This window comes from Tursiops truncatus, chromosome 11 (genome assembly GCF_011762595.2).
Source record: "Tursiops truncatus isolate mTurTru1 chromosome 11, mTurTru1.mat.Y, whole genome shotgun sequence".
In the NCBI taxonomy this organism is placed as follows: domain Eukaryota; kingdom Metazoa; phylum Chordata; class Mammalia; order Artiodactyla; family Delphinidae; genus Tursiops; species Tursiops truncatus.
Genome location: NC_047044.1, coordinates 65,490,023 through 65,593,019, shown reverse-complemented (window position 1 = coordinate 65,593,019; position 102,997 = coordinate 65,490,023). Strand labels below are relative to the sequence as shown.

General features: G+C 41.6%; 1 protein-coding gene across 6 annotated transcripts; it reads right to left on the bottom strand.

Moving 5' to 3' along the window:
* Positions 1 to 902: 902 nt before the first annotated feature.
* Positions 903 to 75,383, bottom strand: SLC38A1 (solute carrier family 38 member 1). Of its 6 annotated transcripts, none has more exons than XM_073788780.1 (17): positions 74,878 to 75,382; positions 74,551 to 74,799; positions 51,963 to 52,168; positions 43,086 to 43,161; positions 42,684 to 42,799; positions 21,132 to 21,205; positions 19,585 to 19,677; positions 19,197 to 19,278; positions 18,132 to 18,214; positions 16,684 to 16,742; positions 16,446 to 16,562; positions 15,118 to 15,197; positions 11,880 to 11,980; positions 9,494 to 9,612; positions 8,843 to 8,984; positions 8,643 to 8,740; positions 903 to 6,853 (listed from the first exon to the last, which is right to left on the bottom strand). In XM_073788780.1, the coding sequence occupies exons 3-17, from the start codon at positions 52,082 to 52,084 to the stop codon at positions 6,752 to 6,754; spliced, it is 1,464 nt and encodes a 487-aa protein (XP_073644881.1). In that variant the 5' UTR covers positions 52,085 to 52,168; positions 74,551 to 74,799; positions 74,878 to 75,382; the 3' UTR covers positions 903 to 6,751. The 6 variants fall into 6 exon arrangements, with proteins under 6 accessions (XP_073644881.1, XP_073644882.1, XP_073644883.1 ...); XM_073788781.1 differs by having other exon boundaries at positions 74,551 to 74,796; XM_073788782.1 differs by lacking the exon at positions 74,878 to 75,382 and adding an exon at positions 56,546 to 56,660 and having other exon boundaries at positions 74,551 to 74,863.
* Positions 75,384 to 102,997: the final 27,614 nt, after the last annotated feature.

Sequence of the window (102,997 nt, the reverse complement as noted above, 5' to 3'; positions counted from 1 at the left end):
GCGGCCATAGCTCACGGGCCCAGCCGCTCCGCGGTATGTGGGATCTTCCCGGACCGGGGCACGAACCCGTGTCCCCTGCATCAGCAGGCGGACTCTCAACCACTGCGCCACCAGGGAAGCCCGTCCCTGGGGTTCTGATTAATTAAGAAATAGAAACAGGAGGCACATAAGGATAAAAGTATCAGCCTTCTTGCTAATGAAGTCAGATCGGTGTCCACAGCTTGGACTCCTGGGCCCCAAATTTCCACCATGAGATCCACACGGGCACCAAGGTGGCCCTGCAGAACGGGCTGTCTCCTGGGCAGCCCAGGGAGAGTCGAGAGCAGCCTCACAGCCAGTCACACCATGAAGGCCCAGGTCGTTCATGCACTAACCCTGTCCACAGAGGAATCTGGATACCAGACCATGGTCATCTTGCCATCTTGGTCAGATAAAACTTTCCTAAGATCATGGGGAGGAGCCAGTGATGGACATGGAAATGAGGCTGCAGGAGATTTCCCTTCAATAGTTCCTGGAGAAACGGAAGTGTCGACAGGATTTCCTATTTTATGGGTGGTTGCAGTGTGGGTAGAGGAAGACTAGAGTCCCTCCCACAAGATGGCACAGAAACTGATATTCATGAAGATGAACCTGAGTTTAAGAAGAAAATATTACGCTCAGCCTACTCTAATTGCGAAGGATGGAAAAGATGTCATGTGCTTCAGATCAGATAGATTTCTATCGGAAGTAATTTTTAAAGTTTGGGCACCTGAATATAATCTTCCATGAACTCTCGGTGTCCCAGAGCACTGACAAACGTGTCAAATCTGTCTCCAACAATCCCAAATAGTGTGTAAGTACCTAAATACTTCCCTTTTTAGTACTGCACCCCAGAAGAATGAAGACAAAAATTCATAAATACTTTTATTCCACATTTTTAATGTTTAAAAACTATGTTAACAGAGCAGTTATAGAACAGAACTTCTTACATGTCTTTATTTACACCACATCCTGGGGGGGGGGGATATGTGTTTGATCAACCATGAATGGCAAAGTTTTGTGACTTGTGACTCACTTAAATCATCCATCTGAAATTCATTTACAAGGTTTTTACATTAATAAAACAGTGGTGTGCTACACGCACTGATCTTAGATGAAGTCTAAAATACACTGAACTCTAGTGAGCGGATTACATACCAACGATCAAGATTCAAGTGTTTTGGGAAAAAGTGACTTAACACAGTCTATGTTGGCGTTGACACTGAAAAGAAAAGGCAATCATGCAAGACTGGCAAAAGCTTGATAAAATAATGGGTTTTTTTTTCTTTCTTTCATATTTGTGCTCATAGTTAATCTTCAGGTCTTTCCCCCCTTTCAGAGATCCCAAAGTTTGGGAAATGCAGCAATTCAATTTTGAAAAAAAAAAAAACCCAAAAACCGTTCTCCTCCCCAACTTCTGTTTTCATAAATGCTGTGTAGTGTTAACGGTGAAACAGCATTATGAAGAAACAACTCGTTACTTTGGGTACATCTATTTCTATATGGCAATAATTTGGGTCTAAAATGTTCCTTATTTGTATCTCAGAGGACTAGCTTTGAAATAATTGATCATAACACCAGTATAAGAAATCAACGAAACTATTTCTCAGACATTTCTCTCTCTAAACAATTAAGACTTGTAGGTTCCAAGTTTACATTGAGAGAACTATGTTACCTGGGAGAGAATGTAAATTTTTCTAATTCCCAAACAAAACCGCTAATATCTATGAAAACATTCTTGATATGCAGATACTAGCGACTTCTATTTCAATGAGGATCAACAACTGCAAAAATATACAGCCTATTTATTTACAATATATTTACATACAAATGAAGTATTTCTTACAATAAGCCTCAACTGCATAGATTCTTCCTTTTAAAAGCACAAATTCAAGCCTGTATGCACATGGGCCCAGTTTCACAGTCCTTCCTCCAAGAAAATCCTAAAGAAGATCTGAGCCTTGTGAATTGTATGTTTTTCAAGAACTTTCCCTTTAAGATTTAGTGGTATTTTTCAGTTGTCAGCCACCCCATCCCCAATTTGTACCTGAAAGCCTTAGATAACTATGAATAATTCACCGTGTGTATTTTAGAGGAAGTGTATTCTGCTAAAAGATTCTCAGATCTGCCATCTCTAAGGAAACATTCATTAACATCGTTAAATGATGCAGTCTCCATCGTCTTTATTCTGAAAGGGGCTAGAAGTTTACTGTGAACTGGAATGGAGGAATTAAACATTCTTAAAGTTTACACCCTTTCTAAGCCTCATGCCACTTACACTGATAAACAGAGAGGAACTGATTGATGGCTTTTGCACTAAGGCATAAAATCATGTATCTGAGCATTTCACTGACCTCCGCCCCACGCCCACCCCAACAAAACGTGCTGTCCAGCACTCTGATCCGCTGAAACCGAGCTGAGCACTCATCTTTTCGGAGCGGTTTGTAGCCCCTCTTGCAGTGCAGGACTTTCAGCAGAGAATTCACTTTAAAGGGAGGACAGGATTGATCGCCATACACTGAACCCAAACATTCTGGAGAATTTACTCCTGACATGAATTCAGTATTTCCTCTGAGGTTGCGTTTACAAACGGTATTATCATTTAATTCCTTTCAAAAAAGAAAAAAACAAAACCACCCAAACCCCAAACACCTCACTTTTATTTCTTCACAGCTGCCGTAACTGTAATCTTATGGTGTGTCAGCCTGCGCGAGCCCCGCTTACAATGATGCACCTGCACCAGCATTTCCAGTGGGAAGGGGGCTGAGACGAGGCCCCTTCCTCCCCTCCCTAAGTCCTGCTTCCCACTTCTTGTCCGTGAGTCCTAGGAACCTCCCTCAGAGAATTATGGGCAGGACTAATGAAGAGGAAAAGGAGAGACAAACTGGCTCCCTGGCAGGGCTTTTTACTGGGCCTCCACCCTGAGAGTTTCTGATTTTACTGGGTCTGGGGTGGGGCCTGAGAATGTGCATTCCAATGAGTTCCCAGGTGATGCTGATGCTTCTGGTCTGGGGATCCCCACTTTGCGAACCACTGGCTTGGAGGCTTGACGCCAACTCCAGAAAGAAGCCAATTCTGGGGTAACTGTCTGAGGTGTCCTCTGAAATACCGTGACACCTTACCACAGCCCTTTGTCCACCCCAAGCCCCGCGGCCATGACCCATGGATGCCCGTCTCAACAGGGTCTGCAAATGTAAAAAAGGAAAAGTGGGTAGAGAGCTTTTTTACCCCCATTTGATTACTGGGCAGTTAAACCATGGTTTACTAGCGCTAAACCCATTAAAAGTGCTGTGTGCTGGCTTCTATGACTGGCATGTGGGAGAAGCTATGCCGTGGCATCCTTTTTGGTAGCGGGAGGGAAGGAGACGAACTCCAGGAGTAAGAGGTCCTACAAATAGAAACAGGCAGGCCAGGCCTGAGACCCCAGAGAAAAGAAAGGGTAGCAGCGGAGAACGTCCCTGGCGGTTTACGGCCCACAGGAGGACCCTTCATCCTCCGTAACCCTCCTCCTACCACGAGGTCTCTGGTGGCCCTGAACTTGGTCCCCCTCCTTTGCTGGAGACCTAGCTTCAGGCCACTCTGGGCACCTCTAATTGGTGGTGTGTGACTGGAGTGGGCAATCCAGATTCCAGTAACAACGAGTGAGGGATTCTTGGCAACTCTGAGCAAATACCCCCTAGAAACAATATTATATTTAGTGTGTAGGTTCTTTAGCAATCTTGTTATATTATCCTATTTCAGCTAAACTATGGGCTTAGATCGTTTTCTCTAGCTGGTCTGGGGGGCCTAGCCATCATGTATAACCTGGTTTCTAAAGGAAAATGCATTCCAGCTTGCAAACAACTGACAGTTTTACAACTGGTCTGCTTACAAACTGGGGGCTGCCCGTGCTTAACAAGACTGGACTTCTTTCCCGTCTATACTCTGCAACCCCACTTCCAGTAAGTAACATGAAGGAAACTAGGGATTTCCAGTGTGCTGTGTTATTATAACTAGAGAACAGTTCATAATCCAAAGTACGAAGCTGGCGCCGTTCACTAGTGCTGAGATCCTATCTACCAAAGGAAAACGTGCTGCTCCCAAAGGCTAAGGTATAATATTCGTTAGTCTACTCATTTAGCAGAAAAACTTCTACAGCACTTGACTGTGTTATTTAACTTCTACCTAACATCTGTGGTACATGTAATTTTGGCTACCGGTTCACTGTTCTGAATAAGAAGAATAAGGGCAGCACACTTTACAGCTAATCCCACACAAATGATGTAATTAGTCCGTGATATTTGACAAATTACAGTAGGGTCTATTATATTCAGTCAACAATAAACTTAGATAAACATTACAAAGAAGGTTTAAAAATCCTGTAGTATCACAGACATTCACAGCAATGTGCCTCCTCTATATTTTAAATAATAATAAAAATCCCTTGTCCTGACACGTAAAATCCAGACATCCAAAAATATCACTACACATCCCAAGACCTAATGATCGCCTTCTAAATGGACTCTGTGGGCATAAAATGAATTGTTATAAATTAACGAAGAAAACAGAAAGCAGCATAATATAGCTTGCAGGCTACATTTGTAGTTTATTTAATGGAGGGTCATCCACTCTCTGGCTATTTCATTATTTGGTGCCCTGGACAGCTCAAAGGGCCAGTCAACTTGTTTTGTTGAGTTTCTCTCCTGCTCATCTAACATGGAAGACACTGCTGAGAAGGACAGAGAGGGCTGTGGCTTTTACTAGGTTAGGAAGTCATACATAGGTAGGTACTCGTATCTAAACACCTGAACTCTGACCTAATGTGCATGTAATTCTGGAGCATTATGGTAAAAGCTATGATGATCCCACTAAGAAATGCAGGAAATAACTTCTCCTTTTCCCCCAGGAGGATCACGAGAAAGTGCTCTGATGCCTGCGCTCTCTATGGGACACTAGTCTGTAAAGGGAAGGGGACATTTCCGTGTTACTCCCGGCAAGTGTGGAGGCCTCTGGGGGTCTCCGTGGGGGAGGAACAGAGCCCAGAGCTAAGTGCCTGGAAACTCTGCCAGGAGCCTGCGGTTAGAGGCCACTTATCTCTGGATAAGAAATCTGTGCTCGGTGAACTTACGTGTCTGTGGAATTCAACTAGGATGCAGATAAAACACAAGTCCTGTTTCAAGTGACCAGCTCACAGGGTACACACACTTCTCACTGTGTGATACGGACAATCCAATCATAGGTGATGGCCCAGCTCAGGCGGAATGCGGTGCTGGGTTTCTATACTGTCTCCCACGCCTTTCCAAGCTACCTTGTCCCAAACTGTCTTCTTTTTTCAGCCTCTCTGTAGTTTCCTTCACTTGCTTTAGGAGAGGGGCTGGGGTAAGAGTGTGAGGCAACTTTGTCCTCCTGTGTGGTTCACGTCAGGCGGGCAGTAACGGCCCACCCTTGACTAGGGGCGAGAAGAGAGAGAGCACAGACGCCAAAGGCCCCATCTGGGGGAAGAAAGGTACACAGTGATTTCATCACGTGTTCTTCTCAAAGACCATCTCTGAGGGCTCATTTTCTTTTTTCAAGACTGGATGGATGGTTAATGGAGAAGAAATAGGAATGAGGCTTATTTAAGGTACAAAAATCTTATATTTGTAATAACCTAAATTTATAGATATAAAACAAGTCTTTTAAAGACCCCCCTAAGGTACCCAATATAAAACAGGAATTACTTATCCTAGATCATCCTTGGTTAGATACACATGATTCTCTGTGCAAAAAGCTGGTGGACATGAGTAAAAGCTGCTGGGTTTGTAATTTAAGAAAATGCTTTTCCCCCTTCAACAATACCGATGCAGGGCTGAAGGCTACCTGCACCCGAGGAATATTTCCTTAGGCATTTTGGACAATCTTTTTGTAGGACTCTCGCTTCTCAATTTGTTACAAAGGTATCATGGGTCTTCCCCAATAGAAGTTGACGCAGCTTAGAGTAACTCTGACAGAAACTGTCAAGGGGGAAACAAAACTTCATTTGCTAGATTACCCAGATGTGTAGATTAGTATGTTTACCAAGGTAAGAATCACTCCCATCCCCTTCCCAGCTGAGAACAGTCGCCAGAGAATATCTCTGCACAGAGTGGGCTGCAGTGCCAGCGAGGCCATGGGCTGCAGAAGCTCGGCTGCCAGGTGATCAGAGCTGCCTCAAATATTGGGCATCCTCTGGTCCAGCAAGGGTGCACGCCCTGTGACTCTCATATGATTATCCCTATGTGCTATGTTAACCAAAATAGGCAAATTATTTACGAAACCATTTTTTTTTTCTGTAAAGCAAAATAAATATATACAATTCAAGATTCTTTTCTTTTCTAAAAAGGTACAGATATTATAAGCTGAACATCAGTAGGAAAATTATGTCAGAATCTGGATGTGTAATAAATAAACATGACGGATGATCATGTCTTCCAAGTTCTAAGAGACGATGACATCACAGAAAACAGAGTTAGGAGAGTGAAAAATAACTGATTGGGAAAAGTACTGGAAAATGTGATTGCGTGCAATTTGGAACAAAAGAAATCCATAATCCTTAAAATTGATCCCCAATCTTGGAGGGACATGAACCATGATAGAAACAGGTCTCTGTTTTGTTACCAAAGTGTTATTCCATTGTGTATCTTGTAAATTTCTGTTTGCTTCTGTAAACTTGCAAAGGATGCGATGAGGGCTTGCTGATGAGTGGTAACTTGACCGTTTCCTTCTCCATCTGGTCTCAGTGGCCCTCATCACCACCTGATGAGCAGGCCCAGTCGTAGATAACCAAGGGAATGCTGACCAGGGAAAACACCACCCCCAGACCCAAGAAAAGGGCAGCCTGGAGTGACAGAAAGGCAACGGTTATTTTCAGGGAAGCAAACATTTCCCACACATACCAGGGAAAAAACAGATATGCTTTTCCCGCTCTTTTTGAGTCCCTCTGTATTTGGAGTTTGTTACAAAGTTTGTTACAACTATTGCCGAACTGTGAGAATCTTTCTAAAACTGTGTGCATCTGATTCTCCAGGGATGGGAAACTAAGAAAAACCAGCTATCAGAACCATCCTCTGCATTCTGTCCTTTGACTTCACAGTCACCTCAGAGTGAATCTGTTCTACAGCTGACGGTATCCTCACAGCTTCTTTCAGACTAAGACGACAACCGAAAAAAAGAATGGGCTTAGAAAACATACAGGTCATTTCATTACTCTTTACCAACCAACCTAGGTTATCGCTGGCAGGCAAACATTTCTGTTTGAAAAAGTGTTAAAAGGATATCAAAAAGAAAAGTAGATTTGCTAGAGTGAACATAGGAAATGGGTGTCCAAAACAAAGTTATTTCAAGGGTTGATGAAGGCCACAGGGGGCAGGTTCCCAACTCTAGAATCTGGAGAACTCGAGATTATAAACTGCTTGGCCTTGAGAGTTTCCAATGAGAGCTGAAATTCAGGGAGAAGGATGAAGCAACATGAGAGCCAGGGGGGCTGGACTAGAGTCTGGATGGGGAGACAGTGGTAAGGGAAGGGGAGAAGGTGAAGGGTGGCATTGGGAGGGTTGCACACAGGCTCACCATCACCGGTCTGGTGTAACTCCCACTGGGTCCCCACATGGACTGGATCCCTTGTCTAATGCTAGTTGGTAGATCCTCCTAGCAGTTTTGAAACGGGAGCAGGGCTGGAGAGGCCCAGAGAATTCACGGGCAGTAGGTCTCCATCACTGTCAAACTTAATCTTAGTTTACGTTACTGCTGTGCCAGAGTGACTGCTCTTCCTCTCTGTCCTCATGAAGTCCCCACTGGTCAGCTCTAGAAGGACTGAGGATTTATGGCTTTAGGGATGATCCTGTTGGGGAAGCAGATGCTCTACCAGCATCAACGCTGCTTCTCCTCCATGCACAGCGATGATCCCCCATGCCTATGTCTCTCATCCGGGTCTGTTGACTCAGGTAACGTGGATTGGAGTGCTTACACTATCTGGGAGGGCGGCTGAGAAGCCTTCTCCGAAGCCAAACATAATGGTGCTCCAGAAGGTACTCATGTAGCAGCCACTTCACCCCTGCTTCCCTCACTGTCTCCAAGTGCACCACCTTCAAGATGCCCTTGAACTTCACCAGACCTGGAAACAAGAATCCCAATATAGAAAGGTAGTTTCTGAATCCAGGTCTGCTGCTCCAAAGCATTTCTGTCAAATCATAAAAAAGACTCTTTACACTAACTCAGCCATTTAAAGTAAGGCATTGCAGGTTCCCTGGGCTGTAGCATGGAGTTACAGGACTAGGAATTGTACCGAAACAGCAGACTGCATAAAATCTTTGAGGCCCTTTCCATTTCAGGTCTTGCTAAAGACAAGGCATTACCCTACAGAGACACAGGATGATAAACGTCTAATCTCTCAGTTGGCCCTGCCCTCGCAGAGCAAAATAAGGCACAAAAGAGCAAAACCTGAAAATATTTTGAGGGAATGGAGAAAATTCTGATATTTTAAATTTCCCAAATGGGCAAACACTAGGACTGCTGCCTACTTTTGAGATCCCTAAAAGTAGTATTAGTTGGTGGAGATGGACTATGTATTTGATATATTTCAGTGAAAAACTAATCAGAAAAATGAGAGTGGCTGGCATGAGACGTACCCAAATTCGTTGAGCTCCTTTATCTCCATCTTGGCTTGTGATTTTTAAATAAAGAGACGAAGGAAGGATGAAAATAAGCATATTAGCAGACGTAACTCCTGAAAAATAAGGAAAAACAAAGTTTGAGGTTGTTATCGTGAAACTTCAGGTTTCTAAACAGCTATTGTAAATAGAATAAGCAGAAAGTCAGAAAGTCGTACCTACGACTCCAAAAATATCCTTCATGGAGGGTATGAAGATCACCAACAAGTTGATAATAACCAGCAGTATGAAGGTCACGAAGACATGACGACATAAATTAAACTTTGTTTTCTTAGCCAGTTCAAATAAAGAAGAACGAACCTGCAGGAAAAGAAAACAAAAAATTCCGTAATGCCCACAGCACGCTGCCTTTCACATTTCTCGGCAGTGACTGAAAGATTGGTGCACAGGCATTTGGGACATGTTTTGTCACACCTAGTGAGTTTATAGATAGCTTTAACAGTTTGGGAAGCAGGGGGGCTTGACTTAAGATGGGAAGTCTTCTTCTTTACGAATAAAACAGGGGGATCGTTTCTGTTTTATCTATGACTGAGCGTTCTTTCACGGTTCTTCTATATTCCCCTGTCATGGATGACTGGGATTCAAACGGTCTATCTACATTTCTCTGTAAAGAAGAGGGACAGATAAATTAGAACGAAGATTCATTCCATCAGAAGGTTACCCTAACTCACTGATCCCACTTTTTTTGCAAAGAGCTATGGGATCCTTTCTTGATGCAGTTTCAATGATGCAGGAGAGTTCCCTGCAGCAGGCTTGCTCTGCAAGGAGACCTCAGCTTTTCTCCAGTTGCACTGAGGCCTTTTACTCACCGTGAAAAATAACACCGGCACCGTGAGGATGACAGCGACAATGACAGCCAGCCGCACGGTCAGGATGAGGATGTCATCTTTACTCTGATACTTGTGGAGGAGGTCCGAATGCACGTTTTCTAAAACGAGGGAAACGTAAGAGGGTGTTAAAACAAGACAAAGGCACATCACGGAATGACGGGTTTTCTGAGCCACAAAGAATTTGTAAACTAAAGGGCAAGGAAAGCAATGTTCTGGGTATCGAAGTGTCTATTCACAATTTATAAAGTTGAAAAGAAAAATCCCCTGTGTGAGATGGGCACCACCTGTCCACACGTACCTGTAGCAAAAAGGAATGTACAGTAATCACTAGAAGAAGTTACACCAAGTGGGGAGCTTAACTTACACTACACTAAACCTAAGAGTAAGTTGGGGGTAGAAATACCATACGGTTGAAGCACAAAGCCCTTCTTCATCTAGATTCTCCCCGACTTGGTGTCACTCATCAAACAACACAGAATAGCCTCGCTCTCGCTAAGTGGACTGCAGGCCCCACGGGGCCACTTTCAAACTCTCCTCTTATAACTCAATGTCCAAGCGGCAGAGGTACCCATGGAACTTCACCATGGTGAAGTTCATCATTCTTCTCTTCCAGGTATGTTTTCCTCATAAAAAAAGTACTTAGCTTATACACCACTTTGAACTTTTTCTCAACTCTGAACTTCAGGAAGTGTCATTTCAAAGAGAACCAAAGCTAGAATGGCAGCCACTGAGAGCAAGAATGCTCACTCGTGTCTTTTTTATCAATGACTTTTGAGCAGTTAGTTGTGATTTGGGGATGCTCGTGAGAAGAGGTGAGCTCAAGGTCCTTCTACTCTGCCATCTTATCTCCAACTGGAAAATGCTCACTCCTTTGACGAAAGATAGTTCCCCTCCCTTCTCAAGGTTCAGGGTGTGGAATTCCAATTCTAGTCAGGGCCAGAGATGGGTCTCAATTTTAGAAAAAGGGCCCTAGGATATAATAAAAATCTCCTTAGTTCTAACTTCCTTGATTCAAAATTCATAACCGTCTAAAAATAGCTGAGTTTTTTCTTTGACCTAAGAGTATGAAAGGGTTTGGTATTCTATTCTATGTGGGAAAAAAATGGATTTGCCAAGAAAAATCATAGCTTAAACAAGGTTGCAGTGAGACCATTCAACTAACATTAGGCACTCTCTCTCTCTCTCCCTCCCTTTACCCACCCTAATCCCTACAACTCTGCAGGAAACTTAAGAACACCATCTTTATGCAGAAATTAAATGTGGTATTTATGGACTCACTAGACAATGCTATTCTCTATCGCTTGTGAGAATGTTAATAAGGGAATTCCCTGGCGGTCCTGTGGTTAGGACTTGGTGCTTCCCTTCCTCTCTAGGATGAATTGATCATCTCTAAACGTGTTTAAGTTTTGAGACATTTGTGTTTATGAAAAAATGCCCCCAAGAAATATTATTTAGTAGAGAATGTGAAATTTATGTATTTAAATTTATATTAGGTCCCAAATTATAATGATAATGAAAGATGTTAAATAAAGCTGCAGGATGATTGGAATAGAAGAGGATGAAGAAGTAGTAAAAGAAGGTAAACTATTCATACAGGGTCAATAAAAGTTACAAATGAAACCTTGTTCTTTTTCAGGTTTCATTTCTTTTAACTTTCTATGTCACTGCTTCAAATCGTTGCAAGGCTCCACCTGCAGCTGAAGGATCAGGTGCTTTATTTTTATTTATTTATTTATTTTTGCGGTACGCAGGCCTCTCACCGTTGTGGCCTCTCCCGTCGCGGAGCACAGGCTCCGGACGCGCAGGCTTAGCGGCCATGGCTCACGGGCCCAGCCGCTCCAAGGCACGTGAGATCTTCCCAGAACGGGGCACGAACCCACGTCCCCTGCATCGGCAGGCGGACTCTCAACCACTGCGCCACCAGGGAAGCCCCAGGTGCTTTATTTTTAATTAATGCAGAGTGTCATGAGTGTAGCACTCTATTCTTTCTCACTTTCAAAATCTTTCTCTCTTTTCTATTAATGGAATCTGACCCAGTTCTCAACAGCAATTAGGAAAGCCTTCTCTGATTATAGTTTTAAACTTTCCTCAGTAAAGGTGGCGTGCTTATAAAATGCAATTTCTTTTAAGGACAGTATTAGGAGAAAAAAATTACAGTATATTGTTTCAGTAATTATTCTATTGTGCAGTCTGCATGAATATGGAAAGGAACCACTGCCATTTGCTTTAAGTAGAAGAAAAGGTCACCAAGTCAATGGACAGATTTGTTGCTTTTTGGGCTATCATATTAAAAGTTATTTTGATATCGATTTTTACTAATTTACTTACTAATACCTATATTTATGTACTGACAGAAGGTACTTACCATAGAATGTCAAGTAGCCAAAAATGGCAGTCAAGAAATACATAACAAACATGGCGAAAAAGGAGATATTTGAAACCATCTGCATCTTTTTCTGTGATCGACTAAAAACAAAGATAAAGGAATTTGAAAAATTAAAAATCACATTACTGAATGTAAGCACCAGTGTTAACACTGAAGAATAGAACTTAACTTTCTATCAGGCTGGGGCTGACCTGACCACCTGAAGTTACCCCCAGCAAATATGCCAGTTTATAATAACTTCTTTTACACCAAATGGGTATTGTGAGAGAGACAGCCATGTAATGAACAATCCGTTGAATGTTCTTCCCCATTCTTTTGAAAGAACATGGAGTTCTCATCTGTAGAGCAAAGAGTATTTTTTAACATTTGTTTGATACTATCTCTACACTCAGCATGCACAGGAAAAAGGCAGAATAAATTCCAAAGCTGTTCTCTCACCTCGGGGCAGAGCTACAACTTGACCTCGGTGTTCAGTTGCTAAAGCTGCTATTTAAGTTCCGGTTTTCCCACTGAATAGCCCCAGGGAAGCCTGTTTGTCTCCAGAGCAATGAGTGCCTAAGAGCTCACAGCTGGGATAATGAAGGGCTTTCTCTTTCTCTCTTAGGTCAAGTTTACTCTGGGAGTTTGCATGAACCTCTGTTTCTTTAACTGCCCAAACAATTAATCCACAAGACTTGTACCCAACAGTCGACCACCAACAGTCACAACATTTGAATGTGTCATAAAAGGGAGTATGGAAAACGAGAAAAATTGAGAAGTACCCATGTGAGGAAATTACAAACTAAAAGCTGAACTATTAAATTTAAAAGATGCCAAAGACGTATTTAAACACCCTAAATATAAGGTCATAAAGTAAGCCTGATGAACACATAGACAGGTAGATGTAAATACCGATACTTCAAAGTTTACTCATATATCAATTAAATATGAAAGAGGAAGACTAATGAGTGAATTCAATGCTAAATAACATCATCTTTATTTTTGTTTCAAAATGGAAACAGATAGCTATAGTGTATATCTTGCTGAGTTTAAGTCTATACCATGATGCCTACTTCAAGAAACAAGAAAAATCTCAAATAAACAATCTAACCTGACACCTAGAGGAACTAGAAAAAGAAGAACAAACAAAGTCCAAAGGAAGGAAACAAAGATCAGAGTGGAAATAAATGAAATAGAAACTAAAAAGATAATAGAGAAGATCGATGAAACTAAGAGCCGATTCTTTGAAAAGATAAAGAAAAATGACAAGCCTTTAGCTAGACTCACTAAGAAAAAAAGACAGAAGGCCCTGATAAATAAAATCAGAAACAAAAGAGGATAAATAACAATGGATACCACAGAAATACAAAGGATTACAAGAGAATATTATGAAAGCTATATGCCAACAAATTGGGCAACCTAGAAGAAATGGACCAATGCTTAGAATCATATAACCTTCCAAGATTGAGTCATAAAGAAATAGAAAATCTGAATAGACTGAGCACTAGTATAGAGATTGAAACAGTAATCAAAAACCTCCCAAAAAACAAGTCTCCAGGACCAGAGGGCTTCCCTGGTGAAGTCTACCAAACATTTAAAGAAGATTTAATACCTATCCTTCTCAAACTCTTCCAAAATTTTGAAGAGGAGGGAATGAATGCCTCCTAACATTTTATGAGGTCAACATCACCATGATACCAAAACACACAATGTCTGAGAAATAGTTTCGTTGATTTCTTATACCAAAACACACAAAAAAATTGCTGGCCAATATCTCTGATGAACATAGATGCAAAAAATCCTCAACAAAATACTAGCAGACTGAATACAACAATACATCAAAAGGATCATACACTGTGATCAAGTGGAATTTATTCCAGGGATGCAAGGATAGTTCAACATTCTCAAATCAATCAATGTGATACATATGCCACATTAACAAAATACCCACTTACGATAAAAACTCAATGAAGTGGGGACAGAAGGAACCTACCTCAACATAATAAAGGCCATATATGACAAACCCACAGCTAACATCATTCTCAGTGATGAAAAACTGGAAGTTATCTCTCTAAAATGAGGAAGAGGACAAGTGTGCCCACTCTCACCGCTCTTATTCAACCTAGTATCGAAAGTCCTAGCCAGAGCAATTAGGGAAGAAAACGAAATAAAAGGCATCCAAATTGGAAAGCTGTCCCTATTTGCAGGTGACACGATTTTATATATTGAAAACCCTGAAGACTCCACCAAAAAACTATTAGAAATAATAAACAAGTACAGTAAAGTTGCAGGGTACAAAGTCAACATACAAAAATCTGCCATGTTTCTGTATGCTAAAGATGAGCTAGCAGAAAGAGAAATTAAGAAAACAATCCATTTACAGTTGCAACAAAAAGAATAAAATACCTAGGAATAAAACTAACCAAGGAGGTAGCTACAGAGAATAGAGTAGTGGTTACCAGAGGGGAAGGGGCTGGGGGAGGATAAAATGCATAAAGGGGATCAACTCTATGGTGATGGATGGAAACTAAATTTTTGGTGGTGAGCCGGATGTAATGTATACAGAAGGAGAAATATTAGGTTGTACACATGAAACCTATGTAAGTTGTAAACCAGTTACCTCAAAAAAAGACACTATGCCATGATGACTATTTTTATGTGGAAAGTCTGATAACAATAGGCTAAAAAGAGAACCCATGAGGGAATTTCTAAGCAGGGCTTTCGTTTTCTCTAACAGTAATCAAAAACAAATCCATATAATCACTGTAGTCGTTTGAAATGAACAACAATATTCTTTTGTCCAGTTTGTGGTCTTAACATTAATTTCTTCCTGCCTGATTTACCAGCCTTTTCCAAGTCAACCAAAAGGCAAATCAGATGCAGTGTATTTAGTGGCTCACAGATGGGTATGAAGATTATTATTATCCACTTGCAAAATAATCATAAGTAACATAAAGCAACACAAATACTTGAACTCTCTTGAGTAATACAGAATTTGAAAAACCAAATCAACAAGAAAAAGCCCACAGAGTAAGCCGCTTTATACATTTATGGCCAAAATATACTGTAGGTTTGTGATTTTTCTTGCTTGAGAATGGCAGAAAGTAAATGTTGAAGCTGGGTGATGAGTCAGCGGGGCTTCATCATATGAGTCCATTTACTTTAAATACAGTACTTGCCTATTAATGAGGGGCCCTAAAATGATTCAGTTTGCAAAAAAATTAAACACATCTCTTACTCTTTAAGCTCGCTGTAAATTGGCAGGACAGACGGGTGGCAGACAAATGCGAACGCAATTGTTGGTAAAGCGTACACGGTCTATTTGAAAGAAAAAATATAAATGTTACGGAAAGGCATTTTTACCATAAAAACTGTACAGCTCCAGTATTTCCGAGCCGTCTTTTCATCTGACAGCCCTTCAGAATCCCTGGATTATTTGGTTATTAGGAGAGCTTTGGTATCGAAATAGGAGCAGCTTCTCTAAGAGAGCTTATCTAGCTTGAGACGTTAGGCACTTGGCAGACAGGGGTTCTAGAGCTGGGCTCACCCACAGTGTATTTTACAACCTCCAGGCACTGCGTCACCCCGTACTTATGTGGCGCTAGCCGGTTACATAGCACTTTCCTACATTATTTCACTGAATCCCCACAGCAACCCTGAGGCAGACCAGTGCTGTTCTCCTGACTCCCTCCAAGACAGGCTAGGCAACACGCCCAGAACTTCCACCTCCGTTTTACTGCTCTTTGCACTATACCAGGCGCATCAATCAGACTTAAATATGGCATCTAAAAAGAAAGTTACTTTCTAAAAAGAAAATCACTTCACTGCTTTGGCTGTATCCTTGAGAGTTAAAAGACAGCGAGAGAGAGAGAACGAGCTAAATTCGTTTTCTTAGATAAGGTTTTTTAAAACTCTCAAATTCAATATAGTAACTTCTTATGCAAAAAGAAGTTGGCAGAGAAGGAGGGAAAAGTAACATTTCTCATGCTCTAATTTTGCCTAAGCACTGTACCAGGCACATTCTAACAAAACGCTGTAAGATACAGAATAGAATAGTTATTTTACAAATGGGGTTGATAATTTGCCTGAGGATTCAAATCCAAGCCTGACTGGTTCCATAGTCCATCATTTCCCAATATGTCGTATGAACGTTCCTTAAGTGCCAATTTGTGGTGGCGTCTGTATTTCAACTGTACTTGCTGGGGAAGTCTGAGGTGTTCCTTTCTGTCACCACAAGATAAGAAGCAGTGGGCTAAGGATGTTAGTTATTAATCTGTTTTTAAAGATCCACAAGGAATAACAGAGCTGAGACAATTATCCAGAAAGAGGTTTTCACAGGGAATACTTAAGGCTGTCCTACACATAAACTGGGTAAAAGGGAGGATGAAATATACAATTTGTATATTTCTCCAAGGTCCCTAAATGGATTGTGGCAGTTGGAAGCAGTGATACAGTGTTCTTTTGAGAACAAACACATCAAAGACAGTTTAATCAAAAGAAGTCTGAGAAATACAAATGCCCTTAGCAGAAACACTCGTTTTTATATTTAAAGGATAAGAAACTTACCTTTGAATTGAAGGTAACATATTTTGGCGTACACATGCCAGCATTTGTTGAATTAGCACTTATTGTTGAATTTAGCTCTGAAACAATGCAGGGAATTTGAAATTTCTTGTATATAACCTAGTATTAAAAAATAAAGGAGAAACAATCAGACGTTATCACATAAAGCCAAATAATGCATAATTATTACATAGCATCATACTACAGCAACACCAAGCCAACCATTTCAATCGGCACTTACCACAATTAGGAAAAAAACCATACAGCTCAAGGAAAATCCACTAGTATAGCCAAGATAGCCTAAAAAAAAAAGTTTAAAGAATTATTATGATTTCATCCATCACCTCTTTCAATGCATTCTTTCAAGCATAGTCTGGGGTTCCAATAGTATTCATACACGCTAGTATTAATACAAGATTATTTGATAGTGCTACCTTACTTGGCAAAAATGGTGACTTGAAATTAAAACATTATAGCATTGTGTTTTGATTCCAGTTCTTCCTGACACACTAGATAGAGAACACAGATTCCCAGGATCCAGGGGAAAAGACCTTCCCAAATTTGGCCATAGGTCTCTGTTGCTGTACTCGGATGGATTCCTATGGCCAAATAAATCCCCTTTACTCCTTGATCCATTCAATAATTCTTGATTATGCACATACTGTATAAACACTGAATATACGCAGAGGAGAGGAAGTGCTTTCTAGGGAGAAACTGAACACCTGAGGATCTCCACCTTGCTCCCCTTGGAATGCCTGGGAGATCTCCAAGCACCATACTCTCCAGAAAGGCAGAGTTCAGTGGTCTCTGGGGGCTGCACTATTCTCACCCCTGGGGGAGAAGAGCCCTTCTCCACTAGCACTGAAAAGAGCTACATGTATATACACAGAAAAGCTTAAACACAGACTCGGAAACCAGATAATTAAGTAGCTTAAAAAAAAATCTACTTATAGGTCTCACAGAACAGCTACAGAGGCTGGGTATTTTTCATACAAAACAAAAAATTATGGTTAGCAATCATTTTGGGAAGAACGTTAAATGTCTGCCTTGAACGAGCCCAGAATTAAAGGAAATGCATTTCAGAGGCTTTGGACTGGACGGCAGTCTGGCTGCATTATTCCACACACGAAATGTCCATAACATCAGGGACCCTGGTCTCCAAATACACACACACAAAAATGTCAAAACCTAATGGATATGACTTAGTGATTATCTACCACTTTTGACTTTTTGCTTCTCTCTCTCCCTTCAATGAAGCAAATAATTGAGACCGGTTAGACTCTGATAATTTTAAGAGTGATTCATAATACTTTGGGGTAAAAATATAAGCAACTTTCTGTCTTGATATCAGATGTGAAATTCTGCTCATCTAAATAATCAGAGTATGTAAGACCTTGTATGAGGAGAATTCCAGTTCCTGGACTTTGTGCTTTTGGACAGAGCACTGTCTGTTGCTGGTCCCAGGACCTCCCTTCTTCCCTCCACAGCTTAGTAGAGGGATTGCTTAGGAAGTCACATACCAACCAGTGTTTTTATCCCATGTTAAAGTCAAGCCTGATTAATACTTGTAATTTATCACTCATTTAATCTTTACCCTACAAGTGAAAGCAGAGGGCAAAGTTGTTCGTTTTTATTAGGTTTCTGATTCACCTGGGTATTGCAGAGACTATGAGAAAAGCAAGCTCTTACCTAAGTTCTTCAAGAGACACAGAGGGAGAATTATGCCAAAGGTAACTACCACCACCAGAAGGCGGCCATCCACGTACCAGGCTCTGAAAAGGCATGTAAGCAGTTAGGTCACATTTTCTTAGAAAGTGACTTTTCTTTCCTCACACATAAAATTTCACAGTATTTAAACTTTGTTAACTATTACTAATGTTTACCATTAACGTTTATCATTATTCAGGTTTTATCCAACCACTTTGACCCAACCACTAGTCACTTACTATCATCTCTCTCCCCAGGCAGCAGAAGAAGAGATACTGCTTCCCCCCCTCACTCCCACTGGCTAAGCATGCCTTTCCTCTGAATTATTTACATCGTTTCAAAGCTGATGCACACATTACGTTCTGTCAGATTACAACTTCTCTTATCAATTATTTAAAGAGAAAGTTCCTTTCTGTTTTGCTTGGCTAATATCATCGCAAAACAAGTCACCACAGGTAGCCATTGCTTTCTCCCTAATCCCTTGTATTTGACCTTGAATCCTGATGAAAGAACACTAGGAACTCTGGCTTCTACGATGCTCCCTTGAAAGAAAACAGAGAAACTAAGACTGACAAGAACTGTTAAACAAGAGGTAGTCAAAACACAGGATGCACTAAACGCAGCTGCAACATTTTCCAAGGTTAGCTGCATCTTTAATGAGGCTGGCTCACGTCAGTTCTGCTCCCCAAATGCTCTGTCCCTTCTTTAAGGAAGAGACTCGGGTCTTAATCTTGCTTGTTCCACTTCTGTGTCAAAAATACTCCACATCTGTTCTATTTCATAGAAACTGGATGTAGATTTCAAGCTCTTGGGAAATTGCAGCACCTAGCGTTTACAGCATGACCGATGAATCTACCTTTTAAATGCTCAGGTTCAAATGGCTCTGCCTGCTTCCTTCATTTATATACCCCCAGAAACAACAAACCAAGAAAAAACAGCCTAGGGAAAACTTTGTTTCTGCAGTCGTCATAAAACAAAAACGTTGGTTAGCCCACATTTCAATTAAAAGCATTTTAGTTATCTCGCAAACAACGGTCTATAACTTACGAAAATGTCTCTTCCTTTCCCATTAGAAACTTTATGGCAGAGGGTAGTTCATTTTTTACTATGAAGAGGTAGCTCAGCATTGCTAGAGGAAAATGAGAACATTTTTAGAAAGAGGATACTGAGGCTCATGTTGCAAGCTATATAAAAGGTCACCAGCCTGTTCCTAGACTAACCTTCAATAAGACACAAAGACAGCTGTAGACACTGTCCCAGTATCCTTGGTTGTTAAGCGACTACTGTGCCTGCTGGACTTTCCAAGCGCCATTTTAGCAATGAGAATGATACTGCTTGAATTATGTTAAAATTCATGTGGCCACCCAACCACCGGGATTAGAAAGAAATAATAATGTTCACAACATTAATGTATAGAAAAACACGATCTTTTTACCTCCAGTGTTCTGTAGGGAGGTGGCCCCAAAGATGACAAGTTTCCCTGTGGTGCCAAAGACCTGTTCTCCCAGCTTTTCATAAACCATGCAGCCTGTTTAAAAACCACAGTTGAGAACAGAAGAAATGACAGAGTTCCCTATGTTAGAAATAGCCAAGATTTCATCATTCTATTGACGATTCCCCAAGTTATTGTGTCTTTATCAAAAATCACACAAATAGCCTTCTTGGCTTTGCAAGGGTTAAGGCATTCTCATTACAAAACAACCCCTTGACATTTTTGAATGTCAGACATGACCACGATTTTTTCTTTTTCAGGTTGGCTACAAAAACACTGCAAATAAATGAGGAGGCCATAAGACTTACTTGTTTTCCTGTCTCAAAAGTCTCCCTGCTTTACGGGGGGGGAAGTTCCCACTCTGATCTCATTCTCAGGTCTGGTGTGTATCATTAAAATAAAAATTTGGTTTAAAAATAAAAATCCTGATGCTTGGGAAGAAAAGTTCCTTTTGAATGAATTACCTGAACTGATTAGGCTAACAAGGAATTATCTTAGTAATACTCCAACAATGCCTCATGGGTCCTAAATACAGTAACAAGCTTAGAAACATGTAATAACCACGACATCAGAATTCTGACCTTTGATAAAATTTAGTTCAGGGATTTGCAACTCACAAAAGAGGGAAGCAGATAACTCTGTCAAGAGAATAATTTGGCCATGGCAAAATTCTAAAGTGTTCAACCGGCTCATCTCAATAAATACTAAAATGTTAAACCATTCATTTAAGAAAATGGGTTTATACTTCTTTGTAACAGTTCAGCTCGCGTTTTTCAAAAGGTTCACAGGAAGCAATATGAGTCAGACTACAATTAAACTTTTGTTTATTCTCTCATAAGACTGGTGTTTAAACTAGACAATGGTTAGATCTGCAGTTTATTAGAAAATGTTCCAGTTAAATGGAGTCATCTACCTACAGTAATAGTCGGCCAATGTGGTTTTAGCTAGAGTAAAAGTCAAAGTATTACACACATAATCCAGTGTCCCAGGAACAGAAAATAAACACTTCAGGTGTTACACTGCCCAGAGAACCTGAAGTCTTTTCACAGCACACTCACTCCCACATTGCATTGGGAATCACGTTTTCTCCTTGGAATATGCATGAAAGGGAATGAAAGCTCTGTTTACTTTTGAAACCTTGGAGGCTATCATATAAAAACATGGGATCCTTGGTCTGATTTTATAAAGACCTAAGGAAAAAGCCGAGGCCTTTAAAATGAAGTCATCTTAAACCAGAAAAGCAGGTATAACTGAGGGTTCTCTTTAAATGGCAATGTTATTTGCGCATTGCTCATAACAAGTTAACTTATATGTTGCTCTATCTACTCCTCTAGGTAAATTCCTCTACAGGTCTTCCAGTGACGACAGGTCAAAGTACTGTTTTTCTTTAATAACCAAGTTGCTGAACAGGGAGAGTATCATTTGTTCACAGTATCACCATGAGAATCAGTTACCCTGGCTTCACAAAACTAGACGTGCTATCAGCTTACCTGTTTCCTTTGAACAGATCAACAGAAGGTTGATTGAATATATAGACAGCAGTGTTACTGAAGTCAGAAGTACCCTAAAGCAAAGAAAATAAGTCTTGTGATAACTGTAAAGAACACAGACCCTGACCTCACATTGCATTGGGTTGGCCAAAAAGTTCGTTCAGGTTTTGCGTAACACGTTACGGAAAAACCCGAATAAACTTTTTGGCCAAACCAACAGAAAGGCCAAGGCTGATTTAGATGTTATACGGTTAATGCCATTCATTGACAGGATCCAGATACTGGAACCTATTAGTCACACCCTCCTTAACATCCTCAATAAAAACGTTCTACCAAGTAAAGAACTGTTCATTAGAATGGAACTCCAAGAATTCAAATGCTTTGTAATCCTAAGCGTAAACAGAAATAGCTTTCTGGGATCATTTCAGTTGAGGCCACTTTAAAACATTGTGAAAGAAAGCTTTTGTGGTCTACGGTGCACTTGCTGTGACACCCCCGTGAGGAAGTGTGAGAGAGGGGCGTGAGGGTGGGAGTGGGGTGAGTGGGGATGTTGAGGGAAAGGCTTTCAGTGACCCTTAGGTCCAGGATCACGTGACTGTGGACACCTTGCTTGATGTCTCCCATCCCTCGCCTATAACAGAAGGCCAAACGGTGTCTAGGTTCTTTTCACCTAATTACTTTATGGCTATCTTTGAATCTATACATTAGACCACTGAGATAATTCACTTTTTTTTGCACCCGGTTCCTCTTAAAATAATAATAAGTTTCCCTCTCTTAACGGATGGGAAAAGTTTGACAACCAAGCGGAATGACAAGACTTTGTTGAACGACAAACTCATGTTTTTGTTTTAGTACATCTGGCTCATTATCAAACCTTCCTCGAGAAAAAGCAGTTAGAATGATGTGGGAGATGGCATAGATTATTTCTGAATCGTTTGGTTAAAACAGACCTAAGAATTGCAAATAAAGCTTATTTATTTAAAGAACTAAATTCCAGCCCCCTAGATAAGACCGCTCACTTCCTGATGTAGGGAAATATGTCCCAGGAACAATGCATTACTGCAACTGATTCCATGTTTGAGTAATTAAGGCAATTCTTTTTCTAGCAAGTACTGCTGAGCGGTGCTTGGCGTCTTGTGCAATTCTCTCTGCGTGGGCCTCTTCCCAGCCCTTCCCCCACTCCGCACACCTGCTGAACCACTGCTCAGATGTCACCTCCTCAGGTACCTTCCCTTGCCCCAGGCAGAAACACTGCTTCTTAGCTTTCTCTTGTCTCGCGGCATTTTGTTTCTCCTCTGTTTCAACCATGCGGAAATAAACGGGGGAGTACAGACAGCCAAGGGCAGAGCAGACGGACTGCCAGAGACTGGCCAGAAACCATAAAAGAGTGACAGGGCTCGGCAGAAGTAAAACAAACACTGGGAGAAAGAATGGAAAATCTATGGGAGGAAGAATGGAAAATCTAACACTTCAGGTGAAAGTCCAACTGACCGGCTAATAAAGGGGAATTTAGGTTAAGATATGATTGTAAAGAAGTACATTCGGACATATATTGACTCAGATCCCTGAGTAAGAGGGTGAATGAGAGGGTAAGTCCCTTATTACCTATTCTGGTTAAGGGACACGAAAAACTGAGAGCAAGCATTTATTAAGCAATCCAGCAGTTTCGAGATCTGTAATGAAACATGATTTGCTATGCTCTGCCGGAGGGTAAGAGACAGGACACATCTGTGGTATGATTTTTCCTTCATCTTATAAGATAATATTTATGTTAAGGAAGCAAGCCTTGAGTTTCACTCAGAGTTCACTCATGTTGATACTGAACCCTAAGTGGCAACTTCCACAAGAGCCTGTGACAGGCCACAGGGGATTTCTGTGGCACAGAAGATCCTGGGCTACCAACTGGGGATAGAATGGATGCAATTTGAGGATTAGCCATGGGCTCTTCTGAAGTGACCCTGTCCTCTGTTGAATTGACTCTCCTGGGACTGACCTGGGGAGGAGAGGACATATTACCACTGGGCCCCAGGCTAATGAGTAAAGAGTATGACCTTTCGAAATATGTACGTTGTAGGAGGGATAATTACTAACATCTACCTAATGGGTAACCAAAGGCCCTCAGCCAGGGAGAACTGGGTCCTCAGTAGCAAAAGAAACATTCTACAGAAACATCTGTTCCCCCAGCTGGTAGCCCTGGGACCACATGTTCTTGCACATAGCGGCTCTGAGCCATTCTTTTGGGTGGACTTCTCTGCAGAGGATGCTCAGCTGGCCTGTGGCCTTCGGCAAAAGAGAAAGGATTTCTTCATAAACTCGTTTCACCTCTTTTTCTTTTCCAAGTGGGAGAAAAGTGTTGATCAGGGAAGATTTTAGCAGGGAGCTCACCTATCTTCTTCCCCAAACTTAACAGCAGCAGAATGAGATCCTTCCACAGCGATGACAAGCCCCTTGCTCTCATGTCTGAGAGACATCACACCGCACCCCCGGCCAAACGACCCCTAGTAAGTCTGACAGCCAATCCCTGGAGACCCTTTTCTCCATCCCTCCCAACATATAGACCTTCCCTTCCAAGACTCAAAACTAATATAAAGCAAAAACCTTTTTCTATCAGGTCACTAAAAGGCAACTTCTGTATGTAAAACTCTATCACTGCTTTAGCCTATAACAGAATCTAGCATTAATGGAATTAAAATTTAGAAAAGTGTATCTCCCTATTTAGATTCTTGGAAAGAAGCAATAAAATATCGAATTGGTTATCACAGATCCTAGAATAGTTTAAGAGGATCCAGTCGGAGATGACATCTGAAAGAAAGAGCAGGGAGAACGACTCGTGAGACTAAGGACTTATTTGAACATTTCTTCTATCTTGAGCATGACTGTGCCCCTATTTACACAAGTAAATATTTGTACATATAGTTTGGTTTCCTGGAGGAGAAACATAAGCTGGTATTCCTGTGCTAAGAGGAACAGAAGTGATTCATTTTTTTTCATTTCATCTGGGTATCATGTAAGCTTTCACACAGCTAACCATTGACCAAAAGTTTCCATATGGTTGGGGCAAAAGCTGCTCGCTGAAAAAGGCATGTTTCAATGGGAACCAAACCTCAACAACAGGCAACTGAGTTGTCAAGGTATTAATAGTTCAGACTGATGTTCAGCCTTGAAGAGAAGGGGACCTAGAACATATGACTGAACACGGGCCCTGGGGAAGCAGTGGCGGGAGAGTCAGTCTCGCGAAGAACGTGTTCAGGGATTTTGAGAACCCTCATGTGTCAGCGATACTTTGAAAAACGTGGTGCAGGGACATTCCAGTAGATTTTGTGTCCCGAGAAGAAAGAGGCTGGTTAGGAAACAGAATTCTAGACTCCTGGACTGGGGAGAGACCTTCAGAGACTACCCTGCCCAGCTTTTCAGGCAGGATGGGAAACCTCTATGCTCTGTGCCCACACTTAGGCATCCAGGTCTGCAAAGTCTTCTGTCAGGGGACACATATGCAACCCACCCTGCTTCTGGAAAGTGCTGTGCACTGGAACTGAGGCTGAGCTGAAACTTCTGCTGCTATGTTTATCTTGGGTCCTTATTTTACCCTCTGGACCTACTTGAATCTACTTGAAATCTAGCCCCTCCTCCACCTAAAGGTCCATCTGACGGTGCTCATTTTAAGATGGTGCTCTTTGACTTTAACTTCTCCAGTACTTTCAGCTCTTCATCCTGTGATGGAGTGTTCAGCTGTTTACAGCTCAGTCGTGGTCCAGTTTCTCATCCATCCTTTTTAACGGCTGTGAGCCTAGAAAAGCAGGATGCTCTCACATTAGTTTTGATCCAGACCGTGCAAAGCACAGTAAGATTACTAATTTGAGTTGGACATCCTGCTTTTTTTTTTTTTATTCTTTTTATTAGTAATGTTGAGCATCTTTTCATGTGCCTCTTGGCCATCTGTATGTCTTTTTTTTTTTTGCTTTAATTTTTTTATACAGCAGGTTAGTTATCTATTAGTTATTAGTTTTCTATTTTATACATATTAGTGTATATATGTCAATCCCAATCTCCCAATTTATTCCACCCCACTCCCCTACCCCTGCTTTCCCCACTTGGCGTCCATATGTTTGTCCTCTACATCTGTGTCTCTATTTCTGCCTTGCGAACTGGTTCATCTGTACCGTTTTTCTAGATTCCACATATATGCGTTAATATACGATATTTATTTTTCTCTTTCTGACTTATTTCACTCTGTATGATAGCCTCTATGTCCATCCACGTCTCTACAAATGACCCAATTTCGTTCCTTTTTATGGCTGAGTAATATTCCATTGTATATATGTATCATATCTTCTTTATCCATTCGTCTGTTGATGGGCATTTAGGTTGCTTCCATGACCTGGCTACTGTAAATAGTGCTGCAGTGAACACTGGGGTGCATGTGTCTTTTTTTTTTTTTTTTTGCGGTATGTGGGCCTCTCACTGTTGTGGTCTCTCCCATTGAGGAACACAGGCTCCGGACGCGCAGGCTCAGCGGCCACGGCTCACGGGCCCAGCCGCTCTGTGGCATGTGGGATCTTCCCGGACCGGGGCACGAACCTGCGTCCCCTGCATCGGCAGGCGGACTCTCAACCACTGCGCCACCAGGGAAGTCCTGCATGTGTCTTTTTGAATTATGGTTTTCTCTGGGTATATGCCCAGGAGTCATCCTGCTTCTTTTAAGGCAAACTATTTTGGTTTTCATTTTTATGGAAGCAAGTCACACTTTTCATTCTTGTTGAGCTTCTGGGGGAACTGCTGTTAGGCCAGTCTTCCTGGTTCCATCCTGTGCACTTCTTTTTTTTTTTTAAGCCAAGTATAAGGCTCTGCACTTATTTTCATTACCTTTTATCTTTCCAGTCTTGTGATATTTTTAAAATTGTTATCCTTTTTACTTACGTATCAACTACCTCATCCAGCTTCCTATCTTGAGTCTGCCTTCATCCAAGTCACTGGTTCTTTCTGAACGGAACAAGCCCATCTGGAAAATGGCCCACTGTCCGGCCAACTGCTCCAGCCAGACACCTGGAGGTCATCCCTGACTTCTCATCTACTCACTCATCGCTCATCTCTAATTCACCGGCAAATGTCCTATCATTTCCGCCTCTAAAATATATCCCAAATCCATATGCTTCTTTTTTTTCCCATCTCCACAGCCACTACTCTAATCCAAGCCACTGTCATCTTTAATTTCTGGGCAACTGTGATAACCTGTTTCCCTTTTCTTGACCCCTCTGATCCATCCTCCATCCAGCAGCCAGAGGTATCTTTTCGTTCTATTGCTTTATTATGTTTCTTCACCACTAGACTGTAGGACAGGCCACGATGGTTTAATTCACAGTCATGGCCTGTCCTACTTACCTGTTTGCTTCCAATACCAAACACAGCACATAGCGGACTCTTGGCTAAGTATAAGTGAATTTACAAAGATTAGAATCTCATCTGTAAGCCACGTGAGATGCCAAATATCTTGCTAAAACCAAGGTACACTCTGCTTAAGCCGGTTTGGTGACCTACCAGTTCACTCTTTCTTTTTTTTTCTGAAAAAGAATTTATTTTTATTGAATTTTTAACTTATTAAATTAATTTATTTATACAGCAGGTTCTTATTATACCAGTTCACTCTTATCTCAAAAGATGAAGTTAGGTTAGCACGACTATTTAGGAAAACCTTATTTGCCCCCAGGGAGCAGTATTTTCTGCAGTAATTGCATGTAAATAAGCTATTTAATAATCTGCTCTAGAATAATGTTTGGGATACACTTTTTACTACTTTTGAAAGCTGGGATGAAATTGGCCCATTTCCAGTCCTCTGGCAATACTCCGTGATTTTTCTTTTTTAATTCATATGCTTTTTTAAAAAAATTATTTATTTGTTTTTGGATGAGTTTGGGTCTTCATTGCTGCGTGCGGGCTTTCTCTAGTTGCAGTGAGTGGAGGCTACTCTTCGTTGCGGTGTGAGGGCTTCTCACTGCAGTGGCTTCTCCTGTTGTAGAGCATGTGCTCTAGGTGCACGGGCTTCAGTAGTTGTGGCTCACAGGCTCTAGAGTGCAGGCTCAGTAGTTGTGGTCCACGGGCTTAGTTGCTCCACGGCATGTGGGATCTTCCCGGACCAGGGCTCGAACCCGTGTCCCCTGCATTGGCAGGCAGATTGTTAACCACTGTGCCACCAGGGAAGTCCCTCCATGATTTCTTAAATATTCCTAGATATTTTTACTCTATTTGCTGCAAGAAAATTTTGACTCACACATTAAAACAACGAACATCTAAACATCTATCTTAAAAACATTGATCTGTCATTGTTTTGAATCATATTGATAGGACTACGATTCTTGTTCTTCTATAATTTACCCAAAGATTATATGGATAATGTTATAAAAAATTTCATTTTTTAAAGTATTTTATGCTAATGAAATGGAAAGCTGTGACAATAAATGGAACCAACACACTTAAGGCAACTGAAATGTTCTATGCCATGGTTGTGGTGGTGATTCCACAACTCTATTTGGGTAAACTCATCAAATCTTATCCTTTAAATGGGGAAATTTTATAAATTATATCTCAAAAAAAAAAAAAAAAGAAAAAAACCCAACCTCCCAGCACTTTAAGGGAGATGAGACTATCTTTTAACAGCCCAGCTATATAACGAGAAATCATACGACATCCTTCAACCGAGCGTCAGAGTCCTTGAAAGAGGTGAAGATGAAGCAGCCGTCACTGCTGCGGATCCAGAAATAGCTCAGATGGGGGTGTTCAAGGCTGCCACGCAGGTGAGGGCTTTCAGCTCTTCCAGGACCCGTTCCTCTCAAAAAAGAGAGAACCCTTACCAACCCTCCCAGCATGACTCCTCCTGTCCTCTCCTTTGCCAGAGTTCAAAGCAGCTATTCTCACATTTCAATGTGTATATACGTATCTCCTTAGGAGCTTGTTAAAATGAAGACTGTCATTCTGTAGGTCTGGGATGGGACCTGAGGTTCTGTTGGTGCTCGCAGGCAGTGTTGATGCTGCTGGTCCATGGACCGGCCTGGAGCAGGCGGGATGGGAAGCTGCCAGCTCTGGTCCCCCGGCATATCCATCTCAGTGTTTCTGTTTCTCACAACCTCCGAACCAGCGCCACCACACTGCCCGCCACGCTGCCTGCAGGTATTCAGCGTGAATACCTGCGACACGGATCCCACCGCTGTCCAGGTGAGACTGCACTGAAGGGAAGCATTTACAGCTGAACCATTACCATTCCTGTGAGTCCCTGACCGGCGCTCAGTGTGAGAGCGAGTCCTGTCTGCTTCCTTTGGTCGACTTCCTAAGGGTAGTAGAGCATTACTTACCTCACCAGGATATATATTTTTAAAGTATTTTCAACTCCACACTCTTCCCCACACTGCCATGTCTTTCCTTCCAAAAGGGACCCGAGGCTCACCACACTATATAATCCTTCCTCTTCTAAACGTGGCTGAAAGTATAAAAGTTTTTTCTTTTTTTTTTTTTTTTTTTGTTTGTTTTTTGTGATATGCGGGTCTCTCACTGTTGTGGCCTTTCCTGTTGCGGAGCACAGGCTCCGGACGCGCAGGCTCAGCGGCCATGGCTCACGGGCCCAGCCGCTCCGCGGCATGTGGGATCTTCCCGGACCAAGGCACGAACCCTTGTCCCCTGCATCGGCAGGCGGACTCTCAACCACTGCGCCACCAGGGAAGCCCAAAAGTTTTTTCTTTTTAATAATGTCCAGAGATGCTTGTTTTATTTCTTACCAGCTGACTGCATTTCAGGCTGGTGACATCAAGTAACAGTTTAATTACCACTAATTTTGTACCTCTGAACTACAAATCAACAATACAACTCAGCAAGGAGCAATGGGGTCAACGTCTAACTGGGAGGGGCTGGGTTTTCCAAACAAATGGTTTTGGTTGACAGGGTGCCATGGGTGGAGCCACAAGGGCAAGGCCTGAGATCGTTTGGGAGACCCTGACACCTGGTTGAGAGAGGCTGAAACCCTGTGAATCCCTAGGCCAAGCCCTCCATCCCAAATCCTAAGAGCACAGCTATAACCTTCCTTTTTGTGGTCAGTTCAGCCCAAACAAGGAGCTGAGGCTGGGCCTAGCAAAGTGGATCTGGGGCCTACTTTTAGCTGATTTGTCCTCCACCTGCACTCCCAACCTTAGGGCACAGCTCTTTCTGCAGGTTCTTAGGAAAAAGCCAGGCTTCTGTTAATTTCTTGTCTCTTTTTAGTTCTGCTTTGAGAAGAAAATGGAACATCGGTAACCAAGGGTGGGCACAGGCATCTCAGCAGAGCTCCAGTGGCCCCGGAGCCCACAGCAGGGATGAGTCAGGTCTACGCTGGTGAGTGGTGCTCCTCTAGGAACACAGGGCCACTGCATCCTCCTGGGAGAAGGTCCAAGGGGAAGAATTCATTAATAACATTCCAAGCTAGTAGGAGCTGTTCATCTGAGAAGGCAGAAACTGGGAGAGGGTCAAGATCAAAGAAGAGGGCTTCCCTGGTGGCGCAGTGGTTAAGAATCCGCCTGCCAATGCAGGGGGCATGGGTTTGAGCCCTGGTCCGGGAAGATCCCCCATGCCGCGGAGCAACGAAGCCCGTGTGCCACAACTACTGAGCCTGCACTCTAGAGCCTGCGAGCCACAACTACTGAGCCCACGTGCCACAACTACTGAAGCCCGCGCGCCTAGAGCCGGTGTTCCGATTCAAGAGAAGCCACTGCAATGAGAAGCCTGTGCACCACAATGAAAAGTAGCCCGCGCTCACCGCAACTAGAGAAAGCCCGCACGCAGCAACAAAGACCCAACTCGGCCATAAATAAATACATAAATAAATAAATTTTAAAAAAATCAAAGAAGAAAGAGCTAGAAAGGAGGGATGAGCAATTCGTTCTTATCACGTGGGAGGCACTCCATCCAAGTAAGCAATTACTACATGAATTGTTACTGTAGTTCCTCTTCTTTTTCTCACCAGAAAATTACACAACTTTCCTTTGAGTTCTGGAGATCCCCTGCCCGAGAACCGACTGACAAGCTGGTGTTTTTCTCTGAGACCAAGACAGACCAAGTCATTTAGGAAAGGCTGGTCTCAGCAGCATCTCTACGCTGAGGCTTCACGTGGCCGCGGCTCCCACCGTGCTCAGCCTGTGCTCACGGGTGTCTCTGAGCCATAGGGCTCTGCAGATGCGTGCTGGCACCCGAGGCAGGGCCGGAGCACCCATGCTCCGCCCCTTGGTGCCCACAAAATCCTTCTTGAATTGAAAAGTATCCTAACGTTCTAATGTTATTTAATCATGCAAGTACCTTTGTTTATATATTCTTTGATATCCTCAGTGCCAGGGAGAGTGTCTGGCACATAAAATGTACCAATAAATATTTGATGAATAAATGAATTATTTGATTAAAAAATATAAAACTTTTACCATCCTCATGATTAGAAGAGCCCACATAAAAACTACCTTGCTGGACGAAAAGTGGTCTTTGTTGCTCGTCCTGCTTTTATCTAACATCATCTCCCAGCAAACCACAGCCCCTCACTCCTAAACTCACAGACATAGATGCTCATCACCTGCAAGAAAATGTAAAACACCAGGACAAGGGAACTGGACAAATGGTAGGAAACATTCTGTTTTCTGGCCAATCATCTTTCTCCAGTCCTTCCCTGGGGTGCGGGTCTCTCCCAAGCTCTCTTCTACCTCCTTCCTTTCTTCCACATTTCCAGGCTGTCTCTGCCCTCCTGCACTTTCCTCCCCACTTTCTCATTCACCTCTGATCTCCACTCACTCTGCTGCTCTTCCATTCCACCCCCATTCTTCCTATGAGAAATATCTCTATGAAGTGAATAAAGATTTAAAAACACTGCTGAAGAGAGTGCCAGTGGGGGATGAGGGAAGGGCTGGAGAGCTCACCGAGGATGAAGTTCAAGTGTCACCCATCTGTATGATGAGAGAGCTCAGATTCAGGGCTTTTCCGGGCCAGTGTGACAGAGCACCGGTGGAGGAAGGGAATTTCAGGTGTGGGGAAGACCTGAAGGGGTTTAAGCGAAGGACTGTGGCATCTAAGCTGGACAGGGAAGGAAGCACAGAGGTCCTCAATGACATTTAAAGCCAGGCACAGTGGGAGTATCCAAGGGGGGGCCCTTGGAGGGAAGTAGAGGAGGCTGCAGTCCGAAGCAGGGTGTTTGGAAGGTACGTGCAGGTAGGTGGTGCAGCCTTGTTCCTGTGCGGTGCCAGTGGGAGAGGCTTACGTGGAGAGGAAAGGGCACACAGAGAAAGTTTATTTAATAAGAGCTTAGATGGAAGAAGACACATCTGAAAATTAGGAGAGGGGGACAAGCTGTTCTGAGACTCTAATTCATGAGGAAGTTATAAATATTTTGACAAATTCAAAATTATATTTTACATACAAATGTACCCCTAGAGCTTTCATTTACTTCAATGAGAATTCAGTATAATTAATAAAACACTTTATTGATCACCACTAATAATAAATTTAAGCGTATTCACTATGTTGGGCCCACACTAAGCACTTTTTACAATATTTTACTTATGAGTAGTACTATTACTATCTACCTTACAGATAAGGAAACTGAAGTTCAGAGAGGTTGAGTATTTTGTCCAAGGTCACAAAGTGAGCATCAGAGCCCTCAAACCCTGGTAGTCTGACTCGAGTCCTTACCCACCATGCTCTATTGTCTGCCAAAGTCAAGTGTGCACGGAAGGATGCCAGTGTAAAAAGCAAGACCCAAGCAGAAGACAAAAAACTTAGAGTAAAATATATCAAAATGTTAACAGAGCTTGTTTTAACAGTAAGACTTTGGGTGATTTCTTGATACTTTATTTTATGCATTTTCAAAACGGTCTTTAATGATTATCTTACTTTTGCAATAACACTATTAAAATGAAAAATAAAGGAAACTTTCAAATGAAAAGTATTATTATTCCAAACCCTTTTTGGGGTGTGTGCATTTGTTTAAGCCCCAAGCTCATTAATATAGTCCCTATTTCATTTAAGGAGCTCAAGAAATGCTTATGGAAAGGAGCAGAAACATCCAATTATTCAGACCCAAAGTAGACTTCTTAATCACTACATCCTAATTAAATTTCAACATTCTGAGGGTCAGAGGACCAGCACACTAGGATCTAGTAGCATGTGATTATTTGTAATATTTACAAATTGAACTAGAGAATGAAAGGGATGGTTTTTAAAGGCTGGGCAGGGAACAGGTGAGGATCAATTATTTGTACAATTCCATTTCTTTCCGTGTAGGCAAATCGAACTTCTGTGCTGCAAAGTTTCTCTTAAACTAGCCTCACTATTGATTAGATATTTTGTTTTGTCTGAGGAAAGGAATATGCATCGCTGGTGACCAAACCAAATAATATCTAATACAATCCTAAAGAGAAAGAAGTGTTTAAAAGAGATTTGCGGAGAGAAATAGAATTTATCAGTTTAGTTGATGCTTTGAGAAGTTAAGAAAGTTAGGAGGAGGGCTGAGTTTAAATGAGGAAGTTGTACCAGCAAGAAAGAAAACCAGATGCCACCACCACTTCCTGTTTTTACCTACAGTCCTTGGTAGAAGGCTATCGGTTTTGTGGGCACTCCATTTATAACTCTAGACACCATTTCCTTCCTCTTCTTCCATTCCACAAGGATCACTGGTTTCTCTTCTCCTCAAACCTAGATCCTTACCTTTCAAAACGATGCCCCCTTTATCACACTCTAAAGTTGTGCCTCCTGAGTGACAAGAATTCCATATAACCATTAGGTAAAGGAACATGCTGTACTTGGTGGGCATTTTGGACTTCCATTCCAGTAGGAATGATGGATTACGGGCTCCATTCACACTTTGCAACTCTGCTTCCATGGTAGCAACGCACATTTAAGGAGAGATGGGAGAGTTAAGAGGAATACACCTTCGTTGCCCTCCCTTCCCCCATCCCACCCCCAACTGGTGTCATCCTGGGCAAGTTACTCAGCCTCTGTGAATCTTAGCTTCTTTATCTGTAAAATGGGGATGATAAACAGGGTTGTTATAAAGATTCCATGAAACAATGTATACTTTATAACTACCTTCTTTTTTTAACCCTTTAAAAAAGTAAAAGCCATACAAACAGAGGCTGCAGGTGGCTTTGGTTTTTGGGCTATAGTCTGCCGACCCCGATACAGATGTAGATCATTAATACCATGTGCCTGATGAAAGGTGAAGCGTGTGGCCATAGAACAAAGCAAAACTAACTGGCCCACATCAGGGCAGTTTTCTAATCTACTAAACCAACTACCACTCTATGAGTAAGAAAAGTTCAAGCTACTCTGGAAAGTCCAAATTTCTGGACTATTTGGATCAACTGTGCAGATACACATCTGTCCTACTGTAACCCGTAAGAGTAAATGTTAAAGGCATTCTACACATCACGGCCGTGAACAGTACTGTTAAAACCTTAGACAGTTTAGTTAAGTTGCCTCTTGCAGACTAAGAAAAACACGGGGCCCCAAAATGGGGGCCACGCTGCTGTCCTTGGGTAGTACCGGGGCACCCGATGCAACACAGCACAGGCAGGACTGAGTGAGCTCAGTGTACACGCTCTCGCACATTCGCACACACACAAACACACACACACACACACACACCACACTCCTACGTCTCTGGGGCCAAGAGAATCAATTTCTTGGAACCCCCCTTATCAGACACATATCAGATGACTCATCAACTAAGCATAACTGCTCAACTTTTAAAAACAGTGGGTGGGACCCATCGCCTACACTTGCCAACTCTGTTTACAAAACAGGCACTCATTTTGAGCACAACACCCCTTCCCCCTTTCCTATTTGCCCATTTCTGAAAAGTTCTTCATCCACTGAATTTCAATAGAGTTCAATGGCACTGCCGCTGTCCTTTCTACATGTATTTCTAATGCTGGCAAGCCTGAATGTGCCACTGCTCCCCTTCCAGTATTATTGTTCCCAAAGAAGAGACTCTGATGCCAATGATTTTTGCTGCCAGCTGAAGGACAACAATTTTCTCTTCAAATCATTTCTAAGGAACGGAGACTATAACTCAAAGAATTTTGAAAACAAGTAAGCGACTGACGTAAGACGTAAGATGAGTGTGCCTCCACCCAGGGACCTCCTCGGATCATCAGAAGAGCAGCGTTTCCTATTGACTTCCTCTTCATCGCCCTGTTTTGGTATCACAAAATCCAATTTGGTCCTTCCTTAGGAGGCAAAGCATTGCCTGCTTAGGAGCCCACAGAGAAGACAACTTAACATTTACCAGGAATGACTTGAGAGATATCACACAAACCATCTTTGTTACTGCTAAAAGCAAAATTATCACCTTGGTGGGTGTGATTCAAACTTTTGGGAATATATGGAAAGTAACAGAGCAATGACAGTTCAAGAACATGCAGAGTATTTGCAAAGGTACACTGCAATCTCACTCCAATTTGGTAGAATTTGCTGAAAATGATTGAGAAACTCCAGAGAGCTATGCTGAGGCAGTTATCTGCGACTGCAAACCTCTTGAAAGAACAAGAAGCCCATTTTTGTGACACGATAGTAACGATCAAATAACTATAATATCTGAACAGGACTTAGGGCAACGTGTTGATGGGTCTGTTGTTCTAATTCCATTTCTGCCTACCCGTTATGCAGGCTGAATTGTAAAACACCGAATTTAAAGAGAGAAGGCACCTGGTAGTCTGATCTTTGTTTATAGAGTCCTCATTTTATAGATTTATCTTTACCGGCATGGCTATATACTGATTTGTTTGTAAACACTGTGATTATAGACAATACAATGTTGCATCTATTGGTAGGATAATGATTAGTGATAATGGTCCACAAAGGTAAATACTGAGAGAGAGAAGAATTCACCTACAACTGGAACAAACAATCCACCACAAAGTGAAGGTAATTGCTGTAAACTGACAATGACAATTACTGTCCTTTTTGCAAACAGCAATTTAGCAACAAACGCCCTTTTAGCAATGCAGTGCTAACCTCCTACAGTATTCCTTAACAGTCTCTAACTATTTTGAATTTTCAAATGAAGGAGGCATTCCCAGGAAAGTAACCAATGGGTGGTGAGTCCCTTCCTAAACTTCTATAATTTTCATTACATCTCCAGAGCCTACTTTAAATCTGAAGGTGAACTAAACCTCAGAGTTGATGTTTTCCCTCTGCTAAGTTTGCAAAATTATGAGAGCCATTGTTTGCCCTAAAGCCTTGTAAGACTATGTAAGACTATGCTAATTTTTACATATTCTTTCATTTCAGGGAAACTTTATTGAGAATCAGCTATAGGCAACCACTGTTCTAGATCCTGTTGTGGGGAGAGAGACAAGGAAGACATTAATCCTGCCCTTGTAGGGCTTAGTGTTCAATAGGGAACAAAATATATACGCCTAAATAATGGAAGTAATACTTGCTATTAGAAAGATAAAGGCTACACCAAAAAGAGAAGGAAGGGAGATCTTTCCTTCCACCTGGGAGGATCAGAGAAACACTTTTGGAGATGGCATCGGACCTGGGTCTCATGGGACCATCAGGATTCAGAAGCACAGGGACGGCATGGGAGGGGGGTGGCAGAAAGGCCGAGGTGATGGGCACGGTGCCAGCGGCCCCTACAGAAGAGAGGGAGGCTGGTGTAGCTGATGCAAAGGCCGTCTGCAGGCAAGTGTGGTGAAAATGCAGTTTGGAGCAGGTGGCACTGTACTGATCGCTCATTCTAGCTCTTGTGGTCTAAATAGTGACACCGAAAATATTTTTTCTCAGGTTTTTTGCAGGAAAGAGAAAGAGGAAAAATCTTATCGCAGTGATTTGAAGTTCTCTAAAAAACAGTTTTCTCAACTAGGTTCTTCCCCTAAAGCACATGGTACATAGATACTTTAAAGAGTGTAAACTTTCCACTCCCACTCCACCCCCAGACCGCGTGTCACCCTCCAGAAGTAGCCACTGTCAACAGTTTTCTTGTTTACCCTCCCGAACAGTCTAATATATGCACATATTACGCAATCTACCCCCATCCTCACTTCCACCCAATATTCAGTTTGTTTTTAATTTTTCAATACCAGTACATGTAAGTCTATCTTACTCCTTTAAATAGTAGTCTAATATTCCATTTTATGGAACTACTATGGTTATTTAACCAATTCCCTAATAACGAACTTGGTGTTATTTGCCTTTGCTATTTCTTGGTTTTCAATTCTTAATTACAATAAGTTTAGTTAAAGCCCTGGAAGGAATTAAGTTCAAGGGCAGTGGGAAATCTTAAATAGCACATGAGGCGAAGTCAGGCACAGATATGACAATATGAAGCAGTTCAAAAAGTTTACTGGTTTTACAATATACTAGAGGCATGTATTGTACTTGCTGCGACCAGGAACATGACCACCCCTGATACACAATTTCGTACCCTTGGTATTGCTGAACTATTTTCATTACAATAAAGGTGACGGTTCTTGGTGGAACAGTCGTAAAATAGTTCAGGAACACTGACTGATTTTACAAGGTGACTTTAAAGAGCTAAAGGATTAACTTGCAAGTATCCATTGGTAAGAATAAAATTTGTCTCAAGAAGTACATTAATAATGTAAGTTTGGCTTCTGAAGGCATCACTAAAAGGCAGTATAGTGTCTTAGATCACTCAGGTTCTAGACTCAAGAAATCCTGGATGGAACATGGAACCCTGGCTCCCCTATTTTCTAAGTTGTTATTAAGCCTCAGTTACTTCATCTGTAAAATGGGGCTAACATTTACTTCATAGTGTTGTTGGTGGGGATTAGATGAGATAACATGGTATATATAGTTACCATTCAATAAATGTTAACTATCATTTGGTAACTACCTAATTAATACTTTAACAAACACTTAGTACATAGTGTTACTATGTACCAGGCACTGCTGGTACTCTCTCCATCTCCGTCTCTCTCTCTCTCTCCCTCTCTCTCCCTCCCTCCCTCTCTCTCTCTCTCTCTCTCACACACACACAGACACACACACACACACACACACACACACACACACACACACACACACACGCTCACTCAGTTTCTTATAGCAGCCCTATAGGGTTGTACTAACTAATAAATGTCTTCTTGCGTGCCCCTTTTCAAAGTGTGCTTTTAGATACATTATCTTTTTTATTCTCACAACCACTACCCCAGTGAGAAAGAAAATGGAAGACACCAAAAAAAGGCAGGAATTATAATCAACCAAAACAAAATTTAAACGATTGTTTCATTCAGATTGTAACGTTGTTTCACAATTATCATTTCAAACAGATTGTTTACAAACTCAGTGTTTATGATAAACTATGACATCTTTTTGAGCTCCCAGCAATGTCATGAATTACATTCTCATTTTTCATGGTTTTAAACTTAAAGGTTACATGATTAAAATAATAATAAATAATAATGATACATGCTAAGAAGTTATGGGAAAATATAAAGCATTTATTACTTTATCAGATTCCATACGGTGTAATAAACCTCTCATTTACCTAGCACAGTGAGGAGATCACATGCTCTTCAGAGATTAATTCTCTATAAAACGTATGCGTTTAATAGAAATCTTTAGAAAACGTAACTTTCCTATTTGGGGAGATGGTAATGTGAAATAAACAAAACAAAAGCTATCATTCTTCTGTGCTAATATTTACTCTTTTTTTTTTTTTGCGATACGCGGGCCTCTCACTGCTGTGGCCTCTCCCGTTGCGGAGCACAGGCTCCGGACGCGCAGGCTCAGCGGCCATGGCTCACGGGCCCAGCTACTCCGTGGCACGTGGGATCTTCCCGGACCGGGGCACGAACCCGTGTCCCCTGCATCGGCAGGCGGACTCTCAACCACTGCGCCACCAGGGAAGCCCAATATTTACTTTTAATTCCTACTTTTGCTATGATGGAGTTATGGGGAAGCTGTGGGAAAAGAGTAGCAATAGAAGAGGAGGATGCAGGGGAAAGAGATTTCTTCAGCACCCTTTGCCCTTCCCTTGGATCCCACTCAGGAAAATTCAATTCAACAGGTGCATTTTACCCTTACCCGTGCCTCAGCACATCCCCAAACTGCTGCCTCAGGGAACAGCCCCATTTTACTGCCAACAGAGAACATATACCTTCAGAACAACTGTCCACTGAGATTCACCACTAGCATACTTCCGGTTCCTCTGATGCAATTATAAGGCCTCAGGATTTAGGATAACACAAAACCTCACAGCATTCTCATAATAGGGCTGAATTCACTGAATCGAACTGAATCAGACGTGTGTTAAACAGGAATGACAGCCATTATAGTCGGGCCCCCAAAATGAGCCCCAAACTCATCCAGCAAAAAGAAATCACCCCAGCAAGTTTCCAGATGACTCCAATGAGGAGCCCAGCACCCCAGCCTCAGTGAGACACGGAGGAGCCTTCCCAGCTGCTTTTCTAAAGAAGGCTGGACAGCCTTGGGCTCTTTCTCTGCCTTGGCCAAGATGAGTCTGGAACGGGGCCCTGCACCAGATGAATTATCTTCTTCCTGCCAACTGCTTCTTGGCTTGAGCAGTTGTGGGAACAGCTGGTTTTATAACACAGAGGGAGCCCTTGTTCTGAGGTAGGAGAGCTCTGCATTCTGTGAAAAATTTGTACGTCTGGGTCTCTATACAACTACCTTCATGAGCTTTAACCTGAAGGTTTGGTGTGTTGTGCTTTGCTATTCATGCGTCTTGCAAAGAACCAAACAACCTATGAGAGTTTTACCCAGAGGAAATCTTCCCGCAACTCTAAAAGTCACCTTTACCCAATTCTTGGTCTCAATCAGAAACTGAAGTCATGAGATAAGAGATCACTTATCCCTGAACCAGTATAACTAAAAATCAACCAAATTCCAGGAATGGTAGGTTGAAAACAAGAATTTACTCCTGCTCCCCTGGCCCCAGTAATCCAGTAAAGCGATTTCTTAAGGCATAAAACTGCTAGGATAGTAAGAACAGCAGAGAAGAGACGATAGTAACAAAAATTTGGAAGCTGGAAAGTGGACAGAGCTGAGTCTTAAATTGGCAGTGGAGAAAGCCAAGACCAATCCAATTTACACCACAGAATTCCCAAAAGGCCCTGGTGGCATTACTGGAAGCAGGGAACAATGGACAGCATGAACTAAAATAAAGAGCATCTGTTGAACTTCTTTCAAGAAATAGCTAGATTCCCCAGACCAGGCACCCACTCTGTAAAGCAGAGTGACTGTTCCTCTCCCATCTTGGCAAAAGATACATAAATATACAGAAAATATATTCTCTGAAAAGTATAAAGTGTAAGTCTCTGAGCGAGGGACTCAGCACAACTTGTGAGGGAGGGGTTCTGTAATGAAAACTAGGATTGGGTGGACACATGCACAGAGATATGCACCCAAGCCCTTTCCCCCAACTTGGTTCCCATAAAGATGGCAGCAGTGCCCAGACCCTACAGGCAGGTGACTGGAAGATCTTTCCTGGGTGATCTGAACAGCCAAGAAGAAACTGACACGGCTGGTTCCCCAAGGAAAGGGCTACTGACAGCAACTCTAGTGAAGCTATTTCCAACAAACCCCACTCATGTGTACCAGGCTCCAATTAGCCTTGTTCCAGTCCACCCCCTGCAATTCTTGAATACAGCAGACAGAGAAGGGCAACCTGACATCTAAGGAAAGATTCTAAAATGAAAGAGTCCAAAATAAACAGAAAAATCAACTTGCATCACAGGGATACAATCAGCAGAACTCAGATTATGGGAAACACTATACGACACATGGTCCAGTTTCTTCAACAAATAAACTGCGCAGAAAAGAACAGAAGAAAATGGGGGAACCTATAGAGTGAAAGAGACTTAAACCACATAACAACCAATTGTAGTATATGGACCTTATTTGAGTACTGATTTAAACAATCCAATTGCTTTTTAAAAATAAGGTAAGCAGAGCAATTTAAATATTGTTTGGGTATTTGATGATGTAAGGAACTGTGGTTAATTTTCTGGGTATGGCATATCATGGTTATGTTTTTACAGTCCTTATATATTAGAGAAGTACACTGAAATATTTATGGATGAAACGATGTGATGGCTGGGATTTGCTTCAAGACAATCTGGGTGAGGGTCTGACTAAACAAGCATGGTCATGAGATGAAGAGAATACAGGGATATTTTAGACTCTCTACTTGATGTCTGAAATTTTCCATAAGAGAGAAAAACCATTACTAGAATCCTCAGAGAAAACAACGAAATTGTAAAACAGAAACAAAATAATATAAAAAGGGAACATTCAAAGAAAGTTTAAAAGCCCCTGTAAATAAAAAAATAATAAGAGAAATAAAACATTCAGTAAAGAGTTGGAAAAAAATTGGTGGCATATTCCAGAGAGTACAGTGAAAAACTTTAGAAATGAAAATAAAGAAAAGAATAAAGAGTTAGAGGGCTAGTCCAGAAGGTCCAAAATCTTGCTAACAGTTCCAGAAAGAGAGAAAAGAGAAAGAGAAGGAAGGAATTCATCAACACAACAATGTAAGAAAATGTCCCAGAACTGAAGACCATGAATTTCTAAAAGAAAAGATGTACCAGCTGCCTGACACAATGGAGGAAAAAAGGCGCACAGCAAGACACAGCATTGTGAAACACTGGGAACAAAGAGATTTGGCAAGTGTCCAGAAAAGACAAAATAAAAACAAAAGCCCTGGCTACATAAAAAAGATGAAGAGGGCTTCCCTGGTGGTGCAGTGGTTGGGAGTCCGCCTGCCGATGCAGGGGGTGCGGGTTCGTGCCCCGGTCCGGGAAGATCCCACATGCCGCGGAGCGGCTGGGCCGTGAGCCATGGCCGCTGAGCCTGCGCGTCCGGAGCCTGTGCTCCGCAACGGGAGAGGCCACAACAGTGAGAGGCCCGCGTACCGCAAAAAAACAAAACAAAACAAAAACACTGAGCAGTTTCTGGCATAGAGTAAGAGCCACAAGAGCTGTTCTTGTTATCATCACCAAAGAAATGACTCTTTATCCTATGTTAACATATAACTACTTGATATATTACAATAATTAAAAAGAAAGCAATCAGTGTAAAACACATGTCCAAACCAAACATATTTCCAGCTTTGGAATGACTGAAAATTGTCACAGACCATAGGGTTTTGGAGGTGAACAGGGTTCTGAGATTTTTCTAGTGCAATTTCCTTGTTTCAAAGGGTAGGGAATTGAAGCTCAGAATAGCTAAGTAACTTGCTGGACTATACAGCCAATTCAGAAGAGGAGTTGAGATTAGCAGTCAGGTGTTTCATGTCAATGCACTGAATTTCACAAGCGTAGCTACTCAAACTCCATCTATGGTATCGTCACAGGGTCAGAATTTCACATATACAAAAAAAGTATCACCACAGAAATATTTTATCCAACTCCTGTCATTTTACCCTAAAACCTGCCACTTGGCTCATGATATACGTAAACAGAAAGACCACCTAGAAAGATCCAGCTGGGGCAATAAAGCGAGGAGGCTACAGCTGGGTTTACTGGTTAGGTTGACAAGAGGAAGGTAATGTATTAGATTCGCTGTCCTACACAGAGCTGTTCTGATTCTAGGAGGGATACCTGTAGTGGGTTTACACACAAAAGTATGACTATTAATCCCTAGTGCTGTGGACCAATATGGTGCAGCCTGGATGGGCATTTCTGATGCCTGAGTAGTGGAATGGGTAGCAATGCACTTCCATCACAGTCTTCTAAGTCTTTCTAAAGGAATAAACACAACTTGCAGGATTAGTAGACATTTTGGTCACTGCTTCCAAGGAAATGATGGATCTGACAATGATGACTACTGGGCAAGCCCAGTGAAGAGCATGAGTGTCGTCAGGGGTGAAAGCACCACTGTTACTCCTTTGAGGTCTGAGAAATCAGGCTGGGTGGGAATTTTCCTGGTATAAATTGTATGATCTGTCTTCATCTCATTCCAACTGAAATTCAGCCCTCTGTACATTTGCAGAAAATCTCATTCGACAGTTTGAGATGAACTTATTTCAGAAGAAAATTGCCCATTTTCTTTTCACTGAATCTCAGGGGGAAAGTACAGAATAATTTCTCATCTTTAAAACACTGAAAACTTCTATGCTTCTTGAATATTTCTTACAAACGAATTTGCAGTTACCTTTGGATATAGTATGTGTTCCACAGCTATCCAATACCAAAGTGGTGACTGGACGGATTAAACACCTCAATATTTTCACCATTTATTGATAGCTGAGATTTAAAGTGACAAGTCTAGAGTCCAAAAATACAAAAAGTGCTATTTTCAAATCTTTTATCTTTTTTGCAAGTGCTTATTTTGGTATTTTTGATTAATGAAAACATTTTCTCCTTTTACTTTCTTATAAATATGAGGTGTTTCCTCGAAAATCATTCAAACAAACAATATAGAAGGATACACTGTAACTTAGCCAAGTTAGTAAAACATAGAAAGAAATAAGAACTATTTCGAAATATTTCCAATGTCTTCTGTGTATGAACAGAAACATACAGAAAATACAGTTTTTTAAATGAAAGGTACGGCAGTGTCAACACTCACAGAAAAAGTAGGATTCCGGTATTTGCCAGGGCGAAGGCGAGTCCCAAAATCCCACTGCCCATAATGGCGTTGCTTAGGTTAAAAACAGACATGCCCAAGGAGGTTGTTCCTGGAATCTGAACAGAGACACATTAAGCAAAAGAGTCCTCAAGACAGATCGTCAGGCCAAAGCCTTTAAAGAAAGCACTATCAGGAACCAACAGGGAAATGAAGTTCAAGGAATCCTTTCTTAGTGGTCTAGTTACTTTTTTTAAATGGGTTTTAGGAGAAAATACAGAGGCTCCGAGGAATAACCCGGTGAATAAATAGCTATGTTTTTGGTACTATGCTGGATGAATTAAACATCTGTCATAATTTATGTAATTTTAAAAAATAAGCAAACTTTATTATAATGACACTTACATAGTCATCACATTTCTTTTTTTCCAAATGGCTGTTCGTGAGACTCCTTCTACTTTCACGATCAGAAATAAACTTGCTGTAAAGAGACGTATTATGATTTAATTTCATGATAATGACTGGAAAATTTAACATCATGACTAAATGATTTATTACTTACCAAAACATCACACATAAAAAGTTATCAACCAGTTACTTAAGAGTTTATAGTCCTATTCAACCACTCTCCCTACCTCATTTTTGTTTTGGTTTGGGTTTTTTTTGCCAGTGTTAGTTGTCCACATTCTTGGTTTACCAAATAAACTAAACGTGCTCCAAGGGCAGACACCTTGCCTCATTCCTTTTTATATCCCTCACTCTACTTAGCACAAAACAATGCAAACAGCAGGTGCTCATCTTGAGAGGAAATGAAAGACAACCGTAAGTCAAAAAGAGCTATAGATTTTGAATCATTTTAATACTAATAAATTAAAACATTATATGCAATGCAAGTTAACTTTTACATAGATTGTTCTCTAACGGAAAATTAGATGATGTCAAGAATACTATAAAGCTGGCATTTAAAAGAATATTGGAGGCAGGATTCCTTCTGAGCTCACATTCCTGGAGCACAAAGGTATTACATAGGAATTCCCTCCCCCCAGCAAAAAGGAAAACAACTCTTTTCCCATCACACATTCTTTCAGCACCTGCTTATATGCGAGTCACTAGACCAGGCAATGTGGGAGATATGGGGGTGTGTAATAAGTGATGCAGCAGTAGCCCACAGGAAATTATGGTGGAGGAAGCAGGGCATACGGTCCATGGTTAGAGGCAGAGCTAGTAGGGCTTAAAGCAAGCATGGGATTCAGAACGTGAGTTCAAATTCTCACTTGCTCTGAGGGCCTGAGTATGCTACCCCAGTTTCCTGATCTGTGAAACGGGAACGACGCTACTATATTATCTCATAGTGTTACTGGGAGAATTAAATGAGAGCACATGTAAAACATAGGTACAGCTCCAGGCACAGAGGAAGAGCAACACGTGGGAAAGATTCAGACAGGGTGAGTGGAGTAAAGTATACACAAATATACAGAAGGAGGAATTCGGAATGCTCGAAGGACCAGCAAATACATTCGGGATTAATATCAGAACTTTAAGTGCTATTGTCAAAGAAAAGTCTATTCATAAGCAAACTGCACATGTATTAGTTAAGACATGTTAGGGGTGCTTTTCGGCTCTCCTTCTGGAAGTTTTATTATCTGGTCTAAGTAAGAAATAATCAGTGCGTTTTCCACTAATAAATATAAAGCCATTTGAATTGGACTATCTTAAAGAGGCATATATCTTTAAACTATACATTATATTTTCATATGCTTTTTTTTTTTTTTTTTTTTTTGCGGTACGCGGGCCTCTCACTGTTGTGGCCTCTCCCGTTGCGGAGCACAGGCTCTGGACGCGCAGGCTCAGCGGCCATGGCTCACGGGCGCAGCCGCTCCGCGGCATGTGGGATCTTCCCAGACCGGGGCATGAACCCGTGTCCCCTGCATCGGCAGGCGGACTCCCAACCACTGCGCCACCAGGGAAGCCCTCATATGCTTTTTTCTAATGAGGCTATATTTCACCATAAACCATGTTTTAATGAAAGATATATATCATTAATGTTGGTTTTATCTGTCTACCGTTTTCATCTTTAATCCATATTCTTCAGGTCTGCATTATTTCGCCAGGAGAAACCAAAGCCAGGCAACATAGATATTATGAACTTCCCCTGAGGCCACCACCTGGTATGAGTGGCGCAGCCTGCGGTTTATTTCCTTCAGCATCTGCCTTTGCCTAGGACCTGTCCAGTGACTGTCAGAGATGAAAAGGCAGTGAAGAAAACCTTGGTCTCCGGAAACCCAGGAGCTGACATTCCAGCTGAGGAGAGACCAGACCAGCTAACACCAGAATAGGAACATCAGGCCATGCAAAATGGAGATGAGATAAGGAAGCCGGAGAAGGAAAAACCATTATTGGGTGGGATTAGCCCGAGGAAACTAAAGGGCCGAGGCCTGAGAAACAGCATTGCAGGGTCTTAGCAAGAGAGTGACATAATGAAAGCTGTGTCTTTGGAGACCCGTCTGGCAGTTCTCTAGCCTTGGCTCTTCTTTTGCCCTTAACATTTTCAATCTTTCCCAAGAACTGAGGTTTACAGATCTGGCTGGAGAGGGACCAGGAGAGCAGCCTTCCTTTTCACCCAGGTGGCCCAAGGAAATGGGGGTGCTGGACTTTCCAAACTGAAATTGACTCATATTAGTGTGGCTGTTAAATAAAAGACTGTATACAATCAGGCTAATTTCAACAATCAACTCAAGTCTACCAAATCATTATCCAGAAGGTCCCCTGTTTGCCTTTCTTGCAGAGAGACTTGCTTTTCAAAGAGAATCTCCATTGTTTTTAAATTAAGGGGAAAGCCCGAACGTTTTCAAAGAAACTAAACCAAACACCAGTAAACCTCCTATTATGGCAGATCTAAGTTCTTGGCCTGCCAATGCTCCCCAGACTTGCGGCGGAAGACTGATAGAGAAGAACCGGATCAAGGCACCTGGATGCAGGGGCATTCAACAGGGTCAAACACTGCAACGGAAGGGGAGGAAGAAGAGGCCCCTGCATGCTTGCCAGCTCTCTGCGGCAGCGCTTCTGCAGGATGAGAATAATGCAAGTGACCTGCAGAGCTGTTGTGATGAGTAACCATGAAAAAGCACATTAAAACAAATAGTGCTTTGAGTGCTTCCCGATTCTGCCTCTTTCTGTCTATTTTCTACAGTAAGACTTAATAGGTTTTCCCAAATATCTTCACTGGTGCTCCCACTGAAAAAGTTTCGAGTCCAAACTGCTCGCCCTGCAAATTCCAGGTACTGCTGAATTTGATTTTGCCCCACTGTTCAATCTTAGCTCCCCCTGCTCTTCCAAATGGTCTTCCCAAGAGGCGGTGAGGATCAAGATAAGACCAGGGCATTCTGAGAATAGAGACTGAAAAACAAGTACCGCTAGGAATCCACTCTCCCCTCAAGAGACCCTCCATCCTCCTCCCTGCCAATGCCTTCCTGCCCGTTCACAACCCTCATCTTCCATGAGTCTGCGGATGTTCTGGTCTGAACGCAGTTTTCTGACTCTGACCTACTTACGATTTTTCTGTAGCACAGACTGTGGCACTAAGCTCATCTTGCATCCAGAGTGGTGGTGTCATGTTCTCACTCCCTTAGCTCCTCCTTCTATGTACCTGCCCATGTGTTAGCAGCTCAGAGGAACCCTCCAAAAACCAAATGTGCCTCTTCCATTGAGGAACTAGGGCGTAGCTTAGGCTGCAGGGAAATCTCGCTCAGTAAGAACGGAGTACTCAGATAAAGCCTCTGTATTCTCTTTACGGTATTTCAACTTGTTCTTCTGCCTTTCGATCTTTGCTTTGTATTTCTGCAAACTTTTTCTTAAAACAAAATAAAACCAACCTTTTTTTTTGTAATGGAAAAGTCCATTTATAATAACTAGGTCAAGCAGCTTATCACAAGTTTCTGTTATCTCACCATTTTAAAAATGCAATTTCATGTTAAAAAGCACTGACCTCTGGCAAAGACCTCTTTATTGACTTAAAAATGAGCTATTGGAGAAGGTGCCTTTGACATGCGGTCTTGGGAATGAAAAGTATTATTAAAAAAGCATTTTCAGTGGGTCGTTCTGTACCCATAAAGCAGAATCTGATCAACTCTTAGGTAGCCAATTGTTCTGTGAACAAAACAAAACAAAAATCTACAGTGGCTGTCATGCTGACCTTCAACAGACAAAGCCTTAAAAAGGATGTAGGCGTTATACTGAGGTAGTGTGAAGGGAGACAAGCAATATAGAGCAGTTATTTGAAGCCAAAAATCAATCAACAACAACAATCCAGTTAAGGATGGGTTGTACAATGGGAAGATAATCTTCCTATTTTAATCTCTACCAGTCAGGTTCTTACTAGGTTATAGTGTTCCATTGGAAGATTTATAACACGAAAGAGATGAGTGGTTGAACTTAAATGACCTTTCCTAGCTCTTTCCCTGAAACTAACAGTCTATAAAAAAGGAAAAGAGAAAAGGAGGAAAGAAGCATGTAACTGAGAGACTGGAAAACATGAAAGAATTAAAGAAATAGGCATTTAAAGGCATTTAAAGAGAAGACTGAGAGGTGAGAAAAGCCTTATCTGGTGGATAAACTCTCCCCAAAATAGGAGAAAACAGATTTTTCGTTGTAGCAGGAGCAATTAAAGCCAGGGAAGAATTTTCTGAAATGAAAACTGAATATGGGAAGAAGTTATGGTATCTTCTTCCCTAAGGTATAGAAAAGACATTAGAAGAAGAGAAGGGGTAACTTTTCAAGGGTCCTCCCGATGATACAAATGTAGTTCATGAACTCCGGAAGACATACAGGGACCAAGGAACAAAAAGGCTGATGTAAGGTGTAGTGACAAGAGTCCCTCATTAAGAAATATCTTAATGAAAGACTCTCAAATTTTGTTAGAAGCTTCCTGGGTCATAACAACAATAAGTATTCATGGAGATTAGAGCAATGGTAGATAAATATTAAAATATGTGAATATTTGCCTGGCTACAGCTAGGATAATCTATTAATATTTCAACAACTTTAAGATAACAATAACCAACAATCATCCCAAACCTAAAACAGTATTATTAGTCCTTGGGTGGAGAAGAAAGAAGTGCTTGCCAAAGAAAGAGGGGTGCACGTTTACTGTTAGAGACTTTCCTCGTACTAAAAGACTTACTCTTGCCAGACACCGTGTCAAGTGCTTTACATGAGCTTCCTCATCTCTTTTCACAATAATTGCATGTGGTTAGTATTATTTTTAGCTCCATTTTGGAGAAATTAAGTAACTTGACCAAAGTTACATTATAACTAAACTGCTGAGCCATGATTTGAACCTAAGCCGGCTGATGGTACAGCCTGAGTCCTTAACCTACAAACAGCATTGCATTTAATATTCCCCAACAATCCCAGGAGGTCAGGTATTATTTTTATCCCTGTGTTACAGGGATGGAACTAAGGCTTAAAGTACAAGATCACACAAGACCTATGGATGGAGCCAGGATTCAATATAAGTTGAAATCCAAACCATGCACTTAACTGCTTTCTCTGTCTGTCTCTGTCTCTTTCTTTCATTTAACAAATACTTTGTAATGCCTGCCCTTCTCCAGGCACTATTACCATATCATTACAAGGTACAAGAGATATAAAAATGATTAAGATGGGTCCTTCTCTCAAGAAGCTCACATCTAGAGGAATGTCTAGAGCTCATTACTCAAAATGTGGTCCATGGACCAGCTGTAAGGGCATCACCTGGAAGCTTGTGAGAAATTAGAATCTCAGGCCCAGTACCAGAGCTACTGAATCAGAATCTGCATGTTAACAAAGTTTCCAGGTGTTTCACATGCACATTAAAATGTCAGCAGTACTGGTCCAGTGGACATTTCAAAAGGCTTTGCTTTGTAAAGCAATTATACTCCAACAAAGATGTTAAAAAAAAAAAAAAAGGCTTTGCTGTTCCAGGTATAGGTTTCTATGACTACAACCCACAAATTAGGGCATGAAATAAAACAACTGAACTGGAATAAGAGCAGGTGTCCTAATGCCCAAATGGCTCTACTCTATTTTTTTTTTTTTTTTTGCGGTACGCGGGCCTCTCACTGTTGTGGCCTCTCCCATTGCGGAGCACAGGCTCTGGACGCGCAGGCTCAGCGGCCATGGCTCACGGGCCCAGCCGCTCCGCGGCATGTGGGATCCTCCTGGACTGGGGCACAAACCCGTGTCCCCTGCATTGGCAGGCGGACTCTCAACCACTGCGCCACCAGGAAAGCCCCTCTACTCTATTTTTAACTAAACTTAATAAAATGATTCTTAAGGTATCCTAGTAGGGAGTTTCCAGGCAAAGCTATCAGTTATACGCCAGCTAATGAGAAGTCAACATTTGTTTTCAACATTTTCTCTAGCTTCCTAATAAAAGGTACTGTTACCTAGAAGTTCACTGTTTTGGGAGATGGTTTTCGTAGATTCATATAATTGGGCCTACCTTCCTCCCACCAATGTGAAAAAGCTAACAGAAGAGTCAGAAGTATTAGGTGTAGCTTTGCAGAAATCACGGGGGTGTGTGTGTGTGGGTGGGTGTCTTCTCTGATTTTTATTTACCTTTTTGGCTTCATGCTGTAATATGTTGTTTTTAAATTTTCATTGTTCTAGAGCCAGAAATGAAGCAAAATTCATAAACCATGTCAATGAAAGAGGGGAGATAAAATAAAGCAATAAACGCATCACACCACACTTGTGACAGTGGAACCAAATTCCAAAAATCAGGAGGCTGTACAGTCCATGTCTTAGTCATGGTCTCTGGGGAAGTGAGCTCCCCTGGCAGGCACCCCAAGGGGCGAGAAGGGGTGCCTCTCCCTACCGCAAGAGGTTATCACCTCCCAAACAATACTTTTTCTTAGTAAAACTTTTAAATATCAAGTTCAGATCTTAAGCTGAATATTATAAAAGACTCTCATTTTAAGGTCCTCAAGGTTTACACTGCTTTGGGAATGAAGCTTTGTTATAAACCTATAATGTGCTAATTGTGAAATAGCTGGAATCCCATCCACCACCGTTAACTGCAGGTCAGCAGTGACTACAGAACACCCCAGGGGCCCAGAGCAGAAAATAGCACTGGTAGAGTTTAGCAGAGTTTAATTGATAGTAGAGACTATCTTTCTCATTCACGCCCGAGCAGTTTAATCAGAGGCAGCAGGACTGAGAGGAAAGACAGGGATTTCAGACAGACCTGTGTGTGCCCTTGAGCAAGTTATTTTATTTCTCTGAGCCCCCATTTTCTTATGGTACACTGAATTTTTAAATTTTCCTTATTTGCAAAAGAATACATTGAAGGATGTTATAAGGATAAGTGGTAATATATGTAATCACATCTGGCACTCAAGAAATGGTAGTTATTCTTAATAATTACACAGAAAGGTGGTTGAGAGGCCGCCTGCCGATGCAGGGGACACGGGTTCGTGCCCCGGTCCTGGAAGATCCCACATGCCGCGGAGCGGCTGGGTCCGTAAGCCATGGCCGCTGAGCCTGCGCGTCCGGAGCCTGTGCTCCGCAACGGGAGAGGCCACAACGGTGAGAGGCCCGCGTACCGCAAAAAAAGAAAAAAAAAAATTACACGGAAAAGGTGAAAAAAGCAAACTTGAGTTCAACACTAAGAAGTATCACATGGTGAATGATACTTGGATGGCAGTGAGGAAGTATTTGGGTTGGAGACTTAACCTCTGAGAATATGTAAGGAACAGTACAAGGAGGAGGGGCAGGGCTGAAACTTCTGAGTGTCTGTAAATGATGGCAGCCCAGTCAATGACACATTGTATCAGAATGCAGAGCAGATTATCAGAAATGATTTCTGTGAAGATGCCTGGTTTTCATCTTCCTCCCAATTTCCTTTTGACCCCGCTCCCGCAAGCGTAGCATGGCTGGTGTTCTAGTAAGTAGTCCCCGTATATTCTACTCTCTCCTCCCAGCCTTTTAGGAGACCTTAGGCTTCAAACAAACCTCACCACTAACTCCCAAGCTGGAAAGCTTCCTGCTAAGGGATCCATATAAGCTGGCTGTAAAACCAGAAGGTCAGAATTTGCAGCAACATGGATGGACCTAGAGAGATTATCACGCTAAGTGAAGTAAGTCGGAAAGAGGAAGATAAATTCCATACGATATCACTTATATGTGGAATCTAAAATATGACACAAATGAACTTATCTACGACACAGAAACAGACTCACAGACACAGAGAACAGACTTGTGGTTGCCAGTGGGAAGCGGGTGTGGGAGGGGTGGATTGAGAGTTTGGGGTTAGCAGATGCAAACTATTATATATAGAATGGATAAACAACAAGGTCCTACTGTATAGCACAGGGAACTATATTGAATATCCTGTGATAAACCATAATGGAAAAGAATATGAAAAAGAATATATATATATATATATATATATATATATATGTATAACTGAATCGCTTTGCTGTACACCAGAAAATAACATGACAATGTAAGTCAACTATATTTCAATAAAATACATTTTTTTAAATAATTAAAAAATAAAATCAGAAGGTCAGAGAATGCCCCAAATCATTAAAAAAAAAAAAAAAAAGATATTTGGTCCTACTCTTGTAACTTAAGAAACACAGGACCCAAGGGCTGGAAGGACTTGCTGAGGTCACAGCTAAGGGTGAGAGCTGCCAGGCCAGCATTCTTCCTACCCGCCCCCTACCTCCCCTCACTCACTGTATCTCTTCTTTTCTTTCTCTTTCATGTACTATTTCTCCGTTTCATGTACTGTTTCATCTACTATTTCTCATAGAGCCATTTGGCTCTGTGTTATTATTACTTAAAATCCATATTACAAACGATGCTTGTAGTGGCGTATTTGTCATTTTAACATGGGAACATTGACAAATGCGACTTTGACCATTCCTTGATTAACGTGTGCAAGGCCAGATGACTGTAGTACACATTCAGATATGGCACGCAGTGAAACTCCAACAGTTGGTCTGATTCATAAACACAGAGCTTTTGAAAAGTTAAGGCTGGTTGTGGTCCAATGTATTTATACATTTTTATTAGACTCAATTGAAAGATTTGAAAGGATGAATAAATTACTTTCCTATTTGCTTCATCTGCTATTGCAGACGATGCCCAACAGATGTCACATATGAAATTCAAATTACATCTTCAAATGGAGCATAACTTTAGTAATGAATATTCAAGAGAATAACTGAAAACCAGAATGATATTTTAGAGACATTTCTTTCACTGGAGAGAAACTGTTCGTGGAAAAATACTCACCTATTTATCTGACCATTTTCTACCTCGGTGAACTCATTGGAATCATTGCTAATGTTATCATCTTCGGGCACTGTCATGTTTTGCAATTCAGTTAATTCGAGTCCACTTTTGAAATGCATCATGTTTAGAAAGTACCTGTCGTCCAAATCCTCCTTTTCTGAGTGTATTTACAAATGGATAGCAGCAAAAATATAAGGTTCACACCCCTAAAATACAACACAAGGAAAAATAATTAAACATACGAATATCACCACTGATTACACATAAGCTATTACACACAAATGCTTTGCTGATAACATAATTTTACATTTTGCTATTCAAAGCATTAAAGCAATCTTGGTACATCAAGTTATAGAGGCTGTAAATTTTCTGTCTTTCATAAATCTTCCTCCATTTTTAACTATAAAATGAGTCATGTCCCATAATCTTTATGCTCACGTTCATAGGAATACCATGTGATCTGTAGGCAACAGAGATGCCCTTTTATGAAGCAGTGTGTTTAAAAGGAAAGCGAATAGGTTATTTTAGTGCGTCAGACCACAGGGCACACATATAGCTGGGTACAGACTGAACAGGCACAAAAGCACGTCTGATTTAGCAATCCCAGTTTAATAAAAATGCAAATCCTCAATAAATGGCATCATGTAGGATCAACCACCCAACCTGGAGGTCAAGCAGCAAAGGACATATCTGTGTTCCGAAATTTAGCAAACCGTTTATCCATCAACTGCAAGAGATTAAATCAGTCTCTTCAGTGAAATCACTCCATGTCAGGGAGTTAGGGAATTAAAAACTCATACTCAGGGGATTTAGGTTAATCCACCTGAAACTGTATTTCCTCACAGAAATGAAAGACTTGCCGAGTTCACATTTTCTCCCACATGGATGACTGTGATTTAAATTTCTGAGTGGTCACCAATAATATAGAAGGGGGTAGAGAGTTTCAGACACACAGCATCACAAATCAAAAAGCAGGTGGCAACAGAGGTATGCTACTGTGATTTATTATAAAGAAGACATATTTGGTCTTCATTCCTATTTCTGGTTCACAGCTCCCCAAACCCTTAGAATTTCCTAAGTGTTGAGGGTGATAAATGTCTTTTGGTATATTAATGAGGTGACTTTGGGAAAGCACCTACGGATGGGGGCTGGTTGCCAGTGGAGCCAAACATGTGATTAGAGGGTTGGAATTTTTAGTCCCACCCCGTGATTTCCGGGGAGAGGAGACAGGCCAGAGCTTGACTCAATCACTAGTGGCCAATGAGTTCATCAATCATGCCTATGTAATGAAGCCTCCATAAAAAGCAAAAAAAGGAGGAGGTTCAAAGAATATCCATACAAGGGACCCAGAACGCCACCACGTACTGGGCACCAAGCTCCACAAGGACTGAAGCTTCTGTGTTGAGGACCTCACCCTGTGTATCTCTACATCTGCCTGTTGATTTGTGTCCTCTGATATCTTTTGGAATCAACTGGTGACCTAGTGAGTAAATGGGTTTTCCTGAGTGCTGTGAGCTGTTCTGGCAAATTAATGGAACCCAAGGAGGGGGTCATGGGAACCTCTGATTTATGGCCAGTCAGTCAGGAGCAAAGGCAATAACCTGGGCTTGTGACTGGTGTCTGAAGTGAAGGGCAGCCTTGTGGCATGGAGCCCTTGACCCGTAGAATCTCATTCTATCTACCACTGGACAGCGTCAGAATTGAGTTGACAATCGTGGGTGTGGGGAAGCCTACACACACACACACACACACACACACACACACACATTGGAAATGGGTCCAGGAACGCTTTTAAGAGGTAAATGCAACTTCAAAAGTAAGGCCTGTAAAGGTATAGGAGCCTCACTAAGATAATCTCGGTGAGGCAATGGGGATCATGGAATGAAGCAGAATGTCAGTGAGATCTTTTTTTAACCTCCAATGCATGATCCATCTTGGAGGATGTTTTGATATTTTGTCTGATCCTGAATTCCATAAGATAACTGTAACCTAGTTAAGAGTCAAAGCTCCAATGTGCCCATCTAAGCATCCTAGTATATCCGAAGAAGCATTTTGCTAACTGATAATATTTTCAGGACCCCTAGAAAGTACCCTAGAATGATACTTCTTTAAGAATTTCCTTCCTCTCAACCTAGGGCCAAGATGGGAATAAAGACGTAGACCTACTAGAGAATGGACTTGAGGACACGGGGAGGGGTAAGGGTAAGCTGGGACAAAGTGATTGAGTGGCATGGACATATATATACTACCAAATGTAAAACAGATAGCTAGTGGGAAGCAGCCGTATAGCACAGGGAGATCAGCTCGGTGCTTTGTGACCACCTAGAGGGGTGGGATAGGGAGGGTGGGAGGGAGGGAGACGCAAGAGGGAAGAGATATGGGAACATATGTGTATGTATAGCTGATTCACTTTGTTACAAAGCAGAAACTAACACACCATTGTAAAGCAATTATACTCCAATAAAGATGTTAAAAAAAAAAAAGAATTTCCTTCTTCTCTTCCCCACAGCTAGGCCCCACCTTACTCCTTTCCATTCACATCGTCTCCTGTCTAGAATGAATCTTCCCTGGTTCCAAGATCCTTTACAGCTTCCACAAGATAAATACTGTCTAATACCTCAGATTCCAGGAGCCTCACCCTTCCTGCAGGGCAGGGCCTCTCCTGTAAAGCAGGAAGCCAGGAGATGGGAGATTGGAGCTCCCCGAACTCCTGGTCTAAGGCTAACCTGGCAGCTCAGGGCTGATTCTTCTAGCTAGGGTGGTAGTGCTGGAGCCTGGGCCATGACTAATTGCTTTTAGTGTCTTCACACAGCAGCAGCATTTACAGCCTGTCTTTACTTTGCAGAAGTTGAAGTGCATCAGAAAGGTTAAGCCCCCTTGTCACCCCTTGGCCCCCTCTGAAGAAAGCTGCACAGTGGACTGGGCTGGGTAACCCCTAGGAGTCTCGGCACACGGCCTCTTGCCTGTATGACTCCCTCAGAGGCCACTAAGGTGATACCGTGGGGTTGCTAGGAAGTTCACTCAGTGGCGGCTTAGCTGGTGGTCCAGTGGTAAAGAATACGCCTTACAGTGCCGGGGACAGGGGTTCGATCCCTGGTCAGGGAGCTAAGATCCCACATGCCACGGGGCAACTAAGCCTGCGCGCTACAACTACTGAGCTCGCGTGCCTCAACTGGAGCCTGCGTGCCGCAAACGACAGAGCCCACGTGCTCTAGAACCCGCGCCCCACAACTAGAGAAGAGACAGCCTGCACGCCACAACTAGAGACGAGCCCGCGCACCACAACGAGGAGTCCCACGTGCCTCAACAAAGATCCCACGTGCCGCAACTAAGATCCGACAGAGCCAAAGAAATAAATTAAATAAATAAATAAGTAAATAATAAAATAAATCTTAAAAAAAAGAAAAAAAAAGTTCACTCAGTGGATGGCGTTTCCAATCTGGGTTAAGGAGTCCTTTTCTCTCTAAAAACTTGTAGGAGACAGGGTACTAGACAAGAAATTTCTGAGAAGAGGAAAAGTTGACTAACAACAGATCTGGAGTCTACTGTTTGAATGTAAACTTTCATATCAATATATGTGTGTGAATACAAATATATACTACACATACACACACACACACACACACACACACACACACGTGCAATGGACCAAAAAGGAAAAGAATAAAAAGAACAGAGTAAGTTCTGGCCACTAAAATTATGTCAGTATTAGGCAAATGCCAGTTCTAAGTTAATCACATAGGATACATTTTTGCCTTTGGCTTAAAGAGATTTATTTTTTCACAGTTCCAGAAGTCCAAGATTAAGGTAATGGCAAGTTTTATTTCTTCTGAGGCCTCTCTCCTTGGCTTACAGATAGCTGTCTTCTCGATCTGTCCTCATATGGTCTTTCGTCTTTCTGTGTGTTCTCTGTATTGTAACCTCCTTTTCTTTTTTTTAAATTTAGGATAAATTTTTATTGTTGTGAAATAACCTATCTGAAATCTAACTTATTCTTGAAAATAAAAACTGGAAAAATGGGGAAATTTAACAAAGTTAGTGACATCTGTCACTAAGGTTGAGGCCACACTTAGGAAGTACCATCCATTCCATTTATTATATACTTATTGAGTGCTAGGTGATGAAAGGATTTTAAAAGTCTGAAAAGGATCTGAGGCAGCTTCACAGAAAAATCACATTTGAACTGGCTCTTGAAAAAGAAAACAAAAATTTTCTGGTTCTAAAGCTAATATATGCCCACTGTAGAATCTTCAGAGCGAACATTGTACAAGAAACCCCACCACCCAAAATGGGTCACTGTTAGAGTTTCACGTGCTTCCTCCCTTCTTTTCTTCTTTTTTTCTTTTCCTTTCTTTCTTCCTCTCTAGCTCTCTCTCCTCTCTCTTTTTTATTTAACATTGGAATTTTAGCCTGTTTTTAGTCTGTCTTTCATGTAATATTACATAGTACGTATTTTGAAGGACAGAAGTGTTTTTTAAAAGTATATTAGTTCCTTGTTAATAAATAATACAGGGCTTTGTAGAAAAATGCGAAAATACAAGCTTGCAAATGAAAGAAAGAACAAATAAAAAGAAAAAAGTCACCTATTATCTCAGCAAGCAGAGATGATCACTGTATATATATTGGAGTATAACCTTCAAGGATTTTTCTACACACATAGATATAGTGCCTAGCACACAGTAGGCACTCGATAAATATCTGTTAAATGAAAAGAATGAGTACAAATGTTTTAAAAATATGTATACATTTACAAAAATGGAAATCATACCACAGAGTTTTTCAAACATATTTTTTCACTTAACAAGATATGGTCTCCTATCCTGAGTTATGTCCGTAAACACGGGTCTACACCATTACGGCAAATGCTCCTTAACCGCTTGACTGTGCCATATATTGACATCCAACCTACTACTGCTAGACAGTCACACTGCCTGGTGGACAGGAGACTGACAGGTGGAGATGGGCCCTGAGCTGAGACTTTTCAATGAAGGAAAACACGGCCAACGACAAAGACACAGGAAGTGCAGGTTGAGTTTAAGAAACAAAAGAATTATAGTTTCACTGAAAGACTGAAGCAATTATCAGACTATACAGTTAATTAAAAGACCGAATGGGGTCATCATGTGAAGATCTTGACACTAATCCAACCACAATTACTATCTCCCAACATTTATAATAGGTTACAAATAGAATATTTCTGATCCTTCACTGCAATCTTGTGAGGTATTCTGAAGAAGCATTATTATCTTGCCATGCTTACTGGTACGTTTTACTAATAGTACCAATGTAAAATACAGAAACTTCTTCTCTACTCTTCCTGGTGATATGCATCAAAGGAGAGGATACATAGAGAAACCTGGTTTGGTCTTTCTTACGTTGCTTACAACCTACTGAAACAAGCAAGACCTTCCCATATAAAGTGACAGTATATCATAAAACATTTGCGTGATAGAGACCAAACTGTACAATAGAACAAAGAATAAGTCCAGAAAGATTTCAGAGACATACATACATACATATGTACATACAGGAAGGAAGGAGGGAAGGAAAGAAGGAAGTAAGGAAGGAAAGAAGGGAGGGAGGTGGGGGGAGGGAGGAAGGAAATTGGAACCTGCAGAAATCAGGTAAGGTTTTATAAAGAGTTAGGACTTGAACTATGTCTAAAAATAGGTAGGATTTAGACTGGGGTAGGGAAGGCATTCCTTGCACTGGAAACAGCACAGGCGAAGACATGGAGGCCAGATGTGCACAGAACACCCACTCAGATGAATCTCGCTACAGCAGAGGGAGCAAGGTACACGTTCTTGAGTAATAAGAGGTTATATTGGTTTAGCAAAAGCTGATTAAAAAATTGTAGAGGGAAAACCACAATATAAAAAAACCAAAGAATATACTATAACTCAAACGTTGTCCAAAATTACTTTGGGGGATAAATAAACAAAAATACAATTTCAATCGCTAAGACACTGTGTGATGGACTGGCCCACTCAATATTTGTTCCCACGTCTTTCTAGTCCAGCTCTGTATCTAGAGGATAGAGAGTTATACTTCAACTAAAAAAAAGCTTAAAATTGATAGTCTTTGAAAACCTGGGGTCCTCGGGAGGCGGGGAATGGCCTTCAGTAGTGAAAGGCTGGGACCCAGTAAGCACTCTCATAAGAAAAGGTGTTTTCTCTCTTCTTACACAAAATTCATGATTTGGGGGACGAGGGGAAGATGGCGGAAGAGTAAGACGCGGAGATCACCTTCCTCCCCACAGATACACCAGAAATACATCTACACGTGGAACAACTCCTACAGAACACCTACTGAAGGCTGGCAGAAGACCTCAGACCTCCCAAAAGGCAAGAAGCTCCCCACGTACCGGGGTAGGGCAAAAGAAAAAAGAATAAACAGAGACAAAAGGATAGGGACGGGACCTGCACCAGTGGGAGGGAGCTGTGAAGGAGGAAAGGCTTCCACACACTAGGAAGCCCCTTAGCGGGCGGAGACTGCGGGAGGCGGAGGGGGGAGCTTCGAAGCCGCGGAGCAGAGCACAGCAACAGGGTGTGGAGGGCAAAGCGGAGCGATTCTTGCACAGAGCATCGGAGCCGACCGGCACTCACCAGCCCAAGAGGCTTGTCTGCTCACCCGCTGGGGCAGACGGGGCTGGGGGCTGATGCTCGGGCTTCGGTCAGAGCACAGGGAGAGGACTAGGGTTGGCGGCGTGAACACAGCCTGCAAGGGGCTAGTGTGCCACGGCTAGCCAGGAGGGAGTCTGGGGGAAAAGTCTGGACCTGCCGAAGAGGCAAGAGACTTTTCTTTCCCTCTTTGTTTCCTGGTGCACGAGGAGAGGGGATTAAGAGCGCTGCTTAAAGGAGCTCCAGAGACGGGTGCGAGCCGCGGCTAAAAGCACGGACCCCAGAGACGGTCATGAGATGCTAAGGCTGCTGCTGCCGCCACCAAGAAGCCTGTGTGCGAGCACACGTCACTATCCACAACCCCCTTGCGAGGAGCCTGTGCAACCGGCCACCGCCAGGGTTCCGTGATCCAGGGACAAATTCCCCAGGAGAACGCACGGCGTGCCTCAAGCTGGTGCAACGTCACACAGGCCTCTGCCGCCGCAAGCCTGCCCCGCACTCCGTACCCCTCCCTCCCCCCGGGCCTGAGTGAGCCACAGTCCCTGAAGCAGCTGCTCCTTTAACCCCGTCCTGTCTGACCTAAGAACAGACGCCCTCTGGCGACCTACATGCAGAGGCGGGGTCAAATCCAAAGCTGAGCCCTAGGAGCTGTGAGAACCAAGAAGAGAAAGGGAAGTCTCTCCCAGCAGCCTCAGAAGCAGCGGATTAAATCTCCACAATCAACTTGATGTACCCTGCATCTGTGGAATACATGAATAGACAACGAATCATCCCAAATTGAGGAGGTGGACTTTGAGAGCAAGATTTATTATTTTTTCCCCTTTTCGTTTTTGTGAGTGTGTATGTGTATGCTTCTGTGTGAGATTTTGTCTGTATAGCTTTGCTTCCACCATTTGTCCCAGGGTTCTATCCGTTTTTTTTTTCTTCTTTTAAAAAAAACATTTTTTTTCTTAATAATTATTTTTTATTTTAATAACTTTATTTTATTTTATCTTACTTTATTATATTTTACTTTATCTTCTTTCTCTTTCTTTCTTTCTTTCTTTTTCTTTCTTTCTTTCCTCCCTCCCTCCCTCCCTCTCTCCCTCTCTCTCTCTCTCTCTCTTTCTTTTTTTCTTTCTTCTTCAGGACACTGGTCCACAAGAGACCTCCCAGCTCCACATAATATCAAACGGTGAAAATCTCCCAGAGATCTCCATCTCAACACCAGCACCCAGCTTCACTCAACGACCAGCAAGCTACAGTGCTGGACACCCTATGCCAAACAACTAGCGAGACAGGAACATAATCCCACCCATGAGCAGAGAGGCTGTCTAAAATCATAGTAAGTCCACAGACACCCCAAAACACACCACCAGACGTGGACCTGCCCACCAGAGAGACAAGATCCAGCCTCATCCACCAGAACACAGGCACTAGTCCCCTCCACCAGGAAGCCTACACAACCCACTGAACCAACCTTAGCCAATGGGGACAGACACCAAAAACAACGGGAACTACGAACCTGCAGCCTGCAAAAAGGAGACCCTAAACACAGTGAGATAAGCAAAATGAGAAGACAGAAAAACACACTGCAGATGAAGGAGCAAGATTAAAACCCACCAGACCTAACAAATGAAGAGGAAATAGGCAGTCTACCTGAAAAAGAATTCAGAATAATGATAGTAAAGATGATCCAAAATCTTGAAAATAGAATGGACAAAATGCAAGAAACATTTAACAAGGACCTAGAAGAACTAAAGATGAAACAAGCAATGATGAACAACACAATAAATGAAATTAAAAATACTCTAGAAGGGATCAATAGCAGAATAACTGAGGCAGAAGAACAGATAAGTGACCTGGAAGATAAAAGAGTGGAAATAACTACTGCAGAGCAGAATAAAGAAAAAAGAATGAAAAGAACTGAGGACAGTCTCAGAGACCTCTGGGACAACATTAAACACACCAACATTCGCATTACAGGGGTTCCAGAAGAAGAAGAGAAAAAGAAAGGGACTGAGAAAATATTTGAAGAGATTACAGTTGAAAACTTCCCTAATATGGGAAAGGAAATAGTTAATCAAGTCCAGGAAGCACAGAGAGTCCCATACAGGATAAATCCAAGGAGAAATACGCCAAGACACATATTACTCAAACCGTCAAAAATTAAATACAAAGAAAGCATATTAAAAGCAGCAAGGGAAAAACAACAAATAACACACAAGGAATCCCCATAAGGTTAACAGCTGATCTTTCAGCAGAAACTCTACAAGCCAGAAGGGAGTGGCAGGACATATTTAAAGTGGTGAAGGAGAAAAACCTGCAACCAAGATTACTCTACCCAGCAAGGATCTCATTCAGATTTGATGGAGAAATTAAAACCTTTACAGACAAGCAAAAGCTGAGAGAGAGTTCAGCACCACCAAACCAGCTTTACAACAAATGCTAAAGAACTTCTCTAGGCAAGAAACACAAGAGAAGGAAAGACCTACAATAACGAACCCAAAACAATTAAGAAAATGGGAATAGGAACATACATATCGATAATTACCTTAAATGTAAATGGACTAAATGCTCCCACCAAAAGACACAGATTGGCTGAATGGATACAAAACCAAGACCCATCTATATGCTTTCTACGAGAGACCCACTTCAGACCTGGAGACACATACAGACTGAAAGTAAGGGGATGGAAAAAGATATTCCATGCAAATGGAAACCAAAAGAAAGCTGGAGTAGCAATTCTCATATCAGACAAAATACACTTTAAAATAAAGACTACTGGAAGAGACAAAGAAGGACACTACATAATGATCAAGGGATCAATCCAAGAAGAAGATATAACAATTGTAAATATTTGTGCACCCAACATAGGAGCACCTCAATACATAAGGCAAATACTAACAGCCATAAAAGGGGAAATCAACAGTAACACATTCATAGTAGGGGACTTTAACACCCTACTTTCACCAATGGACAGATCATCCAAAATGAAAATAAATAAGGAAACACAAGCTTTAAATGATACATTCAACAAGATGATCGAAATTGATATTTATAGGACATTCCATCCAAAAACAACAGAAGACACATTTTTCTCAAGTGCTCATGGAACATTCTCCAGGATAGATCATATCTTGGGTCACAAATCAAGCCTTGGTAAATTTAAGAAAATTGAAATTGTATCAAGTATCTTTTCCGACCACACTGCTATGAGACTAGATATCAATTACAGGAAAAGATCTGTAAAAAATACAAACACATGGAGGCTAAACAATACACTACTTAATAATGAAGTGATCACTGAAGAAATCAAAGAGGAAATCAAAAAGTACCTAGAAACAAATGACAATGGAGACACGACGACCCAAAACCTATGGGATGCAGCAAAAGCAATTCTAAGAGGGAAGTTTATAGCAATACAATCCTACCTTAAGAAACAGGAAATATCTCGAATAAACAACCTAAAGCAATTAAAGAAAGAACAACAAAACCCCAAAGTTAGCAGAAGGAAAGAAATCATAAAAATCAGATCAGAAATAAATGAAAAAGAAATGAAGGAAACAATAGCAAAGATCAATACAACTAAAAGCTGGTTCTTTGAGAAGATAAACAAAATTGATAAACCATGAGCCAGACTCATCCAGAAAAAAAGGGAGAAGACTCAAATCAATAGAATTAAAAATGAAAAAGGAAAAGTAACAACTGACACTGCAGAAATACAAAACATCATGAGAGATTACTGCAAGCAACTCTATGCCAATAAAATGGATAACCTGGAAGAAATGGACAAATTCTTAGAAATGCACAACCTGCCAAGACTGAATCAGGAAGAAATAGAAAATATGAACAGACCAATCACAAGCACTGAAATTGAAACTGTGATTAAAAATCTTCCAACAAACAAAAGCTCAGGACCAGATGGCTTCACAGGCGAATTCTATCAAACATTTAGGGAAGAGCTAACACCTATCCTTCTCAAACTCTTCCAAAACATAGCAGAGGGAGGAACACTCCCAAATTCATTCTACGAGGCCACCATCACCCTGATACCAAAACCAGACAAGGATGTCACAAAGAAAGAAAACTGGAGGCCAATATCACTGATGAACATAGATGCAAAAATCCTCAACAAAATACTAGCAAACAGAATCCAACGGCACATTAAAAGGATCATACACCATGATCAAGTGGGGTTTATTCCAGGAATGCAAGGATTCTACAGTATATGCAAATCAGTCAACGTGATACACCATATTAACAAATTGAAGGAGAAAAAACATATGATCACCTCAATAGATGCAGAGAAAGCTTTCAACAAAATTCAACACCCATTTATGATAAAAACCCTGCAGAAAGTAGGCATAGAGGGAACTTTCCTCAACATAATAAAGGCCATATATGACAAACCCACAGCCAACATCGTCCTCAATGGTGAAAAACTGAAAGCATTTCCACTAAGGTCAGGAAGAAGACAAGGTTGCCCACTCTCACCACTCTTATTCAACATAGTTTTGGAAGTTTTAGCCATAGCAATCAGAGAAGAAAAGGAAATAAAAGGAATCCAAATTGGAAAAGAAAAGTAAAGCTGTCACTGTTTGCAGATGACATGATACTATACATAAAGAATCCTAAAGATGCTACCAGAAAACTACTAGAGCTAATCAATGAATTTGGTAAAGTAGCAGGATACAAAATTAGTGCACAGAAATCTCTGACATTCCTGTACACTAATGATGAAAAATCTGAAAGTGAAATCAAGAAAACACTCCCATTTACCACTGCAACAAAAAGAATAAAATATCTAGGAATAAACCTACCTAAGGAAACAAAAGACCTGTATGCAGAAAATCATAAGACACTGATAAAAGAAATTAAAGATGATACAAATAGATGGAGATATATACCATGTTCTTGGATTGGAAGAATCAACATTGTGAAAATGACTCTACTCCCAAAGCAATCTACAGATTCAATGCAATCCCTATCAAATTACCAGTGGCATTTTTCACAGAACTAGAACAAAAAAATTCACAATTTGTATGGAAACACAAAAGACCCCGAATAACCAAAGCAATCTTGAGAACGAAAAACGGAGCTGGAAGAATCAGGCTCCCTGACTTCAGACTATACTACAAAGCTACAGTAATCAAGACAGTATGGTACTGGCACAACAACAGAAAGATAGATCAATGGAACAGGATAGAAAGCCCAGAGATAACCCCACGCACATATGGTCACCTTATCTTTGATAAAGGAGGCAGGAATGTACAGCGGAGAAAGGACAGCCTCTTCAATAAGTGGTGCTGGGAAAACTGGACAGGTACATGTAAAAGTATGAGATTTGATCATTCCCTAACACCATACACAAAGATAAGCTCAAAATGGATTAAAGACCTAAATGTAAGGCCAGAAACTATCAAACTCTTAGAGGAAAACATAGGCAGAACACTCTATGACATAAATCACAGCAAGATCCTTTTTGACCCACCTCCTAGAAAAATGGAAATAAAAACAAAAATAAACAAATGGGACCTAATGAAACTTCAAAGCTTTTGCACAGCAAAGGAAACCATGAACAGGACCAAAAGACAACCCTCAGAATGGGAGAAAATATTTGCAAATGAAGCAACTGACAAAGGATTAATCTCCAAAAGTTTAAGCAGCTCATGCATCTCAATAACAAAAAAACAAACAACCCAATCCAAAAATGGGCAGAAGACCTACATAGACATTTCTCCAAAAAAGATATACAGACTGCCAACAAACACATGAAAGAATGCTCAACATCATTAATCATCAGAGAAATGCAAATCAAAACTACAATGAGATATCATCTCACACCAGTCAGAATGGCCATCATCAAAAAATCTAGAAACAATAAATGCTGGAGAGGGTGTGGAGAAAAGGGAACACTCTTGCACTGCTGGTGGGAATGTGAATTGGTACAGCCACTATGGAGAACAGTACGGAGGTTCCTTAAAAAACTACAAATAGAACTACCATATGACCCAGCAATCCCACTACTGGGCATATACCCTGAGAAAACCATAATTCAAAAAGAGTCATGTACCAAAATATTCATTGCACCTCTATTTACAATAGGCAGGAGATGGAAACAACCTAAGTGTCCATCATCGGATGAATGGATAAAGAAGATGTGGCACATATATACAGTGGAATATTACTCAACCATAAAAAGAAACGAAATTGAGCTATTTGTAATGAGGTGGATGGACCTAGAGTCTGTCATACAGAGTGAAGTAAGTCAGAAAGACAAAGACAAATACCGTATGCTAACACATATATATGGAATTTAAGAAAAAAAAATGTCATGAAGAACCTAGGGGTAAGATAGGAATAAAGACACAGACCTACTAGAGAATGGACTTGAGGATATGGGGAGGGGGAAGGGTAAGCTGTGACAAAGCGAGAGAGTGGCATGGACATATATACACTACCAAACGTAAAATAGATAGCTAGTGGGAAGCAGCCGCATAGCACAGGGAGATCAGCTCGGTGCTTTGTGACCACCTAGAGGGGTGGGATAGGGAGGGAAGGGAGGCTCAAGTGGGAAGGGATATGGGGATATATGTATACATATAGCTGATTCACTTTGTTATGCAGCAGAAACTAAAGCAACATTGTAAAGCAATTATACTCCAATAAAGATGTAAAAAAAAAAAAACAACTCATGACTTATCCAGTGTTTATGTCTCAGCTCTGCTAGGCCTTGGCCTCCCACTTTCTCTCTACTGGCTTCCCCGACTTCTGTCAGTCACGCTCAGCCTCATATCTGGAAAGTAACCTTGAACTGTCACCCCTCCCTCCTGTCTTTACTGCAAACAGTCTGAACAACTTGCCCCCGACCTCATCATTCCCCTGAACCCAGGATCCACTGGCAAATCCGGGCTTCACCCTTCAGGAGCTGTGCTGACCCTGGGCAAGTAGGTTAACTTCTCTTTACCACAGTGTCCTCATCTGTAAAATGGAGATAAAGCAGTACCCACCTTACAGAGTCCTTATAAAGTCTCCATAACTGGGTCCATGCTCGGCCTGATTCTGGTAAGCGAGGGTGACTGTCACTGCTACTATTGCTACCTCTTCCTAATCAAGGCAAGTGGCCTTTTCTCGGTCCTCATCCCTTCACTTCCCTGCACAGGAGGGTCACTGTTTCCGGACCTCCACCACCTTGCCCCTCGCCGCATCCTCCTACACGCTGCTTCCTGCCTCCTTTGCCAGCTCCTGTCCTCCTCCCAGCCTCAGTGCGGGCAGCCCTTCTCCCTCCATTCGTCCTCCGCACACTCCAAACTCTTTCCTTTGTAAGTTTCAAGCCTGAAGTGTCAGGCTTCACCCCGCAAGGGCATCTTTCATATCTTTTTCCCCCCAGGCCTTTTCATTTTACAAAACTAGAAATCCTCTGCGTTTTGAAATAGGATCTTCCTCATAAATACTACTTGCTAATGATCACGTCACTTAACATGGCATGTGTTTCTTCATCTGTAAACTGAGAAGGCTGCAGGGGAGGGGCAATCTCTCAGGTTCCCTCCTGCTCAGAAAAATTTCCACAAATTGTTTTCAGACCCCAGCTGCCCGCCGGCCCTCCCCACGTGGATGTTTGCCATGACCTCCAACTCCACGTGCCTCACTGAACCCATCACCCGACCTCACACATCAGCTTTTCTATTTCTGTTCACGATAATGTTCGTTCCCCTCCTCACTCAGACATGGAACCCGGATATCTAATCAGTCCCCAGGTCCTATCAACATTCTTTCATACCGTCCCTTCCTTCCTCTCGTTCCTTCCAGCTCCCCAGTCCTAGCCTGGCCAGTCGCTTCCCCCCGTGCTGCCTACTGAGCCCTACCCACTTCAGGAAGATGCAGGTTCTTCCTGAAAATTCATGTCTTGCACATTCCTCTTCACCCTCCCCTTGCCAATCATAACTGTTCCTAATAGCTGAATCCCTGGAACCTCAAATTCAAGGCCCAGATTGCTCTTACCTCTCTCTTTAAATTTCTCTCCCACGATGTTCCTTCTGAACCTTCCATTCCTGTGACGGACCTACTTATAAGCAGTTTTCTGCTTTGCTTCCACCATCTTGGTCCTAACATACTTCCCGCAAACCCCTTCCCCATCAAGCTCATGCTCATTTAAGTACATTTCTTTCAAAGCCCATCTTGCTGGCTTGCATGCTTTTTTTTTTTTTTTTAATTTCAAGCCAACCTTCTCTGTGAGGTCTTCCTCCAATGACCAGCTCATGACTGATTATTTACTTGTGATGAATTCTTACAGCACTTTTGTATAGATTACTCACTGGCTTATAGCAAGAGTTCTTATATCTTTTCATGATCTCCTTATGGAGTTATCCAGTTCCCTAATTATTATACATTTTCAACTTCTCGAGGACAGGGACCACAGCCCTCTTAGCTCTCCAGCACACGGTGATAGTAAATATGTTAACAATAATGGTGATGACTAAATTGAAAAAGCAAGCTATGATAATCTGTCTATAGACAATACAGCAGCAATCCTCACAAACACAATTTCACAGGAAAACATAACAAAAATGGGAAGTTAAAGGAAGCAACACATACAGCCCCACAGCACAGTTTTCATTAAGTCTGCCACTTAATTTCTTTTACATTTGATCCGGGCATGTGAGAATTACGTGAAAGTGCATTTAAAACTGTAAAGTACTATATGAATGGAAGGTATTTATCATGAACATCCCGGCCTCTATGCCTGGAATGTTTGAGAACTCTTGGCATGATTTCTACAAGTTCAGAGAAAGGGTTGTATTAAAGGAGTGGTTCTCAACTGGGGACCATTTTGGTGCCCATTTGACCATGCCTGGAGACATTTTTTGTTGTCACAAGTGAGAGGGTGTCGCAGGCTTCTAGTGGAGAGAGATGCTGCCAAACACCATACAATGCACAGGGTCGCTGCCCACAACAAAGCCTCATCTGGCCCCAGATGCCAAGAGTGCCGAGGGTGAGAAGCCCCATGTTAAACGAAGCTCACCAGAGGATCAAGACTGACCATTTCTGCACGGGGCAGAGACGAGCTGCTCACTTCCCTGGAAAGACTGCCCCCTGCGTCCTGTCTTATTCACAGTATCCCAGCACCTGCTCCTACCACTCCACAAGGCTGTTCAGGTTCCCAGATGGTCTTTTATTTTCTTAATTTTTATTTTTTTATTTAACTATTTCATTTTGTTGGAAAATATTTGACTAGGTAATACATGTACATAGTACAACATTCATAAAGTACATAAGAGTCTACAGGGAAAAAAGCCTCCTTCACTCCTTATCCCCCAAGAAGTTCCCTCCCATGTTTTCTTCTATAACTTTTACAGTTTTATTTTTTACATTAAAATCTTTGACTCATCCAGATGATCTTTTAAATGTCTGTTATCAACATGCCCAGCCTACGATGTTGGGGAGTTAACCTACCCATATTCAGATGTTTTGAAACTATTCTGATTTCTCAAAGTCAGAAAATATTAATAAACTCTAGAAGTTAATGAAGTTAATCTGTAACTCTGGATATAGGAGGACGGACTGTATATTACATTACAAAAACTAAAGTTTGATTTAATTAAAACAGTGAGTGTCTTTGAGCAGTGTGAATACCACACAAGTAAAAATCTTTCTCATCAACTGAAAATTCATGGATTTAAATAATCACATACAGAGTTTAAAAACAGCTTGGCATATTACAGCCTTTGAGAAATTCTTTTTCTTTGCACATGTATGTTTTTGCTATAGTAATATCTGTGATCAAGGATTACCATTGAACTAAAAACAATAAACAGGAGTTTATTTTTTTTAAGTCCTAGCTGTTATGACAGCTAACTCCCAACAAAATACTCCAGGAAAAACAGAAATAATGACAATTTGAAAGCACCACAAAGTGCTTTCAAACTGCATGTAAGGAGGTTCATTTATAAATATAAACATTAAAAAATGTGCCATTATTTGAAAAGAGAAAATATAATAAAACACACTATAACTAAATACCAAATGATGTTATAGTCCTTGAACAAGTTTTTTCTTCTCTTTGGACCTTTGTCTTAGACAGAATCTGAAGTTCAGATTAACTGATGCACTCTCAAAGATCTCTCCCACTTCTAAAATCCTCTGAATTTATGATTCTGTAGACTGTTTCTTAATGAATCACTTTCATTTCAGAGATAAGAAGATGGGCTTGTGGACAAGTCTTTTGAATAGGTGACTTAGACTAGGAGTACTCAGTTCTGACTACACATAGAAATCACCTTGGGAGTTTTAGAAAAATAACAGTGATAATCTGCCCCCCTAACGCACACCAGTTTCTGATTCACTTGGTCTAGGATGGAATCTAAGCACGGATATTTTAAATGCTCTGTAGGGGATTCTAATGTGCTGCCAACATTAAGAGCTACAGATTACATTGGGTTGGCCAAAAAGTTCATTCAGGTTTTTCCGTGAGATGGTATGGAAAAACCCGAACGAACTTTTTGGCCGATCCAATACTAAGGGTTTAAAAACAAATGCAGCAGGAGCCCAAGTTGGTAAGCTGAATAAGCAAAGCAGATTGGGCACAAGAAACTGGAGAACACGTGTCTCATCTATTTCAGTAAAGGTAAGACAGATCTTTTGGTTTCTTTTCAAGAAATGCCAGAAATCCCCAGGCTTTAAGTGAAATTCTGATACTGTACTTAAATGCTGACAACTAATTCCAAACAATTTGAAGAGAACATGGAGGTCCCACAAAATCTACCCACAGGTTTCATTTGGTCCTGTAGCCACCAGTTTGCAACATAAACAAAACCAGTTCAATAAACCAAGCCCAGCTTTTCCTCTGTGCTCTGTCCTGCTGCTCTCCCAACTCAGAGCCTCCCCCCCCCAGACCTTGGGCCATAACCTCTCCCTTTCCTTTTCCTTTCCGTTGTCTCTTTTCCAATCATCTTCATCATTCCTAAGACATGGAAACTGAGACCCACACATTAAATCTTTATTTGGCCCTGGCTGCATCACTGGATGGGCTTCTACGCCCGGGAAAATTCAGGTTCTAAACTGTAACCTGAGGCTGTGACTCCAAGATGTCAACAACTGGTGAGCTTTGCCAAGTCAGGGGAAAAGCCGGTCAGTCTCATAATTTCACATTACCAAGACTTTATCAAACAATATATGGAAGTCTTCATTTAATGTCTGCTTTTGTTTTGCTTGCTTTTAAATCTAAACCACTGCGTATGAGAATTATCCCTGGTGTTGTTATTGTTTTTGTTTTGTTTTTTGTTTTTTAAGTTCCTATGTCTGGGCTCTGCCGCAGGATGACTAAATCTGAATCTCTGGAAATGGAGTCTGGGCACTGGTAGCTTTTAAAAGACTCGAGGTGAGCCTAATGTGATGCTCACGTTGAGAATCGTTCATCTCTACCCGTCTCCTAAAACTGCCGATTAGCAGCGTGTTTAACTCCAGACGACTATCATCTTGAGTTCTTTTAACTTGTTCAAGGATGTTCTCACCTCTGTTCTCATCGTACCTTCACAACTCTGTGAGTTTGGCCGCTTGGACACTATCATCGGCATTGGACAGATGAGAAAACGAGGCATTAAAAATGTTAACTGGGGCTTCCCTCGTGGCGCAGTGGTTGAGAGTCCGCCTGCCGATGCAGGGGATGCGGGTTCGTGCCCCGGTCCGGGAAGATCCCACATGCCGCGGAGCGGCTGGGCCCGTGAGCCATGGCCGCTGAGCCTGCGCGTCCGGAACGGGAGAGGCCACAACAGTGAGAGAGGCCCGCGTACCGCAAAAAAAAAAAAAAAAAAATGTTAACTGAGTTGCCCGGTGGACCCAGCTAGTTATTGGCAAAGACACACTGTAGCTTCACCTGAGGCAGAGTTCCTTGATCGCAACATGGCTGCCTGCAAAGTTTCCCCAAACCATGGTGCTTCCCTATCACTGAATTCCTTTATGCTTAGTAGTAACCTTAACACACAGGAGGTGAGTAGAAAAACCGATGAATAAAATGTGATCAACTTCCAGAAATAAGTGTAACAATGTTTTTTTTTCTTATCATACTTAACCCTTCCCTTATTTTATTTTTTATTATTTATTTTTAACATCTTTATTGGAGTATAATTGTTTTACAGTGTTGTGTTAGTTTTTCCAGCTATACATACATATATCCCCATATCCCCTCCCTCTTGTGTCTCCCTCCCACCCTCCCTATCCCACCCCTCTAGGTGGTCACAAAGCACCGAGCTGATCTCCCTGTGCTATGCAGCTGCTTCCCACTAGCTACCTATTTTACATTTGGTAGTGTACATATGTCCATGCCACTCTCTCACTGCGTCCCAGCTTACCCTTCCGCCTCCCCGTGTCCTCAAGTCCACTCTCTATGTCTGTGTCTTTATTCCTGTCCTGTCCCTAGCTTCATCAGAACCTTTTTTTTTTTTAGATTCCATATATATGTGTTAGCATACGGTATTTGTTTCTCTCTTTCTGACTTACTTCACTCTGTATGACAGACTCTAGGTCCATCCGCCTCACTGTTTTTAAAAGACTCAATTTAGGGTAAGTGTTCTAAGTTGTCCTTCTGTGAAATCTATGATGCTTTTTGGAATGTGCTTCCTTCCACCACCTTTCATAGATGCACATTCTCCCAGGGACTGAGAACATTCAGGTAGTTTCCATTAAGGTATTATTTTCAGAGTATTTTCAAATGATTAAATATTCATTGAATATTAGAGGTAAGGGGAACTTTCCTGATCAGCTTCCCCCATCTCTTCTGATAGATGAGAAACCTGAAGTCCCTTTTAATTCAATATATATGGACCGCTAACATTGTGCCAAGCACTGCACAACCATTATCCTCATTAAACCTTCTGAATAACTCATCATACCACTACCACCACGTTTAACAAATGGGGGGTGGGGTGGGAAATGAGGCTCAGAAATGCTAAAAAAAACACAAAACTTGCTCAAGGTCCCCAGGCTGGAGACCTGGGACTGATTCAAAGTGTATGTCCTTATCCTCCACCTTCCATCACCTGGACTGATGATGGTGCAAAAAGTGAAAGATAAATCTTTATTTAAAGGTGAGGGGATCAGTGGACACATTTGATGAGGTAGAAAAGTGGCATGTAGGCTAAGCCTTCACAAATATATAGCATTTCAGTAGGCATTCCAGTTTGGAATCAACATCAATATTGAGGCAGAAACGTGAAAGGAAGGGTATAGGGTGAACTGGGAGAAAGAGGCGAGGATTGTGGAGGGTCCCGAGCGCCCAGCTAAGGAATTTAGACGTTAACTGTAGGCAACTGGAACCCACTGAAGGTTTCAGAAGCAAGATGAGTTTTAGAAATGAGTTTTGAAAACATAGATCACATGGAAGTGTCGAGATTGAATTAGGGGAGCAGAGCTTGGTACAGAGATCAGCTAGAAGCCCATCACACCTCCTTTGCTGGCTACTTCACTCTTTACCACGCGCTGTGCTTGCATCTGCTCCCCTGAGCGCTGGTTTCTTCGGGGCACCTCAATGTCCGTTTCACCGTTCTTGTATCCCAAGCGACCGCTGCAATTGCCCTGTCTAGGGCAGATAACAGAGACCTGAACCCGGGCAGTGGGAATGGAGATGAAAAAACAGATTTCTGGAGCATGTGCAGCACCTGGTAACTGCTCAGAAGCGGAGAGAAGGTAAGAGAGAAGAAGAAGCAGAGTAGAAAAAGACTCTGACGTTTCAACTTAACAGGGGAACAAATAATGAGATACAGAAAGAAAGGGATGGTCAACAGTAGCACAAAGTGCTGAACAAGATGTTTTGGCCAAGGTCTCAATGCAACAGGCATTTATTAAGCAGCTACTCTGTGCTGGGCATTAGGGGAACAGTAATGAATTAGACTGGTCTTTGCCCTCAAGTATCACCCAGAGGGAGGAAAAGACGGCCTAGCAATAACCAGGTTCCTGGACTCTTAGTCTCAGGACAAATGTCCCCTCTCACACAGGCCCTCCTAGAGGGTCATCTGTTTCAAGCACCCTCCCCCATCACATGATCCTGTTTTATTTCTTCATTGCTGGAACAAATCTCCAAAATTCATTTATAGGTACATTTATTGTCTGTTTCCCCCAGGAGAATGGAAGTCTCACAGAAGCAGGAACTTTATCTTGCTAGCTGCTAACTGCCACATAAACCCTCAGTAGGAAAAACTCATTGAATATGTTGGAGGAGAAAAAAAAAAGTGAATAAACGTCAAGGTTAAGACCTCGAGCCAAACTAGGTGAGTTTCTCGATGCCTACGGCGACATACTGAACACTGAATTAACTCTGAAGGGTAAAGCCATTTTGAGATTGGGGTCCAAACCGAAATCCAGGGAGCCCACCATGGATCTGAGCCCTGACTCGGCTGTTTCGCATAGATTTCAGGAATACCCACCCAGCGAGAGATATTTAACAATGAGGCCAGCCAGCCGCCTGGCTCAGGTTTTATTTCAGTTGTCCTTCTGACGTCAGAAGAAGCACGAGTTGCTGCACAGTTTCTTCTATCAAGGTGACAAATTACAGCCTTGTTGGGCCCAGCAGTCTGCAAACCATAGATTTATTCTCTCCTCCCCCTTATATTAAAAATTTTTAAACCCACGGCAGAGATGTCAGATTCCTTTCCAAATGCAAACAAATCCTGTTTCCTAGCTCTCGGGTCTTTTTTCACTCATGAAATACATCACCAGGGATTCGTATGCGGAAGTATGTGATCCTGGTGCCAGTTAGGTTTTCACCGTAGAACCAGTGCAATAAAAACCGGGTCCGCGCCGCAGAGTGAGACACAAAGGACTCTCAAAATTGTAGCACCACCTTCCTAAGCCGAAGACAGCCTGTGAAAGGCACCCGAAACTCCGTGACGCGCTTACCGCGAAATTCCTTTTGCCGCCATATGCACTTGTACCTTCTCTGACTACAGTTCAGCCCAAACCCAGGGCCGGGCGATTCCGCAGGGAAGCGGCGCCCAGGCCGCCCTGTAACCTGGAGGTCCCAGTGGGCGCTGAGGAGCCCGATGCTCCGGAAGGCGGATTACGGTGCGGGGCGGGGACGCGCACCAGGGCGAAGGAACACCTTCCTCCGGGCACGGCCGCGGCGAGGTTAAAGGCCTTTTGTGGCAACGTTTAGGGAAGCGAGCGAGATGCGGGGGTGGAGGGAGGAGGTGGGAGTGCAGGCGAGGACTGTCCGCGCCCGCGCCCCGCGCAAGCGGTGGCCTTTTGTTCGCCAGCTGAAGCGGATCCCAGCTCTCAGAGTGGCACTTCTCTCTTTCTCTCCTTCTTCATTTGGGAAAGAACTTCTTTGGGGCGGGAAAGGGCAGTGAGTCACTGCCAGCATCCTTTAGCAATCACCCCCTCACCTCCACCCCACGACCCGCATCCTCCCACTCCTATTCATACTGAGAGCGGGGCAGAGCTCGAGAAGGGCCGGCAAGCGTGCTCCCGTTTACTCGGGCTCCGCGCCTCCGCTCCCCGACCCGCGGCCAGTCCCCGAGACCCAGACGGCCGCACACACAGTCCCGAGGACATCACATGCCCTCCTCGGGGCCCTGCGGACACAGGAAATTCCCCGCAACTGCCCGGCATTCAAACACTCGTCGGGTATGCAGTCGCGCCCTCACCTCGGCCGGGCTCTCCAGACCCTCGTGGTCCCTAACCCCCGTGTGACTGAACCAGATCTGGTGCCACAATCTGTCCCTAAGAAAACAGACTCCAAAAGTAAGCCAGAGCCCATGCAAAGGTGAAATAAGGGGCCCTGGCACCTCCTTACACTGTCGTGGGCGGTCAGGAGAACCGGGGATCTGGACTTTTCCTAAAAGCAAAATCCGAACGCATCCGGCACAGCCGCGCACTCCTTCCTTTCTCGCCGCATGGATGACTTCTGCATTACCGCCTCCTCTCACATCTAAAACATCCCTTTCCTCCCCGCCGCCGCTCCCTCAGCTCTCCCCGGGAACGCGAAATCACCTTACCTCGGGCAATAAAGGAAAAGTGGCAAAAGGAGACGTCAAGGTATCCGCCCTTCCGGGATTTTCCCCCGGCCGTGCGACGTCCTTTGTGTCAAGGTCTGGCTGCCTCAGCGGAGGAAAGGTGGCCTCCGTCAGTGAGGTCTGGGCAGGGAGGCTCAGCGTGGCGTGGCGGATTTCCGAGGAAGGTGAAGGGCGGCGACCTTCAGGCGGAGCGGCGTGGCTGCCCCAGCCCGCGCTCTCCTGTCTCTCCTCCTTTCGGAGCCGATTGCATCAGAATCTCCCCCCACCACCAACCCCCACCCACACGGTGCTCGCCAGCCTCGCACTTACATCCACATGCTCGGCCGCCGAGGGTCTCGAATCGCAGTCATTCTCCTATTGGGGGGCGCGTCGCCCCTGTGCATCCATGGCTCGTGACGGTTTAGCTGGGAAAGTCAGGCTATTCCTCCGCGTCCAGCGTGCCGTCGCCTCCCCTCCTGCACGCCCGCTCTTTAACCGAAGCTGCGTGTCACTCAGCGGTGCCCGTCACATGGTGCCTCTGCCGGCGGCCGCCCCTTGCTACCTCCTTGTCACCGCCCGCCGAGGATGCAGCGACCGCGGCCGGCGGAGACTGAGCATTCGGGAAGAAGGGAGGAGTGAGGGAGGGGTTGCGGGTCGTGCGTGTGCGGGGCGCGCCGGCAGTGGCACCGGGAGCAGAGGCTGCGCGCAGCCTGGACACCTGCCCCACGCCCCCCTGGGGCCTGGCAGCGAGCCCAGAGCCCAGCTGCGGCGGCGGCTGGAGAGCCCTCGGGGATGGAGGAGGTGGGGGCGGCTTGGGGGGGCGCGGAAGGAGGAAAGGAAGGCTGCGCCCTGCGGGACTGGGGGGGCGCTTTTGGGGTCAGCGCCAAGGCCGGGCCGGGGCGCGGGAGCGAGGGGAGCTGCATTGTGGGAAGGGCGCCGCGTGAGGCTGGCCGTGGGAGTGGCTGGTCGGCGCGCAGCCCCGCGAGCCGCTAGCGCCGCAGGAGCCGCGGGTATAGAGGGAGCGGCGTGTCGGCTCCCCCGGGAAGGCGCCGAAATGGCCGGGGTCGGCGGGGAGGGAGCCGAAGCGGCTGGGGCAGCGGGGAACGCTGCACCTCTGGAAACCCTTTGTCCGCAACCCGCAGTGGGAGGCACCTCCTGTCCTCCGGATCCAACACCCGCAGACCTCGCCAGCCCTCCCCGAGATCTGTTCTGGGGGGCTCTGTTTGGGGATTGGGTGGTTTTGCTGAACTGCGGGCGCACTCTGGCCCGGCGGGGAGACCCCACGTGATTCCGCTCCGGGCTCGGCGCGTCGGGGTACAGGGAGCCCGGCGCTCCAAGTCGGGGGCCAGCGGGGAGCGAGGGCGCAGGATGGAGGGGCCTGGGACAGCAGGGCCCATTTCCCTTTCTTTTGCTCACTCTTTGTTCCAGGCACAGCCCCCTTGAACTGACTGGGCACTTCCTTGCCGGGGAGTGTGTTTCCTTAAAATGGCGACAGGAAATCCCACCTGCGCGTCAGCCAATTAGACTGTCAGCACAGCGCGAATTTGCGAGGTGGAAACTCGAGCCTTTTATTGACGGGAACGGTTCCGTCTCCGTGTTCCATCAAAACAGGAAAGGGAAGGTGAATCATCTGTCAAAAATTAATCTACCTGGAGCATTTCAAGGGGGCCGACCGAGTAGCCTCTGTGACCGAGTGGCTATGGCTTTTTAGTCAGCGCTGGAAAGGAGAGAATACAACCAAACTCCTCGTAACTGACTAAAAGCCTCGCTCCGTCCAGTCTTCGTTAGTTCAAGAATGGCTATCAGAGAACTCTACTCTGAAGGCCAGCTCTTGAATAAACCTGAGAAATGGAAAGGCAGTGCAAACAGAAGGGAAGATACCGGGCAGCCTCGTTCAGACAGACCTGCCATCAAATTCTGCCTCAAACACTGCGTCCCTTGCCTGCTTAACTTTTGTCTTTAGTCATGTTTCCCGATTTGTAAAAAAGAGAGTTAGTAGGACCCATCTCATAGTGATATTCTACAGGCCACCAGAAAGTTGGTTCTTCTCCCCCTTCCCTCCTAGAGGAAGCTAATTTAAGATGAAATTACTAATTATAAGTAGTGTGCACCTTGCCTGGCAGAGATAATTCTTATGACTAAGGTAGGAAATCTGAACAGGCAAAGTACGTAGATTGTGAGCATAGCTCCATAAGCCAGTTGAAATGGTTACCTTTGTTATCATCATGTGTATTCACCAGTGTTTGGAGAGCATCTGATCGCAAGCTTATCTTTTGATTACAGTTTTAACTTATTTGCTAGTTTCTGTGCACCAAAGACTGCAGTTAAGTAGCATTTTAAAAATTGGATTCAATAATGATGAGTTGGGCTTCACTCCTTGCCAATTACTGTGCTAAGCACTTTACATATAAATATTATTACGTGTAATCCTTTCAACTACTCAATTCGGTATTATCCTGTTTGTATAAACAAGAAAGCAGGTTTGAAGAGGCTAAGTTGGCCACGTTCACTTCAGACAGTAAGTGGTGAAAGGGGACGTGAGGGAAGTGGTTCCCATTCAGGCCTGAATTCAAAATCCACGCTCAGGCTTAACCATGATGCTACGACCATTTGCAGGTAGACACTCTTGGGCCTTGAGTGTGCGAAGATCTTCACCCCTCCTCTGGCTCTTAGTTGACAACCTGGAACTGAAGGGTAGACATCAACATGGAGGCTGAAGTGAAGAAGCTGCCGTGGGGAGGATTGCGGGGAAGGAGAGTGTGGGTGGTGTTCAGGACGAGTGCCTGGTCACTGCAGTGGGGCTTTTCCTCCAAAACTGCTGGTAGGTGAAACTTCCTTTCAGCGGTCCTTTCAGTAGCCCAGCACTTAAACCCAATTGCTGTGGTCTCAAATGGGGGAAAGGGGTGTCGTGATGATGACTCTGCTATTCACTGTGTGCTTCCCGAGAGATAAGCAACAGGATAAGCACCTTACAGATGGTCTCTCGTTTAGTCCTCACATCATTCCTAAGAGGTTGCAGACCATCCTACCCCCTGATTCAGAGGTTAAGAAATTGATTCCAAGTCCACCCAGCTCTAATTGGCATATCTAGTCTTACATCCGGAGCTGACGCCAAAGCCAGTTTTCTGTGCCTGGCTCTAAAATGTTCCCCGATGCTGGAACAGCCGCCTTTGGAGGACCAAAGGCAGGTCCTCCAAAGAGGTCCTCCAAAGAGGTAGGACAAATCCCAGGCCCCTCTGCCTTCACATGGGGACCACTTCCCTATTGCCAGAGACCTCAGGAGTCAGTTTGCTCTGTAATAGGTTTCTGAGCCCCAAGAGCATTGTCATTCGGATCTAATGTTACTGTGGACCTTTGCAATTGAGTAGCTAGATTTCCCCAAAAGATATTCAGGTAGTCAGGACACATTTAATGGGTTATACTGTGGACTGCCCTATGGAACTGAGAAAAGAAAAATTCTGTATCTGAAAGGGAGGTGGGAGCAGGAAGCTCTAGTGTGAAAGGAGAACTGAATCACCTCAGGTCACCTGGGAGTTTTCTAGTAGCTCCATAGGCCCTTTCTGGATGGTTCCAGGAAGGAGGGGCAGCTTTGTGAAGAAAGATCAACCACTTCCCAAAGCAGATTCAGCCTGAACTTGAGCCACATCTGCTCTCATCCCAGCTTCACCCTGTACTCACCCGGTTGTACCTCTTCTCCATCTGGGTTGCCCAATAGGACAGCTGTGCGCTTACAGAGAAAAGGTGCTTTCCTCCATGGGTTTTCAAAGCTGTCTAAATATATCTGGTCTAATACCAGTAGACTTCTTGTGCATGAATTTTGAAATAGGATCAAAACTACCTTCTGAATATGTATAGCTGTTTTCCTTTTTAACTGGTTATAGGACAGTCTGAATTTTGACAATGATGAAAACAGAAATGTCAATTGGTGCGGTTATTACAGTCTAAGTGTCCTGAGCACTTCCTATTTGTGACAGAAGCAGTACAGCCATCTGAAAAAAATCTTGCCTCATTAGAAACTCAGTTATTTATTTTGAAATCAGTCTTTTACTCCTATTCATAGGGTCTGCCCTAAAACAACAGATGGTCTTTAAAATTATTAGTGCTTCTTTTGACTGATGCAATCACATCTCTTTGCCCGATTAACCCTTTTTTACCAACTTTGATGTTCCTTGGAGCTCATCCATAGATGACAATATTTTGACAATAAGAGTTAGTTAAAGCAGCCAGAGCAAAAAGTAAATTTGCAACGAAAAGAGTCCCCAGTTGTCTGGCCTATCCTTCTGCAGATACGTGGTACCATGTTTCCTACCCCCTTGGTAGCACTGTGACAGGGCCTGCTGTCACCTCTGCCAGCGTTGCGATGGACATTCTACCTCATCAGATTTGTAACTGGCTCTGGCAGGAGGTCAACAACTCCCGCTGATTCTAAACTGAATTTAAATTAAAATCCCAGAGCAGGCTTCTTAAAAAAATGTCCATTGTTTCTGATTTCAGCCCAGGTCAGCTTTGTAGGGTCACAGTTAGGGAAGCAGGGACTGGGGTTTGTTAGGTATTGTGACTATATGGCAATACGGTTTCATTCGTTTAAGCTCAACTAAAGAACCAGGGCCAGTGATCAGTCCCAGAAGTTTAATGTCTAATTTACCCGACGTGTATGCATTGTTATGCAGGTCAACTTGAGTGGATCTCCCTAGCATGTTACCAAATGAGGTAATGAGACCCATCTGATGATCGAATGACTCTGTGTCTCCAGAGTATTCACCACAATGCTTGGCACATAATAAGTGCACAATAAATGGTATCTGTTACCGTTCTGCACACTTTGCAGAAATAAGCACAAGACAATGAATATTCAAAGCCCACGTTTATAGGCACAAAGTATTCTCTAATGCTCACTCCATACCGAAACAGCTGTCAAGCCCACACCTCTACTCCCATTCTTCCCACTACGGGACTAAGGAGACAAGGTATTTATTAGAGAATAGTTAGTCCTTCAGGTTAACTCCAAACCTTACTGTTAAAGTGAGAAAGCGTAGTTTAGGCTCTACATAAGAAAGGTATTAATTAAAAAGTAGAAGTGTTCCCAAATCGAATATCACATCTATACTTTTTAATGGTGCCAGTGTAAGTTAGCACAACTTTATGTGAGGTAGCAATTTAGTGATTAAGAATGTGGGCTCTGAAGCCAAATTTTCTTGAGTTCTAATTCTGGCTCCACAGCCTACTACGTCTGTGGCCTTTGATGAGTTGCTTAACTTCTCTGTGCCTCAGTTTCCTCATCTTTAAAATGGAAATAAACAAAAATACCTACCTTATACACTTATATGAAATATGTTTGTTAATATGTGTAAACACTTAAAGTAAGTCACAACTTATCTCAGGTATTTAATAAATAATAATACTAATTACCGGAAAATAATTTGACAATAAATAGGAAGAACTTAGATCCCATTGGTGTCACTTCTGGGAGTCTGCATCCTAAAAATAATGCACAGAGATGTTCACAAATAGCACAGAAGGTAAGGGCACAGGCTTTGGAATCAGGCAAGTAAAGGTAAAAAGCATGTTTGAAAGTATTCATTCAAAGCAAGGATAACATAAATTCATAAATGACAGATCAAAAGTAAATACTCAGGTGTCTAGGCTAGGGGAGACCTATAAACCCTCTGTAGAGATACTGTGGGAAACAGAATACAGGGCTGACTGTTCCTTAGTCCTGATCCGATGTGGTTACTTTTGGTTTCTTATTAGTTTGGATGTCCGAAGGCAATACAGCTGGAGAAAGGATCTTCATCCAAGAGTGAGAGAAATCAAAGTGATAGCAAGTGATGAAAGGCATCAAGGGAAGTGGGGATATAGATGAGAAAATGAGAAAGTGAACGACAAGATCAGAAGGCAGAAGAATCTGAAGCCACAGATGCCTAGCGTGAGCTAGTTCAGGCCAGGACGAGGGCAGGGTCATCTCAGGAAGTTGGAGGGGGGGCGCTATTTGATGCTAAAATCTTGCTGGGCAGAAATATAATTTTTGTCTTCTCTGCTGAAAAGGTAGCTTTGGGGAGGAAGCGTTGGTTTTTGTCTTCGTTTTTTCTATTCCGTCTGGGAAGCAATAAAAGGGGAAGAACTCTATTCATTACTTGAGTAGAGTCACACGCTTTACTAACATGTTTCTTTTCGAAGTAATTGTTCTTAAAATAGGAAAACCCCGGTAATTTTCAGTGTGCTTGATTTTGAAGGACTATTTATTCAGTTGTATTTTAGACATCCAATGCTATTTCGTAATCCCAAAGGGGGTAATTTTAATAAGAGATTTATTGATATGTTTATAGCTAACTACACACACACACATATATGTACTTCTAAGATAAAATACTCAAAGTTTTTGATTCAAATGTAACATGTCCAAAACTGAACTCATCCTTTCTTCCCCCAACCCAAACTCTCCTCTCCCCCATAGAACCCATCTTGGGAAACCGTACCATCGTGGTCACAGCAGCTCAGGCGAGAGGTAGGGGAGTATCTTAGTGTCTCCTTCACCCTTCACATCCAATTGATGCATTCTTTGAACAAACATTTCCTAAGTGCCAGGCATTCTGCGAGTCTTTCATGGAGCTTGGAAAGACCAACATTCCACAATGATCTCACCAGTGAATGTACGATTTATAGATGGAGAGAAGTGCTGTGAGGAAAAGGACTCAGTATGACTCTCTAGGGTAACAGAGGCACATGCACTGGGCTGGGAATCAGAGGAGCCTTCCCAGAAGACATGAGCCTTGCTTGGATTCTATCCTCTTTATGCTGAGGGTTTTAATAGGGAGGGGGTGATGGACATGATCCAGTGAGCATTTTCAAAGGAATAATCACTAGTCCTATCACTCCACCTTCTAAATACTCGTAGCATTTGTTCCTTTTCCTAACTCCTTACAGCCATAACTAGTATGAGCCTCTAGTAACACACTTCTGGGAAAAGTTCTCTTCAAAAGGCGTTGATAACGTACCTCATCCTTAAAAACATCTTGATTTTACTTCTGCAACGTAATATGTACTTGTACATACTTGTCTGTAATATACCTATATTACTGTCCTGTTTATTATATGAATTAAAAACATTCACAAAACTTAAAATTAAATAGCAGTATTTTACACTTATTTGTTAATATTTTTTATTACTAAAATGTAGTTCTAATTATTATTAAAATATTAATATTATAGTGAGATAAGTTTAATTCAATATACTTTATTTTTAAAATCTTAGTCTAACACTCTGTCATACAGCAATTCACGAGTCTGATTCCAAATTTGGTTAATTTTGACTCTTGAATTTAATGGCTGTCATAACTGGAAAAGAGACCTCACAGAGACACGGGGACCCAATGGAGGCAGTGTACTGTTGGCTATACTTATCAAATCAAGCTGTTCAGTTCTTAATCCTATCCACTAATTGACAAAGATTTATTTTTTCACTGTTACTCTACAAAGATACACTTAGATGGAGGTCATCATTCATGGTTATGGAAGTGAGCCATGGGCCCTACTTGATAATTCTGAATTTGTTTTGATGGACTTCTTATCACATTTGATTAGATGGTCATCGCTTTACCTTGCAATGTGGCTGACCAAAGAGCTCTCTACAGGGGTGAAAGTGTCAGCTCTACTTTTTCTTATTTCCTTAGGCTTGAATTATTATTATTTTTCAGCTGAAATTTCTTTAGAGGAATCTTTTAAATCTACTTTGTCCATTTTTGGAGGACACGTTAAAGTAGATAAAACAGAAAATATAATTTGTAAATTCACTCAACCAAGCATACAGAAATGCAATACATTGCAATATACTGAAAGGGGACGAATTAACTAAGGCACCACTGTCACCTTCTGTGCTCCTTCCTCAAGATACCTGGGATGCTGCAATTGACGGGGGCCGTCTAATGTGTGGGCTGAGGGAGAGCCATCATTGGTCTATTCATCTACATAGGAGGAACAATATTTTCTCCCTGCAGCCCACTTTGTTACCCCGCCTTAGCCTTCCACAAGAGCCTCCTAGCTGGTCTCCCTCCAGCCACTTTTGGCCACATAATCTCTCCACAACAGTTTAGAAGTCACTTGCCTGAGTTGGCAGTCTCTGAAACCCATTGAAATGATTTATTCAGAGACTATCTTCCCCACAGGTCTGCAAGCTTCATAAAGGAAAATGGCATGTTTTTAACTGTTTCCAAGCACCTCAGACATAATACAAGCTCAATAAACATTTGTCCAATTAATGAATTATGAATGAATATATAGAATATCTTTACAGTTAAGTAGCTCTAATTCTTTTCTATTGAATTTAAATGTCAGGTCCTTAAAATGACAAGGAATATTAGAATATTTATATAAAATATTTATCAAATGTACACTTAGCTAAGTTTTTAAAGTCTGAGAGTCTATATATACAAATCAAATGAATAGCCATTTTTGGAATCTTGTGATGAATAAATTATCATTTTAAAACATCAAGGGTAAATGTCTATTGAATGACACTTTTAAAAGGAAAAAAGGAACGTCAACCTGTGTTTAAAAAGTAATGTATTAACCTATAACGGAAAAGAATCTGAAAAGGAATATATATGTGTGTGTATATATATATATATATATATATATATATATATATATCCCTGAATCACTTTGCTGTACACCTGAAACATTGTAAATCAACTATACTTCAAGAAGAAATAAAAATTTTAAAAATTACAAAAAACTTTTAAATAATGTATTTAATTTAACAGGGTTCTAGTTTATGGGAATGATCTGGAAAATTCAGAGCCCCAACCACCTAAAAATGATCATTCCTTAATAGCAAGTGTGGTTTTTACTTCCAGACTTACCTGGATAAGTGCCAGCTTTCTCTAAGTCACATTTGCTGTATGAAATTAACATTTGTAAATGGAGTCTAATTAAATTTTGTGATTTAAAAAAACAGTTATAAGTTAATTGTCCTGTTGTTCCTCCTTGTTCTTCTCATAACAGTTAGTATTTAGACATCATCCTATAGTTAAGATACAAAGCACTTACCAATATCAATTTAATAATGAATTCAATAGTTCTTTCTCTATATTCAATATTGTAACTTTGATCAAAAAAGAAATGCACTGATCTTTCCTTTTCAATTTTGAAAAGGAACAGAATGAAAAAAGAATTGTCTTATTGCTTGGCATTTGTTCATTCGTTCATTCATTCATTTGTTCAACACGTGTTCAAAGTTAAGTCCTTTGGCAGTGTTCTTTATCTGATTTTCTGTTCTCCTTTGGAAACTTACTCCTGCATTTATTTTTCTACTACGGTATTTTCATCCTCTGCTCTACCGACTGTAAAGTATTCAATCCTCTCCCATCATTAAAAATAAAGAAAGAGAGGATGGAGGAGAAGTGGGGTGGCGGTGGGGGGGAGGGAGGAAATTTCCTTTGATTTTACATTTCTCTCTGGCTATAGCTCTCATCTTTCTTCTATTTAAGGGCCAAGATTCGAACAGTTAACAATATGCTTCCAATTCTTTACCTCCCATTCACTTTTTAAATACACACACACACACACACACACACACACACACACACATACACACAATTGTAAAATTTATTCTCACTGTGGAAAAGTTGGAAAATGCAGTCAAATGTAAAGAAGAAAACCCAAATCATTCATAAGCTTACAGACTCTAGATAACCACTATTGACATTTACTTCATTTTGTATATGTGCATACCATTATTACAATCAGAATCATGTCCAGTTTTGTATCTTGGTGACATTAAATTTTGATCATTTTACTATGTCATTAAAAATTTTTCAAAAACATAAAATTTTAAGACTACAAAGTATTCCATCATACAGTTTTGCAATCATTCTCATTGATTTCAGATTTTTACTTTTTATATAAGTGTATTAAACTTTTCCCTCATCTCTGATTATTTCCATAGATAAATTTCTAGAAGTGAAATTCCAGGGTTAAAATGTATCTATGTTTTAAAATACTTGCTACAAATTTAAAATCACTTTCTAGAAAGAAAGTATGCATTAAAACATTAATAGTATGTGAAACTGCTCATGGCATTGAATCTTCAGCATTCTTGGGTATTATAATTTTACTCACTTTTATTAATTTAATAAGTGAACAAGAGTTTCTGGGTTTAATTTGCATTTCTTTTGTTACCAGTTTTATTGAATTTTTAAAATGTGCTTATTAGACCTTTTATTTCTTCTCTGAATTGTGTATCATGTGCTTTACTCATTTTCTCCTAATATTTTAGTGTTTTTTAAATCCATTTGTGTAAGCTTTTTATATTTTAAAAGTCATAATTGTAGCTACAGTTTTTCCTTTGTCTGCCTTTTATTATTTTTTATGTTCAGACATCAAAATTTTTATGTCAATGAACTGTTGAAATTTTTTTTCTTAGCCCTACAAATTCATTTCTTATCCAGAGAAAAGATAATATACACCAGAACTTGGCTTTAGTTCTTATGACTTAGATATTTTTCCACCCATTTAATTCTTTAATCCATCTAGGGAGAGTTAAGAATCTAAACTGATTTGCTCCAAATCGCTAACCAATTATTCCACTACCCGTTGTGAAAATGCCTTCTCTTCTCTCCTCAGTTGTGGTGCCTCTTTTATCAGATGCTATTATTTATTACTGTTTATTATTCCAGATGAATTTAGGATTATTAATAAGTCAATAAAAGAAAACAATTGGACTTTTGTCACACCTATAATTCAATTTAAACACACACATAAAATATTTACAATGAAAACCTAAAATACCCAAGGATTCTCTTATCACAAAATGTATAGGCTATCTTTCTATATTTTTCAAAGTATAAAATTTTGCTAATATATAAATAAAGATCTGAATACAATGAGAAATATACCACACTCCTGAACAGCCTGAAGATAGCAATTTTTCCTAAATTAATTTATAGAAAAGGAAATTTGCCAACCAAATTTTAGTTTTTAAAATAAAATATGAATTGTCCGCCAGAGGGCAGACAGCAGAAGCAAGAAGAACTACAATCCTGCAGCCTGTGGAACAAAAACCACATTCACAGAAAGATAGACAAGATGAAAAGGGAGAGGACTATGGACCAGAAGAAGGAACAAGATAAAACCCCAGAAAAACAACTAAATGAAGTGGAGATAGGCAACCTTCCAGAAAAAGAATTCAGAATAATGATAGTGAAGATGATCCAGGACCTCGGAAAAAGAATGGAGGCAAAGATCGAGAAGATGCAAGAAATGTTTAACAAAGACCTAGAAGAATTAAAGAACAAACACCTAGAAGAATTAAAGAACAAACAAACAGAGATGAACAATTCAATAACTGAAATGAAAAATACACTAGAAGGAATCAATAGCAGAATAACTGAGGCAGAAGAACGGATAAATGACTTGGAAGACAGAATGGTGGAATTCACTACCATGGAACAGAATAAAGAAAAAAGAATGAAAAGAAATGAAGACAGCCTAAGAGACCACTGGGACAACATTAAACGCAACAACATTCGCATTATAGGACTCCCAGTAGAAGAAGAGAGAGAGAAAGGACCCCCCAAAAAATTTGAAGAGATTATAGTTAAAATATTCCCTAACATGGGAAAGGAAATAGTGACTCAAGTCCAGGAAGCGCAGAGAGTCTCAGGCAGGATAAACCCAAGGAGAAACATGCTGAGACACATAGTAATCAAACTGACAAAAATTAAAGACAAAGAAACTTTATTGAAAGCAGCAAGGGAAAAACGACAAATAACATACAAGGGAACTCCCATAAGGTTAACAGCTGATTTCTCAGCAGAAACTCTACAAGCCAGAAGGGAGTGGCATGACATATTTAAAGTGATGAAAGGGAAGAACCTACAACCAAGAATACTCTACCCGGCAAGGATCTCATTCAGATTTGATGGCGAAATCAAAAGCTTTACAGACAAGCAAAAGCTAAGAGGATTCAGCATCACCAAACCAGCTCTACAACAAATGCTAAAGGAATTTTTCTTAGTGGGAAACACAAGAGAAGAAAAGGACCTACAAAAACAAACCCATAACAATTAAGAAAATGGTCATAGGAACATACATATCAATAATTACCTTAAACGTGAATGGATTAAATGCCCCAACCAAAAGACACAGGCTCACTGAATGGATACAAAAACAAGACCCATCTATATGCTGTCTACAAGAAACCCACTTCAGACCTAGGGACACATACAGACTGAAAGTGAGGGGATGGAAAAAGATATTCCATGCAAATGGAAATCAAAAGAAAGCTGGAGTAGCAATAATCATATCAGATAAAATAAACTTTAAAATAAAGAATGTTAAAAGAGACAAGGAAGGAACCTACATAATGATCAAGGGATCAATCCAAGGAGAAGATATAACAATTATAAATATTTATGCACCCAATACAGGAGCACCTCAATACATAAGGCAACTGCTAACAGCCATAAAAGAGGAAATCGACAGTAACGCAATAATAGTGGGGGACTTTAACACCTCACTTACACCAATGGACAGATCATCCAAACAGAAAATTAATAATGAAACACAAGCTTTAAATGACACAATAGACCAGATAGATTTAGCTGATATTTATAGGACATTCCATCCAAGAACAGCAGATTACACTTTCTTCTCAAGTGCACACGGAACATTCTCCAGGATAGAACACATCATGGGTCACAAACCAAGTCTCAGTAAATTTAAGAAAATTGAAATCATATCAAGCATCTTTTCTGACCACAATGCAATGAGCAAAAAAACAGAAAAAAGACCTGCTGGTTACAGAAAGATAAACATCCCAAATGTTCATTCAGAGGGGGCTAGTGAAAGCAATTATGTCTGCACAGTGGAACACTCAGCAGCCTTCAAAAAAAAAAAAAGAATCCACCTGCCAATGCTGGGGACACAGGTTCGAGCCCTGCCCCGTGATGATCCCACATGCCACGGAGCAACTAAGCTAGCGAGCCACAACTACTGAAGCCCATGCATCTAGAGACTGTGCTCCGCAACAAGAGAAGTCACTGCAATGAGAACCCTCACACCGCAACGAAGAGTAGCCCCCACTCCCCAGAACTAGAGAAAGCCCACTTGCACCAACGAAGACCCAACGCAGCCAAATAAATATGTAGATTAATAAATAAATTTATTTAAAATAATATGAATTGTCCTAACCATGCACAGCTAAGACACTATTTTTAAGTAAATTACATTTCTTTGTCAGGTAAGCATAAATAGGTACTTTTCATGTACTTGGTTTCTAGCCATCCACAATATATTGGTTGACATTCTTATTCTATAGGTAAACATGGTAGACACAACTCGTGTTTGTTACATGGAGTAAAATAGCATCTTGGTCTAAGTCACCAAGAATGTTTGAAAATCAACCAATTAGACACCTGTCATAGGTTGGGTTCCCTGGGAAACAGTGTGAGACTGAGGTTAACGAGCATAAGGTTTATTAGGGATGCTCTTGGGATCCACACTTGAGGAAGGGGAGGAAAGGAAGCAAGGTTAGGGAAGAGAGAGGAGTTGGGCTATGACACAGTCTCAGCGAAAGCCTCAGCCAACCCCACAAGGAGCTCAAGGCTGCAGTGGCCCTTCAGAGCTGCCTTGAGTTAGGGTGAGGACCCGGATATTTTTACCTCCATATTGACCAGTCATGGGACGCAGGCTGCCTTGGGAAAAGAGTGTGACCTCGGGCTACTCAGCTTTCTTTCACAGAGATACTTCCGCAAGAGGGCAGATAAGTGAGGGCTTCTGACAGCAGCAGTCCTAAAGGGGGAGAGGGACAGTGTCCTGCGGTGTCCTCTGTAGCATAAACTTAAATTCGTCCTCATGATTTCCACATCGTGTATCATCAATGTCTATTCAATAAGATTTGTAACAGTAGAAAACAATTCTTGAGAGAATTATTTTTTAAAACACACAGCCTAGTGTACTCCATGTCATAAACAGATAAGAAATAGAAAAGAGGGGCTTCTCTGGTAGTCCAGTGGTTAAGACTTCACCTTCCAATGCAGGGGGTGCAGGTTCAATCCCTGGACAGGGAGCTAAGATCCCACATGCCTCGTGGCCAAAACATAAACCAAAAACATAAAACAGAAGCAATATTGTAACAAATTCAATAAAGACTTAAAAATGGTCCACATCAAAAAGAAAAAAAAATCTTAAAATGAAAAAAAAGAAAGGTTCTAAGGTCCTCTTGTCTGACTCTTGGGCATGAAAAACTATAATGGAAGCGTTTGGATTTTGCTTTCCATTCCCTTTGCTTTTCATTGTCTTCTTTGGTGAAGCAGCAAAGCAAAAAGAAGCCAGGGAGAAATAGTAAGGGATCAAGGTTCACATATATTCTTGAACAGGGAATGTTGATAATGATCTATCCATATTAAGAAAGATAGCTCATTCTTCTGACCTTTACGAAGTGGGGTTGGGGGATGAGGGGACAGGTAGAGATGGAGGGGAGAATAGGAGGGTTGCAGAGGTGCCGACCGAGGAAGATTGCAGGGGAAGGAACAGAAGGAAAAATGACCAAACCCCTACTTGTGCCCACCTCTAAGTCACGTGCTTGCGTGTTGTCTGTTTCGCCTTCACAGCAAACTTTGAGGTAGGCACTATTAGCCCCAGTTTTCAGAGGGAGGATGTGAAGGGCAGAGAGGGAGTATAACTTAGTCAAGATTTTATAGACAGTAGCTGAGCTAGAATTCAAACTCCCATCTGTCTGCTCTCAGTGCCTGTGTTTCTTTCTGTTATATGCTATAAATATGAGGGATAGAACAGGACCAAACAATTAGAAATCATCCTGCCATTCTAGCATCACTCAGCTTTATCATCCATGTGGTTTAATGAACATTTATTGAGTGATTACCAGGCACTTCACTATTTGTTGGGATTAAAAAGCGATGAGTAACATACAGTATTAGTCATGAAGATCTACTGTGCTTATCAGCCCTGTTAATTACTAGCCTATCGATTTTGCCATTTTGTTCCTATACCCGTGGCAAAGTAATGGAAATGGTCATCCAATTAATTTCCTGGATAGGTTGCCCGAGTTACCTAAATGCATGACAAGCTGACATTTGAAAGACATTAAAAACATAAGGTAGGCCCGGAGGTGGATCTTTGGAGATGAAAGGAGAAGCTGCTGGCATGGACGGGGGACTCCTTTTTCTAATGGAGGCAAAGTAAAAGAATGTGATCTAAGGGGAGTAAAAATGCGAGGTGAGGGGGACACTCCTGAGTTGTTTGTTGACTTCAGTGAAGGACCTAAGAGAGTAAGTTAGAGGCTGTACATTCTTTCTCTTGGTATAGCGTCCTGCTTACAAGCATGGGCTTTGCTGCGAAATATACGCAAGTTCCCGTCTTGTCCACATGTGAGATGCATGTGTGGGCAAGTGACTTATCTTCCATTATCTTGAGTATCTTTACTTATAAACAGGGATATTTCTAGTACCCATCTCATAGGCTTGCCATGTGGGCTACATGAGATACAGGCTTAAATAGGGCCTGACACTTTTTGCTTTCTGCTGATTAGCTCTTGTTAAGAATTAGTATGCTTTACTTGAACACTTATTTAGCTCTAGTCTATATTCAATAAGGGAGACAGTAGAGCCTGGTTGTTTAAAAAATGGGGTCTGGAACTGGACAGCCAGAGTTCAAACCCAGACTCCGCCTTGTGCTGGCTGTGTGAGTGACCTTGGGCGAGTTACTTAACCACACGGGGCCTCAATTCTCTTGTCTGCAAAGTGGAGAGTATGACAGATCCTACTCCAACGTTGTCATGTAGATTGTGACTTCATGTATGTAAAGCCCCTAGGACAATACCATATAGAAGAGCTATGTGTTCACAGTTATCTACATACACACACAGATATGTGTACTTCTAAAACAAAATACTCGAAGTTTTTGATTCAGATGTAACACGTCCAAAATTGAACTCACCCATTTTTTCCCCCAACCCAAACCCTTTCCCTCCTCCCATAGACCCCATCTTGGGAAATTGCACCACTGTGGGCACAGCTGCTCAGGTGAGAGGTTGAGGATACACATGTCTTCAGACATACACGAACACACTGGAAAGTACACACACACACACACACACACACACACACACACCAGCTACAAATGGTCCAAGCGCTACAGTCCCTTCTCTGGGGAAACGAGCAACACACTTACTCCTGTGCTGAATTTCCCTGGGAAAGGGACCTGACTTCTGTAACAGAATCTAAGGTCAAGATAAGACGGGAGGAACGTGCAGCTCGTGGTACAGCCAGCACAGGCCAGAGAGTAACCCTAGTGTCCTCTTCACCTTCCTTATCGGCCTGCTTGCCTTCCTTCCATCACTCCCACCCGCCATTGTTCCCCTGGGGCCTCCCCTGTGCCCAGTCCCTGGTTTCAGTGAATTTCAGCAATGAGCCTTCGCTTAAGTATGAACTCTAATTAAAGTATTTGCTGATAACTTCAGGTAGGAAACCTCCCAGGGGGGCCTTCTTATTTTTTACAGGAGGAAAAGTCAATGCCTGCTTCGTTGCCTCTGCCTCTCCAGCCCTCCCCGTTTCTCCTTAATTTCTGTCCTGTCGTGGGACGAGCTCGCAGCAAGTGGAGCAGTGGGACGTGTGGTTTTATTCTCGGTGCTGTTCCTCTGGAGGTGCCGGGTTACACGTGCAAGGTTTGCCAGGACACAACCCACATCAGCTGTACTGCTCGCTTCCCAGGTGATGGGGCAAAGCAGGGCTGCTATGTTCGTTTAGAAAAAAGTTATCACCAGGTATCTAGTCCGTCTCTTTGGCTTTTCTCTTATAAGACACTTTCACATCATTAGCAGGGGAAAAGAAATGAGCCAGAGGACACATTAAAAAGAGGAGGGAGACGTAGGTTTAGGTGAGGGGTCTTTATTTTCCTAGATAAGTGTTTGCCTTTTGTAGATTATATTTCATTCCCTATCTCTTTATAAGCTAATATTTTTCTGTGGTCCTCAATTAATTGTTCAACTTCTTCCTTAAAAATATCTACTGAACCCTTGCTACTCAAGAACCAACACCACAGGCATCACCTGGGAGCTTGTTAGAAATGCAGGATCTCAGACCTATGGGATCAGAACCTGCATTTTAACCAGATCCTCAAGTGATCCTTATGCCCACTGAAGTCTGAGAAGCACTGTATTAACCCATCACAGCCGCCTGCAAACACTCTATGCTTCCTTGTCAGTGGCTGAAAAAATCTTAAAATCGTGTTCCAAAATTGCACCAACATATACTGATCGTTTATCCTTGACTGCGTGCATTGATTTTTCTCTTAAAGTTGTGTATAGTCAGGGACACTCAAGACAGGGGTGATGTAAGTACTCTACCCTCCAAGAAGTAGAGGGGTAGAGTAACTTACTGTACTTCTAGGAGAAGATGGAGATTTAAATCTTTGTCTTAGGGTAAAAATGGTGATGAGGAAAGGAAGAGGCATGAGCAGAATCTAAAGTAACCTCAGGACTGGAGCCGAAAGGGTGGACTTGGAATGGCCATATTGGGTAGCAGTGAGAATAAGTTACCAGGCACTAATCTAATACCCATGGTTGGAAAGCAGAAGCAATGTAGGGGCAGCTAAGAGACTATCTTGTTGACATTTAGCAAAGAAACAACATGTCTAAAAAGGATGTTGCAATTTCTTAAAGAAGTTGTAAAAGGTGGACTGGTACTTTTCCAAGCCTCAGTTTTTCCATCTGTCAAATGGAGGGTCATTTCCAGTGTGCCGATTGTTGTAAGGAATAAAAACAAACCACGCAAAGAGCTTAGACCAGGGTCGGCTCATAGGAAGCAGTGAACTGTCACAGAGGTAGCTAGAGTTATTCTATCACTACTCTTGAGAGACTGAAAGCAGAGAACATATCTAGGAAGCTCTTCTAGTAGTAATAATAATAGCAACAGTGATTAAGTTCTCACTGTGAGCTGGGCACTTTTCTAAAAGTGCTTTACAGAAAGTAGCACATATGTGCCTCACCACAGTCCTCTGAGATAGGTACTGTTATCCCCATTTGTCAGATTGAAAACTGAAGGACAGAGGGGATCGGCGATTTGCATAATTTCTCCACCACCACGCTATTCCACTACACGTGTTCCAGTGAAGACAAGGAAGAGGGGTATGGAGGGAGAAATAGAAAAGAAAGGGATGAGCAAAAACCCACCAGGGAGGAAGAGTGGCAGTGAGTGAGCAAACAGCCCTGGCTGAAGAGACAAGGGTCCAAAATAACTCTGAACTGCTGAGCAGAGCTGGGAGAAAAATGGTACCCACGCCAGAGATGGAGGTTTGTTTTGGTTTTGGTTTACCATACTCGAAATGTTTAAGGTTTGATCAAAATCTCTGGGATCATTTTGAAGCCATAAATAATTATTTTTGAAAACTAAGATTGCTTTTGCTTTTTTGGACAAAGAATACTCAGAACCAGCCATCCACCTGAAGCCTGTGTGTTCAGTGATTAGTTCTGTACATAGGTGAGCATTTCTCTCAAGTAGCACATATTTAAAGAGCATAAGTGGCTTTTTTTCACACCCTATTTAATTTACACTGGTTTTACCTTCCTGCACAGATGGCCTGCTTTTCCTCTTCCTGTGCTTAATTCTCACTGAAGCCGAAGAGTGTTAAATGCCCATGAGGATTCAGTGGCGTTAAAGGATACAGGAAGAGGAGTCAGATGGCACCAGTATTACAACAAACCTGCAAGGAATGGTTCCTAAAGTTATGATATTATGCACAAAGCATTAAAAAGGTATTTTGCAGCATCGTTAATAAAATGGGAAGATGCAAGAAATGCTAACTGAAAATAAAGGAGGAAACTAAATAGTATACGCAGTGTAATTCTCAAATGGTGAAAGTAAAATGTATATAAATGTATGTTTATATTTACCACATATTTTTAAAAGGCTGAGTAGTCATTTTATAATCAGAAAAATCCCGTGCTTTTAAAAAAGAAAAGCAACATTTAGAGTCTCTGTGTTTCCTGTTAGGTGTTTAAATCTGAATGAAAGCAGCAGTTTCTGCTGAATTTGCCTGGTCTGTTTGGGAGAGTCTTAAGTTCAGGGAAGAAGAGAGGAGCTCATCATCATCACCAGCTGTCAATTGTTGAGCGACACTAAGTAGAATTGCTCTTCCTATTAAGTGGAAAAGTCAGCCCAGAGGGACAGGAAGAGAGGGTGGTGAGAAGGAAGAACCTTCAGAAGAGCCTTCCTCTTCAGCATTTTTCAGTGATGATTACACCAGGGACTCCGCCAGCTGCAGCCTGCAGCTGTGTTTCCAGCTGTGCCTGGATAGGGCTGGAGGATGTGTATGTCAAGTGCCCTAGCGGCCCTTTTCGGGAGCATGCAGACTAGTCAGTACACGCAGTGGAGCTGTGGCTGCACTGAAACTCTAGGAAGGGGCTTTCTGGACAACTTTCAGAAGGCTGAAGTTCTACCTTTCAGATGTCAGAAAGATCAAGTGGGTCCATGTACGTAAAAAACTGAAACTTACAAAGCACTATATTGATTCACTTGTTGAGACGATTTCTGTCCTTAAGCTCTAAAACTTTAAAACTTAATCACGGTGACTTTCATAAATGCAGCAGACAAAATCTTTTTATTGCTTAGCATATTTAAAAATTCTGAAAACAGCATTACAGTGACCATAAAGAATGCTTTATAGCAAGAAAATTATGATCCATCACTCTCAAGAACCAAATTATTTCCATTTGGGGGGCTTTAAAGTGTTTATGCTTACAGTATAAGAAAGTTACATTACATTACAGAAATTCTGAAGAAAAAATATCATCCCTCTAAAATTCCATGACCCTAAGGCAACTGTCGTCAATTATGTGTAGCCTCTTCCAAGTTTTTTCCTAGAGGCAACATCTTTAAAATTTAAATTGTGGTGGATATAATAAATTTGTAATCTGATTTTCTTTTGCTCTTCTGTTTGACACCATATTAAGTAGGAGTCAGTTTAGGATAATGGTTAAAAAATCTCATGCTCTGGAGTCAGGTAGGAGCTTCTTTAAGGAGTTCTCCTCCTATTAACTGGAAAGGGGAAGTCACTCAGAGAGATCACTGAAAGAGGGCAGGGGAAATGAAAGAAGAATCTTCAAAAGAGACTTCAAAGGGGGGTAATACCCACTTCACAGAATTATTGTGAGACAGATATGAAGTAATATCCTCAACATTGCTAATTTATGGCTTGGGACATAGAAAGCATTCAGTATATGGTAGTTATTGTATCATACATATGTTGTTACATAGACTTTATGCTAATTATTTTAATACCAATATAAGATTCCATAGATAAATGTACTATAATATCTCTATTGTTGACCATTAATTTTCTTATAATTTTTCAGTATTATAAATAATGCAGGACATGGCTTTTCTTACATTTTAGATTATCTCTTGAGACCATACACAATTTAATGGAATTACTATGTCAATGAACATTTTCTTGGTTCTTGATACATTTTGCTATATTGATTTCCAGACATGTTCCAACTTATAATGTCATTATCAATATTTGAAAGCAATATTTTTACTGCACCATTGCCAGGATTAAATATTAAAGTTAATTTGTGTGTGTGTGTGTGCATGTGCACACATACATGTGTTTGTGTATGCTCACTAATTTGGTAAGAAGCTAATGATGATGTATGAGGATTTTTGCTAAGCCAGGGCAAAACCTCTGATAAGCTGGCATGTGGAATTAGGAAGCAATGCTCCCTAGAGAGGTACTCTTCATGATATGGACAGACTAAGTTTCTAACTATTGTAGAAAGTTCCAGAAATTTAACTCCTATGGTATATGCAGAACAGATGCCCAACTCTATCTCCTGACTTGCATTTGTCCAAGAACTCAGTGGGAACGAAATAGTGTTCAGCTCATGAATGGGGGTCATCAGGTGTAAAAAGTTTTAATGGTAAAAGAGAGAACCTCCAAAAAAGAAAGGAAGGAAAGAAGGAAGGGAAGGAGGGAGGGAGGGAGGAAGAAAAGAAGGAAGAAAAACTAAACTTCAGGAAGAGGCAGTTGAGCCTTTGAGGAAAAAATTCTCTTTGAATAAAAGTGTATTCTGACGGAGTAGCTCAACAGCAAGGTCTCACTGCTGAAAAGAGTTGGTGCTTTCTGAGCACTTAGAAAGAGAAGATGATAATAAAAAAAGGAAAAACATATCACATGTCTGCTGTAGCAATCTTTCTCTGAAACAACTGGTCAGGAAAAGTGAGTATTTCCAATCAGGTACAGAGTGAAAAAAGCCCTAGAGTCGGTGGGCCAGACAGTAGCCTGTGGGCAACAGAGCATTAGCCATTGGGGGGACAGGGATGGCTGAGACAGGGACAGCAATGCTCTGGGCACCACTTTGATGACATGTGAGGCAGTGGGCCTACCTGTAGCTGCTTGCTGTCCTCTTTCTGAATTTCTGCTTCTGATCTACTATGGTCTTGGAAACTAGATACCAAATCTTGTCAGACTTAGTGGTAAAATAACAATAAAAAGTCTCTAGGAGGAGGATCCTGGGAAGGTAGTGGAATAGGAAGCACCAGAAATGTCTTCCCACCTAGAAAAAATTGGACTGGCAGAATCTGTCTGATGTAACCATTTTGGAACTTTGGAATTTGTTGAAGGCTTGAAACTTCCAGAGGAAGGTGTGGATGTTAAATTGCAGTTAATTTTGGTTAATTTACCTCACAGCACAGTAGCAGGTACCCAGTATCCACCCCCCAGACCCTTGGCAGGCAGCCATGCACACATTCCAGGAGAAGGTTGTATGCAGCTTGTAGGAGCCAGAGTGGGCAGTACGGGTCCTGTCTTACAAATACTGGAGATCTGTACTATGATGACTGATTACTGCTTCTGAGCACAGAGGTACAAAGAGGTGGGTGGCCATTGTTGTTGCATCTCTCTCCATTGTTGTAAGTCCCTCCCCCTATTGCTGAAGTTACTTACAAGGGATTTAAGTGCCAATGTCTTTTTATCTAATCATTTTTTCTTTTTTCTTCCCTTCTGGTAGCCAGACATTAAAGACTAAGATATTCAAAGGTAACTGCAAAAGTGGGGGACATTGGAAAGTTATTGCACATGCCCAGGGAAAGGCATACACTCAGAAGAGACGTGAGAAGATCTAAGTTTACTCCTCATGCCAATCCTTGGCACAGAGTCATCCCACAACAATCAACCAATAAAGAAAAACAAAAACAAAATCCATCAAACTCTAGGGAAAGGGAAGAATCTGATTTCCAGAGTTACTATATTATTAGATTCAAATGTCCAGTTTTCAACAACAAAAACCAAAAATCACAAAGCATACAAAGAAACAGGAAAGTAAGGCCCATTCAAAAGGAAAAAATAAGCAAAGAGAAACTGTTCCTGAGAAAGACCTTATGGCAGACCTATTAGACAAAGTCTTTAAAACAACTGTCTTTGACATAGCTTCATCCACAAGAGGGCAGACAGCCGAAGCAAGAAGAACTACAATCCTGCAGCCTGTAGAACAAAAACCACATCACAGAAAGATAGACAAGATGAAAAGGCAGAGGGCTATGTACCAGAAGAAGGAACAAGATAAAACCCCAGAAAAACAACTAAATGAGGTGGAGATGGGTAACCTTCCAGAAAAAGAGTTCAGAATAATGATAGTGAAGATGATCCAGGACCTCGGAAAAAGAATGGAGGCAAAGATCGAGAAGATGCAAGAAATGTTTAACAAAGACCTAGAAGAATTAAAGAACAAAGAAACAGAGATGAACAATACAATAACTGAAAAGAAAAATACACTAGAAGGAATCAATAGCAGAATAACTGAGGCAGAACAGGTAAGTGACCTGTAAGGCAGAATGGTGGACTTACCTGCTGTGGAACAGGATAAAGAAAAAAGAATGAAATGAAATGAAGACAGCCTAAGAGACCTCTGGGACAATATTAAACGCAACAACATTCACATTATAGGGCTCCCAGAAGGAGAAGAGAGAGAGAAAGGACCCAAGAAAATATTTGAAGAGATTGTAGTTGAAAAATTACCTAACATGGGAAAGGAAATAGTGACTCAAGTCCAGGAAGCGCAGAGAGTCTCAGGCAGGATAAACCCAAGGAGAAACACACCGAGACACATAGAAATCAAACTGACAAAAATTAAAGACAAAGAAAAATTATTGAAAGCAGCAAGGGAAAAAAGACAAATGATATACAAGGGAACTCCCATAAGATTAACAGCTGATTTCGCAGCAGAAACTCTGCAAGCAACTCTATGCCAATAAAATGGACAACCTGGAAGAAAGGGACAAATTCTTAGAAAGGTATAAACTTCCAAGACTGAACCAGGAAGAAATAGAAAATATGAACAGACCAATCACAATTAATGAAATTGAAACTGTGATTAAAAATCTTCCAACAAACAAAAGTCCAGGACCAGATAGCTTCACAGGTGAATTCTATCAAACATTTAGAGAAGAGCCAACACCCATTCTTCTCAAACTCGTCCAAAAAATTGCAGAAGAAGGAACACTCCCAAACTCATTCTATGAGGTCACCATCGCCCTAATACCAAAAGCAGACAAATATACTACAAGAAAAGAAAATTACAGACCAATATCACTGATGACTATAGATGCAAAAATTCTCAACAAAATACGAGCAAACAGAATCCAGCAACACATTTAAAGAATCATACACCACGATCAAGTGGGATTTATCCCAGGGATGCAAGGATTTTTCAATATATGCAAATCAATCAATGTGATACACCATATTAACAAATTGAAGAGGAAAAACCATATGATCATCTCAATAGATGAAGAAAAAGCTTTTGACAAAATTCAACACCCATTTATGATAAAAGTTCTCCAGAAAGTGGGCATAGAGGGAACCTACCTCAACATAATAAAGGCCATATACAACAAACCCACAGCAAACATCATTCTCAATGGTGAAAAACTGAAAGCATTTCCTCTAAGATCAGGAACGAGACAAGGGTGTTCACTCTCACCACTATTATTCAACATAGTTATGGAAGTCCTAGCCAAAGCAATCAGAGAAGAAAAAGGAATACAAATTGGAAAAGAAGAAGTAAAACTGTCACTGTTTGCCGATGACATGATACTATACATAGAGAATCCTAAAGATGCCACCAGAAAACTATGAGAGCTAATCAATGAATTTGGTAAGGTTGCAGGATACAAAATTAATGCACAGAAATCTCTGGCATTCCTATACACTAATGATGAAAAATCTGAAAGACAAATTAAGGAAACACTCCCATTTACCACTTCAACAAAAAGAATCAAATACCTAGGAATAAACCTACTTAGGGAGGCAAAAGGCCTGTATGCAGAATACTATAAGATACTGATGGGGCTTCCCTGGTGGTGCAGTGGTTGGGAGTCCGCCTGCCGATGCAGGGGACGTGGGTTCGTGCCCCAGTCTGGGAAGATCCCACATGCCGCGGAGTGGCTGGGCCCGTGAGCCATGGCTGCTGAGCCTGCATGTCCAGAGCCTGTGCTCCACAACGGGAGAGGCCACAACAGTGAGAAGCCCGCGTACCGCAAAAAAAAATAAAATAAAATAAAAATAAAAAAGATATTGATGAAAGAAATTACAGATGATACAAACAGATGGAGCGATATACCATGTTCTTAGATTGGAAGAATCAATATTGTGAAAATAACTATACTACCCAAAGCAATCTACAGATTCAATGCAATCCCTATCAAATTACCAATGGCATTTTTTACAGAACTAGAACAAAAAAATCTTAAAATTTGCATGGAGACACAAAAGACCCCAAATAGCCAAAGCAGTCTTGAGGGAAAATAACAGAGCTGGAGGAATCAGACTCCCTGACTTCTGGCTATACTACAAAACTACGGTAATCAAGACAATATGGTACTGGCACAAAAACAGAGGTATAGATCAATGCAACAGGATAGAAAGTCCAGAAATAAACCCACGCACCTATGGTCAACTAATCTATGACAAAAGAAGCAAGGATATACAATGGAGAAAAGATAGTCTCTTCAATAAGTGGTGCTGGGAACACTGGACAGCTACGTGTAAAAGAATGAAGTTAGAACACTCCTTAACACCATACACAAAAATAAACTCAAAATGGATTAGAGACCTAAATGTAAGACCGGAAACTATAAAACTCTTAGAGGAAAACATAGGAAGAACACTCTTTGACATAAATCATGGCAAGATCTTTTTTGATCCACCTCCTAGAGTAATGGAAATAAAAACAAAAATAAACAAATGGGACCTACTGAAACTTAAAAGCCTTTTCAAACCAAAGGAAACTACAAACAAGATGAAAAGACAACCCTCAGAATGGGAGAAAATATTTGCAAATGAAGCAACGGACAAAGGATTAATCTCCAAAATATATAAACAGCTCATGCAGCTCAATATTAAAAAAACAAACCACCAAATCCAAAAATGAGCAGAAGACCTAAATAGACGTTTCTCCAAAGAAGACATACAGATGGCCAAGAAGCACATGAAAAGCTGCTCAACATCACTAATCATTAGAGAAATGCAAATCAAAACTACAAAGAGGCATCACCTCACACCAGTTAGAATGGGCATCATCAGAAAATCTACAAACAACAAATGCTGGAGATGGTGTGGAGAAAAGGGAACCCTCTTGCACTGTTGATGGGAATGTAAATTGATACAGCCACTATGGAGAACAGTAAGGAGGTTCCTTAAAAATCTAAAAATAGAATTACCGTATGACCCAGCAATCCCACTACTTGGCATATACCCAGAGAAAACCATAATTCCAAAAGAGACATGCACCCCAGTGTTCACTGCAGCACTATTTACAATAGTCAGGGCATGGAAGCCACCTAAATGCCCATTGACAGACGAATGGATAAAGAAGATGTAGTACATATATACAATGGAATATTACTCGGCCATAAAAAGGAAAGAAATTGGGTCATTTGTAGAGACGTGGATGGACATAGAGACTGCCATACAGAGTGAAGTAAGTCAGAAAGAGAAAAACAAATATCATATATTAACACATATATGTGGAACCTAGAAAAGTGGTACAGATGAACCAGTTTGCAGGGCAGAAATTGAGACACAGATGTGGAGAACAAACGTATGGACACCAAGGGGGGAAAATGGTGGTGGCGGTGGTGGTGGTGGTGCAGTGGTTAATTGGAAGATTGAGATTGACATATATACACTAATATGTATAAAATGGATAACTAAGAAGAACCTGCTGTATAAAAAAATAAATTAAAAAAAAAGAAAAAACAACTGTCTTCAAGATGCTGAAAGAACTAAAGTCCAGAAATGTGGAGAAAGTCAAGAAAACAGATATGAAAAAATGATAATATTAATAAAGAGATAGAAATCCTAAAAAAAATTCTGAAGCTGGAAAGTACAATAACAGAAATTTAAAATTCACCAGAAGGATTCAAAGGTAGATTTGAGCAGACAGAAGAAAGAATCACTGAACTTGAAGATAGGAAAATGGAAATTTTCAAGTCTGAGGAACAGAAAGAAAAAAGATTGAAGAAAAGTCAACAGAGAGAGCCTAAAGAACTTGTAAGACACTGTCAAGCAGACCAACATACATATTGTGGGAGTCCCAGAGGGAGGAGGAGGAGAGAGGCAGAGAGAATATGTGAAGACATAAAAGCCCAAAACTTCCCATATTTAATGAAGACATGAGTATAAACATAGAAGCTTAATGGCTCCAAGTAGAATAAACTCAAAGAGACTCACACCAAGACACATTATAATCAAACTATCAAAAGACAAAGGGAATCCTGAAAGCAGCTAGAGAGAAGTGACTTTTCACATACAAGGGATTTAATAAAATAATCACCAAGTTTCTCATCAGAAACTTTGGAGGCCAGAAGGCAGAGGGCTGATGTATTCAAAGTGCTAAAAGGAATAAACAAAACAAAACTGTTAACCAATATCTTATATCCAGCAAAACTTTGTCAAAAGTGAGGGGGAAATTAAATCATTCCCAGATAAGCAAAATCAGAGGGAGTTTGTTATTATTAGACCTGTCCTGCAAGAAATGAATAAGTTAGTTCACAAGTTGAAATGAAAGGACAATAAACAGTAACTGAAAGCCATGTGAATAAATAAAGAGCTCCATAAAGATAAATACATGGGCAATTATAAAATCTAGTGTTACTGTAAAAGTGGTTTGTAACTCCACTTTTTGATTTGTACATGATTTAAGAGACATAAAATTTTTTAAAGAATTATTTGTCTAAAAGCTAGTATTGATATTATTTGCAGCTTTGGTTTATAACTCCACATTTTGTTTTCTATATAATTTAAGAGACTAGTTTATGTTTTTGAACATACAATATATTAGGATGTAATTTTATGATAACAACTGAAAAAGAGGGGCAGAGTTTTTGTATGTTATTAAACTGGTATATATCCAAATTAGAGTGTTATAACTTTAGGATGTTGAAAGTAATCCCCATGGTAACCACAAAAGAAAGAACAACCCAATTCAAAAATGGTCAAAGGACTTGAATAGACATTTCTCCAGAGAAGATACACAAATGACCAACAAGCATATGAAAAGATGCTCAACATCACTAATCACTAGGAAACTGCAAATCAAAATCACAATGAGATAAGACCTCACACTCATTAGGATGGCTACTATTAAAATAAAACAGAAAATAACAAGTGTTGGCAAGGATATGAAAAATTGGAAATTTTGTGCACTGTTGGTGAGAACACAAAATGGTACAGCTGCTGTGGAAAATAGTATGGCAGCTCCTCAAAAAATTAAAAATAGAATTTCAGTATGATCCAGCAAACACCATTTCTGAGTATATACACAAAATTGAAAGCAAGATCTTGGAGAGGTATTTCTACACCCATGTTCATAACAGCATTATTCACAATAGCTACAACATGGAAGCAAGACAGGTGTCTGTCCATTGACAGATGAATGGAAAAACAGAATGTGATAATACATACAATGGAATATTATTCAGTCTTAAAAAGGAAGGAAATTCTCCAATATGTCACAACATAGATAAACATTGAAGACATTATGCTAAGTTAAATAAGTCAGTCACAAAAAGACAAATACTCCACTTTGTATGACTCCATAAGTATGACTCCACTTATATGAGGCACATAGAGTTGTCAAATCATAGAAACAGAAAGTAGAGTGGTGGTTGCCTGAGGCTGGGGAATGGAGGGAGTGGGGAGTTATTGTGTAATAGGTATAGAGTGTCAGTATTTAAGATGAAAATAGTTCTGGAGATGGATGGTGGTAATTGTTGTACAGAAATATGAAGGTACTTAGTAACACTAAACTGTACACTTAAATGGTTAAGATGGTAAATTTCATGTATTTCGTTATGTATATTTTAGAAAAATGAAAAAAGGCTCTGAGAGAGAGCCTGAGGGATTATCCTATAAGCAATGTGTATATATTTTAGTG

Coding starts and splice junctions, on each gene's coding strand:
- SLC38A1 (XM_033866882.2), bottom strand. CDS start 52,084: ATGATGCATTTCAAAAGTGGACTCGAATTAACTGAATTGCAAAACATG. Junction 19,279..19,584: donor CTCCCTACAGAACACTGGAG/GTAAAAAGATCG, acceptor ATTTTCCTCTAG/CAATGCTGAGCTACCTCTTC. Junction 15,198..16,445: donor ATGTTACCTTCAATTCAAAG/GTAAGTTTCTTA, acceptor TCTTTCAAATAG/ACCGTGTACGCTTTACCAAC.